Below are 144,179 nucleotides of genomic sequence, written 5' to 3' on the forward strand. Positions count from 1 at the left end.
TATTAAGTTATTATATGTATTTTTTGTATGTGTGTATGTGAACCATGCATGTGACTATTACCCATAAGGGTCAGAATAAGGTATGTGATCCCCTGGGTCAAGAATTAGAGATAAATGTGAATGTCTATGTAGGTCCTGATTTTCCTGTAAGTCAAGAAAATGTTCTTAGCTACTGAGTCATCTCTCCAGACACAGGATTTGTAATAATTCCTAAACTTATAGTTTCAGAAAGTCTTGAATATGAAGTTCATGGAGAGCATTGAGGTGGATTACTTAGAGTAAGCTGTTTACTAGAACTGTTATTAATGTCATTGGCTGACAGACAGAAGACAAGAGCATAGTGAGGACTTGGGGTTTCAGTCTCTAGAGCCAGACAGATAGTAATAAGAGATAGAAGGCATTTGAAGAGAATCAGTATTAGAGTAATTAGTATTAGTTAAATTGAGATTCATGACAGTTGGCTTTTAATATGGTTATGGCTAAGTTTGGAGGTAGGTAGAGAGACGCCTATTGAAGCAGGGCAGAGCAGCATGGTCTAGATTCTATCACTTTGGTATAGACCTGTTGTATTTTAGGGAATGTCAACTTTGCTTGCCTCCATTATTTCAATGTTTTATGGCATTGTTGTCTTTTGAGATTCCAGATGAAAGGTTTGAAACACAAGTGATACGGAGTCCATTGGACCAAAAATCTACCAGAATTAAGATGAGATATGATACAAGATAGCACTTTTAAAGATGGCTGCCACCTTTGTATGGATAAAGGAGTTTTCTAAGAATTCCATCTGTGTATCTCACCTACCTCTTTTCTAGGCAGTCTAAGGTATTCTGGTCTCTAATGATTTTAGACAAATTAAAAGTGGGCCTAATAACATAAGAAGTACACGTTTGTCTCATAAAAAGCCATTAAGTCAGATAAATAATAATCTTTTTATAAAAGTTGAAAAAATTATTCTTTGCACAAAATTACATTGTTATACAAATGCTTTCTGTCATGTCCAGTGAGCTTTCTGAGTGCAGTAGTGTCATTCTGACTGTATTACTTATTCTGATTACTATGTTACAGCAATGATTTAAACCCAGTTCTATTATGGTAGCCTGATTATTAAAATTTAGTGGATGGGTAGATGTCAAGTGACACAATAATGTATTTTTTTTTGCACATAAGTAGAAAGAAACAACATAAGAAGTGATGAAGGGTTCATATATAGATGTTTTCAAAATCAAATATGTATTATTCTCAAAGGTAGCCAAAGCTTTACTCAACACAATGGAAAATTTCAATGTCCTCTATGGAATTACAGGCATCATAGTGATACAAATCACTGGAAGCTTTGGAGAATGAAAGCCATGCAGTAGCATTGATTTTAAAATAGTTTTCTTTTTTTTCCAGAGAATGATCAAACATGTGTGCGCCTGCACATGCACATGCACACTCCTTTACAAACAACCAAGTGTTAGGCTTTTTTTTTCTTTGTTTTTTTTTTGTTGTTGTTGTGGTGGTGGTGGTTTTATAAATCATTAGGTTCTTTGAGAAATACCACAGGGGCCATTATCTTCTTGAATTTGATTGCTAACAATTTTCATACCACCTAAATAATCGTTTTTCAAAAAAAAAAAAAAAAAAATGAAACAAGAAAGAAACGGAGAAGGAATGCTTCCAAAGATCCAAAGACTGCTTGACTGCTTTACTCTACTTTACTGATAAATATCTTTGGGATCTTGCCTGGAACCATCCTCTTGTCTCTATTTTAAAACTCAGTAGATCCAAACTTAAGAAAGATTTTGGACACATGCTCCTCCAGTCTTTCCCCTAACTCCTCCATTGGGGACCCTGTGCTCATACCAATGGTTGGCTGCAAGCATCCACATCTGTTTTGGTAAGACTCTGGTAGAGCTTCTCAGGAGAGAGCTCTAGCAGGCTCCTGTCAGCATGCATTTCTTGTCATTAGCAATAGTGTCTGGGTTTGGTGTTTGTATATGGGATGGATCCCCATATGGGGCAGTCTCTGGATTGCCTTTCCTTCAATCTCTGCTCCACTCTTTACCCTGTATTTCCTTTAGACAGGAACAATTCTGTTTTAATGTTTTTGTTTGGTTGTTTTATTTTTGTCATTGCTGTTTTGTTTTGTGTTGTCTTGTTTTCTTATTGTTGTATTTTTAGCTTATATTCTTCTACACAAGCCACTTATTTCTGTAGCCTTCATTGATATCCTAAAATCCTCAAGTCATAAAGCCATACTGCTGACTGGAAACAGAATGGTGGCCACAGGTCAACTGAATTGAAACATAACCAGCTTTGTGGGTAGTTTGCTGGGAATGCTGAGGGTTCCTCCAGGCAGGAAATTGGGCACAACAGCTGTAGCTACAGCAGCTCATTAAAAGCCTTCTCTACAGTTCCTCATGGCACAGCCCAAATGACACAAGAAAGTCCATGGGTTTTTACAGGCTTTAATGTCTTGGAGGATGGTGGTTGGATCTGGATGCGTACCCCTGTGAAACTCAGAGCAAACCTGAGTTAAATAAGGAGGGAGAGAAGGGGGAGGGCTGTGGAAGAATGCTTAATTGGCTCCACCCTCTGGCCTTCAGACATCTCATTACTATGTAAATTTCTCTAGGGCCTGAGCCCTGTTCCTCATGATTGATGACCATAGGCCTCTCTGTGGGAGAGGCTGTGAAGGGCTGAAGCTAAATGAAAAGAATTAGGGTTCAGGAGCAGAGCTGAACTCTTGCAGTCCAGTAAGGGTCCAGGGTTCCAGGCTTATGCTGGACCAACCACCCAGCTGCTTCTCACAGCCCACTGCCCCAAAACTTCCCCTGCTTTCTTTTCTAAAAAAGAAGGGTGGTCACTCTCATCTGTAGTGAAAATTTTGGGCGAAGAAGTCAAAAGAAAACTCTATGAAGGCCATAGGGTATGGCACAATTAAGCCATAGGGTAAGGAGAACTGGGGGTGGGGGTTAGGAAGGCAAGGGATCATTGAAACAATTAAACACAGATGGTACAGTTTGAGGGTAATAATATCTGATTAATCTAGATAGACATGTTTTCTTTACTAACATGTAACTTTTAGCTAGTTGACTTTGGCAAAAGAGTTTATCTGTAGCTGGAAGCTCTGGATCTGTCTTCTGTAGGACTCAGCATGTGTGTCTCTGGGTTTTAGTGTGTGTGTCTGCAGTCTTTAGTCAAATGTGGTGGCTGGAAGAAGGCAGATTGGGGTTCCAGACAGGTTCCAGGAGATGGCATTATCTCTGCTGGACTTGTGGGAGTACCTATAGGAGAATCACAACAGGGAAGCAGCACCTCAGCAGGGGAATGTCTGCAAAGGGTGTGTGGCAAGCATTAGGCTACTTGGGAGCAAGCACTTCATGGTCTGTCATTGAGATCCTAGAAAAATAAAGGTGTTTGAGGAAGTTTTAGTCCTGGAATGTACCTTTGAGTCTGTTTTGAATGGCTGAGAAAGAAAACATCATGTTAATTATGTATCTGGGGTAGGCAATAACAGTTTGTCTGTAAAAGGGAACTAGTTGTTAATTAAGAGCTGAAAAATGGTGATCAGTATGTTGATTTAACCTCTGGAAGTAGATTAGATGAGTTTTGAAGCTTAAAGAAATCTTAAAACATTGAAAAAAAATGTTGGGCATATATCCGAGTTTTAGAGAGAAACCGGGACCTTTAAACATAAACAAGAGAATTTTCGGTTGAAAAGCATGAACATTGTTGCTTTAGGTGTTCCTGTTAGGGAGAAAGGGAAACGTTTAAAATTTTTGGTTGAAAAACAGGAACATTGTTACAGATCTTCCTGTTGGGGAGAAGAAGCATTAATGGCAGGTTTAGAAGCAGTGGTTGGAAGCGGCTTGCTCTGATATGTGGCGCCTGCGTGCATCCCTGTGAAACCCAGGGCAGACCTGAGTTAAATAGGGAGGGAGGGAGGGGTGGGGCTGGTGAAGAATGCCTAATTGGCTCCACCCTCTGGCCTTCAGACATCTCATTACTATGTGAATCTCTCTAGGGCCTGAGACCTGTTTCTCATGACTGATGGCCATAGACCTCTCTGTGGGAGGGGCTGTAGAGGGCTGAAGCTAAATGAAAAGAATTAGGGTCCAGGAGCAGAGCCAAACTCCTGCAGTCCAATAAGAGTCCGGGGTTCCAGGCTTATGCTGGACCAAGCACCCAGATGCTTCTTACAGCCCACAGCCCCACAAGCTCAACTGAACTACTTATTGATAGGCATAATCAGAAGCTGCATAAGTAATCAATATTTAGATACTAGGATTTGGGTGCCTGGAATACTCATCTAAATCTGAAGCATTAAATAGCACTAAGGGCAAAAATTAAAATTTAAAGTCACTAACTCCTAAATTCACTTGCACTTAGATATTTGACTTCTATTATAGAATAAACTCAATTTTTCCTTTAACTGGAAATAAAATGTGACATTTGTGACAAATATGATAGAGAAAAATTTTTTAACTTACCACTAATAAGCATAAGCTTCCAATTTCATCCCTTCAGTATATTCCATGTAATACAAACAGAAAACCATTGTTCTATTTTTGTTTGTTTGTTTGTTTTTGTGTGTTTTGTTTTGTTTTTCTCTGTGTATGCCTGGCTGTCCTGGAACTCACTCTGTAGACCAGGCTGGCCTCGAACTCAGAAATCCACCTGCCTCTGCCTCCCAAGTGCTGGGATTAAAGGTGTGCGCCACCACTGCATGGCCATTGCTCTATTTCTTAAAAAGCATCTTTGACTCTCATCTTCTCTATATAAATGTCAGTTTGTACATACCTGTCTCCATCTCTATTGACTGCAATTCTAAATTACAAGCATATTATGAAGCACACATCATGACAATTATCCAGGGAATTATTTTAACCACAGTCATAAAAGCATTGAAATTTTTGCTAAGTAACTATACATTTATGTTTGAGATTCTTAGAGTCCCTATAACAGTTTGGCTATCTTACTAACTTTTGTCTTTTTTTCCAAGAATCTCTAGTTTTAGCAGCATATAATAAATGCCATGTGGGTTGTAGAAGGGCAATTTTCTACATTAGACTATTGGTGCCAGACTTTGAGCAATCAAAGATGCTCAAAGAACTCCAGGTGTGACTGTACTTAATAGGATTGTTTCTTCAAAGATCATGGTTCATGGCTTACAGAGAACAAGTATCTAATATACCTTAATGAATATTTAGTCCATTGAGAATAAAGTCTTTATGAGATTTTAAATTGTTAAATTAGTGAATTATGTAATTATCTTTTAAATTTAATCAATGAACTAAAATCAATAAAATTAGCTAAGAATTTAAGTCCAGCATTATGAACCTAAAACACATGAAACAGTAAATAATAGTCAAAACTATGCTTGTGGGGGCAAAATTACCATTAGACATTTATTAATTGAAGTTATTCAAATGTTGCACAATATCAAAAAAAATCTGCAAGTAAAATCCAAGGGTTAATTGTTCTCTTTCTTGGTTCCCTAAACTTTCCCTCTGTAAATGTGCTACATGCTAGATGCTTTGCATTCTTGTTTTCATAGAAATTAACGTCTGTAATTAGGATTCTTCACACTAGTGGTTTTTTAATAATTTTACCCTGTGTTCTCTGCTTCTTACATTTTTAAGCTTCAAGATTTTAGATTTTTTTTAAAGTCTAATATTCTTGCACCGTTGTGTCTTTGAAAATATTTCTTTTAAAATGAAATTTGAGAATCTTTTGTTGGTGGTTGAATTGATGCTGGATGGATGTAACACACATTAAGAATCAACACTGGAAAATCGATCTCTTTGTTGGAGGTTGGAGTAAGATTATAAGGAAAAGGCATAATTTTGAAACCATCTAGTAAAGTTGACAGCCTATGAAGTAAAACAAGTGTTCAGCATGTAGGGGATGGTTAAAACATACGTATGTTATATTTATCTTATAGTCAATACATTTTATTATAGTCCACTTAAGAAATAAAATGCTGGAGAGATGGCTTGGTGATTAAGGTTGCTCAAGTACCTAGAGAGGCCAGATTCAATCTTTAGTGGTGTAATGGTTCACAACCTCATATACCTTGAGTCAAGATGATTCAACACCATTTACTAAACTCTGAAGACACCAGGAATACATGAGTTGCACAGAAATACACTGAGCAAATATCTACACACATTAAAAATATTTAAAAAGAATAAAAACCACAAAACACAGATTAACATTGTTTAATTATATCTGTTAGGCACTTTAAAATTTTTCTTATTAGTATGTGGACAGAAGTTTACTCATCACACTCTCAAACTTGCAAACAAGTATTCGACTCTTAAAGAGGTAGTATTCGAGTATTCGAGTACTAAAGAGGCAGTATTCGAGTATTAAAGAGGCAGTATTCGAGTATTTGAGTATTAAAGAGGCAGTATGCTAGACAGTTATATATTTCCATTCTACTCTCTGGTGACCTGCTTAAAGCCAAGTTAATTGGTAGGACAATTATCCACATGATTTTCAAAATTATCATACAGCAAAACTGTATTCATAATATATGCTTTATTTATCCCCAATATAATTGAATAATAAAAGTCACATTGCTATCTGGCTCCAAAGAATGACTAAGAATTAAAAACTTGTGCAACATTTTACCTATAATATGATTCAGTAATAATTTGTATATACATCTTGGCTACACCAATCTCTCCTCCTATATTCAAATGAACCACATTGTCTTCTGGGGAAAAAGTTTTAAGTAATGTCCTATGGGAATTGAGGAGAATTGCCCATGAAAATGTCAGTGGTCCTCACAGAAAACCAGTTACCAGCTTGTTAATTCAACATTTCTTCTCAAGCTTTCTAGCCTGTAATTGTCTGTGCAACTGCAAAACAACATTAAAGAGTAGCTAATGTAGAGATTATAAAACAGATGACATTGAAAAACTCACTCCAATGTAAATATTTCATTTGAAATGAGAAACAGAAAGAAGCCAAAGGCACAGAAGAATGATAGTCTGTACTCAGTTATGCTAACAATGCCATCACTCATGCCATTCATGATCATTTTAGAAAAAAAAAGTCATCTATCTTCTTTCTACAAACTACAAGGAGCACTTTGATTGCTGAGAATATACACTAGTTCACCAGACCTCCTTTATAGGCAATAAATGGAGGTCCGTATCCAAGTGTTTCGATTCATGCCTGTGAAACTCTGGAAATATTTGCCTCTAGCTGCCTTGCTTTTTTCTCATCTATGCAATGGAACTGTAAACAAATTGCACTACATAGAGGTGTTTTGGCAATTAGAGAATTTACTAAATAAAAGGACCTTCAAACCATTCATTTATTATCTCCTATTTATAGAATCCACAAGAATATCTGACATTCTCATTATTTTTTCTCTTTCATGTCTTTCCTTTAAATTTACGCTTTTGTCTTTTCTTTTCCAACTTCTAGTTACCAAACTGATCAGAGAAAATTGGGGCACCTGACACAATGAAGTAAATATCTTGTGTTGTATTTGAAGGCTGAACAATGTAGCCCTGCAAGTGCTCAAAGAGTATTGAGATGAGCAGTTGACTAATAAATTCAGAATGGCTTTACAGCTTTTCATTTCTTATGAAATATGCTCTAGAGACAAGATCATCACTTCTAAAACTCTGTCAGCATATAGGTCTAGAGATGCAACTCAGTAGGAGGAACATTTGCATAGCAGGTACAAAGCCCTTGATTTAATCCTCATTACAATGAAAAAGAAACAAACAAGCAAACACCAAAACCAAAACTTATCTAACAATCTAACATTTATAGTTGATCAGTGTGATAGAACATACAAAGAGAAATAAGCATGTGTGTGCTATTTCTTTAAGTATGTCTACCCAAAGAGATGTAGAAGGTATGGTGATCTCTAAAATGTTTCTATGCAATACTGAACACTATACAACACTCTGTTTCTTCAGTTCTAGTGACTCATCACATGCTAACCTGACATACAGGAACAAGGTACCTTCACTATTCCAGCACTTGGTCCAGAGTTCATCAAAACTTTGTGAATTCTACCCTGTCCTGTGATATGTATCATTAATGGCAGAGCAGTAAGCATTTTGTGCATTAAAAATTGGATATTCTGACCTCCTGTGTGAGATATACCAGCCTGTCATATCAAACTCCCTGCCTAATATTCTCCCTAGCTTTCTCCTTATTTTTCCACAACTCCATTCTATTTTCTATGGTTCAGTACAAATACGGAGGATTTTAAGTACTGTAAATGTTTGAAAAATATTAGAAAATTCAATGTAAATACAAAAAGCAGTACAGATACATAAGATTTTATGAATTTTGATGGAGGCATATTTCATAGGCACTGTATTGATTTATTTATAGAATAAGTTTCCCCTGAAAGACGTAGATGTCACTACTCACTCTTGATCAGATAATTAAGACCTCTCTTAGTTGTTTAAAATCTGTCACAACCTTTGTGCTATATTAAGATGGACAAATATTACTATATTTTTTGCCTCCTTGTAAAGATAGTGGATGGACTTGTATGCATGATTGTACATGTGTATATATTATGATGTGAAATACTAGGCTTATAGTAATAATTATAAGCCTAAAATATGAATCACAAGAGCTGAGACCAACTAGTTTTTCTAGTGTACTGCAATGAGGCACTTTGCTGAAGTGTCTGTGAGCTGTATGGAAACATAAAAGACCTTATGTACACATTACAAGATTTTATAATGTAGAGGACAATATGGAAAAGATAAACTAATATAGACACAAAGTCCCCCAATTTAGTAAAAGATATGAGTTAGTACATCTAAGACATTCAGAAAAACACAAGACACAAAAATAATACTATAAACAATACTTATTCAGTTTCTCCAATACATGAACTGAAGGAAACAGATTCTACAAAAGCCCCCAGGTGTAAACAGAAGACTCATTTCTAGTAACTCCAGTATAATCCATTAATGATAAAAAGAAAATCAACATAGAGATATAGTAGCAAATGAAAAAAATTAAGAAATGCAAATGACCACTCATGTTAAAAAAATTCTACAGAAAAGTAAGAGATGAAATGAAATGTATTCGACCTTATAAAGAAAATTAACAAAACTAAATGTGGGTAACTACAAGTCACATTACACTAAATGGGGAAAATGAAGTTACTTCTCAAATCAGGCACAAGATACTCATGGCATCTTTCTTTTTTAACATTTCTCAAGAAGTTTCCAGCCTGCTCATGAAGATTAAAATTAGAATTATAAAATATGATACCAGAATGTAACTAATCAAAATTGTAATTGCTGATATAAATGACTATGTAAAATTCAAAATTTCTATAAACAATGAAAAAAATATATGGGTGTTTAGAAAGCTGATATTAGCAACATGTAAATAGAAATATAGTGATCCTGAAAGTTATAGCCATGGATACACAGCAGATGTATGTCAAGAACTTCCAAACAGAAGCACAAGTGTAAGGAAGAAAAAGGAAGGGAAGAGGGAAGGAAACAGAAAGGAGAAATAAGAAAGATAGAAAAGGAAGGCAGTGGGTGACACATTAGGAAGAGAGGAGCAGAAAGAATAGAACAATCTGAAATATGGTGGTGGATATGTTCCTGATGCATCCAGTGCCAATGCACAGAATTGTCAAGAGAAAAAAGTACAGACAACTCTGAAAATGTAAAGGAGAAAGCCTGTATATGATTAATGTCAAATAGTAATACTTAAAGTATCTTAAAACCCAGGGAGAAGAAATGCACAACTTTTAAAGGCAATTTGACATGAGCCTTTTCTAAGTTGTGATTCAGATCATTATAGGAAAATATTCACAGCAAAGTTTTATTAAAGGATCCAGATTTAAGGCTGGAGAGAATGCTCAGCATTTACAACACTTTTCTGAAGTACCCAAATAAGATTCTCATCACCCATTTCTAGACAATCACAACTTTTTGTAACTTCAAACCTAAGGTTTCTGATCCTGTTTGCTGGACACCACAGGCAAACCATATGTATGCGCATTACACATGCAGACACCATACACACCTATAACTAAAAATGAAAACAAATTTTAAGAGCTGGGGGCTGAAGCGATGGCTTAGCTGTTAAGAGCACTGACTGCTCTCCTAAAGGTGTTGGGGCTCCATGGAGTGGAGGGGTAGAGACAGTCTCTTGGAGATGGGGAAGGAGGGAGGAGGTATGGGATAGGGAGCAGTCTTGGGTGGGGGAGCAGACCAGGAGGGGGATAAAGACTGAACTGTAAGGATTGAAAAATTTAAAAGGGGTGTATGTGTGAAGAACTCAAAAAGGGGAAAATATTTGGAATGTAAATAAATGTAAATAAATTAAATTTGATAAAAAAAAATAAAAGTCTTTAATTCTGCTCTCCTGGGAAAGGTAGACAAGGAGTGAGTCACGTATGCAGGTGACTTCTTGTGAACCAATCCCCTAATGAATAAATCCCCTAATAAATAAAGCAGTCAATCATTGTGCTAGTAGGAGGGACTTCTGGGTTGCATAGGGGAAGAGAGGAATAGGAGAGAGACAGAGTTATCTTTTTTGGATGGGATAGCAAAATATAGCAACTATGTCTCCTGGCTTATGGCCAATCTGACAGGATTCCCCACTAGAGGATTTAGATTTAATATGGCTTATAAGATTAGCATTCGGGTTGTGCCCAGAGATTGAGTTACCATTGTTTCTGAAAACAAATAAATAAATACATAAAAGTCTTAAATTGATACATACATCCAAATTGTGCACATAGGCTAATATAAGCATACTAAGTCCTGGTAAAGAAACTGATTTTTTTTTTTTCAAAAGATTCTGGTGATGTGAGAGATGACCCAGTAACTTCAAGAGTTTCTTCCTGAAATTATGTGCTTCGTACAGCACAGTCCAGCATTTTCAATGATTTCATTATTCACACAATAAAATGATACAACATATCCATAAAATATTATACAAGGAGTTAACTAAAATGTTATAATCAACTTTCGTGAAATTTTTGAAAATTCAAAGTGATTTTTGCACAGAGAAATCAGTGCTTTAGATGATTGTGGAGGAAGGGGTCAGAAAATTAAGAGGGTCCTAAGCTACTTCTGATGGTGCAGAGTCTTTTTTATAATAGATTTGCAGATGCATATTTATGTTAATAGACTTACCTATACCTTTTAATTATATGGAAATAACACATGACAATAATATTTAAACAAGGTTGCTAAAACACAAGATAAAATTTCAGTGTTTGCTAGGAAGCCAAGGAAATTATTATTCATATGAAACACATGGACATTGTGGATAGAAAACAGTGGTAAGATTTTGATTCATACATTAGCAAGTTTAGTGTGGATTTCTAGCTAAGAAGAAGACACTGATCTCTAAAATCAAGTACTGACACTTTTACCTTCAGTCTCCCTTGTTTCTTACTCCACCACAAACATTTGCTAGGAAAAAAAAAAAAAAACAAATAAGAATGAGCAGCACACATATGGGTAAATGTGATGGATAAAGCAATTTGTATATGTCTAAACAAAACTGCTGTTAGTAAACGGGATTAAGTGCTCCAGGAAGGCAAAAGAAGCAAAAGGCATAATTCTTTGTGAGGAGACTGGAGAGTCAACATGAAAGAGTTAGAATGAGCCGTGGAAATAACAGCCTGCTGCTCCTGGTAATAAGAGAGGAATGGCTTTCTTGATGACAAGACTGCAAGAGCAATGCCTTGAGACATTAAATGGCCTGTCGAGATCAGACAGAGATAAAGAGTGAGATTTGCCTGGGCCAGAGGGGCAGAGATAGAAGTAGGAGAAAATGTATTTAATGGGATCTGAGGCAAGTAACCATTGCAGTTCCTGCCAGGATGTGTTAACATGTTTCATGCGGGTCTATTGTGAACCACAGCTGGAAGTGGGGAGTGAATCTTGAACCTTAGTGGCACACTGTTACACTTACAGAATAGGCTTGAACAAAAACTGCTGTCATACACCACTTTAGCATGTGAGAAGCTTTGCCACCATCAGTTACTGAGTACACGATTAAGGACATGTGCCACATAAATAATTTTAAAACCTTGGCTCAGTATTTCCATAATTTAATAGTATTTGGAGAAAACTTTGAGCTTTTCAAGAGCTTACACTTTTTTATGTTGGTATAATTTGTTGTTCAAGCTAATTATAGCTTTTTAGTGTGTTAGATCTTTTGCATTAATAAACAGTATACATATGTTAATATAATGAATATTATAATATATTCAATATTACATTAATGAAGCTATGTTACACTTTTCCTAAACCAATCGGCTTATTTTTCTATTTTTAATTGAAGATTACATAACCTACAAAGACATTACTGGTTTGGAGAATTTGAGGTCATTTAAAATATAATTCTATTATCCACTTGTCCATTGGTGTAAATCAGACCAAACTGAACCTTCAGGTAGAACTGTGATTGGGACATCATGAATAGCAGTTAGCTTGGAAAACAATATATTTATATTAATTGCTCATGAAGTTATAATTAGCTGAAAAGGTTCACAAACAGTAAATGTGAAATTAAAACATTTAAAATAAAAATTAGCCAGAATAAGCATTTACTATGCTATGTGCTAAGTCTTACATAAAATAGAAATATAATGATTATAGAATTATAGACAAGTACCTTTGAGCTCTTAATAAAACATTAGTACATGAATATTTCTAGATACGCTTAACTCATGTAGGGCAAAGTTCGTAACACTGGTGCACATAGACTCTGAAATCGAAGTGATTGTGGTCCACTCTGTGTATTTTCTATGGGATTTCTATTACTGAAGCCCTTGATTTGAACTGGTACTTTATATAGTCACAGTATGTTCCAGCTGAGAATGTAATCTATTCCAATTTATCTTGTTGTGGTAGTAAAAGAAATTGTCAAAAGAAAGGGGGTAGAAGAAGTAAATATTTGCATGTTGATTTTATTGCTTTCATTCTTATAAAGTAAAAACTTTGTTACTTGGATTGTATTAAAAAAATAGTAATCATTCCTCTCTGCTTGGATCTTCTGGTCCGATCAGTCATTGTAAAATGCTCAGCTTCTACACGTTTCAGTGTGGATTTCTATCCTCCAATATGACATAATATTCTTCCTCATGAAATTGATAACTGTAGACTATTAAAAATATTTTAAAATATGATGTGATAAAGCATATTGCATGGATTAAGGCAATTGCTAAATTGGTTAATCAAATGTCCATGGCAGAAAGACACATTTTTTTTCTTCATAGTGACATACAGAGTGTGAATACATCAGAGATGGGACTAAAGCTCCTGGTTGTCTTCAGACTTATTTGTTCATGTATGAAGGATGGTTACTCAGTTTCCCCAATGTGACTGGCAAAACAGACCTAACCTCACCCTGAGTTGAGTTCATAGGGATATAATACACACACACACACACACACACACACACACACACACACACACACGAATATTAAGGAACAGGAAAAAGAGATGAAGGTAGAAAGTATAAGAGCTAATATGATTTGGAAGATAGAAAAATGTGCTTATGTTTTAGTTGATTTGTTTGTTAGTATTCATGTTACCTAACTGTTCTTAAAATTACATATAAAAACATTTTAAAGTTCTTGAAGTAAGAATCCTGCCAAACCCAGGAAGCAGTTAGTCTAAATTCTGGGGCCACTTGAGGGCACTGTGGCATTGCATTTGGTCCAGTGACCTATTACGACTCAACTCTGAGAAAATAATGTAGTTTTTCAAACACCAGGGTGAGCATACACAGGTACTCTGGGGTAATGTCCTGACATGTGGATGGGCATAGCTGTGTGGACATATAAATCAGTTAGTGCCCCACCGAGGCAGCTCCCAGACCAGAGATTGCGTTCCATATCCAACCTTCATGACATGCTTCAGAGATTTTCTTTACTAGTTGCTCAGGCTGAACTATGATATTATGATTTTCCAATTGCAGCGATAATGGATCATTTCTGGCATTTCCTACTCATTAGAATTTGCACCAGCATGATGGATTAATTTAGGGACATTTTCTGTCCTTGGCATAATCACTGGGAAAGGAATGAACAGAGCTGCTGCCCTGGGTAAGCGACAGCATAGGGCCTGTCCAGAACTTAAATGCGCAAAAGGAAAGAATACATGGAGTGGGTGGCTCAGGCATGATAGCATGCATCCAAAAGGCTTAGCTGAGCAAAGGTGAAAGGCTCGGAATGCTGGCTCAGATCGCAGTCAGCTCCCAGTCCATGCTGGAATGGAGTGCAAATATTGGAAAATGTTTAAGTGCATGCTAATAGAGCCGATTCTTTCAAGCAGCCACTTTTCATTTTTATTAAAAACCAACTGACTGCAATAAAAATCACGGAGTCTTTTATTTTTTTCACGTGTAACTTTTATGTTTAACTCTTACAACCAAAAAAAAAAAAAAAAAAAAAAAAAAAAGGACAAAAACCGGATTCCCAAATCTTGTCTTTCCAACACAGTGCACCAAAGCATTTGTCTGGTAAATATGTACTAAGAAACTACTCTGTATTCAGCATATTGATATGAATATAGAGTCAGGGACTTTAAGACTTTCTTTCATCTTGAATTAATATGCTTTTTATAAAAGGACTTTTATTTAAGCAGAAAGGATAATAGGACAATATGGATCGGCTTCTCCTGACTGCAGGTTCTTCATTTCCTAAATTTCTTTAAAAGCTGCACTGTTGTGATTCATCATTTTGTGTGTGAGGGAATGAAGCTTGGGATTCAAAGAGTAACTTCTGTTCTCATCCATTTGATTAATTAAAACTACCAATAACCTTGGAAGTGTTTCTGTGGATGACCTGAAATAGTGGATGTACTGTCACTTTTTGGCATATATATACTTAAAAATCAGAAGTGATTCTATTACCTGAGGAAAGAAAATATATAATACACAGTATAACTGAGATAAAAATCTTAAAAAAAGTAGCAAAAAACCCACATTCAGTATTAAAAAATGGCAAAAGACACTTCGCATACATATTTCATAAGTGATGAAATATGAGATTTTCTTGGGTCAGTAACATGATTCTGTCTATTACAAAACACGAGAAATAAAACAAATAATGGTATAGAAAAAAATCTTAAAATATCATTAATTGATTCTAAAACAGAAAAGTCAAAGGGGGAAAGTGGATGTAGATTGATAGACACACTCTTGTCTAAAAGAGTTTTCTGATTCAAATAAGACTTCTATAAATAAATAAAACAAAGAAAACTAAATCTATACTAGCTAAGAAGTGTTTTTACAAAGGTACCCAAAAGGAAAGCCTAGCCATGATTATTTGAGCTTTTTCAAATAAAACAGATCAGTGTGAAAAATTTTAAGAAGTTATGTGTATGCACATACACACACACTCAGACACACATACATCCACAGCCTGTAGCAAGCAGTGTGTTGATAAGAATAGCAAATAGAGTATATAAAACCACTTAATAATACAGTGAAGAGATTTTTGCATCAGGCAATGATTCAATGTTTTTTCCCTTAAAGTTATGTTATTCTTAAAATCTACTAGTATTTAACACTTACATATTTAATATTTATGTACAATATGAAGTTCTGACCCCAGAAGTTTTCATTTTTGTAAACATTAAATATACACATTAGTGGACAGAAATATTAAATATCTTATGCATGATTGGTGCAGACAAGTTTGTTTTCAGAATTAATGCAATTAAATTAAAACATAGAAAGAATCGTTTTAAAAGCTGACTAGATTTTTCTCTAGAGAAAGTGTAACACTCCAGGGAAGTAGAAGTTATTGCATGGTATTGACATGAGTTTAGATAAAGTGACTAAGTCAAGAAAAACCTGTCTGGGGATTACATAAATTATGCTTGTCTGCATTGCATGCCAGTCACTTCCAAACATGAAATTCATCTCACAGTGGATAAGTAAGATATTGTATGTTTATTATTATAAACCTAGATTTGTATACCACAAGTTTTATGTACATATAGCATTGATTGAAATGTAGATTTAAATATGTAATCAAGACATTTAATGCATTTAGAAATACATAAAGAAAAAAATATTACTAAAAGATTGGGCAGAATTGGCTACATAATTCCTGTTCAAAAGTAACATATAATGTATTTTTAAAGCATTTGAATATACTCAGATTAAAAAATTATTTTTACCAAATGATTCTATAAGTCCTGGAAGATAGTACAGTGGACAAATTACTTGTTATGAAAGGATGAAGACTCAATTTTGAGTGCTGAACTCTAATCATTAATCAAGCAGTTGTAAGAATGCTGTTATGTTTAACTCTGTGACTGTGCCGACCTCAGTATGACCCTCACTATTAAGGGGAACCTTATCATTTGTGAGCACTGCACCTTTGCTCTGCAGTCATCTGAAGGTCTTAGGTTTTCACCTTGAGTGTGAGGGCTCTAGAGATGACTGAAGACATTGATCACATCTGGGCAGCTCATCCTGAGACATCATCAGATGCTTTCCTCATCAAGGTTTGCAAAATAAGCCTACATTAGATTCACTGAATCTTTAAAGTACTGCCTTTCTGTGTATCATCATAGGTATCTTTCTACATGCTGCTTTTCTGTGTATCTTCATAGGCATCTCTCTCCTTAAGAACTCCATGTATTGCACAGTTGAAGAATTACAAACCAAGTCTCAGCATATGACTAAGTTAATCTTAAGTGAACACAATGTAATTGGACAACAGATAGTTTATATTTTCCAGAATAAATACATATGTCTCTCTCAGAATTTAGGGAAACTTCAAAGCTTCATTTAGCCTTTTTTGTAAAATCCAGTTCTAGCCCAAAATTCTACTGTATCAGCTTCTTATAGGGTCACAACTTTTGGTACCTGCTCAAACAACTACATACAGGAAATGTACCTCAGTGGCAAAGACAGATACTACCTCAGAGTAAAGGACTGGAAAGCAATTTTTCAAGTAAATGGTCCCAAGAAACAAGACTGAGTAGCCATTCTAATTTCAAATAAAATCAACTTTCAACCAAAAGTTATTAAAAATATAAGGAAGGACACTTTATACTCATCAAAGGAAAAATCTACCAAGATGAACTCTCAATTCTGAACATCTATGATCCAAATGCATGGGCACCCACATTAATAAAAGAAACTTTACTAAAGCTCACAGCAAACATTGCACCTCACACAATAATAGTGGGGGATTTTGAGATCCCACTCTCAGCAATGGACAGATCATGGAAACAGAAACTAAACAGAGAAAAAGTGGAATTAATGAAAGCTATGAAACAAATGGACTTACAGGATATCTATAGAACATTTCATCCTAAAACAAAAGAATATAACTCTTTCTGAGCACCTCATGGAACTTTCTCCAAAATAGACCATATAATTGGTCGCAAACCAGGACTCAACAGATACAAAAATATTGAAATAATTCCTTACATGCTATCAGATCAACATGGACTAAGGCTAGTCTTCACTAATAACAAAAACAATAAAAACATACACATGGAAATGGAACAAAATTCTTCTCAATGATGACTTGGTCAAGGAAGAAATAAAGAAAGAAATTAAAGAATTTTTAGGATTTAATGAAAATGAAGGCTCTTCATACCAAAACTTATGGGACACAATGAAAGCAGTGCTAAGGGGAAAACTCATAGCTCTAAGTGTCTACAAAAAGAAACTGGAGAGAGCATACATTAGCAACATGACAACACACCTGAATGCTTTAGAACGAAAAGAAGCAAATATATCCAAGAAGAGTAGATGGCTGGAAATAATCAAACTCAGGACTGAAATCAACCAAGTAGACAAAAAGAACTATACAAAATATCAACAAAACCAGGAACTGGTTCACTGAGAAAATCAAGATAGATAAACCCTTAGCCAGACTAACCAAAGGGCACAGAGACAGTATCCAAATTAATAAAAATCAGAGCTGAAAAGGGAGACATAACAACAGGAACTGAGGAAATTCAAAAACACATCAGATCATGAAACAAAAACCTATACTCAACAAAACTGGAAAATCTAGATGAAATGAAACATTTTCTAGACAGACACCAGGTACCAAAGTTAAGTCAGGAGCAGATAAACCATCTAAATAGTCCTATAACCCTAAAGAAATAGCACCAGACATTAAAAGTCTGCCCACCAAAACAAAAGCCAAGGACCAGAGGACCAGATGGTTTTAGTGCAGAATTCTATCAGACCTTCCAGAAAGACCTAATACCAATTCTCTTCAAACTATTCCAAAAAATAGAAACAGAAAGAACACTACACAATTTGTTCTATGAAGCCACAATCATGCTCATACATAATCTCACAAAGTCCCAACAAAGAAAGTAACTTCAGACCAATCTCCCTTATGAATATTGATGCAAAAATACTCAATAAAATTCTGGCAAATCTAATCCAAGAACACATCAACACAATCATCCAACATGATCAAGTAGGCATTATCCCAGGAATACAGGGATGGTTCAGTATTTCGAAATCCATCAAGGTAATGCACTATATAAACAAACTCAAAGAAAAAAAATACATGATCATCTCACTAGATGCTGAGAAAGCACTTGACAAAATTCAACATCCCTTCATGTTAAAAGTCTTGGAAAGATCAGGAATTCAAGACCCATATCTAAACATAGTAAAAGCAGTATACAGCAAGCCAGTAGCCAGCATCAATCTAAAGGGTGAGAAACTTGAAGCATTCCCACTAAAATCAGGGACGAGACAAGGCTGCCCACTCTCTCCCAACCTATTTAATATAGTACTAGAAGTCCTAGCTAGAGCAATTAGACAACAACAACAAAAAAGTCAAAGAGATATAAATAGGAAAGAAAGAAGTCAAAATATCACTATTTGCAGATGATATGATAGTATATTTAACTGAACCCAAAACTTCCACCAGAGAACTCCTAAACCTGATAAGCAACTTCAGCAAAGTGGCTGGATACAAAATCAACTCAAACAAATCAGTAGCCTAAGCACCCTTCCTCTAATTGAAAGATAAACAGGCTGAGAAAGAAATTATGGAAATGACACCATCCATAATAGTCACAAATCATCTAAAATACCTTTGTGTGAATCTAGCTGAGCAAGTGAAAGATCTCTGTAACAAGAACTTCAAGTCTCTGAAGAAAGAAATCGAAGAAGATGTCAGAAAATGGAGAGATCTCCCATGCTCCTGGATTGGCAGGATTAATATTAATAGTAAAAATGGAGATCTTGTCAAAAGCAATCTACAGATTCAGTGCAATCCCCATTACAATCCCAAAGCAATTTCACAGAGTTGGAAAGATAAATTCTCAAATTCATCTGGAATAACAAAAAAAGGATAGGAAAAACTATTCTCAACAAATAAAAGAACTTCTGGAGGAATCACCATCCCTGACCTCAAGCTGCACTACAGAGCAATAGTGATTAAAAACTGCATGGTATTGATACAGAGACTGGCAGGAAGATCAATGGAATAGAATTGAAGACCCAGAAATTAACCCACACACCTATGGTCACTTGATCTTTGACAAAGGAGCTAAAAATGTCCAATGAAAAAAGGACAGCATTTTCAACAAATAGTGTTGGTTCAACTGGAAGACAACATGTAGAAGAATGCAAATCGATCCATTCTTATCTCCTTGTACAAAGCCCAAGTCCAAGTGAATAAAGGACCTTCACATAAAACCAGATACTCTGAAACTAATAGGAGAGAAGGTGGGGAAGAACCTTGAATGTTTGGGCATGGGGGGAAATTTCCTGAACAGAATACCAATGGCTTATGCTCTACGATCAAGAATTGACAAGTGGGACCTCCAAAAATTGCAAAGTTTCTGTAAGGCAAAGGACACTGTCAATAGAACAAACAGCAACCAACAGATTGGGAAAGAAATCCCACATCCAGTAGAAGGCTAATATCCTTTATATAGAAAGAACTCAAGAAATTAGACTCTAGACAATCAAATAACCCTATTAAATATGGGGTGCAGAGCTAAACAAGGAATTCTCAACTGAGGAAATTTGAATGGCAAAGAAGCACCTAAAGAAATGTTCAGCACCCTTAGTCATCAGGAAAATGCAAATAAAAACAATTCTAAGATTCCACCTCACACTAGTCAGAATGGCTAAGATCAAAACTCAGGTAATAGTAGACGCTGGCATGAATTTGCAGAAAGAGGAACACTCCTCCATTGTTGGTGAGATTGCAAGATGGTACAACCACTCTGGAACTCAGTCTGGCGGTTCCTCAGTAAATTGGACATAGCATTACCTGAGGATCCAGCTATACCACTCCTGGGCATATACCTAGAAGATACTCCAACATATGACAAGGACATATGCTCCACTATGTTCATACCAGCCTTATTTATAATAGCCAGAAGCTGGAAAGAACCCAGATGTCCTTCAACAGAGGAAATGATACAAAAAAAATGTGGTACATTTACACAATGGAGTATTACACAGCTATTAAAATCAATGAAATCGAGAAATTCTTAGGTAAATGGATGGAACTAGAAAATATCCTGAGGGACATAACCCCATCACACACACACACACACACACACAAATACATGTTATTCACTCACTGATAATTGGGTATTAGCCCAGAAGCTCACAATACCCAAGATTCAACTCACAGACCACATGAAGCTCAAGAAGAGAAAAAGACTATAGTTTGGGTGCTTCAGTCCTTCTTAGAATGAGTAACAAAATACTCCAGGGAACAAATATAGAAACAAAGTGTGAGACAGAAACTGAATGAGGGGCTGTCTGGAGGCCATTCCACCTGTGTATCCATCCCATGTGCAGTCAGTCACCAAAGGTAGATGCTGATGTGGATGTCAGGAAGTGCATGCTGACAGGAGCCTTAGATAGCTGTCTCCTTAGACATCTACCATAGTCTGACATATTCAGAAGCAGATATTCATAGCTAACCATTGAACTGATCAAGGGGTTCCCAAGGGAGGAGTTAGACAGAAGGAGCTGAAAGGGTTTGTGGCCCCATGAGGAGAGAACAATACCAACCAACCAGAGTTCCCAGGGTCTAAACCACCAGCCTGGGAGCACCAAGGGAGGGACCCATGGCTCCAGCTGTATATGTAGGAGGAGGATGACCTTGTCAGGCATAGGTGAGAGAGGAGATCCTTGGTCCCATGAAGGCTGACTCCCAGTGTGGGAGAATTCAAGGGTGGGGACGTAGGAGTAGGGGTGTGGGTGGGTTACATCCTCATAGAAGCAGGAGGTGAAGGGTTGGGATAAGAGGTTTCTGGGTGGGGGGAATGTGGTAAGTTGATAACATCTGAAATGAAAATACAATATCCAATAAAAAATAAAATTAAAAAAAAAATAAAAAAAGACATGTAATAAACCTTGATCTCATTGGAAAGGAAAAGACATTCTTACCAAAGCAATGTTAGCACTGGAACCGAGATCAGCATTTACTAAATGAGACACATGGAACTGAGAAGCTTCTGCATGGCAAAGGACACTGTTTTTCAGACAAAACGGCAGCATCAAGAATTGGAAAAGACTTTTAACATCTACTCATCTCACTGAAATGTTCAGGGAAAAATGTTTAGAATCTCAGTATACCCATATATCAAAAAAAAAAAAACAAAAAAAACAAATAATGCTATTTAAAATGCAGTGCAGGTACAAATGAAAAAAGTTATAGAGGAAACTTGAATGGCTGAATCAACATCCTTAGCTATCAGGATTGCACAAATCAAAACTACTTTGAAACTGTAACTTGTACTCATCAGCAAAGCTAGGATCAACAAACCAGCTCATTTTGGTGAGGATGCTGACTAAATGGAACACCTATTTATTGTTGGTGGGACAGCAACCTTGTATAGTCACTATGGAAACCATTGGGAATGGGAAAAATGGAAATAAACTGTATCAAGATCGAGCTCCTGAGCATATACCTGAAGGACATCACTTCATCTTACAACAAGGACACTTGCTCAATCATACTCATAACTGCTCATAACAGCTAGAAATGAGAAATAACCTAGATGTCAATCAACAACAAAGTAGATGAATAAAATTTGACAAATTTAGGGACAATTAGGCATTTAAAAAATGACATGATAAAATCATGAAAGAAATCATCCAGAGTGAGGTATACTAGATGCAGCAATTCAAACATGGTATTTATTCACTTATTTGGGGATATTATCTGTTAAGTCAATGATAACCAAGTTACAATGCATAAAAGCACAGAAATTAAGGAAGTGAAATTATAATAGAATATTATGGATGGAAGGAAAAACTGGAATGAGAGGAGCAAGTAGGGATTGGGGAGATGCAATGATACAGAGAAAACATGAAGATGAAGCTAAAATTAAGGGAGATTTGAGGGGTAGTATAGAACCTAATATAGTAGAATATATATATGTATATGTATATACATATATATATTCTATAAACATATATACATATATACCAATTATTTGATATATACACATATATATACACACATATATATAATACATATATATACCAAAGAATACAGTGTTCTAACTATCTCTTGTTACAAAGCAAAACTTGCACTACTAAGATTTGGTTCTAATCTAATTGAGTTATTGTGGTATTGGCTAACAAGGTCCAATAGAAATCCACTAACATCTCAGGCTATAGCTTATTCTCAACAAACTGATAACAAAGCCCCATTCCTAAGGACAGTATCTACACAATTCATTGAACATGGAAACGTGGAGTTGGTGAGTACAGAGTGTCTGTACTCTACACTCTACTGTCTTTTATATAAAAATATACTCTGTATGTGACCAAAAGAGAAACAGAAACAGAAATATAGCCACAAAAACCTCTTTGATTTAAAATAATGTACAACATACAAGATATGCTAGGCCAAAAGACACACAAAACATGTAGTAGTCATTATCTAATAACTGATTTGAATATGGCCCATTCTATAATATAGAACTCATACCCAGCACGCCTTAGATGCCCATGAGCAAGAGAATAGATCTCCAGAGACCTAGGTTAGAAGAAAAATGCTATTAAGAAAAGTGGTGTTAAAATAATTCCTATGATATTCTGCTATACTCATACATCAGTGCCTTGTTCAGCCATCATCAGAGAAGATTCTTCCTGCAGCAGATGTGAAGAAATATACAGATGCACAGCCAGACATTACACAGAGAAGGGAATGAGACTTTAGAACTCTGAGCTTCGAATTGGACATCTCAATGGATGTCATCCCCTCAGACCTCTAGGAACACCTTGGAAGAAGAGGCAAAAAGTGTAAGAGCCAGAGGGGATGAAGAACATTAGGAAGATAAGGCCCTCTAAAGCAACATAGGCAAAGCTCAGGTGAACTAACAGAGACTGACGCAGCATGGACTGGGACTTCACAGATTTGTATTGGGTCCTCTGAGAATCTATTATGGATTCATGTTTTGTATTCATAAGATTCCTGAGTATATGAACAATTGGTTCTCTGATTTTTGTGCCTTCTCTTAGACACTTTTCCTTTGGTTGGTTTCTCCTGTCCAATTTTGATGTAATAAGTATTTTTTCAATTTCTTTTGTTTTATTTTGTTATATTTTAAAAATGAATAAAAGTGTAGCCACTACAAGAGAGGTAACAACTGAGCTGTCATTAGGACCTACTGAGAGAGGGAAAATCTATTTTCTACAAAGGAGTGACACTGGATTTATCAAATACTCCAGGCCTAATGTCATGTTCACGAGTAGTTTACCAAGATTTACTGGATCCAATGTTTTGGTGTGTGTGTGTGTGTGTGTGTGTGTGTGTGTGTATGTGTGTATGTGTGTGTGTGTATGTGTGCTACATGTTGGTAGCTTTTTGTCTTTTGATCTGTTTTATTGTTTTTCTTCCTTTGGCTTTTTTGTTAGTATTTAGATTTTTGAATTGTTTTTAGAAAGAACTTAAAGTTGGGTAGATCTGACTGGGGAGCAGATCTAGAATGACTTGCAGGGGAGGGGGAGAATATGATAAAGTATACTTTGATTTAAAAGTTATTTTATGTAATAAAAATACAATAAATAATCAAAAGAGGCTGGCTATGCCTATGGAATCATGGTATAACACTAGCTCCACTGGAGTTTTTTTTAAGAAGGTCATACGTGCCATGTCTGAAACTAAAATACTAAACAAACACACAAAAATCTTATTTGCATTTTACCATTTTGGTGGAGTTTCATTTGTTTATAGTTCAAAGAAAGGAAAAATTGCTTCATGAATTCAGAGGGAACTTCTCTTCACATCAGCAAACACACAGTGTAGTCTGACTCTAAGCAAGCATTGCTCCATTAACAACTGTTGCTGAAGAGGTGCTCTGTAACTCATGAAACTGCAGCCACAGCAGACGAGCATTCTCTCCAACGTCCCGTCATTGTTAATCCAACCTCACAAATAAATGTAGACTAATGACATTTTCAATGGGAAGACAAAACATGTCTCTGTATATCAGGCGGCTTGTGCTTGTACACGAACGTGAAACTTACCACCAATATTATCAAGAATTCATGTGCAATCATTGCAAGTCTTCACTTGATTCACAATTTGACAGCTTCTCTTAAGATTATATGTGAAAAATGCATCTGAAATGTACTTAATGTTATATTCAGAAAATATTGCAGACGGCAGATTTTTTTTTTTTTTTTTTTGAAAATTGTTTTCCAACTCAGTTGAAGATTTAGTACATGAAGATCTGGTGATGATTGTAAATGATGGTAAATTCTATCATGGGAAATCTGTTCTGGAGCTCAGACCTGTCTAACATCTAATGATCTGACAAGTGCTATCTATATAGACACACTGTGCAAACACTCACCCCTCCATGTGCATTTATAAAGATACATACATTATATCACACAAATATTGATCTTTTAATAAACTTTCAAGTATTAGCTTGCTTTGGGCATTGCTTTGCTTTGATAATTTTTTATGATGACATTTCTTCCATAATTTACACTCATTGGGTTTTATATACATGAACTTCCTCAAGTTAAAAATAAATATAACTTTGGTGTCAAACTCAATTTTTAAAGATAACAATAGTCATCTGCAAATATATAATCTTCATGTTGAGCTTACCTTAAATTTTTATTCTTACCTTAACCATGCATTTACTGATTTTTATGGGAAGTGCTACAAATTCATTTTAATGGTAGATAAACATGGAAAAATTATTACAATAATGATTGTTTAAATTGTGAAGCATTTTATAAATAACCTCTTTATTTTATAGTAATTCTAAATTATAATATAGTGAATATATTTCTAAAATCTAACTAGATTCCTAAAATAATGGACTATATAGACATATGTGCACAAACACATATAATGTTTGATGATTTTCATATTCATGAACTTTTAAGTGGTTAGCTGTGAGATGTAATACAAAACTTCATTCTAAAGTATTCTAATCTACTATTAAGTTTGGAGACTTCTTATGGAGTAGTTTAAAGCAAAATGAATTAATATAGAAACACTTCTTTAAGAAAGAATATAAAGTGAACTTTACATTATTGTGGATACAGAAAACAATACTCAGATAAAAAGGGACCAAAGACTAACATTTCAAGTTTCTGGGATCCTGTGGTCATTTCTCTGTTTATGATTAATTTTGTTGATTAATTTACTTATTTATTAACTCATTTATTATACTATATGAATATGATATGTAAAACTACTATATTGTTTTTAAAGATTGATTAAATTCAGTTAGTCAAACAGATGAAATTTCCTGTTCCTAAATCTAGGAAACATTTCTAAATGCTAAATTGCTAAATTCCAACTAGCTAAACCCCAGAGAAGCCTGTTCATATGCTAAAAGACATTACATGAACTTTGGAAGGCGTTTTAAAGTGTACATGTAATACATATTGTTGAGCTTCATTAATTCTCACAAGGGGACACTAAGATAAGAGAACTCTTAGTTGGATTGTAACCTGTGTTCTATACAGCGATTTCATTTAAAATAGTATTATGCTCCAAATATAAGAATGAACCTAGTATCTAAAATACAAAAATGGAAGCACTAGGAAAAGAAAGAGTTTAGCTTGAGTTTCCTTTATGAACCATTGTTATGTTCTCTATACTTAATAGAGTTGTCCAATCTTACAAAAATTGGAATTCACCTACATTTCCAACAACCACTCCTATACCAACTGAAGAAGAAGGTACAACGCATGGCTGGAGTTGACACAAGTCATACAGTTTCTCCTTCTATGAATAACTGGTAAGGGTGGTTTTCAAGAAAATATTAATATCACGCAATTCCTACCTTTGGCTTCTTTTTAAAGCTTCTCTTTATCTTCAGAATCAAACTGATACCTTATCTTGACTTACAATAGTTTTATTAAATTTCTTTAAATGGCTCCAGCACAACTATATTAATAGTCTCCTCTGTCTCATTTTACTGTTAGCTCTCTGAAACTCAAAAATACTTTCTTCTTCTAGAATACATTTTATATTGATCACTCTTCCTAAGGTAGTTTTTACTGAACTTATTCTTATTGCAAATGCCAGCTCCAAATGTACTCCTTTTAGGAGGGTGTTCATTGCTTAAGAAAACGTCACTGGGATAACATTCATTAGTCATGAATAACTAGATATTGCCCTATGTGTCCATTGATGGCAGAAATGTCATGAGAACTATCATGAACCTATTTTAACAACTGTTGCATCTCAGGTACATTAATCAAAGAAAAGTATTGTATCAAAATTTAGTTAATAAAAACATGGAAGACTTCATGAATCAAGGAATCTGGGAAGTTAAGATTGAGGATAAGGCATCTTTTAGGAATTGCAGGTTAGATGTAAAGAGGAAAAATAACAGGGTTTCTTTTCCAAATGGTTTAGAAAACCATTGCTTTAACCAAATTTTCACTCCTAAAAGTATGAACACAACTCTCAACGAAATTCTATTAATCAGCTTTGGATTTTATTAAAATTTACCAATGACCAAGGGATTATTATAATCCAATAACAGTATATATTGCAGTATTCCTATGATAAATATTAAAAGATATCTATGAACTCAACAAAGTAAACAAGAATATACTGGTTATATTGCATGCATAAAGATGAAACTAAATCTTTCTATAATTGTGTATATTCTCTCAACTCTTTTGAAGTTTCATAAATATTATTGCTATTTTAATAAAAAGCTTTACTAGTTTAGAGTATAGTATAATCTCAAGTATATATTCCAGTTTTTCCACGACTAATACTCTGTGACAATTCAATCAGAATTTCAAAGTAAGTGTGACTATGTCTGCTTTGACATAGTTCCAGAATTTATGAGAGTTCTGCCATAATCATGGATGCATATGGATCTTCAGAATGGCATGTAACTCAATCCAATGATGCAGCAGTCTGAGTTCTGATAGACGGCATGTGGCTCCTGCATTCTGATGATTTTTCTTCATGAATGAGACTTGAACCACGTGTTACTCGAAATTGCTTTAAATATAAATTTGAAATATTTTTTTTCTTTTAGTATAGAATACAGTTTATTAGGGGAACGGGAAGGGGAGTTAAAGGATTGGGGAGGACCCTCGAGAATGTCAGAGACCTGGGATATAAGAGACTCTCAGGACTCAAAGGGAAGGGACCTTAGATGAAATGCCCTACAGTGAGGAGAGGGAATTTGTAGAATCCACCTCCAGCAGAAAGACAGGGCATCAAGTGACAGATGGGGTTGCCATCCCGCAGTGAAAACTGTGACCCATAATTGTGCCTTTCTGAAAGAACTGCAGCGATGGAAATGAAGAGGAGCCTGAGGAAAAGAAGGTCCAGCAACAGGCCTAAAGTGAAATCCAGATCAATGGGAGGCACCAAGACCTGACATTATTACTGGGGCTATGGAGCGCTCACAAAATGTGACCTGTCATGACTGCCCTCCGAAAGACCCAATAGCAGCTGAGTCAGATGCAGATATTCGCATCCAACCAATGGACAGAAGCTGCTGACCATGTCGTTGAATTAGGAAAATGTGAAAGAAGCTGAGGAAGAGAAGGACCCTGTAGGAGGCCCAGCAGTCTCAATTAACCTGGACACCCCCCCCCCCGCCCCCCAGATCTCCCAAACACTGGACTACGAACCAGGCAGCATATACCAGCTGATACGGGGCCCCTAAAACATATACAGCAGAGGACTGACTACTGGGTCTGTATTCAGTCAGAGAAGGTGCACCTAACCCTCAGGAGACTGGAGACACCAAGGAGTTTAGAGGTCTGGTTGGGTTGGGCTTGGGGTTGAAGGGTGGGGACTTCCTCGTGGAGACTGAAGGGCGGGTAGGAGGTATGAAATGTGGAACAGCTGGAGAGTAAGACCAGGAGGGAAATAAAATCTGGAGTGTAAAATAAATAAATAAATAAATAAATAAATAAATAAATATCCTAACAATTCACATATTTTTCTTTTGCTATTTCCAGTATTTGTGACATAAATAGTACTACAAGTCAGCAAGTTTTATTAGTAGTATTGTGGTACTGCAGCTATGGAGTACTCCATAGTAATGGTGGTACAGCAGATGTTCCTACTAGTTATTAGAGTTGTGAAATAACTTCCACTGATAGAATTGGTACAGCAAATGCTCCTACTAGTACAACTGATGTTAGGACCCAACAACAAGAGCTGAATAGATACTATGCAAAAAGGTCTGAGCTGAAACGTTATGATACTTTGTGTCAGCCCACTTATCAGGAAGGTTGTTTCTGTTAATACATATTTTAATTGTATTATTTATTTACATTCCAAATGCTGTCCATTTCCTGGTCCCCCCTGCTAGATTTCTTTACCCCACGCCGCTCACCTTTGCTTCTGAGTGTGTACTCTTGCACTCCACCCTACTCCCCACCCTTACACACACCCCTCATCCACCCAACAACCCCCACCTCACTCTATCCCAGTATTACCCCTTTCCCGGGCATCAGGTCTCTATAGCATTACGAGCATCCTCTCCCACTGAGGCCAGACAAGTCAATCCTCTGCTACTTATGTGCTGGGATTACAAACCAGTCCATGTATGCTCTTTGGCTGGTGGATTAGTCTCTGGGAGCTGCTATGTGTCTGTTAATCTTAATTGTTACTATAAGAAAGTAGTTTATGTTGTTAATAAGCCTTCTTTGAGTGATAACATTTTTTTTTTTATTTTAGTAATCTTAAAATACAAGTACAGTAACTTTAAAGTGGTAGGTACATTCAATGGAATTCAATAGCTGTCTTAGAATTCATTTTTATTAAACGATTTAATTTGTCATATAATGTATTTGAATCATTTTCTTTTTTCTTCCTCAGTTATTCCCAGATCATTCTCATGTTCCTCCCTACTAAAGTTCATATCATTTCTTCTTTCTTTTTTGTCTCTCTACCTCTGTGTGTCTGTCTCTCTGTTTCTGTCTCTGTCTCTCTCTCTGTGTCTGAAAAAAACTCTAATAAAACAAAGCCAAGGTCCCAAAACAAAATTAAAAACAAAATCATAACAACTACACCATACACACAGACACAGACACAGACACACACACACACACACACACACACACACACACACACACACAGAGAGAGAGAGAGACAGAGAGACAGAGAGACAGAGAGACAGAGAGATACAGACAGAGAGATACAGACAGAGAGACAGAGAGAGTCTGTTTCATGGTTTCATGTTGGTTCCTATTCCAGGGCATGAGGCTTTCCTTGAAGTGTGGTTGATATACTCAGTCATACTCCATAATTTTTAAAAAGCAATTTTCATCTCCCAGCAAGTATAAATTACAAATATTACTTTGGTTAGGGGTGTGAGCTTGGAATCTCCCCTTCTCTGAGAAGGGATTTTTGTCTGGCTTGACTTTGTGCAGGATTTGTACAAGCTGTCACAGTCTGTGTGAGGTCACAGATGCACCAGCCCTGTTGTGTCTAGGAGATGCTGTTACCTTGGAGTTGTCCACCACCTCTAGCTCTTCCAATCTGTCTACCTACTCTTCCACATAGATCCCTGAACTTTGATGGGAGGGGTTTGATAAAGTCATTCTAATTAGGGCTGAGTTCTCCACAGTCTCTAATTCTCTGCATACCATCTCATTATGTGTCTGTGTTAATTGTATCTATTGCAAGAAGCTTTTCTGATAAAAGTTGAACACTGCAATGATGTATGGTTATAGCAACACTTCATGAGAAGTCATTTTCTGTTATGTTCATGTAGTAGAACTGTAAGTTCCCCTATGGCCCACCCATGACCTATCTAGCCTCAGGGTCCTGGCCTTACCCACAGTGTTAAGTGTGACTTTGAATTTACATAGTGTGCCAGAAATTCAATTAAAAGTGACTTGTTTGCTGGAAAATCATTTGATGCAATATTGCACCAGTATATCTTGCAAGAAAGCAGCAATTATGGGTTGCAGGATTTGTAGATGGGTGAGATGAATGATTACTTCTTTCCTCGAGTATTGTGTAAAGCACTTTCTATTCCTATGAATGCTAGGTCATAGAAGTGAAGCCTCTTACTGAGGTCTGGATTGACTTCTGTGTGTTAGATGACATGAGGAAGTGTTGCTATGTTCTTACCCTGGCCTTGGGTTTGAACAAAGCTGTTATCCATGAACATGTTGATACAGTAGTTATTTTAATGCTTTTATTGTAATATTGAGATTTTAATCTAAAATACATTTAAATTTTTAAATATGTGTTTTCTTTATTTATGTATGATATTTACTTGCAGCTCTATAAGATGCCAAAAGTAGAAATTTCTTCACACTACATGACAACTTCTGATCCCCATTGTCATATTTAAATATGTTTTAATGTGAATTTAAAAGCTATAATTTCTTAACCATAATTTCAAACTGTGGAGCAATTCCTAAACCATTAACCACTTAAATAAAACAGCAGAGTGTTCAGTTTGTTCAGTAAATCAGAAGTGATAAGATACTAAGAGAGAATACAATAGGATAAAAAGAAATATCTACAAAAGTACTTTAAAGACCAGATTCCTAAGGCAGATAGTGGGATTCTTTTGGTCACTGTTAGACATGGAGACTTCGAAGCGCACAACTTAAAGGGCATAACTTGCATTGATAACAACAATCACCACACAATTTTGTTGCTTGAAAATTCTTTTCATATTATTAGTTTTATTGCAGAGCATAACTTATCCCCGGGGTGAAAAGCAGTAATGTTTACACAGGATATAAGTTTGGTACCCAGTACTCACATGGCAGCTCACAACCTTATTTGATGAAGTTTCAGAGAAGCTGGATCAGAAGTCTGATCTCTCAGTCACCAGGCACAAAAAGTGCACACACACACACACACACACACACACACACACACACACACACACACACTACAAAAACATAAAATAACAATGAATAAATATTTTAAGCCCAAACTTAGCATTCCTTAACTATAGAAAGTTTACATGGAGGAGCCTGTGATTAGAGGGCTGGTGGATGGCTGTGGCAAACTGGGTGCCTTTTACCTACATAAACCATTGCAATAATTCTATTCTTCAAACCAAGTGTCTCCTCCTCACCCCACCCCCCACACCCTTATGGCATTCAGGTCATAGTCCCATGGTGAATCCCAGTACAAACAAACATGGCTCATCAATACAACACCCATGATACATTAAAAGAACTTCATTTATACAGTTAGCTTTATAATGATACCAAAATTTCTAGCACTGGTACAAGAAAAATGAGTTCTTTAAGATCTGAAGAATTCAGGTGCACAATAAAGTGCAATTTTATATTTTCGCTATTAACTTTAAGCTGTTTTTAGAAAGTGACTTGATTTTTAGAAAATATGATAAAGTGTGGAATATGACTCGCAAAGTGTTGATAGCACTAAAGTTTTTGTCTTCAGACAATAAGAAACAAAATATTTAGAAGCTAACTTTCATCTTTTAAATAAAATAAGTGGTTGTATTGGAAGATTTTGACCAAAAATAATACTTGGTGTGGGATATAGCTCAGTTGGAGAGTTCTTACTTAGTATTCAAAATTCAGGGTTCAAGCCCCAAAACTGAAGATAGCATTGGCATAGGCATTGTCATTTACACCTCCAAGATTATCAGTCAACAGGATGAAGTAGAAGTAGTAGTTCAAAGTCATACTCTGCTATACTGTGAGTTCCAAAGTAGTCTGGTCTACATGAGACTCTATCTCTAAGGAATTAAAAAATAAAAGTAAGTACCAAGGAACACCAAACGAACAGTAATAAAATTGAATAAAATATAATTTACAACTCCTTTTATTTTTAAAGTTCTCTCCTCCAACATGAAAAACAAAACAGAACATAGTAAAACCCAGTGCGCTAAGGGGATTTACTCCTAACATAAAAGTAAGTTCATTTTAGTTATATGTACGCATTTATTGTTCCTTATATTTTAATGCTTTTTAAAAGAGTGGTTATCTGAGAGGTTCACTAATCTACAAATATAAAGATAAGAACGTAGAGGTTGGTTAAATTCTAAATCACTTTATCAGAGTATGGGTAGTGGATTCTCATTTGGTGTGAGATAGATACAGTCTATCATCTGTCTAGCCATAGACTGTTGACCCAGATAATTTGGATGACAATTATGAATTCTGTCTTCTGGAGTAAGCTTTAATTCCAATCAGAAAGCAGTTAATCACTGTAGTGGCCATCATGCACTCTTGCATTAGTGGTCATATCTAGCCTGATAGTTGTCATTCTAAATCATAGAGTTCCTTGGTGAATAAGATTGGTGATGACTTTTGTCTTCTGGTAATGTGCATCAACACATTCTGACACTATAAAAGCTTACCAGGAGGGAAAAAGCTTCTAAGTCAGTATCCAGTATTGATCAGAATTGGTTTTGCTATGCTGTATGACTCAAGTGTGTGTTCTCTTTGGCAACAGAGACTTATAGTCAAATTCTAGATTTAAAAGCTGCATTTTGTAGAAGGTAGAAACTAGCACAGAGACCCACAATAGGTCAAGGTACAGAGAACAAGACTTCAGATTATACATTTCTATACGTGACATCTCTACTATCCCTCCTACCACACACACTGACGTATCTTTGAGGAAGAAGGTGAAATGATTTTAAGAGTCAGAAGTAGTGAATGAGTAAAAGAAAACAGTGTTTCATTTAACAAACAACAACAACAAATATCCCATTGCAGTTACACATGTGAAAACTATGTTCGTATCCATTATTAAATGTGAATTTTTATAATATTGTATAGAACGTACATATTACAGCATATGGTGTCTCTGATTTCAGGCTTATAATTCCATAAATTATTAATCAGACATAAAACAAATAAACAATGTAAATCACAGAAAAAAATGTGATTACTGGGAAAGAGGTGTTGATGTTGAAATCTGTGCATGAAATGATACTGGGAATACAAATTCTCAGCTCTACACAGTGCCTGTTATCACTTATGATGGTTTCAAACATACACACACACACATACACACACACTCGTGTGCACACACACACACACACACTCACGTGCACACACACACACATGCACACACACATATTTACTCACCTAAGTGTGTATTTATATAAATCCAGCAGCAGATTTGCTTAAACAGACTTATACAGTGCCATCCTTACCTGGCTTCATGTAGGTTTGTTGTTTCAATTCATGAAGTCATTAAACAATACATTTATTAGAAGTCATGATGCAAGATTTGGCTTTTGTCCTCTGGCTTTTGAAATTTTCCTTGGACAAGAGGTACATGACACTACATTCTATGGCACTTCTTGAAAGTTGAGGTGAACTTTAAATCTGATAGCAATGAGGCTGTGGGAGGAAAGAAATGATGGTGTACACTCTATCCAGTTGCCAGCAAGCTTTGGATATTTTATGCTTATCCTTCATGTCATGCATACAAACGCTCATGTATATGAATACTTGAGATATGAGATATTCAATACACTATTATGAGATAATCTTAGGATTAGATTATGCAAGTTAAGTAAAACACTGAGATCCTTTAAGGTGGACTGTACATTACTATTTAGTAAAGAAAGAATAATAAGTATCATACAATATTTTCAATTTATGATAGGTGCATTTGAATATAATACTGTCAGAAAATTTGAACAAACATACACACATATATAATATTTGTATATATATAAACATTATTTATATATTTATGCACATAAAATATTCATATATTCAACACAATGATACACATTATATATATGTATATATATACACTATATACACATATGTATATGTACACAATCAATATATATGTATATATACACACTATATATACATATATATATGTATATAGATATAGATACATGATATATATATATATATATTTTTTTTTAAGTAAACCATCCTGGAATTGAACTGTAATGCTGCTGTATCAGTCTCCTAACTTCTGAGATTACAGGCCTTTATTCAACTTGTGTTTAAAATTTTAATATATACTTTAATTTTAGATGAAAAGTGATACATTTTATATTAATCTTAGAAACCCTATGAAATTTCTTACAAGTAGAAATAATAGAGAAATTAGTTGGATTTTTATGTTGTGCATTGTGCATCAGACTCTTGTTTTTGTTTCTTCTAAGTGATATTTTTTAGCTAAACAGGATCAGAAGAGAAAATACTGATTATATTGGGAATAGAAGTAGAAAACGTGGATGACCCCTTGGTGTTGAATTCTGATGCATTTCTTGCCTCATGTGTACTCCTAAACTTCCACCCTCACCATGAGCATGATGGTCCAAATTCCAGGCTTGAAGGAGATCTTAAGAAACAAAATATTCACCCTGGCCCGGATACTGGTGGCTGGAGCAGTCTCCCAGCCGATCTACTCCCCTCTGGGAACTGAGTCTGGAGGCACCCTAGAGAAGGCACGGACAGCAGAGCAGCAAGTAGGAGAACCTGCACACCGCCTTAGGCCTTAGAAGCACAACTGGCAGTAGGGAGACCCCAGGGCGCACCTGGCATCCAGACCCTGCCCCTGCGGAGAGCCACTTCCCTTCTACCTCTGGCCAGGATACTGGTGGCTGGAGCAGTCTCCCAGCCTATCTACTCCCCTCTGGAAACTGAGTCCGGAGGCACCCTAGGGAGGTCACAGGTAATGGACCACAGAGCTACAGAGATACCCAAGAGAGGTCAAGGACCACAGAGCTGCAGGCATCCTAGAGAGGACATGGCCCACAGAGCTGTAGAGCAGGGGACACCATATCCTGAAATATCCTAGAGGAGCCACTGTACCCAGAGCAGCTGGAGCTCAGGATCATAGAGTCATCCGGACCCTGAGGAGTTCTGACACAACCAAGATAACTGGAAAGGCAGACTAGTGGCAATTCAGCCACTAGGCAAGAATTGCCTCTTTCCATCTACAGACAAATTACTGTCCAGAAAAGGACACACTTGCAGAATAGTCGACTGACTATATTTGCCTAGACAGAGTAATCAGCCCTTAATAATTCTGCATCACTAAGGCCTGTCAGATGATTCTGGGCCAGAAGGCTGAAGATTTGATGGTCCAACGTTCAGGAGTATAGGGACTTCCCAGATGTTCAGCGGTCTCTATAAATTGGCTAAGTTTTAGAAGCTATGCTTAGTGCTTCCCATAATTTTAGTTCACTCAGCCATTCTGGATTTCTGACGTGGTGAAGACCTATAGTCTCATAGCCAATCCTGGCTATTTACTTTTAGAGAACAGATCTGAGTGGACGGTTTTCAGTTGACATTCATTCTAAAGCCAAGAAAAAAAGCCAGGTTCAAAACTAAGTGTTTTAGTTAGGAGAGATGACAGAGGTTCTGGTTAGTCAACAAAATGATGGTGGGTATTAGGACTATCTTGTACCTCACTGGTACAATTAGGAATAATTATGCTCTAATTGCATTTTGAGAGAAAAGTTTTATTTTAACAGGAAGGGTGAAGCTAGGTCATGAGAGAGAGAAAGAGAGAAAGAGAGGGGGGACATGGAGGCAGATGTTCATGTGTCTCCACCAGTCAAACATAGTTTATATATCTAGGTTGGGAATTGGGTTACACTTCTGATTGAGCATTACCAAAGTTATAAAGCCTTTGATTAACATTTTAAAAAAATGTATAAAAGCAAAAAGGAAAAGGGGGCATGGGATAGGAGTTTTCTAGGGAGGGGAATGGGGAAAAGGGGATGGCATGTGAAATGTAAATGAAATGGGGAAAAGGGATGGCATCTGAAATGTAAATAAAATATAAAATAAATAAATAAATAAATAAATAAATAAATAAATAAAAACAAAATATTCAAAATTATCAGGCATGGAACTTAGAATGTAAATATACACTTTTAATTATTTTTAATGGCAAACATTGTCTTTATACACTTTATTACTAATATACCTAAAGGCTATTTATATATATTTTATTTGAAAAAACCCTCTCTTATTATAGTAGCTATTTTTATCACTTTCTCCTGTGATACACAAGAGATTATAATTTGATCACTAAAATCAGATTTATTTTTATCACAAAACTCTAATTTTACCTGATGAGAAATCATTTCTCAACTGGAGGCAGTTTCTGTTTAACTTTGAAAAGTTTTTTTTTTTCATAGTCAAAACTACAATACTAAATCTTATTTCCCATCCTGCATTCTGAGGCATGTGCCTCCTTAATTTGATGATTTGAGATACATTCCTAATAAAATACATGTTAGTTCATATTCCTAACATAGTGGTTTAATAACTAGTGTGTTTGGTTGTGAGAGACAGCATTATTGTCACATTTATAGAGGATCATGGTCTTGCAAAATGCTACTCAAAGAGAGAAAGTACTGTGTATGAAATTTCTACGTATCACCCAAGCTTCTCTTAATACTCCAAGATTTATACATTTGTGAATCAAGTTTTCATCCATTTTATTCATATTATCGATGAAAACTAATTTAACAACCATATTATCAAAATTTACTTGGTTCAAGCTGAAATCAGAGTATTAGAAAGTACTTACCTTTTATTTAAATTTTAGAAATATTTTCCAGGTAGGTAATATTGGCATAGCATTATTAAATAATGACCCATTAAATTACTATTTCTAAATGATATTCAAGCTCATTTTTTCACTTAAAAATCATCTGTTTTATTAATTCCTTATGAATATTTTGATAGAAAAATATAAATACATATTTATACTATAGACATTTATTTGAAAATAAAAGATGTACTTTAGGAATATTATATAGCCTAATTTGACACATGATTAGATATATTCATTAGTTCTGCACATATAGTTTAAAACTCTATTTATTTTTATATTACATCGGTGAGACTTTTTCTGCATGTGTATGTGTGTACCATTTGCTTGTCTTGTGCCCAAAAGGATAGAAAAGGTTGTCAGATCCTGTGGAACTGGAGTTAGGGATGGACGTGAGCTACAATTCAAGTGTCACAACTAAAGCTCAGATCCATTGCAAGACCAGCATGTTCTCTTATTTGCTGGGTAATTTTATTAGTCCCTATAAACATTATTAAAAAGTAGTGTCTACTGTATGTAGCTCTATGAAATACAGCACATTTTAACAGTAGATAGCCAGGTGTGTTTACAGAATCTGCTGTGGTGTGAATACTCCATCATATTTCATATCCTTAGAGAATACTGTATTTTCCTCTCCCAGGAGGTATACCTGCCAGTAGCTCCTCAACTAGGGGTAAAATTTTGTGACAGATTCTACTTTTCATGCATTATGTTTGACTTGTGCATGTAGAAAATTCATGGTTTAACTTCTGTGGTGTCCAGAATACACTGTTGTACTGTAGTCACCACCAACAACAAAAAAATCCTTAACTTTTAATCATTTTTCTTCCCACCCTTTGCCATGATTTTGACTCTTGGGATAATGGAGTATGATATTAATGTCCCACTTAGAGCAGCATATGCCACATCAATTATTCTCTTCAATCATCATCGACTGTAAAGAAAGCATATCTGATGAGAGTTGAGACATGCAGTAATGTATGAATGTATGTGGATAACAATATGTCATTATTGGTCGGTTTAATTCTATATCTACTTATCTGAATAGCAGAAATAGGCTTTCCCATAAGCTCTGTGAGCTCTTGCCACCAGTTCTTGACTCCAGTAACTATACCTGTAGTAAGTTCTGACTTATGAAACAACCTTAAATCTAATGAAAGTGGTCGCTCTCATAAAATTCCTTCCACTATTTTACCAATGGGCATATCTTCTCTTTTCCTTTCTCTTTTGATATTGTGATTACATCACTTATTCATGTTCTTTTTTTCTCCAATCCGCACTATATATATGCCCTGTAATTCTTCTTCAAATTTATATCCTCTCTCTCTCTCTCTCTCTATATATATATATATATATATATATATATTCATATATTTATTTATATTGTCTATTCATATATTAGTTTATATATGATATATTCATCTATTTATTCATATATATGATATATTTATATATATATAAAACGCATACATATACATAGTTTATATGAGTGTTTTCATATATATGACATGTATACTCACACACACAAACACATACAGGCACACATTTATTTTTTTCCAGAGCACTGGATAACCAAATGGTGTTCTCTTCCACATGAAAAATTGTTTCTTTCCCTTTGATAATTCCTTAGATTCATATAGTTCTTTTTGGTTTGAGGCTTATCCATGTACATCTCACCCTTACACAATCACATGAGACTTTATGGATGCAGCTAATGGTGTTACTAGAAAAGAGTCTCACAACCAAATTCATCTTCAGTCTTTATAGTCATTCCACTCTATATAGACTGGTTTTGTGTGTCAACTTGACACAAACTGGAGTTATCACAGAGAAAGGAGCTTCTCTTGAAGAAATGCCTCCATGAGATCCAGCTGCAAGGCATTTTCTCAATTAGTTATGTTGGTCATTATTATGATTCATACCTTGATAGGACTTTTGTTATGTCCCTGTTCTGGTTGCTTTTATGAACACCGTAAATTACCATGAAATTACCATAAATGACTAATCCTCAGGGAATAGTCATTCATATCAAATTTAGCTCATGGGCCTCTGGCTGCTATGTCTGAAATGCTAGGTGTTTTTAACACTGGGGGCTTACCCTTAGTGTCTTGGGGAAAACTAAGGTCAAGTGCAATGGTTTAGAAGTCATTTAGACAATTCTTCATATTTAATGAGTTGTGTGGGTGTTATCTTCAGCAACTGGGCCTTGCTATCAGTTTTTGGAGAGCAACCTATAGACTTGGCAACATTCTAGCTTGTTCAGGGGTTTCCCCAACATACATTTGACCAAAAACTCTACTATATATAACAAAATACAAGGTTTCACTTAGCATAAACCTATTTGCCTCCAAACATTTCCAATAGTGTAGTTTTTATTTATATTGTCAGCCTTCAGAATTGCATGTTATGTACACAGTTCCACATACATCTAGCTTTTTAAGGCGATTTTTACTGTGCTATGCAGCACAAGAGATCAGCTGGAGAGAGCTAGGCTGTTCTGTTTGAGGAAAGCAGAAAACCTCAGTGTCTGTATGTTCTGTGACAAAAAGCACAAGGTGGATGCTGAATCACAGACACAAACAGCCTTGCAAACATGTGTGGCCTTTAAAAATAAGCTTTTGCAATCAAGGTTGGACTTATCATAATGAGAAAAAGAGAACATAGATTTTGGAAGAAAGACAGATGAAAAGTTAAGAGCATTTATCTTTATGCTCAAAGAATTAGACTGTACATATCTGCAAATTGTTCTCCATAGATACCATAATATTAAAATTGCATTGATTGACTGATTTGTTTTTATTTGATAAATGTGGACAGTGAAATTTAGATAATGACAGGCACCCACCTACTCAAGAAGACAACGTTTGATTTTAAGGCTATTATGTCATCAAATATTTGGATCAGCTTTTCTATGTAGAATGAAATTTATATCTGCTTTGTTTTCTAACTAGTCTTTACCTTCTCCCAATTAGCTCATTTTGTTGTGACATGTCTTACAATGTTCACTCTGCTTTTGATTCTGAATGAAACTTGGTCAGTAAACTGAAACTGGATTCATGTGTGTGCTAGTGCATCAAAATCAAACTTCAGTGTGCTCAAGAGTTTTCTGGGTTCCACAAGGACATTCTTGATACAGTAGGTATGAAAAGGTGAAATGGTTTAAGGATGGTTTTAAAATGACTCCACATGGTGTTTGTTTATAGACTTCAGTTATTTGGGAATAACTGTTAAGACAACACATCTACATATTTGCTATAATGAAAATTTTCAAAAGCTACAATAGTGTTTTACTGGGCATATAAGCAGATGCATATTGTATATATATAATATATACTGTGTAGATGTTACAACTAAAGAAAATGTCTATAAAATCACAGGCAGATAGAACAATCTAGTATGCAAGCATGTGCCTTTGTGATATAAGTAAAAATCACCCTGAAGATCTTCTCTGGCTTGGGCAGTGATATAGCCAAAAATAGTGTGAAAAAATTAAATCTATTTACAACTCACTATGATTTTAATAGAATAAAATTCTTTTTTATTGGATATTTCATTTACATTTCAGATGCCATCCCCTTTCCCACATTCCCCTCCCTAGAAAACCCCTATCCCATGCCCCCTTTTCCTTTTTGCTTTTATATACTTTTTAAAAATGTTAATCAAAGGCTTTATAAGTTTGGTAATGCTCAGTCAGAAGTGTAACCCAATACCCAACCTAGATATATCAACTATCTTTGACTGGTGGAGACATGTGAACATGTGCCTCCATGCCCCCCCCCTTCTCTCTCTTTCTTTCTCTCATCACCTAGCTTCTCCTCTCCTTTTTCTCCTTCTCTCCTTACTCCTTCTCTTTCTCTCACCTTAGCTCCTCCTACATATCACCCTTCCTGTTAAAATAAAACTTTTCTCTCAAAATACAATTACAGCATAATTATGCCAATTTGTACCAGTGAGGTACAAGATAGTCCTAATACCCAGTCCATCATTTTGTTGACTAACCAGAACCTCTGTCATCTCCCCTAACTAAAACTCTTAGTTCTGAACCTGGCTTTTTAGAATAAAATTCTAAAACTCTGATGTGAGATCAAATTTCCACTATCCATTCATAAGCTTTTCTGTCTCTCTGCACACTCTCTCAGGTGTTTATTTTTTGTTAATACTCAATAGATTCTGCCTTTGAAGAGATGGCTATGCTACTCTTACCTGGTTTTTTACATGTAGACTTAATCTCCAGAATATATTACTCAATCTTGTGATTACGGGTGAGCTTGATGCCAAATATGCTCAAAAATGTTTTCCACATTGTTTTGGGCATGCTGTTTTTAATGTTGATTTTTATATTTTTAAATTGATGTTGTTTTTGTTGTGTGTTTGATTATTTTGTTTTACTTTTCAATTATCTTTAATCTATTTTTCACAGTCAGTCCAGTCATTATGCCCATCCCAGTCTGCATTCCAATAGTTCCTCATCCCATTCCTTCTCACACCTCCCAACCCCCTCCCCTCCACCCCCGTGCCCTGTCTACAAGAGGATGTACCCATGATCCCCACCCCAACCAGGCCTCCCCACTCCTTGGGGCCTCAAGTCTCTTGAGAGTTAGGTCCATCTTCTCTCACTGAGGCCAGACCAGGCAGTCCTCTGTTGTATATGTGTCTGGTGGGTCACATATCAGCTAGTCTATGTTGTCTGGTTGATGACTCAGTGTTTGCAAGTTCTCAGGGATCCAGGTTAGCTGACACTGCTCTTCTTCTTATGGGGCCAGCCACCTCCTCAGCTTCTTCCAGCATTTCCTAATTCAACCAACCACAGGTGTCTCTGACTTCTGTTCATTGGTTGGTTGTAAATATCTGCATCTTACTTATTCAGCTGCTTGTTGGGCCTCTCAGAGGGCAGCCATGCTAGACTCTTGTCTGTAAGCCCACCATAGCTTCAGTAATAGTGTGAGGCTTTGGAGCCTCCTCTTGAGCTGGATCCCAATTTGGTCTGGTCACTGGCCCTCCTTTCCCTCAGTCTCTTCATTTTTGTCCATGAACTTCTTTTAGACAGGAACAATTTTGTGTCAGAGTTTTTGACTGTGGGTCCATTGATGTTTTCTTTGAACATTTTTTTTTTTTGTAATAGTTAAAGCTTTAGAAGTATCCATCCATGGCAGTTTCAAAACTAATTCCTCCTTTTGAGTATTCTTGTATTTGTCTTGAGTCAAAAATCATATTTGTATTCCTGTAAATTTTTTAAGGGTAGGATATTCATTATTAATTATTAACACTATTTCTCATTCTATACTTCAGATAGAATCATAAATCTTCTTTTACTAGAGAGAAATGGCAGGTTTTAAGAGTTCATCTGATCACATTGTAAGAATTCTATTCAGAGTGAAGCTGAGATTTACCACAGACTTGTCTGAATTCAAAATCTTTTCTGGGTTTCCAGGCTAGAGCATCTGAAGGCTTTCACAGCTGTTGAAACCACAGGGTATTGCCCAGAGATTGGTGCTCTGAGCCAGTTTTCCTGTGCCATGCTTGACTTTTATTGCATTTATTTGGTCTCAGGCCTTTCAATACACTTTGCCATTATGTCTGTGAATAATCTTCTCCTCTATTAAAGCATAGTTGTCCCTCCCAGCTTAAGCATGTCTCTGTATAATATTAATATGCAGAGGCTTGTCCCTCTGCAACAAACTTCCTCTCCATTCCAATTATACAAGAAGCTGAGACATAGCAGTGGAGTTGTTAGTTGTATTAAATTCAGAAATAGTCACAGGTCATAAACTCCCCCAAGATAAATGGTGCTCAAATAAGATGTGCACAGAAATTAAAGTTCTAGGTCACATTTGTTTCCAAGTGTTGCTGTGTTCATAGCATTTCCATCTTCTTCACATAATGAATCCTTATTTGTTTAATGATAGTGATTAGTTGCCTTAAATTACTAGAAATCAAATCCATCTCCCTCAGTACTGGGTATAGATTTGAGAGCCTTCAGTTGTCTACTCCTCAGGCTCCTTTTTATAATAGTACTAAATACTTACAAACAAGCATCTGCTACAGCGATTTAAGTGTTTCTTCTTTATGTACAGCATATGCATTTCAAACAGAATGTGTTACTTAAAATATTAGTTATGCTCATGGGTTAGAATATTTTTTTTGTTTTGGATGATGGGTCTGAAATAGACTGTCACATGAATGAAACAGGGCATATCTTTCTGATGCAAACACATATAGCCTCTGCTTGACTCTGTGTTTTCCACCTATTATTCAGACTAATGTTTCAAAAGACTTGAGATCTACATCTAGAAGGGGATAGAATGCCCATTTATAAGAGGTCATATTGCTCTTGCTTTGGGTGATTTTTAAACAAAACAAACAGCTGCTTTCCTTGAATTAATCATTGATTCAAATTCATTTTTGACATTTTCTGCCTCTAATAGGGCTTATTAAAATAAAAGTTGCAATAGAAGTTGAAAATTAAAATAATAATAAAATGCCTCAGAGTTAACATGAGTGTAAATAGACTAGAATAGGAAAGAACAGAATAGTTGCCAAACATTTAGATCAAATTAATTTTGAAATAGAATATTTATGTATATTAAAATGACTTATTAAATTTATGTAGACTGAGAGTATAATTACAATATTAGTTTTGTTTCTTTAGAACATGCTAAGGAAGAAGCCAGTTGAAGCATGTTTTAAACTATTGAAGACAAGAAAGTTTAAGACACAAATGTTCCACTAGATTTGTTTTTAATACTGCAGCTTACAAAATTCCAACACAAATACATATAAAGCCAACTATTTTCTAACATGATAGCTTTATTGATTATTTTGATTTGCTTATTACATACAAAAAACAGGCACACACTTCCAAGTCCTCCTATGTGTGACCCCCTACCATTGTTATTACCCATTAAAAAAAGAACAGAATAAAATGGAGGAGGAAGAGGAGAGGAAAAGGAAGAGTAAGGAGAAGGAGAAAGAGAGAAAAGAGAAAGGAGGAGGAGGAAGAAGAGGAAGAGAAGGAAGAAAAGGAGAGAGAGAAGGAGGAGAAAAAGAGAAAGATGTGCATTTTTTTAATTCATATACTCACTGACGCATGGTCAGTCTTACAGTGGCCAGCCTCATAAAGATAACTGGGACCTTCCAACCCACAACTCTGCCAAAAACTACCAATTGTGGAGAGCTTCAGCATCCTTATTACAAATGTTAAGAGTTCTCTTGAACACTTTTCTGTCCATGCTGTTTCTTTTATGAAATGGTTGTGAGAATCGGGGTTGTCACAGAAGCTTTCTGTCTCATTGTTTATGACATTTGACCTGATACTCAAAATAATTATATTTAAGCTCTATCACTGATATATATATTGCATTGCTTTGTACCTCAACCAGAATAAACAGTTCTCTCCTAGAATATGTGATTTTGGAGGAAGGGCTTACATTACATGTTGGGAATGGAAAACTCTACATTGAAAAAAAACCTCCAGTTAGTTTAACTAAGTCACAGTGTGCCTATTTTCAAATATTTATCTTACATTCCAATTGCTTTTACCCATGTATTAAAGGAAGAAGACTGACAACATGAAATTGGATGGGGAGGATGTGGAGGTGGATTTGGGAAGAATTAGGGTAGAGTAAACATGATCAAATGCAAATATGAAATTCTCAAAAAAACCATTTTTTGAAAACTACACACAAAATCATTTAATTGTTCACTTATAATTATTTTTAAAATTGTATTTGTTTACTGTTGTTTTAAACAAATAAGAATAAACAAGGAAGAAAAGCTGAAAATACTATAGTTTATGGAGTCATAATCAATGTGATTTATCAGTGCAAGTATGGCATAGACATGTTTTCCGTCAGAGTGTCACACAAACCATGATTCATCCATGTCATCAGCTTCCTCTGAGCTCATTCAGGTGACTTAGAGAATTTTAATCTTAATACCATGAGGTCTCCATTTTATTGAGATGCTTACCATACAAAAATCTCTGTTTTTAAGACTACAAACACACACACACAGAGAGAGAGAGAGAGAGAGAGAGAGAGAGAGAGAGAGAGAGAGAGAGAGAGAAAGAGAGAGACTTCTCTCCAGACACCCTCCACATACTCTCCCTCAAAACCATCCTCAACTCCTAAGTGGTAGTCTCTTTTACTTTGATTAATTTTTTCATAGTTTTGTCACAGGTCTTCCAAGGCTAATTCACATTTCTGTTGGCTCCAAAAGCTTAAACATTCATCATTCTTAACACCTGCATGATAGTAGCTATGCCAATGTTTGTATATCTTGATAAACGGCATATCCCAACTAAGTCTTTAGAAATGTGAAAATGAGTCCTACCCCAAAATGGTGAATAAGAGATTTTTAAGTAGAAAGCGATTCTCTTAATATTTATTGGAGTGAAACAAAAACCAAAAATTAAGATTTAGATTGAAGCTCTCTTGAGTTATTACAGTACATACCTTAAAAAAGACTTTATAAACATTTATCTAGAAGACTAATTTGCCATGTAATTAAATATATAGTATCTATAAGTCTCACTTTATTCAGAATCACCTGAGTTTACATCTCTTTTCCTTGTAGTATAATATAAACAACAGAATTCTTTGCAAATTTGTAAAGCAAAGCATATGGTCAATTTGTATTGCAATTGTGAATATATAGTAAGAAAATATATGTTAAACCATTTAATTGTTTGGATAAATTCCACAGAAACAATAAAGTTATACATAGTTTATTGGCCTACATTTGTACAAGTAATCAAGTTCAAATTTTTATGCACATAAATTTCAGACAACAAATGAAAAAAATTAATACAATAGAATGTAATCTTTAAATTATATGAGCTAATAATGAAGATTGTCAGAAAATTCATGATCACAAATTCATAGCCAAAATTGTAAATAAATTTAAATATTTGGAATGTGAAAAAATTATTTTTAATGTGATAGTTATTACAGGAGAGTTAACAAAAGAGACATCATTTCAAATACTTATGCTACATGTGCACATTTGTGTCTATGTGCATATGCATAGTGCTTGTTGAAGACAATGGTCAAGAGAGTGTTTTACTTCATCACTCTCTACCACATTATTTGAGACAGAATTTCTCAATAAAACTGGAGAACTCCAAATAAGCCTGTGTTCTTTTTATCTCTAATTTTCTGCCTTAAGATGTAAAGTTGTTTGGCCCTGAGTCTGCCTTTACCATTTCAGCTGGAAATCTAACCTTAGGTTTGTATAGTCAGAGCTTTAAGTGCTAAATCACCTTCTAACACCCACTCAAATAATTTTCAAAATATTAATAAAGTTTTATATCATTGTCAAACAGAGTACAGCATTAAATTTAAACTGACAAAAGCAAAAACATCAAACATAAAAACAAAAACAAAACAGAAAATCTGAGGTCAAACCCAGAGGATGAGCAACACATGGTTTAGAAAGTTCCATGTGAATAGAACTCAGGAAATGAACTTAAGATAGAATAAAGTAAATATGATGGGGTTCATTTTGCATAATAATAGATTGAAAATATAATCAGTGTAAACCTGATATATGTAGCCAGTATTTGGAAAAGGATGCAAAGTAAAGACAGATATTCAAATTTTGGTCAACAATGAGGAGGATATGTTTAAAACACCTGTATTTTGACAAAAGGAAAGGGTATATGTATGTGAAATAAAATAATACATGTTTGTGTTCCCGAGCATGTGCACACATGCAAATTAAGAAAACAATATAAGTGTTGTTGTTATATGTAAACATAGATCATAAAATTTTCTATGAGAGCATTTATATAAAAATGAGATGTGTAAGTGTAGGTAGTTCGCTGGTGGAGAACACAGGGTTCCTCATGCCAGGCTGTGGGTAGTTGGCTGGGAATGCTCTGGGTTCCTCCAGGGTGAAGTTAGGCATGGCTGCTGTGGCTCACTAAAGGCCTCTCCATAGTTCCTCACTGTGCGGTCCCAATGACATGAGAACATCCATGGGTTTTTACAGACTTTAATGTCATGGCAGATGGTGGATGGATCTGGATGCACCCCCCACCCCCCAAAACCCAGGGCAGACCTGAATTAAATAGGGAGGGAGAGAGGGGGAAGGGCTGGGGAAGAATGTTTAATTGGCTCCACCCTCTGGCCTTCAGGTACCTCATTAGTATGTAAATTTCTCTAGGGTCTGAGGCCTGTTCCTCATGACTGCTAGCCATAGACCTCTCTGTGGGAGTGGTTGTTGGTGGACTGAAGCTAAATGAAGAGAACCAGGGCCTGGGAGCAGAGTTGAACTCCTGCCCTCCAGTAAGGTTCAGGGGTTCCAAGCTCTTGCTTGACCAAGCACCCAGCTGCTTCTCACAGCCCACCACCCCACAAGAAAACATTCTTTTATTTCATGTATGATTACAAATATATGGACACAAATATAAGGCATGCCTGGGAGTTTGTGTACATAGAAAACCAACTTATCTGCTCAGCCTCAGGCAAGTGTTTTGTCTGAATGTCTGTTTCTCATCTTCTCACTTTCATGGTTCCAGGAAGAGTGTAGGTCTCCATGGAATCCTTAACTACATTTTTATAATGTACAAGTATGAGATTATGCCTTTGCATCTAGAAATGGACACCATTAATTATACCTGACAAATTAATGATAGGCTATATTAGCCACATCTGTCTAAGTACTTCAGAGATATAACATACTTTCAGTAAGAAAAATTTGAGACCCTAACAAAAAAAAAATTTGTCAAAAAGAGAAGTTAATTTTAAAATTCTGATTTTCCTTAAAAATCAAAGGTATTATCTTTTTAGAATCTCAAAATTAACTCAGGTAGTATGCTGGAAATTTGTTGGGGTAAAACTTCCAATAAAAATCAAGCAGTAAACTTTACATAAAGTAGCTGGCCCAAAGTCATAATTTAAAAGTTAAAAACCACAAATAGTTCACTATAGCCAACATAGAAAATACATGTCTTTAGCCAAATTAATTGACATTCTTTCAAGTTAATATATGTCTATTTCTTTTTAGAAAATTGCTATATTTCCTTTCAAATATGTCTTAAATATTAATAATTTTAATCTATATTTTAATGACTGTGGTATAACAATTTCCATCTTAGAAGGAAGCTTCTAAAGCCTCTGGGAGTACTCACAAAGGCTTTCTAAGACCTGGGAAATCAAAAACTCATTATGTCTCACAATGTTCCTATACTAACTAGATACGCAACACTCTCTTTTGAAGGTTATATAAGCACAAAGGATTGATGAGAGTTAGTCTTAGACTAGACAATCTCCCTGGAAAAGTCATTGTCCAAATTGTTGAGCTATCTACAATTTGTGTGGTATATTCCAGGTTTCAAGTTTTCATGAGTTGTCTGTCACCCAAGCCAGGATGAGCTTTAGGTATTGAACTACTTTTGAGTTATTCCTGCTCATGGAAGATAACATCTTACTCACAATCCTGTATCAATCCCAATAAAATTTCATTTGTTCACCAACTTTGATTTTGGTCATGTCTTTACTTTAGTCTGTCATTTGCTTTCTCATTTGGGGCAATTAAACCTCGTGTCTCTCTAGGAGTAATGTCAGAAAATAATGATTTCCCTCAAAAATAATATTTAACTGCATTCACCAACATACCTTACAGTATGGGAGTGCTTAAAGCAATGTATACAGGATTCAGAAATGGCAGGGTTGTGTTTCTTGTCTCTCGACTGTAGTCTTCCCTTAAAAAAGTACTGCTCCTTACTGCATTCATTTAATTAACCTTATGGGAGACACTATGCCAAAACTTGTGTGCTAAGATCAGTTGACAAGAGATAAATAGAACAATTCATACCTGCACAGTTGTCGGCTACTGTATAGGGTGAGGATGGGAAATAAGTATATTGTGTAACAGTTTCCTCATAAGCTGATACTTTTCACTCTGTTAAATAGGAAGGTAAAAAACCCAAAACAGCTTAAGGAAGTTCCTGAAACTGAGTAGATTCACCAGCGCCCTGCCTCTGAAAGTGTATAAGTCAAGCTCCTTAGAGTCACTCTCCAACAAGCCAAGATGGAAAGAAGATTCTGAGAGAAACAGAAACAAGATGGGCTGCCTGAAAGAGGTTTATTTTAAATGAGTCACTTGGAAGGAGCCCTTTCCTATTGCTTGAGGTGCTTGGAGGATGTGCAATGTGCTTCAAGTCCCAGCTTTGTGCATTTTCACCTGTGCTGTGCTTAGGTGAAGCTTCTGTCTTTGAGCCATATTTGTCCCTACAGATACTCCGTTTCCCATAATCCTGTAAGAAGCCCCAGTGAAACTTATTGGTTCACCACGTTGGACTGTTGGACTTTAGTGGAGTCCATAATTTGGTTTGTTTCTTTAGTCTGTTGTGGGTTCCTTGACATTAGTAGATTTGTATTTGTATCTCTGGGGAAAAGTTTTGTCATAAAATAGGGTTGAATTGCTGTTTTAGTCTGAGGCATCTCTCCTTAAGGAGAGAAAGAAATCAATATAAAATTAAACAGCAAGATGAATTCACAAAAGAGACATGAGAATAGACATCTCTACTTGCTTTATCCCAAAGTTATGACTTGGTTAATATGTTTTAGGATATCATACTAGTGTCTTTAATGAAGTACTTGCAAATCTTGGAAAATTTCATGCATACATAGTTTTTACATGTCTAAGTGTCTTTGGCTCAGATATTCCTAAGAGTGATGTAGCTGGGCTCTATTGATTTTTTCCTTTCATTTAGCTGTGGTCTTCAAAACACCTTTATAAATTTATCACTGGTAGTGGAGTCAGCAGGAATGACAGAGAGAGAGAGAGAGAGACAGAGACAGAGAGAGAGAGACAGAGAGACAGAGAGACAGACAGAGAGACAGAGACAGACTCAAAGACAGAGAGAGACAGAGAGACAGAGACAGAGAGAGAAATAATTAGATGTATAATTAGAAACAATTTTATGCAATTATACACACTTATCAATAGTACTTAAGATACTTTCTATAATGACTGTGAATATAGTCAGATATATTTACAATCACTCATTAAAATTATAATTTATTTTTCTGTAAATGTTAAAATTAATGGAATGCTGGAATTTATTTAATGGAAATGAAATAACTAGAAAAGATATGGTGTGGTAACCCAGTCTACTTTGAATTCATCTGCTGCTATCATAGGCTGCTTTGTAACACACTGATATCATCCTGACCTAAGTACCCAAGTCTCTATGTTTCTGTCCAAGAATTATCTCTAGTGTTGCTGAGGTTGGTTATACTGAAATTGGTGCTCTATTGGAAATATAGAAATATAAAAACATAGCAGAGATTCTTATCTTCTATCATTACAAATGAGGAGGTGGCATGCAAATGCTCATCTTCTCCAGCCTATAATTATATGTGCCATTTCTTTTATCAATGAGTCAGTGGGCACAGAATTCATTTGCACAGAGAAATCAGTAACAAGAATCTATGACTTTCCGTTTTTTTTTTTTTTTTTTCACTTTTTTAGACTTGACATCAAATCCCAATTTAAATTCCTCTACTAAGAACTCAAACTCATGTCTGAATTTGGGAAAATTTGAGAGAAGATAAGAATATTTTCATTCATTTTAATCTTTCACTCTCAAAAATAAATTCGTGCCTATTTAAATATTCAATAATTTGTTATCACCATGTCCTGCTCACCTTCTGCAGAAATGAAGGTCTGTGCGTAATCAGAGGCCTATATTTAAATGTCTAATAATGATCATTGTGTTGCAGCATATATATTGAATAAATGAATAAAAGAATACACAAGAGGGAAAATATGGATACTTAAAATTCATGTTTAGTTCTATGATTGAAGGGTATTTCAATACCCAATATAGCAGTGTCTTAGTCAGGGGTGGTATTCATGCACAAGACACCATATCCAAGAAGCAAGTTGGGGAGGAAAGGGTTTATTCAGCTTACACTTCCAAATTGCTATTTATCACCAAAGGTAGTCAAGACAGGAACTCATACAAGGCAAGAACTTGGAGGCAGGAGCTGATGCAAATTCCATGTAGGCATTCTGCTTACCTGCTTGCTTCCCCTAGCTTGCTCAGCTTGCTTTCTTACAGAACCCATGACTATCAGCCCAGGGATCACACTACCCACAATGTGCTGGGCCCTGACCCCTTGATCACTAATTAAAAAAAAATGCCTGATGAGTAGATACACCAAGGACGTGTATTCTGCAATATACAATTCTCAAAACAAATTTTAGCATCAAGATAATTTTTTAGAGGGCTGACATTTTATTAAAGATGTTGGTTCTAACAGCTTTTTTTAATTTTCCCCCCTCTTTTATTGGATCTAATATATACATTTCGAATTTTATCCCCTTACCCCATTCCCCCCACCACTCAGAAAACCCTTATCCCATACCCCCTCCTCCTGCTTCTATGAGGGTGTGCACCTACCTACCCCCCTCTCCCACCTCCCCACCCTCAGATCCCCCCCTCAGTGTTCAGCCAAAGATCTCTTCTCCCACCTATGCCCAACAAGGCCATCCTACCCTACATATACAGCTGGAGTCATGTGTCCCACCCTATGTGCTCCTAGGCTGGTGGTTTAGACCCTGTGGAGCTCTGGCTGGTTGGTATTGTTGCTCTCCTCATGGGGCCACCAACCCTTCTTCTCTCTGACTTCTCCATTGAGAACCCTTGATCAGATTAATGGTTATCTGTGAGTATCGGCCTCTGGGTATGTCAGACTCTGGGGGACTTCTAAGGAGACAGCCTTATCAGGCTGCTGAGCAGACCTGCTCAAACCTCTGAGGTCCTGAAATTCCATCTGGATGCAGTGAAGACACAGCATCAGAGGCTCATCAATTCACTCTTCCCCCACCCCTCTTCTAATATCTCAACACCTACAATCAGCTTGAAGAAGTTAATGGAGAGTCAGTGCCACTATTCCCTGGGCTTGGGGACTAAGGTGATAAATATTGGGCTATCTTTCTAGGGAAAAGTAGTGGTATTGTGGGAATAGGGAGGATTAGCTAGGATTTATTGCATAGCCATAACCTATTAGTAGAAATCTGTACAATTATTATCAAGATGAAGTTATAATTTCTTAAATGGCACCAATTTACTTTGATTTCAAATTTAAGGTTTTCATTGGTATGAGCTTCTTATTGATATAAAAGTGAGATGAATATTGATACTCTCATAGGCGTTGTACCTGTATAATACATTTAGGAATACAAGCCTTAGATCCAGTCCTTCTTTAACTTTTTTAACAGATTTGAGATGGTTACCCTGTGAGTTAAGGAACTATAGCAAATTTATGGCTTTGAGTTTATTGTTGGGTGTTTTCTATGTTTTATTTATAAATAGCTGAGTAGAGTTAACAAACAACAATCCAGATTACCTTACATGGATAGTTAGTTTTCAAAACTTCAGAAGTCCACAGAATTGACGTTACAAACATTTCTGTAGTAATGTTTATTTTGATTAGAGATCTGTCTGCTCCTGACAGCTTCCTATATTGAATTCTAAGAAGAAATTGAGCATCTTTGGAGTTACTCCAGTTGTGGTGAGACAGCCACTAGGCAAGAATTGCCTCTTTCCATCTACAGACAAATTACTGCCCAGAAAAAGACACACTTGCAATATAGTTGACTAATTATATCTGCCTAGACAGAGTAATCAGCTCTTAATAATTCTGCATCACTAAGGTCTGTCAGATGATCCTAGGCCAGAAGGCTGAAGATCAGATGCACCAACGTTTTGTAGCATAGGAAGTGTCCAGGTCTTCAGCGGTCTCCATAAATTGGCTGTTTTAGAAGCTATGTTTTGTGCTTCCAATAATTTTAGTTCACTCAGCCATTCTGGATTTCTGACGGGGTTGAAAACTTATAGTCTCATAGCCAATCCTGGCTATTCACTTTGAGAGAAAAGATTTGAGTGGATGGTTTTCAGTTGACATTCATTCTAAAGCCAAAAGAAAAAAAAAAAAAAAAGCCAGGTTCAGAACTAAATGTTTTAGTTAGGAGAGATGACAGAGGTTCTGGTTAGTCAACAAAATAATGGACTGGGTATTAGAACTATCTTGTACCTCACTGGTACAAATTGGCATAATTATGCTTTAATTGTATTTTGAGAGAAAAGTTTTATTTTAACAGGAAGGGTGATATGTAGGAGGAGCTAAGGCAGGAGGAGTACTGAGTGGAAGAGAAGGAGTAAGGAGAGGAGGAAAAGAAGGAAAGGAGAAGCTAGGTAATGAGAGAGAGAAAAAGAGGGGTGATATCGAAGCAGATGTTCATGTGTCTCCACCAGTCAAAGATAGTTGATATATCTAAGCTGGGTATTGGGTTACACTTTTGATTGAGCATTACCAAATTTTTAAAGACTTTGATTAACATTTTTAAAAAGTGTATAGAAGCAAAAAGGAAAAGGGGGCATGGGATAGGGGTTTTCTAGGGGGAGGGATTGGGAATGGGGATGGCATCTGAAATGTAAATAAAATATCCAATAAAAATAAATAAATAAAATAAAATCAACTCAAGTAAAAAAAAAAAGAAAAAAGAAAATGCCTTACAACTGGATCTCATGGAGGCATTCCCTCAAGAGAGGCTCCTTTCTCTGAGATAACTCCAGCTAGTGCCAAATTGACACGCAAAACCAGCCAGTATAACCAGTAACTCTGAAGACAATAGCAGAAGATAATTAGCATGTTCAATGAAATCTAACTCCTTGGATTTATGGAAATCTTGGTTTAAAAGAACTTAGCTGAACTGAAATGTAAACTAAATTAGATAAGGCTGATTCATGGTGAAAATATTTGGTCACTACACAAGGAAAGCATGTATATATTCATATATATATGTATATGTGTGTGTATATAAATATATATAGTGTGTATATAAATATTGTATATATGTATAATGTGTACATGCATATATACATACACACACAAACAACACGTGTGTTTGTGTGTTAAGATTAATTTATAAGACAATTTTTCTAGTCTAGAAATTAACCTTGCACTTGTGATCACATCCTTTCATCTGACAAAGTTGTTCAACAAGTTGGAACTGACAGTACACAAAATATTTTACTGCCATGTGTCAGGGAGCTTGGTGCATTTCATGGCTCAATAAATGCAAATGAATTTTTAGCTGAAGGATATAGTATATCAACTGCTTCTTCCTAAAGCTGGGATTAAGGGATGTGACTCCCATGGAGAAACTCATGGTGACAATGTGTCTGATTCATATTTTAATTGCTGGAATAAAATTAAATAGCCATAAGTTCAGGCATGCTAATGAGCTACAGGCAGAATTGACTTTTTTTTCTATGGTTATTGAATTGTATAATGTTGGTTGAGAGAAACAAACAGAGCGTTATGGATGCAGACAATACCCCAAGGTGTTACACTCATTCTAACTTGAAGATTAACATCAGATGGCCCATTGCAAGACTCTATTGCAAAGATGCAAATTCCTCAGCAGCTTCCTCCCAAAAGACACAAGTTGAAATACTTTGTTGAAATTTTCTAGTAATTGTTTTTGAAAAGGGGCAGTCAATAAAATATATCTTTTAAACCATGCTTTGGCAATTATACCAAATACCTTATTAGTCATCCTTCCTCTTAAGAAGACAAATTCTACTGTATTTTATGTATCATAAAAATTTTACCTTTATTTTTATTATTTGTTTTATAAATATTACTTCTAATATATAAATTTATTTCACAGTAGGCATTTACTGTTCTAAATTGCATTGGTATTATCTGAGCATAAGGAAGTTGTATTTCATATTATGGGTAGGAAATGTGACCTACATAAGACAAAAATTAAAATATTGAAATAATTTTAATAACACATGATTTGTTTCTAATTCAGAAATATTTATAGTATGTTTTTAGTTTGAACAAGGTATAGACATCCGTTTGATTATATCATTTATTTATTCCATAATATTAGTTTTATGTATATTAAAAGGTCATGTACTATAGATGTTTCCAAAATCAGATTATTGATATGACTATAAGAAATACTTTCCAGGACTAACAACATTAGACATAAGGGCTATAGAAAAGCAGCTACTGCTTGTATCTACAAGCCCACATTAATGGTCATATCTGAGAATACTTTGTAATAAGTATGAATGAGACAAGAGTGTCCTGTCCAAGGTGACAACAGGTAAGTTATTAATTCCTATTTTGATAACACATGCCTTTCTCCCAGTCTTAATTTTCTATCAGTAAACTTAGAGTTTGGGAACTACTCAACCATGTTTAATAATCAGGTGACCTGGCTTTTATGACAATATCTGTAAAAGAAAATGCAGGTTGTCATCTAGTATGTGTGTGGTGTGAGTGTGTGTTATGTACACATATAGAATTTTTGTCTCTGATCATTTAATTCAATTTTCAACTTGAGTAGATAGGTCTGTAGGACATAAAATAAATTTTAAGAGAATAACATCTTAATGGTGTCAAATTTACGGGAACTGGCAGTTTATTAAATGAAAAGAGCCAGAGAGGTTCTGTGATTATTTTTGGGTGGAGAAACATTTTAAGCTGTCACTTCCATCACTCATTGATATTGCTATTGGATATTAGAACACAAGTGTCATGATCCTTGCTCTTCTGTGCTCACAAGATATTTTCTACAGTATAAGAAGGGAAAATGAAAGATATGAAAAACAAGAAAATAGAAATGTGCATTTTAAAAAGGTAGATAATGCTAATCACTGTAAAAACCTCACAAGCTAATTTTTGTTCGAGTGTCTGCAATTTTTGGTGGCTAGACTAAATCTGAAGAGCATCCAGTCACTCGCCCTTTGATTGTACTTTGGGGTTTGTGTTCAGTTACGTAGATGGATACTAAAGACTTGGGATCTGAGAAGATATCTGATCATGGACCACAAAGGAAATAGAAAAAGCCTGAACATTATTAGAAAATGGTGGGTGGGGAATGTGTCCCTCCACAAATCAGCTAAGAATCTAAACTAAGTAGGCAAGAAATCAAAGTAAGCTAGCTGTTTACAATAACATTGACTCAACTCGGGTTAATCAATTTTCATCAGTTTTGATTGAGCCTGAAGAACAATGCAGAATTGACAGGAAGAATATCGTAATGTCAATAAAATTGATTTTAATTTCTAGATGGTGAAAGTAATTGCAACATTTTCAGTTTGAGGTTCTGTATTGTGCTCACCTTAAGGCAAAGATGACTATGAGGTGTGCTTTTGCTTTAACTTACTGTAAAACATATGACTACTGACATTTTCCTAGTTCTCTGAGAGCCAGAGGTACAAGTGTCTAGCATAATGACACGCAAATAGTTTTTGTTTTCATTTTAATGAAAACCTTTCTTGAATCGGACACACACACACCTTATTTTTGATTGTGACAACAATTTAAAAATAAATTCACCCACTCAGTATTCAATATAGTCTATTTGCATTGTCCTCAAAACAAACATATTTTATACTTTAATGTTTAAGAAGTTGTGTTAATGCAGGGTAGAATATGAAATTCTATGTATATATAATATGTGTTATGTGTAAATGAAGAGGCTGGTGCAAAACAAATTCATTAGAAATGAGATAAATAAAAAATAAATTTTCAAATAGTCATTTTTATAGAATACCTGCCTTTGTATGATACTTGTTTTATTCCCTTGCAGTTTTTATTATTTTTATTTGTCCAGTATGTTTAGTGTTTTGTTTATTATATGGTGAAAATTTTTCTTTTCTAGTCAGAGATATTTGACATTCAGTATGTTTCTTGCATCTTTATAGTCATCTCTTTAAGTTAAGATTTTTTTTTTTTCCTATGATTTTGTTGGAAATATTTTCTGGGTGTTGCTGTGATATTCTTTTTTCTTTATTCCTATCATTCTTAGGTTGTGTTATTTTGTGGTATCTCAAATTTCCTGGATGTTTTGGGTCTGGAACTTTTTCGACTTACCAGTTTCTTTGAGCAATGTATACAATTTTTGTTCTGTCTTCAGAGCCAGAGATTGTGTCTTCTATTTCTTTCATCCTGTTGCTGAAGTTTCCCTCTTTTGTTCCTGTTCAAATGCCTAATTTTCTTTTCCAAGACTCCTTCAGTTTGTGGGGTTTTTTATATTATTATTACTGCTATTTCCATTTTTAGGTCTTGAATAGTTTTGTTTCCTTCAACTACTTGTTTTTTTCTTGGCTTTGTTTAAGCCAAGGATTTTTATTAAGAATTTCTTTAATAAAGGATTTATTCATTTGCTCTGCAAGGACCACTTTCATCTTCATATTTGGCATTATAGTATTTTCCTTGTGCTTCAGCCATGTTGGAATATTGAGAACCTGCCGTGGTAAGATAACTGAGCTCTATTGGATACATTTCTCTAGCTGCTATTGTGTTAAGCTGGCATTTAGTCATCTGGGATTGCCTGTGGGTATTAGAGGCAAGCATGCAGTGATGAATGTGGAGAGGTAGTCAGTAGAGGGTTATCTGTGAGATCTACAGAAGGTGTGGATAGGGAAACATCCTAGTGATAGCCTTGAGTATTTGTTTTGGGGTAACAGAAGGAGTGGACAATGTCCATAGGCAGCTACTTAGTCATTTACAGAACACTGAAATTTGAGGTTTGCCAACTTTTTACTATGATACTCAATCAAAGTAATAAACATGGATTTCTAAGATCTATGTATGAGAATTTAGGAGTCAAGGTGCTTTTCCTTGCCATAGTTAGTGCATGTCATCTTGATACTGAAATAAAATACGTATGATATTTTAAAATGTGTATTTACTCCTCATGTTTTGCTTCTGTTCAAAATCTGTAATAGTGGGCTTTTCCATTCATGAGATGGAAACAACCTAAAAGGCTTTGCAAACATTAATTAACATTCTTTTTGTTTTGCAATATTTGTTTCTATTTGTGTTTTTCACTTTTAATTTATATGAAATGTTTAGATAGCCATATAAAGTATCATGTTTTCCTGTAAGATACTTAAAAATAAAAGAACCCAATACATTTATATTGTTTAATCTTTTTCAAGAATAAAAAAATATGTTCACAGATAACATAGTATAACAAAAAGCACTCAGCAGCAGTTATACTGCAAAATCTTGGTACAAGATACATCCCATAAATCTTGGTGTTCTCATTCTTTGGGTAAAGGTATTAGACAATTTTCTTTTACAACATTATAAAACTGTATTTTCTTTTGCATTAAATTAGTCTAACTGTGTTTGTCATTTTATATATATTTTTTGAAATTTTAGTTAATCATTCTTTTTTACATTTCAGATTTTATTCCCCTCTCAGTTTTATATGGAGAAACTCTCTGAGAAAATTCTCCTATTGGTAAGGAAAATTGTTTCTTATATGATAATTAATCCTTACTCATAACCACAAGATACATTTAGGTTACTATGCTTCACAGAGTATTGGAGACACAGGGAAATTGCAACATTGCTCATGAAATGATGATCTATTTAATAATAATTGATTGTGATTGGACAAATAGCTTTAATTATTGCATTTAATGCAATGGAACAACTTGAATTAGGAGTATTCATGATCAAAGCCATGCCTTGTAATAACTATTTTGAAATGTCATGTAATTTGTATGTGGGGAGGAGGAAGTTATATTTTCTGTTTTCCAGATGTGTCATAACACAGAATTACCCCTACTCTTCTATAAGACATCAAATTCATTTCAAAATCTGCAACAATATTTTTTGTACAGACAGAACTGTAAAATTAGACATTGCCATATTCATTTTATGTAAACCACAAAGGCAATATTCACACATTTTATAAATTTAGCACATTTGATCAAATCAAACTTTATAAATAACAAATGTGGATTACTATCATATATTTCTTATGTCAAAATTATATTTTAGTGCTTACATTTTGTAAATTTCATGTTGTGTGTTACTCAAGTTTAGCCAAAGAAAGTTTGTCATGGCGTAAGATTTCCAGACAACTCCATATTCAGTTAAAATGATTTTTTATTGGATATTTTACTTACATTTTAGATGCCATCCCTTTCCCCATCCCTCCCCCTCCCCCAGAAAACCTCTATCCCATGCCCCCTTTTCCTTTTTGCTTTTATACACATTTTTAAAATGTTAATCAGAGGCTTTATAAGTTTTGTAATGCTCAATCAGAAGTGTAACCCAATACCCAACCTAGATATATCAACTATCTTTGGCTGGTGGAGACACGTGAACATCTGCCTCTATATCCTCCCCCCTCTTTCTCTCTCTTTCTCTCTCTCTTCACCTAGCTTCTCCTCTCCTTCTCCTCCTCTCCTTACTCCTTCTCTTCCTCTCGGTACTCCTCCCACCTTAGCTCCTCCTACCTATCACCCTTCTGTTAAAATAAAACTTTTCTCTCAAAATATAATTAGAGCATAATTATGCCAATTTGTACCAGTGAGGTACAAGATAGTCCTAATACCCAGTCCATCATTTTGTTGACTAACCAGAACCTCTGTCACCTGTCCTACTAAAACAATTAGTTCTGAACCTGGCTTTTTCCTTGGCTTTAGAATGAGTGTCAGCTGAAAACCATCTACTCAAATCTTTTCTCTCAAGGTAAATAGCCAGGATTGGTTATGAGACTATAAGTTTTCAACCCCATCAGAAATCCAGAATGACTGAGTTAACTAAAATTATGGGTAGACCAAAGCATAGCTTCTAAAACTTAGCCAATTTATAGAGACCGCTGAATACCTGGACATTCCCTATACTACAAAACGTTGGAGCATCTGATCTTCAGCCTTCTGGCCCAGGATCAAAATGATTTTTCATATTGATTTTGTTGATAAAATTATGTTATGATTTTAATTCTCCTAGAAGATCACACTTGTTTTATTGGAAATAAGATTATATTGTATTCTGGAGCATGGTAACTATAATTCTCTTAGAATATCACACTTATTTTATTGGAAATAATAACCAGATTATGTCGTATTTATAAAGCATGGTAAATGCTTATTCTGTAGAGAAGAGTCACAGCTAGTGGTAAATTATCATAAAAGCTAGATTGGAAACAAAGACTTTGTTCTCTGGTTGCTGGGTGAAGAAATTTAAGTTTTAGGAAGCTTTTTGCATGGAAATACTATGATATTTCTTTGTTTCTCTCCTCACTTCTTCCCTCCTCCCTCCCTCCATCCCTCTCTTCCTTCCTTGTTGCCTGCCTCTTTGCTCCTTTGTTTGTCTTTTAACCTAAATAGAATTCTGTCACAATCTGCTATTCCTTTCTTCTTTCCTCCAGCCCCTCCCATGTATCATGTTTGAAACTCTCTTGTCCCACTTACACTCAATTTCTCAATTTGATAGTCTCTAATATATATATATACATATATATATATTGTAAATATATATATATAATAAAGACTAAGTATATATACAAATATAGAGATACAAATAGGCATAGATAGATAAATAGAGAGAGACAGAGAGAGAGAGAGAGAGAGAGAGCGAGCGAGAGAGAGAGATTTGTCTACATACAAATAGGCATATCTAGACATGTCTGTTTGCAGCAGATTTCCTTCTGGCTCTCATAATCTTTCCTCTCTCTCTTTGCAATATTTCCTGATCTACCTATGCAGGAGCTGTGATGCCTACTTATTCACTGGGACTGAGTACCCATAGTCTGTTGATGTTTACATTGTTAAGTGTGGTTGATTGTGACGGTTTCTACTGGCTTTAAAGAGAAGTCTTTTTGTTGAGAGATGGTACCTACAATTACCCATTGGTATAAGAATAAGATTACCATATAATAAGAAATTATGCTCTACTAGCAAAGTGGTGGTAGTAGCTTCTTTTCTACTATCTAGGCTTCTTTAACCACGGAAAATTGGCTAGTTTCCAGTACTATGAATGATTTCTGCCATGCTGGGTGGATTTACAGTCCTATTACAAAGGTGTTGGGAACCACTGATATGTGAGTGCCAATTATTGCACCTTTAAGCATATCTTACCATGCTGGTAATTGTTGGGGAACATAGGTGCTGTTAAATTGCTTTCCTCACTTGGCAGCTTGCAGAGTATTTTCTGAAACCATGGAAACAAGACTGTAGGAAAGAGGCTCGCGAGTAAGTGTGTGGTGTCTTCAGCAGTAGATGACCACTCTCAACCCCTGAGAGGCAACCAAGGGCTGCACTGATCATCTATGTTGTTTGTACAGTCGCTTGAACTTCTCTAAACATACATTTAAAATAAGGATACTTGTGCCCGGTCTATGGTCTTCTTAGTCTATAGTTCTTATGAGGAGCACCGTCAACCTTAACTTCCCTTTATGTGTGTGTGTGTGTGCATATGATATATATATATGTATATGTATTATAATAAATGTTTAATACTTAAGTATATAATTTAGGTAAATATACAATTTTCTGAACTGAGACTTTATCAGACAACCTTGGTGTTATTTGTCCCTCATTCCTTCTACTCTGCAATGACTTCTCTTTCTCCTCTAGTTCAAAATCCCAGTTAATATTCTGTTACCCACTTTATATCTCAAGTACCACCCCCAATGATACCTTTATTCTTTCATGTCTTCTTGGCTTATGGAAGAGTTCCAGCACACATCTTATGACATAAGAATGAGGAAACACAGATAAGAGAGCACTGAGGTATTCATCCTTATCGGTCTGGGTTACCTTACTCAATATAACCTTCCTTGAGTTTATTCAGTTATCTTCAAAGTTTATCATTTCAGTTTCTTTACATCTAAATAGTATGCTATGGTATATATGTACAATATTTAAACTGTGTTTCTCGCTATCAAAGCACATTTATGATGTTTCCCTTTCCTGGCTATTGTGAATAGGCTGCCTCTCTATCTTACTGTGTGTCTACAGGATAGAGTATAAAGCGCTTTGTGTATAAGTCAAGGGGACTCATAAATCCTTTGCCTTTTTGTTTGTTTTTGTTTGTTTGTTTGTTTGTTTTATTATTTTATTTATTTTCATTCCAGCCATTGCCCCCTCTTCTGTTGTCCCTTCCATATGTCCTCATCCCATTCTTCTTTCCACTCGCTTAGAGAGGTTGCTCCTCCCTCCTCACAAGGTATCCCCCATCCCTGGGACATCAAGTCTCTCAAGTACTAGCTCCATCTTAACCAAATGAGGCCAGACCAGGAAGTCCTCTCCTATATATGTTCTGGGGACAACTGGCCAGCCCTTGAATACTGTCTGGTTGGTGCCTCAGTCTCAGGGAACTCCCAGTGATCCAGGTTAATTGAGACTGCTGGTCTTCCTATGGGGTTTCCTCCCGCTTCTACTTCTTTAATTCTTCCCTTAATTCAACCATAGGGGTCCCTGACTTCAGTCCAATGATTGGCTGTAAGTATCTGTGTCTGTCTCAGTCAGCTGCTTGTTGGGCCTCTCAGAGAACAGTGATGCTAAGCTATTGTCTGTAAGCATATCATAGCATCAATAATAGTCAGGGCTTGGTGTCTCCCCCATCTTGAAATGGACCTCAAGTTGGGCTGGTCAATGAACCACCTTTCCTTTAGTCTCTTCTCCATTTTTGTCCCTGCAGTTCTATTTATTTTTTTAATTTTATTTTGTACCTTTTAACCACTTGCCTCTGTGTTAGTATGTGTTTGTTAGTGTGCATATATGTGTGTGCATGTGTTAAATCACACATTTGTGAATAATCAAGCAATGTTCAAAAAACTTTTTTTTCTTTCCAACATGTAGGCCATGGGTCTTTCCCTCAGGTTATCAGGGCCGCAGAGTAAGCACCTTCATCCAGTGGGTCATCTCATAGGTCACTTTTGTATTTTAAGAAATGTTGTTTTTTAATCAAGTTTTAAAATTATTTTTATATATTTGGATAATAAAATTACATTAATTTCCCCTTCCATTTCCGTTTTCAAAACTCTCCCAATATACCCTTGTTCCCTTTCAAATGTATGACCTCTTTTTACATTAATTGTTGTTATATACATATATAAAATGGGATATCTATTCAGAAAATATGTGTGCATAAATATGCATGTATGCATGGAAAATGATTAATACCTCATGATTTAATGCAGGTGTTTTCTTTTTCGTTTGTTAGCACCAGTCCTGAGGCAGTAATGTGTTCTCAAAATTCAAATGGAGATGAATCCAACCCAAATTTTGATCTTCTCCCTTCTCTACAAGCATTGCATGCCACCTCTTGGTATTTTTCTGGTTTTCTGAAACATTTCTTCTATTCAGGAATTCTGTCTCATTTTCTCTGTTAGTAACACTATCAATCAGCACAGGATACAGTTTTCCTTTATGCAAACTAGTTTAAAGTCTCAGTGCCTAAAATTTCAAACTTTTTCCCACTGAAGTTATCAATTTCTATGCAAATAGTCAAAAAACTTCAGGCAAACTTGAATACATAAAGAAAATGGAAAATCAATTAACTTACAACGTTTAAATAGACATGTTATGCTATTAGCATATTTAATTTGTTGAACAATCTCAAAGCATAGATATTAATATCCTGTTAACAGAAAGTAACAGATAGGCTCATTGGAATAAATAATTGTAACATTAATATTTTCCAATGTCTACTTTCAACGATGGTTCTTAAACACTTTAACCTCTCTTTTAGCCTACCACCTACCAGAGGTAGTGGAAAAGAAAGGATACAAGGGAAGTGTATCTGTTTAAAAACGATTCTTTGGAGCAAATATTATCTGTGTTGTCAGGAAACCAGCAATGCAGTTCACAGGTGTTAGAAGCTGCAGCTTCATTTACTGGGCAAACACTTTATACCAGGAGTTCAATTAGGCAGAGTCAGAATAGCAAACAGTAATCAGTAGTGGTGGCATTATCTAGTAGAGACAGCCAAGCCTCAGCACCAGTCAGAAGAAGAGACCAGGAGGAACACCGAGAGAAGTTCTTGGGTGTGACTCTATAAGTGAAGTGAAGCTCAGGAAAGACAAGAGACCAACAAGCATTGCACAGCTATAGAGCACACTAGCTCTGTAAGCAAGCTAAGCTCAGCCTTAGTCACTGTCTTTCAAGTTCTTTTTATCCTCCCTCCAAACGTCATGCATCATGTCTCAGCATGTGAATCTGTCTCAACTGCCATCACTCTGCCAATCAGCCCAAGTCTGAGGAAGCAGCAAGAAGCCATGGCACACCACCAGAAGATTTTTGGTGTGGTTTTTTTTTCCTATGAGTCCAGACTAATGAAGCTTAACTATGTAATATAAGGCAGATCAATACATGCATGTCATTAGCAAAGAATACTTCCTCACCTGTTCTTTCACACGCTTGCTTTAGTGGTACAGCATTCAATGCAATTGACTTTCCAAAGATGTTCTATCTATCATCTATCATCATCCAATTCCAAAGAACCCTTAAGTTTACAATTCAAATAAGTTTTATTACTTTCAAGTCAACTTTAATATCAGTGTCTCAGTCATTGTGCTCTTGCTGTGAAGAAAAAGACACCATGACCAAGGCATGCCTTATAAGACAAAACATTCACTGGGGCTTGCTTAGAGTTTTGTAGGTTTAGTTTATTACCATCATGGCAAGGAGCATGGTGGTGTGCTATGAGGTGATGGAGCAGTAGCTGAGAGATACATTCTGATACTTGGGCTAAAAAAGAAACAATGAGCTTTGCTTGGCTATTTAAATCCTCAAAGCCCAACCTCAGTGACACACTTCTTTGGACAAGGCCACACCTACTCCAGTAAGACCACACCTTATAATCCTTCTCAAATCATGCCATTCCTTGGTGTCTAAGCATTTAAACATACAGTTACAAATGGGGTCAGCTTTGGCAGCTTACAGATTTGGACTGGAAATAAGCCATGGGCTCAACTTCTCACAGATGGAGTAGTCAATTCTGGGTACCTTTTTTTTATTGCCTAGCTATGTTTGCCTACTGGAACATTGATGGGATATTCCATGAAGCCTTGAATAATTTCTAGAATGATAGCTTGATTCCTAAGTCAAGTTGTAACGCATACAGGGAGTCAAAAAGAAGTACTAAGAAATAGAGATAGGTAGATAGAGATAATGAGATAAATGATAGAAATATGATAAATAGATAGCTGATAGATATATGGATAGGTGATGGATGATAGATAGATAGATAGATAGATAGATAGATAGATAGATAGATAGATATGATAGATTAACAAGTGGTAGGTAATGACTAGATAAGTAGATTGATTGATAATTGTTAGATAGTAGATGGGTGGATGGATAGAGAGAAACAAAAAGAGAGAACACTAAAAATGGCATGCCACTCATTTTGCTGCAATATATCAATTGCATTGTAACAAAAGGGGATAACAGATCATTTGGATTCTTCTCTGATGATCAAAAGGAATACAACCCGGAAATGAAACTGGTAGATTCAGGAAGTGCATGTTTACTGTTGCCAGAATTAGTTTTCTCGTAGCTTACACTTTTTATAGCTGCTTTAAATTTATTTATTGTTGGTCTCATTTTGCTGATTTATAACTTAGAGATTAAACAAATACCAAAATCTCTCCCTTCATCAAATAGGATGTCATTAAATATAATTGTTCAATCTTTGAGTGTTAGCAGGTACATTCTCACTGATGGTGATTGGCTATCACTATACCACACTTTACCATATGAAACAGTTTGGTAATTTTTATTGTCGACTGGTATCATCTGGTGTGAACATAAAAACAAGAGTACAATTCATCTATTAAAGAATAGCTGTCTGTTGTGTTCTTTATTTTGAAGACCCAATGAAGTAAGTTATTAAAGATCATCAAGGAACAATTTTTGCTACGAGCTAAAGTGTACTTTTCATTTCAATAATTTTCTGTGAGTATAACTGTTGGGTCATATGGTAATTTCAAATTTAATTATTTAAGAAGTGTTCCAGAGTATTTGTGGTATTTTAAATACCAATGAATAAAATATGAGTGTATCATTTATTTGTAACCTCACCAGTATTCCTATTACCACCATATGATATACATATCATATGCATATATTTGTATACTCAAATGCATGTGTCGGTTTACATGAAAACAAACACACTTAGATATTTAAATAAATGTTTTGCCATGTATTATGATTTTGTAACTTACATTCTAATTGTTAATTGGAATGCCAGTATTTTTGGTGGTTATTATATTATTTTTCTTTTTTTTTTCAATTTGAGTTCTTTATCCAAATGAATATAAATAGATTTCAATACCATGTGTGTGTCAAAATGACAATTAGCTGTAGAAGACAGAAGATGATGTTGGATTCCTTCAAATATTTCTATAGGCAGTTGTGAGCAGCCATGTGGGTTTGTAACCCCAACTCTTATCCTTTCCAAGAGCAGCAAATGCTCTTAAATTCTGCACCATTTTTCTCCTCAGCATATCTTCCACCACTAACTGTTTCAGTATACCTATTCCAAAAATCTCTTAGTCCTTAACCATTAGCCTATATTGTCTGACTTTGACTTTATCCTTATTCTATTTTATTAATATCATTCTTCATCACATTTCACTCACCAGTTGTTGTCCCTGTCAACATCTGGTACCATCAGTTTAGAATGCCCCAGCTCGGATCTGTGAACACAGAACTCCTTCCATGCAGTGTTCTTTGAAATACTGACATCAGCTATAGAAATGTACTTATATACTATTTAAGGTTATAAACAGTGGGCAGTAGAAATGTAGGGATTAAAAACCTGTTTTCCCAGGTAACTGGGAAAACAGAAAGCTGAGGTAAGAGACCAGAAACATGGTTCTTGAATAATCCAGTATTAAGGAGACTATCTTATTTGCCTATAAAGTAAGGATATAATAAATAATAATAATATATTGCCTATAAAGTAAGGATATAATAAATAAATAAATATTAAAAACAAACAAAACCTGTGTGTAGCTACTAGCTTTTCTACCTGATTGTTTTGTTTCTATAATAATGACTCTGTGACTTAATTATTTATGAATAAATGCCTAGGCCATAAGTTTTGGCTTGTTCCTCAACTACCTCATAACTTATATAACCTAGTTTATGTCTGTCTTGTGGTTTGTTACCTCTTCTCAGTTTTATATCTCCCACTTCCTCAGAGTTCAGGGCAAATCTGCCATTCTTCTCCTTACAAGAATTACTATATATTTTTGCCAGATGTCCTGTCTTCTAATCCTGCCTGAGTTAATTAGCCATCATCTTTTTATTGACAGGCGATAGTTCCCCACAATACAAGAGACTGTCTCTATAACTGGGTGTAGTGGTACTTGCTTTTCATCCCTGCACTCCTGAGGGAGAGGTAGGAGGATCTTAGTTCAAGGACAGCCAATACTACTTAAAGACAAACTTTGCACAAAACAACCAAAACCATCAATACTCTTGGTAGGAAAGAAGATGGTGTATTTTAGAAAATGCCCAGTAGTTTTACCCAGATATCAGAAATGTTAGAAAATATTCTCACCCTAGAGTTCTCCAAAAGAAATACAGTGATTTGAATTAGTCATATTTGTAAAAGGCAAATACACCTAATAGTTACCTATTTGTTACAGAAAATCAGTATTTATCAAAAAAAAAGTTTCCTACCAAATGAGGGAGATGCTAAGACATCATTCTTCCCTCTTCCAGTCACCACTTGTTCTATGAAAACATATTCTTGCTTTCGAGTAATTTCATTCATGTGCTTTCATAGTTTAGTGGCATCAGGAAGATCCCATAATCACTTCCCTTTTGGATGGACCAGTTTTACCCAGAAACCCAGCTCTGCAGGGTTTGGGAACTAAGGTGGGGCAGTAGAGGGAGCTCTGAGAGCATCCCTGGCAGGGTTGCAATTTTTTTTAAATTTTACTTTGCCAGAGAGCCACACAGTCTCACAGTCTCCGTGAGAAATTCACACCTGGTCAGAACCACAGTGATTTTCCCAAAGAATATTTGCATATATTACATCATGGCCTGAAGGCCAAAAGCACCAGAACTCTTCTAACACCCACATTGTGTTTACATCAGTAAAAAGTCTCCATCCCTTTGCCATACCTGCTCAATCATCTTAAATACCAAGTGCAGATATCAGAATCAATATGTAAAAAAAAATATTTGGTGCTGGTGCAGCACTGTCACATTTAACTGATTCTCTGCTGCGAAGGGAAGAAAATAGTACTCTTTATTGTGGCTTCTTACTCATATTCTGCTGATCAATGGTGACTTTGAATTCCTGAGTTTGAAGCCTAATTCCAATACTGTTCTCTGATGTTCTGCCCAATCTTCAGTCCACCATTCCATCAGGTACCCACCTACCTTTTTAAACAACAGACTAGCAATTTGAATGTGAAAAAGAGCCAGTGACCTTTATTGCAAATAGTTTCTTAAAAATATCTATCCTGAGGTCCCTACCAGTCAAAGAATAGTGTCTATAACCGCTGCTGCTAATGGCATGAGGTAGAGTGAGAAGTATCTTGGCTCAGCCAACAAGTGGCAGACACTAATCACCAGTGTCATCTCATAGAGAGTGTCAAAATTACCTCTAACCATTAGCCTAATGACCCACCCACCCTGAGACTTAGGATGTGTTGAAGAGCATCCACAAGCAGTGACATTTTTTCTGTTCAAAGGCAAGACTTCATAGACTGCCTACACCTAAAATAATGGTAAAATTAAATTGTAAATGCTGAAATGTATTCTGCAAAACTTGTTAATTTTACTATTACCACCCACTGTCATTCAGACTTAGCCTATCACTCTAGATCTGAATTTCAGTATTTTTTATAAAACATGGCAAATGTAATAAATATTTACAAGACAAACCCTTAAAGTCATCATTACAATTGAATAGGTACTTGACACACTGTTTCAAAGATGGAGTTTACTAAGTTTAGAATAATACCTATGAGTCCTTATGTACCTGTTTACTGAGAGTTTGGGGAGTCTAAAAATTCTTTAGCATTTTAAACAGTATAATTAGTTTGATTATTTTGTGTGTCCTTTTCTGTGAAGTACAGGGTCCCTATGACAAGGGATGTCCTCAAGAAAATAGTGTGAAGTTATAAATTTGTAGATACACTGCAAAAATGTCTTTGAAGGCAATGAATTTGAAAGAAAGTGGAAGAGAAGGCTTGAGAGTGTTTTGAGGGAAGAAAGGAAAGAGAAAAATAATATAATGATAATATCATACAATTTTTTAAATCAAACAAGGTAAAAATAAAGCCATCGCCCACTGCACGTGTACCCCTCAGTGTAGGCACATGAAACAATCTAAGTCAGCCCCCAACACATGAACGCACATGACTATTTGTTATAGCACTGTTACATTAGCCAACCTGTGTAAGCAGCCAAGAGGCATGTCCAATGAAACAGTTGTAAAGACAATAGAGTGTTGTTCAAGGGAAAAAAAGAGAAAGAAATCATGGCATTTTCAAGAGGAAAAAAAAAAAAAAAACAGGCCTGGGCATCATCATGTTAAGCAAAATAAATGGGGTTCTAAACTGCAAACCTCACAGGCTTTCTCTCAAATATCTACACACACACACACACAAACACACATGGAGGTAGGAAGAGAACTGTGTATAAAAACAGGAGCTTAGCTACTATATTGTCAAGTACAGAAAAATGAGTGTAAAGAGTATAGAGGGTAAATGTGATCAAAGTACATAATTACATGTATGAAAAGGACATAATCAAACAGACTGTGTTAGAAGTAGGTAGAATTATTGAAAGTATAGGAAACTCAGTGCACTAGTAGAACCATTCCACAAATCTTAGCTGGAGGAATCAGGTAATGTGTGCTGAGAACTAAATGTCAAACTAGAAATTACAGATGGGTTTTGTTTTATTGGGAATCAACTTCAAGGAGATAATATATAAAGTCCTGTTAGATGAATGAACACTTATAACTCACCTTTAATTATTTTATTGCTTGGTGTAAGTGTCTTTAACTTTAAACAAAAACAAAAAAAAAAAATGTGTAAATGTAGGAATTCTTGGAAGAGATTTTAGAAGTGAGAAAAGCCCAGTGATTGCTTTCAAGCAAGAACCGAGTAACTCAGCACCGTTGCTCTCTTTATAGTTTATTCTGGAGTTATGGAAACAAACAAGGAAGGTCTCTACTTTTCAAAATGTGTGCATGTCCATTCTTTTCCATCAGAGTTTGGGTATGGAAACTGTTCATATATAAAGTAATTTTCATATGGGAATATTATGTTCATACGTATTAGCAGTTGAACATATCTTAATATTCATCTAGTAAAATGCCAAGACCTGCAACTTCAAATTCCAAGATTAGGGATGGCCAACCTGTAGTTTAAAAGAGGTGGACATTGAAAAAATTGTTTAATAACACAATTTTTATATTGTATTTAGTTTGACAGCTAGATGATAGTAGAATTGTCCAGTGTAAAATTTGGCTGAAAGGTTGAATATTTTGCAATAGTATATTCCTGCCAACACCAATGAGAGACATCCAGAAATTTTGAGGTCTTCTCCTTTGGGGCAACTGCAGAGATGACAGAGGGAGGCAGGGTAGCCTGGCAAGGGAGGAATAGCCACTTCATAGGGACAGTCTAGGTTTTAGCAGCTTGCCGGAAGGATGGAGCTGAGTTGTCAGCATGGTACTAAGAGGTAACTGAAGTTAAGAATACAGCAGTCTGTTTTTTCGTTCACTTTTCCTTTTGCGTCATAAGGTTCTTGAATAACCATACTCATGTCCATAAAGATCCTAAATTTGCTTTAATAGCTTTCAACACAGGCCTAGTAGGGTAAGAGGATCAGTCTATTTATGCTTGGTTGAAATTCATAAATAGCTGAGGAGAAAGAAACTAATGCCTCCAGCCATATGTTTGTACTTGCTCTTCTGTGAATTATAAACTATTCACTTCAATCAAACTGAGACATTCAGTGTTAATTTTCATTTATTTTTACTTATATTTATTTACAGTGCCAAGGGTATTATCTGGGGCTCTATGATATGCAAGAATTAACCACATATCTACTTAATCACCAGTTCTCTTACTATTTATCTAGATGGTCAGAATCCACACAGTTAAGTTTTGAGTTGTGAAGTATGATGCTCACACCACAAAGACAGAAGAAATGGCCACCAAGACCTAAGCAATGGGTGACACTAACACATTAGTATCAGGAATGCTATGATCATGGTTAAGAGGAACTCAGAATGTAGCACTGTAGTGCCCATTAAGCATTCTCGAATGCCAAAAGACTACCAAGGAGCCAGGTCCTATGAAATTGCACTAGGGTCTTTATTCAAGTTGAAGCTTTGGCCACACCCATTGTCTCTGACACAGCAGGACTGGAAGGTGAAGCACTGGGCTCTCATTAGGTCAAGGTTTTGTTTTTGTTTTTTTTAATTAATTAATTTATTTATTTTAAGCTCCAAATTTTATTTCCCTTCTGGTAAACCTTCTGGCTGTTCCACATGCCATACTTCCTCCCGAGCCCCCTGTCTCCATGAGGATGTTTCTAACCCCCACCCCACCAGATCTCTAAACTCGCTGGGGCCTTCAGTCTCTTGAGGGTTAGTTGTATCTTCTTTGATTAAACCAAGAACCAGGCTGCCTGATTAGTGGTCCAGTGTTTGAGAGATGGCAAATAAGCAAGGGGATTTCTAGTTCGGTACACATCTGATTGAGGCCTATTACAGAATTTTGTAGCCCTTTAAAATAGTTGCCCTGACTATGTGTATCTATTGTATTGCTAATTCCTCAACCTAGAACTGACCTCAATACTTGCATGTAATTAAAATGGTATAAAAGCAAAGAAAGGAAGGAAGGAAGGAAGGAAGGAAGAAAGAAAGAAAGAAAGAAAGAAAGAAAGAGAAAAGAAAATCTTTCTCCCCCCCCCCCGAAATAATTAAAATCTACAAGAAAAATAAAATAATTGGCTGGTGTTGGAAGCCAAAACCATAAACTTGACTTCTGCTTTCCTCCTGATTGGTGGTTGCTAGGAAGTGAACTGCCACAGGCAGCCTCATAACCCGGAGGTACAGGTGTTTTGGGGAAGTAATCCTGGAAGCTGGTGTCAGACTCAGGTTTGTTGAGGAGGAATCCTGGAAATTGGTGCTAGAAAATTCAACCTTAAGTCAGGTTCTCTAAGATGGAGTCTGAACCCAAGATCTGGTCTCTCAACATTATGGAAGTACCAGATATAGTTACAAGAAGTTCTGTAATTCAATTTTAATAAATAGAGAGCCTAGCAAATAACAGAAAGTAAGCAATCATGAAAAGGCCGAGCTTATATATCAGATGGATAGTAATTATAGCTGCTTACAGGATTAACTTTATGGCTAAGGGCTTGGGCTTAGATGCAATCAGTATAACTCAAACCCTGCTTTACCATATTAAAGCATTAACCTGTGAACTGTTATTTAACAGAATTGAGCTCCTAGTACCTCATTTGTACTCAGAGACTGGTGTGTCATGATAGTTACAATGAAAAGCTGTTAGTTCTTAGCCAAGGACAGAATTCTGAAAGTGCTGATTTTGATATCAGTGGTTGAAATGGCAGTAAAAAAGGCTGCTGAGAAGGAAAGACCAAAAAGCCTAAGGCCAATACTCTTTATTTTGCCAAGGAGGAAAATAAGTGACAGGCATTCCTCTACAGTATGGTGTTATTCTTTTAGTCATTGTTTATAGATCTGTTTTAAGAAGTATCTTTAAGTGAAATCAGTTCTATCAGACCCTTAAGATAATACTGATATTTAAATATGGTTTTAAAAGGTTAGGTGGCTGTTTTTCAAAGCAATAACCCCCAAGCACACTACGTAACAAAGAAATACAAGCACAACACATCCTGGTAGTTTTGTTTTGTTTGTCAGGGTATGCACATAGAATGGAACCTGATTTACTTGGTTCAAAGCAGAACTAAGTCATCTGAATTCTTATATGAAATAAAAGTGTTTAAGATACAGAAAGGTTTTTTGAAATAATGCTTGCACTCATATCTTGATTTACCTCACAATTATTTATACACTCAATTATTTAAAAATAATAATATCATAAACATTAAAATGTTACAGCCCAACCAAATAAAATTGTAAATTTAACACTGCCTTCATGGCTATTTAAATAGATTTGTGGATTCCTCTGTAATTTCATCTCTGATTCTATTCCCATTACCCTATGCAAAAGTGATAACTCCTCTGATTTTTTTTGGTCTGTTCCATTTTTACAAATGTTTATTATACTGTTATGATTTATTTATAAAGCTAAAATTTTTGTTTGCAATCGCCTTTCATGTTCTCAAATATTATATAACATTATCATACAGCATGAATCATTCAGTATCTTGCAATTTTAGTAAATATAATAATTCTGGCATATTGATATGTAACATTCCAGTTCATTCACTTTTATTTCAGAACAAGGTTCCAGTTCATAAATATCTCATTTATTATTTATCAATGTCATGTGGATGTTTATTTAAATTGTTTCCTATTGTTCTCATTACAAACAATGCTGTAATTATATTCTCTGGTGTATTTTTCCAAATATATGCCAAGAAGTAATCACATTCCTTGGTACTAGTGCATAACTCGTGTCTCTTAAAAAGATTCTGTGGGAAAACAGAGAGGATTGTAAGCAATTTATGGAGCTGAAGCAGGTCAAATCATCATCTGAAGCAGCTTTAAGTTGAGGATGAAAATTCTTTCGGAAGTTTTTAAAGACTAAAGAGCCTTCTTCCATGTGAGTTCCAGGAGATAAGGATAATCAAGGCACTTCTTTTTGTAATCTCAATTGTGTCTGTGGACAGAGAAGGCTAAATGAAGGACCAAACATTAAACATTGGCTTTTTTTTTTTTTTTTTAACGTAGAGAAATCTTCTATGCAAATGATTTTGTCTCAGTGTAGCTCAGCCATTTCCATATTCATCACCATCTTTGAGTTTCTAAGTTTGTGGCCTGCACACATGGGTGGTATGTCTGTGTTTTTCTGATTTAAAACTGAGAAAAAAAAAAGGTCCACCGAATCGGATTTTGTATTCTCTCCCCTTTTACCTCATATATTTTATATTGATTGGCTTTTCCTTGCTGAGGCTTCTCGGCTGTTCAACCAAATGCAAACATGAAATGAAGTCTTTCCTGTGACTTCAAAGCAAAGCAATTTGCCTAAAGGGAAAGAAGGTGGCTAGTTGCTGATTGTTCACAAGCAATGATGCTCTGCAGTCATAAGCAGAAGAAGGGGCATCTTTGCTGGAGTTGAAATCCAGGAAAATGATGCTGTAGATACATGTGGTTATTGCTGGGAAGAAAGGATATTGAAAACTAAAAATTACAGTCCTAAGGTGAGTTTGGCTTGTGCTTAACACCTCCATCACCTTCAGGGCAATTAGTTTATATTTGTGTATTTCATGACTAAGGAGATGAAGGACAATTTGCTGCATCCTTTGACCCACACAGCTGGTTTTTCTCTCTGAATGTTTATGCCAGATACTTCTTCTATTATGTTAACAATCAATTATTAGCAGACAAGCTATAAGTAATATGCATAAACTTTGTTTTCAAATCTGAAAATTGTATGCAATGACTGTGCTTACATTCACAACAAACCACTGAACAATTCCATTAGTGCTATAAGTACAAGTTTATATAATATATAATATTCATGAACCTGTGGAGAATACATTTTTTGGCCAAGGATTCCCTTTTTACACATGATGATGATGATGATTATAATCATGAAAGATACTTGAATAAAATATGTTTATTTCTAATTTATTTTTCTTTATAAGTATTTTTAAGTACACAGCTACTGGGGAAGCAAAAGATTGTAATTGCATAAAAGTTACAAAAACAAAAATATGACAGACTGCAAGCAGATTTCAACTGTACGAATGAGCAAACTGTACATTTTTAATCCAAAAAATAACAACATAAATGTAAAGTAAATGTTACTAAAACCATGTGCTTGTGCTGTAATACTTTATTAATTTATTCATCATTTTGTGTCCCTTTTAACCATTTGTACAATAGGAGTATGCCTTTTATAGTCATAAAAAGCATGTTATAACTAACATAAAATATTGTCATTAATTAAAAATTTTTTTTATAGCGAAGGGGGATATGAAAACAGGAGAAAACAGATCTAGAGTAACCAAATTGCTAAGAGGAATAAAAACATTAGGAGGTCTGACATGAAACAGACAGGATAATTTAGAGGCAAGTAGGGTGCTTTCCATTTTCCCTCATTTATGCTTTCTCGTCGTACTTACATTAAGGTAGCTAGGTATGAACACCTACCTAAAGTCAGTCAGAGAGGAAGATCATGAATCAAAGGCAGTCAAAATCTCTACACAGAAAGGCACAGTGTCTGAATAAATTAACTAATTAACTACATTAACATTAAGATCAATCTTCTCAAGGTTCAAGTGTTACTGTTGATGCTATTCCTAAAACAAGTTTAGAGTAACTAGAGCAAACATTTTAATTACTGGCCAATAATCTACTGATTTTATTTTCACTAAAGAAGGTAACTGAGAAATATTCAGTCCAGATGTAGTGTTTGCTCAGCAGGTAAAGTGCATCCTTTACAAGACTGAGGACTTAGCTTTGGATCCCAGTACCTATATAAATGCAGCATGGATGTCATGGCTACCTCCTATCCCAGGAATAGCACAGTAGAGGCTGACACAGAGAAACATGAGAACTGGGTATCTAACCAGACTTGCCAAAATGGCTAGCTTCATATTCTCTGCTATGAACACCTCAATATATAAGGTTAAAACAACTGAGGAAAACACTGTACATCAACCTCAAATTTACTTGCAAACTCAGCTACCCATATGAACATGCATAACCACATTCACACACAGCACACAAATATATTGTGCATAGGTATCCACAACTGGAATAAAATAGTAAACAATGAATCACAGTCTAATGTGAAAAATAATAAATAAGTCACCTCTTATAACAGGAGACCCAGCTGCCACTATGTGTAAACAGTCACTGGATGGGTACCCCATAACTTGTCTTAACTAGTATGCAAAGAGCTAGAGAGAATCAAGGAAGACCAGTACACCATCACCATTGAGTTTTAAATGTTCATAAAACAACAATGTGTCATCATCCCTTTGTAGGACTTGTGAGAGTGAAACACTTGAAACAAGCTTAAACCCTCAAAATAAAATAAAATAAAATATTTGCTTCTTATGACAAAGAAAAACTGTATCGTAGGTGTAAAAATAGTGACCAAATCTAAAATGAGAATGAGAAATAATACATACAAATAGAATTATGTGAGATCTCCAAAATAATATTTTTGTAATAAGAATATGTGAACAGAAGGAAAATTAAATTAATTTGTCTCTAGGCTATTGTTTGTTGTGATAGAAATGTTGGGGGCCCATGGAAGACTGGAAGGAAAGAGATGGGGGGAAATTTGAAGAAAATACATTATGTACATGCATAGATTTGCAAACAAAAAAAAAAGAGTTAAAGGTTAAATGATAAGTTTTGTCCATGTCGCTGAAAATTATGCAAACAATACCAGCAGCAACAAAAAAAATAATAACTATCATAATTGATGTTAAGTTTGCCTTTTTTGCTTATACCTCCAGGGACCAAGAAAATAGCAGTAGAACTAAGTAACATGAACTAGAACGTAGGGTAGAAAGCTTTACGTAAAGATGGTGGTTGAAGGAAGGGGGATATAAAGGTCATGGACTGGTTAACTGGAATGAAAAGCATCAAGCCATATGGAATCATATTATTTTCTTAGCCAATTAAAAATATAAATTAATATTTAATTGAAAATACGCTACCCTGCTAGCTTAAGCTGCTTGTAAAAGTCATAGATTATTAAACGAATAAAGTGTCTGGTGTGGGACACTCCCTCATGAATTATTGCTCAAGGAGGCCACAATGGCCCCGTGTCCTCCTGGCTGCCTGCTAGAACTAGGTAACCAGTCCTTACTGCTGTCCTATGCTGTCTGCTGGGGGAGAAATATCACCAATGGCCTTTCCCAGCTGTAAACCCTGTGTCTTAGGATTGCTCTTGCTACCATGAAACACCATAAACATGAGCAACTTGGGGAGGAAAGGGTCTGTTTCCTCTTACAACTCTCAGGTCATACTCCATAACAGAGGAAAGTCAGGGCAGGAACTCAAGGCTGAAACCTGGAGGCAGAAACTGAAGTAGACACCATGGGAAAAATGGTGTGTACTGTCTTGTTCCTCATGTCTTCTTCAGCACATGTTTCTGCAGCATTAGTGATGCCAATACCCACAGTGAGTTGGGCTCTCCCATACCAATCAATCAAATGTCTCACAGGCTTGCCTGCAGGGCAACCTGATGGGGGAATGCTTTCAATTGTGCCTTTTTCTTTCTAACTGTTTATAATTTCTGTCAAGTTGACATAAAGCTAACCAGCACAATTGACCCCTTGTCATTTTGACACACAAGCACACCACTATGTAAAATGTTTCCATTCTAATGTGTCCCCACGATGACACATATTAATAATAATGACATTATAAAACATATCAAGTCTTCAAAAAAATTCCATGGCCTTAAATATTCAAGCAACTTAAAACATTTGGTCTCTTAAAATATCCAAGGTCTCTCTAAAATTCATTGTCTATTCCAAATTTAAAAATCTCTATTGAAAAAAAATCCTTACAAAATTCTAAAGTTTAACTTATGTTCCTTTCCAATGGAAAACAAAAACAAATAAACAAAAACAAAAAAGCTAAACCAAATAAATAAATAAATAGAGGAAAAAACAAACAAACAAACAAACAAACAAAAAGTAATTGTTTTCTTTTTTGTTGTTGTTGTTTTTTGTTTTTTCGAGACAGGGTTTCTCTGTGTAGCCCTGGCTGTCCTGGAACTCACTCTGTAGACCAGGCTGGCCTCGAACTCAGAAATCCACCTGCCTCTGCCTCTGCCTCCCAAATGCTGGGATTAAAGGTGTGAGCCACCACTGCCTGGCAGGTAATTGTTTTCTTAGTCTCATGGAGAAGAATCAGAGCAAGTGAATCAGATTACATGCAAATGAAGAGGAAAAGAATCCAATTACATTCAAATCAAGGAAAAACAAGAGTTTAACAGTATAAAAATATCCAGTGTTTTATGTGTGGGCATTACTAGAGATCCTCTGGGCAAAATCGGATCAACTGGCAACTCTGTTTCCCCAGCTCTGCCAATAACTTCACACATACCTTTTCTCATGAGTCAGTAGTTGCTGTCCTTGTTGACTGTTGCATAGTATTGGAATCTGTAACAACTGCAAAGATCTCCACTCAGACTGGATTGCAACTTCACTAGTGTCCTCTTTAGGGGTTCTGACCCTGACCTCTTTAATGCTGGGTTTTTTCAGCTGGTGCTTCACATTCATGAATGTCCTCTTACCAAATGTCAAACAGCTGCTCTTTATGACTTCCTCATGCTTTCAAACTCATTACTCTGAGTGGTATATTTGTATCACTCTCTAAAACCACCGAAAGGAAAGTAAAAGAATATTATACTTGAAGGAGAGATAAAGTGCCACAAAATGATGACTTTCAGATATGACAACCTGTTACTCCATGAACTCCCAGCAGCAAAAGCTACCTGTGCAGGGCTGTGTTCATCAATATTCCACCACAGATGGGAAAGGGCTCATAAGACTTACTACGGCTCCCAGAGAACTCATAAGCAGTTAAAGTTCACAGGGGAGGAAATGTCATATTCTTCAGTGATTTAGACACTGTATCATTGCTCCCACTCCTAAATAAACTCTGGCATATTTATGCAGACAACTACAGTTACGTGCACAGCTTCAAGTACACATATACATGCAAACAAACACACACACACACACACACACACACACACAACATGAAAATTAGAGGGAGTCTTAGTAGTAAAAAGGAATTTTGTGGAAGAGAACGCAATACGAAAAAAATAGTGGTAGAAACTGATCAAATTTCATATATATTATATATTATAATATTATATATTATATTATAATAATATATTATATATATCCAATTATATAGATAGATATAGATATAGATATATAAATTGTTAAAATATAAATTAAGGCTTTAGATGAAAAAGTTATATGGAAGGGCATAAGAACAGAAAAATAATAAATGATATGCAGAATAAATAAGTATATTAATAACATCTGCAAGTATAGCTCAGTTATAAAAGACTGTTTGCCTAGCTTTATACACTGGCTTTGATCCAAATCACTACACAAACAAAACATGGTGGTTAATAGCTCTGCTATTAGAGTAGAGGCTGAGGTCGGGGACTCAAGAATCTAAAATTTTTCATATCTTCAAACTTATTTGCAGACCAACCAGAAATATGTAAGACCTTATCTCACAAAAAATCCATATTTACCTAAAAATCTATATTATCCATATGATAATCTATATCATTAATTAAAGTAAATATATAACAGCAAAGTTCCTTAGCTAATAGGATTAGTTTTCAGTCTGTGCAAATAAACAACATGCAAGATACCTTATTTATAAGACAGGGATTAAATATAAGAATACAGAGAATATACGAATACAAGGAAAGAAAGGCAATGCAGTTACTAACACACAGCTAGCTATGTAGATGTGCTGGCATTATATAGATTAGCATTTTAGATAAGAAATAGTTATGTAAAATGGACTTACAGAATATTCAAGAATCAACCCATCTGGAACTTTTGATAAAAATATATTGAAGACCACAATTTAAAATATATTTTGCAAAAACTTTCAACTAAAAGAGAAAAATGCACATTCTTAGACATGTTATTATAGCTCTGTATAGACTTGATAGAATGATTTCAAGAATATTATACAGGTTTTTATTGTCAACTTAGCCTAACCTAGAGTTGTCACCTGGTAAGAAAAATATGTCTGACTGAGTAATTCTGGAGACCAGGTGTTGAAATACCTGAAATTCTGGGAGACATTCTCATTCAAACCCCCACGAGCAGAAAACATTGTGCTGGAGGACATACATAAAACAGTACATCTTAAAAGTCAAGAGCATTGTATAACAAAGAGAAAACACAAATTACTGGTATTTGGTGCTAGAAAATCAATACAAATACTAATCACAAAATATAAATAAGTTTATCCACAGCATGAAGAAAATTATTTTGTGAAGCAAAATGAAATAGAAAACATTCTTTGAGTAAGATGAATATCAGTGTGACAAGAGACAGTAAAACATATGAGAAATCCATATTTATTAAATTTATAGACTATTGAAGTTAAATTTTTCTTGTAACCAAAAACTTCAGGCCTGTTGGATTATTTGTATTACCTAATGATTGAATAAATAAGAAGCACCAATCTCATGTACAGTTCTATAGAAAACTCAATATTAATTAACATTTTCTCTATAGGACTTGATTATATTTGTTTATGGGAAAAAAACCCATATGCCCCTCAATTGAACAATGAATACAGAAAACGTGGTTTATTTGCACAATGGAATACTATTCAGCTATTTAAAACAGGGCCCACTCACCCATCTCAAAATATTAACCCGGAATTGCTCCTGTCTAAAGGTATTACAGAGACAAAGAGTGGAACAGAGACTGAAGGAAAGGCCATCCAGAGACTGTCCCACTTAGGGAGCCATCCCATCTGCAGATACCAAACCCAGACAGTATAGCTGAGGTCAAAATGTGCTTGCTGATGGGAACCTCATATAGCTGTCCCGAGAAGCTCTGCAAGAGCCTGACCAATTCAGATGTGGATGCTCACAGCCAACCATCTGATTGAGCACAGGGACCCCAATGGAGGAATTGGGGGTCGGGGTGGGGAACAGAAGGAGCTGAAGTGGTTTGCAACTCCATAGGAAGAACAACAATATCAGCCAACCAGACTGTCCGGAGGGAGCTCCCAGGGACTAAACCACCAACCAAAAGTGTACACATGGAGGAACCCATGGCTCTAGCTGCATGTGTAGCAGAGGATGGCCTTATCTGGCATCAGTGGGAGGAGAAGCCCTTGGTCCTATGGAATGTTGATGCCCCAGCATAGGGCAATGCTAGGGTGGTGAGGCAGGAGTGGGTTCGTGAGTGGGTGGGGAAGCACCCTCATAGAAGCAGAGAGGATGGGGTTGGGCAATGGGGTTTGTGGAGGGGAAACCAGTAAGGAGGACAACATTTGAAATATAAATAAAAAATATCTAATAAAAAAAGAAAACAAAACAAGGGCATCTGAAATTTTGCAGGCAAATGGATGGAACTAGAGTTTTGTACATAAAGAAGTGTTCTGTTTTTGTTTTTTTGGCATTTTGTAAATTAATGCTAGATCTATGTGAACAAAATAGCTATATCTTAGATACTTTTAAAATAAATATCCTGAGTGAGATAACCAAGACCCAACAGGACCTAAAGGAATTTTTCTCAGGTAAGAAGTCTCTATAAACCACAAGTTATGAAAACTAGACAAACTGTTTCCATGACCCTAACAAGTAGTTACATGGACAAACTGATTCCACAACATTATCATTTGAAAAATAAAATAATTACTTACTTCATATAATATGATGTAAAGATTAAATATCTTCTCTTTCTAAATATCAAGTTTCATAATATACTTAAGGGCATCCTAATTGTCTTCTCTTAGAGAAACAATTGAATCAAATGAAGGACTAAACCTCACAGCTGACCAAAGAAAGTTTTAGCAGGAGAAAAGAAAATACAGAACAAAATTTTTTGATAGAAATTACAATAGTGTCTTCTATAACAGTCATATCCTTGGAATAGTTTGAGACAAGGTGATTGCAGTGATCAGACTAATCTTAAGAGTATTTTCGTTTTTAGCTGTACTCACCAGACCAGAATGACTAAGACTTTCATCCAGGAATGAGATGTTGAGAAGGTGAAAGTCTACTTAATTGGAAGGTTTGTTCTAAAGGTGGAGGATATGTAATTTTCTGAAATTAGATTTTGTATATGAAGGAGGATTTGAATCAAGTTTGTTTAAAACACTTGGCTCTAATCAATTTTTAAACCATTTTACTGAATGAAGGTTTGAATATCTGACTGTATAAAGCAGTGTAAACACTTAACTTTGGGATTTTTAGAGGATTAAAACCTTTAATATACATAAAATAGGTGCTCTTATATAAAAGTTAAATGCATAAACTTAATAGCAATTATTATTTCTACAATGAATATTATATTATTGCACAATTAATTATAATGTGCTCATTGTAAAGTAAAGTGAAATATAACAAAACGTCCATAATTGTATCAATGTGTAAAGTGCAACGATATAACTTGGTAGGTGATACCCAGATCGTTTGTACATATAAATATTATAAGTTATTTGATTTTAGTAAAATAAATAAACAAACATATAAAATTGTAATAATCATATTTATTGTATGAGTATATTCACTTATACTTTAGGCATCAAATATCTCATTAAACATATATACATTAATTACCATTGATGAAGCAAATTTTTTCAGCATTTCAATGATAAGACATTTGACACATCCAGGTGACATGTATGTCCAAATTTCTATTATTCCTCTATCCTCTTTATAGGAATACATGAAAAGTGTGCTGTAAGGCAGAATGACCAATGGTTATGAAATAAATCTAATGGAGAGTGACAGCTTTGTCTCTAGTAGATGACTATATAAACACCTTAGAATCATAGCTCCTTGTATCTCGCTTCCATTGATTTATCCTGAGAAACTCACTGTAACATGAAAATTTAAAACACCATCCAGATCTTGAGGGAAGAATTTCATCAAATGCTTCTGTTTTAGGAATAGCCCATACAAATAGAATACATGCATCTGTGAAATATTAAATATCAATGCAATGTATAGTTATTCTGAACGCATCCATTTTAAATAAGATGTTAGGTCTTGAACCTCCTTCCAATTTAACTCTGTTACTGGGTTTCTGATAGAATTTCTTTTTTCAAGTGGTAGCTGTGCATACTAATACCACAGCAGTTACATTTTACCTCCACACTGTATGCATTACTCAATCTCAATCCATATTCAGTTAGAAACCAAAGCCTATACAGTGTATTTATGCTTTAGTTATGTATGCATTTCTTGTTTGTTTTATGAATGAATATATAACTATACATTACAAACAGAATCTTGTATTTTCTCTAAAAATCTACTTAAAACAAAATTAATATTACAAAATTATGTCAAGTCAGATTGGATAAATGGCTTGCTCTTTAATAAGATGATGAATATGTTTAGGGAAATTTGTATTTATTTTAATTTTGAGATATATCATTTCACTTTTCTTTTTCATCAGTGCACACCCTCCCATATACCCTGTATTTCTTATGTTTAAATTCATGTTCTCTGTTGTAATTGTTATATACATATATGAGAGTATATGTGTGTGTGTTCATATTACATAAATACAATCTACTAAATATATATGATCTATTTTTATGTAAATTGTTACAGGATCGACGATTTGGACACTGAATAACTAATTAGTATGGTCACCCCTGGAGAAGACAGGTTTCCTAGCTCCCAGCATTATTTAATTGCCTACAATTATTTGCATACAGTTGAAACCTGGGCCTTCCCTGCCCACTTTTGCATATCTATTGTTGTTATCTTTGTTCAGCCCATTCATGTTGATCAAACTATATGGGTGTAGCTTCTTACATTCCTAGGAGAAACGCCCCTATTTCTCTGGCCCCTATAATCTTCCAGCCTCCTTTTCTGCCACGATCCCTGAGCCTTAATGCAGAGTTATGTGTAAGTTGAGACTAGGCTCCACAACTTTATATTTTGTTCGGTTGTGGGTTTCTGTGTGTTGCAAAGAATATTTTCCTTGAGGAGGAGTAAGGGTTACACTTATCTGTGGTAATAAGTACAAATGTTTGTACTGTAGTTAGGGATTATATGTTAGTGTGGAAAACTGGTAATTGTAGATTCACCTCCAAGAGCCATGACTTCAGCAGCCCTTGGTAGCTGGGTAGGCAGTACTAATTTAAGATCCTTGTTTTGATAAGGTGTTGAGAAACACAATTTTAATCCTAACCCTCAGGATCCTGAGAAAATCAGACAGTAAATTTAAGTCTAGCTGGAACCATGCACTCAGACTGTGTCTCAAATAAATATATAAGAAAAAAACACAAAAATGTCCAGTTTCTGACTGTAATATTTTTAAAAGTCCACAGATTTTAGGGAATGAAGTATATATTTATATAATTCATTCTGCATGAATTCATATCCCCTACTATCTACATTTACCCTTACTGGACTTCATAACACAAGTATTTCAAGTTAAATTAATTATGTCCAATTTTTATAGTTTATTTTTTTTTTGATTAAAGGTCATTATATCTTTACTTTCCCCTCATCATTCACCTTTTAAAATAACAGATATTGTTTGAGTACAGATACACTATTCTTCAACAGCCTTTCTAATGATATTTGTAGAAATATCATTAATCAACACTTCCATGTCAATATTTCTTTTAGTTTTCATTTATAATATTTAATAGATATTACATCCATATTAAAAATGAATAACAATTCCTGGAGTTTTCATTTCCTCAATTGTTTCTTTTTCAGTGCAACAGTATAATTTTATCTATAATGGAAATGTGAGTCATCTTGAACTAATATTATTATTTACTTTAGCAACTTCACAGAAACAAGTATATAGACCTAAGAGCTGGACATCTCACTTCACATTGTTAATGGATTGAATATTGCTATACTTTGGTTCCAATCAAAGAGGTTAGTTTTCTTGTAAATGTTTGTACATTTAATAGAAACAAAGATTTAGCATTCTGCCAATGTCATTTTCTTTTCCTTTTGATTAATCATTTATTTACAAATGTCCTTGAAGGCAATAAGTGGTTCCAACAAAATTAATGTTGCAAATGAGATATTATTATACCACATATTTCAAACATACTGTGTTTATTTTGACTTGTTTGGGCACAGACTTCATAGTATAACAAATACTTGTCACTGCCCCCCCCCATTCTTGTTCTGCTTACTTTACAAAGAATACAGAATAAGGTACGAGACAAGGTGGTTCTATGGAGATTAAACAGGCAAAGGGATTATTCCTTAAGAGAGCATCATATCTGAGAAAACATTTAAAATGAATACTTAATATGTTGTAGAAATTAGATGGTTAAAAATAATCAAGATTAACATTCCTTATGTAGTTGTTTTTTATGTATTTGGAGCTGTAAAATAGACTGAAAGGGAAGAACAACAAGCTATATGTTCTCTACACCCTTCAAATATTTATAGACCCCTGGTATCATTCTGTTTGTTTAGTCTATGAGAATGGAAAGAAGGCTTTTGTTGTAGGTCTAAATATTCTGTTACTTAGTGAATAATTATTTCAAAATACTGTAGTTTAGACTATGGAAGAAAAACAATTCATTTGATCATGTAATCATAAAACAATAAGTTCAATGATTTGGTTGGGTAAAGAGACAATGCTATTACACCCTTGATGAACTCCCCTAAAAAACGATATAACTTTATTTCAGCTGTGCTCGTATCAATTCAATCACTTGTTGATGTGGTTTGAATTTTAAAGGCAGTGTATCACCCAGCTTGGCAATATCAGTTGTTTAGAGAATGCAAGATGGGAATCTTGATGCAAATTTACAAGAACAGAAAACTTTCAGAAGGAAGGAGAAACCAAAGGAGAATGAGAATCAGAATAGGCCAAGGATCTCTCCATTTTCAATACAAGTCAGCTCAATTTCCATACCTCTGTATCTGTCTCAAATAACTATCACCTACTAGGTGTATGTGGCTGTGTGTGTGTGTGTGTGTGTGTGTGTGTACTCATTTTCCCAGAAGTAATGAGAAAATAGATTCTGTGTTCTTAATGTGAGAAACTATAGACAGTTCAAAGAATGACAAAGTAGTATAAGGGTTATTTTATTTTATTCTGAATTCTATGCTTATCTTTAAAGCAGCTCTATCACATAGTGACCCCTTTAGACATCCAGTAAGAAGCAATCATCCCCAAAACAGAGGGCAATCTCACTGGTCATTTTATTATCACCAATAGAATATAACACACAAGTTATACAGATTACCCAGTGTATGTGCAACATGCCCTTCTCATTTGCCTCTGTTCCCAAGAAACAAAATATTTCTCATATCAAGAAGTTCCAAGTTCTTAAACCTACACAAAGGGCTACACTAAGGAATCCTGAGAATAATAGATTCTTCCTCAGGGAAGAACACACCATTTGTACATGCAGTACAAAATTTTCAACCCTTAAACTGTATATTTATAAGAACCAGTACACAGACTAGTATTTATGCATTTAGTGTGTGCATATGTATATATGCATGTATATACTATATACACACTAACTGCATAAATATATATGTAATTACATTATAATTGCAAAATACTGAAAATATTTTTTAAATTTTCATAAATAAGCACTCTGTGTACTTTCTATACTTTCTACTGCCCTGTGGATGAAATGCTTTATAACCTGTCAATATCCTCAAAGCTTAAGCCATTTTTATTTCATCCAAGTATTTTCTCAAGAAATACAGTTGGTATTTTCTTAATAATCAAAGATCCACATATAAGATGCTGTTCATCTTACACTGCACTAGGGAACCTGTGAAAGAAATTCGATCCTTGAATTGACAGTGGGTGCACAATAATAATCCTGGTGCTTGAAAGGCGAAGCCAAGTAGACCAAAGCTTGGATTATAAGGAGCCCCGGGCTGCTGGAGTAGGTACATCTTTGCTAGAGCGCATTGGCCCAGCCATCATCTGGCTGATAACACCAGCTCCAAAATTTGGACATACTGGACATCTAGTTGGCTCCAATTTGTAAACCACAGGATGAGTATTCAGTGGGCATGAGCGATTGAGAACATTCTATCACACCATAAACCTTGGTGTAGATCACTTCCTAGAGGGTACAATGAGTACACGGCTTCTTTCTCCTTTGATGACCTTAGAGAAATCCTCAAAGAAAGCTGAGTAGTGGAATCGTAAATTCTAGACAAACCCAGAAGCGAACTCAAGAAACAACTTCAACCCCTGAGATTTCTTTGGAAGCAGAACCCATAGAACTTGTGGAAACGGTTGGAAATGAAACTGTGGACTTCACCTGTGAATCTTTAGAGCCTGTGGTTGTGGACCTGACTCACAATGACTCTGTTGTGATTGTTGAAGAAAGGAGAAGGCCAAGGAGAAATGGGAGGAGGTTGTGCCAAGACCATGCTGACAGCTATGTGGTGAGAAGGGATGACGAGGAACTGTCTAGGGACAAAGATGTGTACATGACTACCCACACTCTTCGAAGCACCAAGGATGATGGTGCTACTGGACTCAGGATACTGTCAGCTGTCCGATCTGCATGGATGGATTCCCTGAGATTGTGCAGAATGGATGTCTCATTGTTTCTTCAGAATGTGGCCATGTCTTGTGTAGCCAGTGCCTCCGTGGTGATTCCCTTAAGAATGCTAACACTTGCACAACTTGTAGGAAAAAAATCAACCATAAAGGATACCACCCCATTTATATATGAAATGTTCACAAATGCTTAGGATACACCAGGCTGGCTTTTTTGCATGATGTCTACCTCCAGTTTCCTGAGCTCAAAAAGACTTTCAAAAAATCAATGTCTGATGTAAAACTGGTCTTTTGTTTTCCAACCCCTTAGATCCTTTTGTTATCTCCATAGTAATGCTTTGGAGGACGAGATCCAGGGGTTCTCCCAGATCAGATCAGCATCTCTGCCTCTCTGGGTGGTCTGAGCCCAGAGTAGGAAAAAAGGAGTCAGGCATATTGGAGTTGAGCATCATGGCCCCAGCCTCTATGGAGCTTACATTGGCCAAGAAGTTCTGTTGAGAAAGTTTGTCCCAGTTCTTGTGGGTGCAGAACCTACCAGTTAGCTCTTCTGCCTGCCAAACAGTGACCTGGCCAGATAGTCCAAATAGCCCAAGAATACTAGTACATAAACTGCCCATGAAAAGCCTAACTGGTGCACTTTTAGTTTTCCTTCCCATGAGAGTAGAGGTGACCTATAATTCTGCCTGAAACTTATCATTGATGTGCAGTGTTTTCTGCAAATCAGGAGACTCTGCAGGGCAATCCTGTTTCCCAAGAATGAGAAAGTGCAGTAAAGCCCGTTCTTCACCTGCTCTTCAGCATCTGGAAGATGTAGCACTGATAGTATCCTCAGCCAAGTGTTGCCCATCCCACCCCATCTCTGTTCACCAACTGTTCTCAGGAATCCTACCCATGCTCCAAAGTTCTTTTCCTGGCACAGAATATTCAAGGCTAATAGGACAAGCAAGTGTTTGAGTGTCCTCTCTTTTCTGCTAAGATGTGTCTGTCCTATGTTGTCTACATAGATATCAGGAGGTGGTATCGGTAACAACGGCCTTATCAGCTGTTCACTTACATGCTTTTGCCCAAGTCACTGTTATCCATATTTCAGAACTGTTGCCCTACTCAACCTACTACTGCCCTGGCTTTCCTACACCCCTTGAATAGATGGATATTTCCAAAGCTGCTCTTCTATCCAATTGAGCTTTGATCCTCTGGACTTTTGACTGCTCAGTAGGTTTTGGTCGGCAAAGCACGGTGCCTCTTCTTCCCAGTGGGACCACATAACAATATCTGCTCCAATCTATATGTGTGGGAGCCTCTGGTGCTCTCAGAGACAGTGAGGTAGTAAATTGTCCCTAGGGACACTAGGCACAAGATGGCTTGTAGAAGATAGGCCTTCAATGCCAGCCTGCCTCCACCTCCAGATTACTTCCTCAGAGGGCTTCAAGCCAAAGCAATAGCCTTTTTGTGTGAAACATCTTTGAGGTGGGAAAAGGACCACTGGATCTTTGCTAGCAATAACTGACTTTCAGTTTACTGTTCTGAAGGAGCAGGGACTCACCACAGAATTCACTTTAAATGGAGCTGAAGGAGTGTTCCTCCTCTATGTGAAAAAAAATAGTTTTATTCTTCATTCTGACTTTTTAACCGTTTGACTTCAGTTAGTTTGAATGAGAGTAATAAGTCTTTTCCATGGACTCAGAGGGTAAGAGCATTAACTCTCATCATTGTGATGTGTGGTATGTGCCCTCCCATTGGATGTCACAGCCATTGAGTTCCCCATGGGCCTCATGGACTTGGTTTTGTTAGTTCTAATGATAGCAAGTTCACTGGTAATGCAGCCAGTTTACTGGTAAATATGGTTACACCAATTTAAAAATTCATTTTCTCCTTAAAGACGGTTTATGAAGTTGAGCATAAAAGTTCTACTACTTCATTCTAAATTAAATTGAGAAAAAGATGTGTTTATTTCTTCTAATCAGAAAATGCTTTAATAGGAAAAGGTTGGTATAGGAAAGATTTTCTTTCCTTTTTCCTTAATGTATATAGTTTAACCCTTTTCTTTGTTACATGTAAACTATGCTCATGGGTATCAGTCTGTTCTGGACTAGTATTAAAGATGGAAACAAAAGAAAAAAGATAAGGGAGCCCCAACCTTCCTTATAATTATAATAATAATAGTTACTTTTATTATTATTATATACATATATAAAATAATAATCACACAATTTGATGATATCAATTATTTATAGAATGCATGATGGGAATCTTGATGCAAATTGACAAGAAGTGACATTAATAATTATATGTGTTATAAATATAATTATTATATATGTATATATCAAATATAATACAATAATATATAATATAATACACATCAATTATTATGTTATCATTAATATTTATTATTATTTTAAAATGTTTGCTCCTTTTCCCAGGTGAGTTTAATATAGAAGGGAAAGTATGAGAACTAATACTTGTTAACTGAAATTTGAAGACCTTATCCTAATACTTCATATTTATCTCCAATATGACCAGTGCCATGATTATTTACAGTTTAAGTGATTTAAGATGTTATGAAGCTGATATAATACTATAAATTTACACCTTTAGTGTTTGATATGGAGGCAAGATACAGTAATTTCACAGTCCAAATTCTTTACCTTCAGTATAAACAAAAACTGAATGGAAATTGTCATAAAATATTTCTTTCATCTAATTCTGTTGAGAAGCTTGGCTATTGACTTGTAGCCTTGTCTAGTCCCTGATTTCGCAGGATTGCTTCCTGGTGGATAGCCCTAGCCTCTTGTTGTCATGGTAATTCCACTCTTGGGAGGGGATGTGAAGGAGGAGTGAATCTTGTAAACCTTCTGTCCAATCAAATTTGTTAAATAAAGGCTACAGCCAGTGATTGGGCAGTGGAAGAGGAGTGGGAGGAGCCAGAAGCAGGGAAAGAGGATAAGAGGAGAAGAGCAGTTGGAGTTAGAGGAGTTGGTGGTTGGTGGAAGAGGAGAGGAAGAAGACCTTGACCTAGGAAACCACAAGTTGTTAAGAGCTCTCTGAGCTGGGGAATAGTGTAGTTTAATGGTAAATCTGCTCAATCTAGGCATGCAGCATTCATTTGATATTTATTGACTTGTGTCTTTATTCTATGGACTCCCTATGGGCAAGAGATTTACTGCAACATTGCTTCAAGTTTCTTTCCATTTAGTTTAATGTTGGCTACTTGCATGATGCATATTGCCTTTACTATGATTAGGTATGCCATGAATTCCTGATCTTTCCACGGCTTTTACCATGAAGGGATGTTGAATTTTGTCAAATTCTTTCTCAGCATCTAGTGAAATGATCATGTAGTTTTTTTCTTTGAGTTTGTTTATATAGTGAATTATGTTGATGGATTTCCCTATATATATATATTGAACTATCTCTGCATTCCTGGGATAAAGCCTATTTGATCATGATTGATGATAATTTGGATGTGTTCTTGGATTCAGTTTGTGCGAATTTTATTGAGTATTTTTCCATGGATATCCATAAGGGAGACTGGTCTCAAGTTCTATTTTGTTGTTGTTGTTGTATCTTTGTGTGGTTTAGGTATAAGAATAATTGCAGCTTCATGGAATAAATTGTATAGTGCTCCTTCTGTTTCTATTTTCTGGGACAGTTTAAAGAGAATTGGTATTAGGTCTTCTTTGAAAATCTGATAGAAGTCTGCACTAAAACCATCTGGTCCAGGCTTGGTGGAGAGACTTTTAATTACTGCTGCTATTTCTTTAGGGGTTATGGGACTGTTTAGATGGTTTATCTGCTCCTGATTTAATATTGGTACCTGGTATCTGTCTAGAAAATTGTCCATTTCATCCAAATTTTCCAGTTTTGTTGAGTATAAGCTTTTATAGTAGGATATGATGAGTTTTTTTAATTTCCTCAGTTTCTTTTGTTATGTCTCACTTTTCATTTCTGATTTTATTAATTTGGGTAATGTCTCTGTGCCCTTTGGTTAGTCTGCCTAAAGGTTTATCTATCTAGTTGATTTCTCAAAGAACCAGTTCCTGGTTTTGTTGATACTTTGTATAGTTCTGTTTGTTTAAACTTGGTTGGTTTCAGCCCCGAGTTTGTTTATTTCCTCCCATTTACACCTCTTTAGTGTGTTGCTCCTTTTTGTTCTAGAGCTTTCAGGTATGTTGTCGAGCTGCTAGTATATGCTATCTCCAGTTTCTTTTTGTAAGTACTTAGAGCTATGAGTTTTCCTCTTAGCACTGCTTTTACTGTGTCTCCTAACTTTTGGTATAAAGAGCCTTCATTTTCATTAAATTCTAAAAACTCTTTAATTTCTTTCTTTATTTCTTCCTTCACCAAGTTATAATTGAGTAGAGCATTGTTCAGTTTCCACATATATGTGGGCTTTCCTTTTTTTTTATTGAAGACTTTAGTCTTTAGTGATCTGATAGGATGCAAGGGATTATTCAGTCTTTTTGTATCTATTGAGGCCTGTTTTGTGACCAATTATATGGTCTATTTTGGAGAAGGTACCATGAGGGTGCTGAGAAAAAGGTATGTTGTTTTGTTTTAGGATGAAATGTTCTATACATATCTGTTAAATTCATTTGGTTCATAAGTTCTGTTAGTTTCACTGTGTCTCTGTTTAGTTTCTGTTTCCATGATCTGTCCATTGCTGAGAGTGGGGTGTTGAAGTTCCCCACTATTATTGTGTGAGGTGCCAAGTATGCTTTGAGCTTTAGTAAAGGCTTTTCTTTTCTTTTCTTTTTATTTTTTTTCTTTCTTTCTTTCTTTCTTTCTTTCTTTCTTTCTTTCTTTCTTTTTTTTTTTTTTTTTTTTTTTTTTTTGTGTTAATGCAGAGGCCCTTGCATTTAGAGCATAGATGTTCAGAATTGAGAGTTTATCTTGGTAGATTTTTTTCTTGGACGAATATGAAGTGTCCTTCCTTATCTTTTTTGATAACTTTTGGTTGAAAGGCGATTTTATTATTTGATATTAGAATGGCTACTCAAGGTGGTTTCTTGGCACTATTTGCTTGGAAAATTGTTTTCCAGCCTTTATTCTGAGGTAGTATCTGTCTTTGTCACTGAGGTGCGTTTCCTGTATGCAGCAAAATTCTGAGTCCCGTTTACATATCCAGTCCGTTAGTCTTCTTCTTTTTATTGGGGAATTGAGTCCATTAACTTTAAAATATATTAAGGAAAAAATTATTGATGATTCCTGCTATTTTTGTTATTAGAGGTGGAATTATGTTTGTGTTGCTATCTTCTTTTGTGTTTGTTGAAAGATTACTTTCTTGCTTTTTTTAGGTTGTGGTTTCCCTCCTTGTGATGGTGTTTTCCATCTATTATCCTTTGTAGGGCTGGATTTGTGGAAAGATATTTTGTAAACTTGGTTTTGTCATGAAATATCTTGGTTTCTCCATCTATAGTGATTGACAGTTTTGCTGGGTATAGTAGTCTGGGCTGGCATTTGTGTTCTGTTAGGGTCTGTATGATGTCAGTCTAGGATCTTCTGGCTTTTATAGTCTCTGGTGAGAAGTCTGGTATAATTCTGATAGGTCTTCCTCTATATGTTACTTGACCTTTTTCCCTTATTGCTTTTTTCTTTGTTTTGTGCATTTGATGTTTTGATTATTATGTGATAGGAGGAATTTCTTTTCTAGTCTAGTCAATTTGGAGTTCTGTAGGCTTCTTATATGTTCATGGGCATCTCTTTCTTTAGGTTAAAGAAATTTTCCTCTATAATTTTGTTGAAGATATTTACTGGCCCTTTATGTTGGGAATCTTCACTCTCATCTATACCTATTATCCTTAGGTTTGGTCTTCTCATTGTATCCTGGATATCCTGGATGTTAGGAGTTAGGAGCTTTTTGCATTTTGTATTTTCTTTAACAGTTGTGTCAATGTTTTCCATAGTATCTTCTGCACATGAGATTATCTCTTCTATCTCTTGTATTTTGTTGGTGATGCTTGCATCTTTGACTCTTGGTCTCTTTCCTAGGTTTTCTATCATCAAAGTAGTCTCCCTGTGAGGTTCCTTTATTATTTCTACTTCCATTTTTATATCCTTGATGGTTTTGTTTAATTTCTTCACTTGTTTGGTTGTGTTATCTTGCAATTCTTTAAGAGATTTTTGTGTTTCCTCTTTAAGGGCTTCTATGTGTTTACCTGTGTTCACCTGTATTTCTTTAAGGGAGTTATTTATGTCCTTAAAGTCCTCTATCATCATCATGAGAAGTGATTTTAAATCTGAATTCTGCTTTTCCAGTGTGATGGGTTGTCCAGGACTTGCTATGATGGGAGAACTGGGTTCTGATGCTGCCAGGTACCCTTGATTTCTGTTGCTTATGTTCTTGTGCTTGCCTTTTGCCATGTGGGTTATCTCTAGTGATACCTGCACTTACTGTCTGTGACTGGATCCTGTCTCTTGTTATCTTGCTTGTGTCAGAACTCCATAGAATCCAGCTGTCCCTGTAATCCTGTGATCCTGAGATTCTGTATGGAAGAGTTCCTGGGACTCAGGCTGCCTCTGGAATCCTGAAATCCTATGATCCTGGGCATGTTAGAGCTCCTGAGAATCCAGCTTCCTCATCTGCTCTGAATGCAGAAGATTCTCCACTTCTCTGAGTGCAGTGGTTCCTCTGCTGCTCTGAGTACAGTGGTTCATCTGCTGCTCTGAGTGCTGTGGTTCCTCCAGGATGGGTCAGGTTTATGGTGGCTTCTTGGGAGCAGACCAGCTAGAAGTCTGCCCCAGCAGAAAGGACCAAGTGAGAGGGCTAGGGAATTACTTCTGTGGGAGAGGAAATGTGTGTAAAAACGATATAATTGGTACCAATTACCAATATTCTTCTGACTGTAAATGCTTTGGCTCTTATTTACTGTGTATAAAGGATAGCCTTGGTAGATTCAATACCTACAAAAATTAGGTATTTCAATATTAATTATCACATAGCACAAGGTCTGTTTTGTCTAGAAAAATCTAAACAACTATTAATTCTGAAATTGCTTGATTTAAAGAGCTTAAGTATTGAAGAATAGAAATGAGACTCCTCATAAATTAATTTGTAATTCAATTGAATTTCAAGCGAAGAGCAATGCTCTGTAGCTAAAATCAGTACATGTATTACAAGTATTGTTCACGTAGTTAGGCATACAGAGGCCTGCATGCTCTATTATATGTGAGGTAGTAATGTAAGGAGAAGTTTTGATGTCAAAATGATTATAAACCTGAGATTTCCTGTAAATGTCTACCCATTCCAATATTATTCTTTAAAATGTATGCAATGACTTAAAATAGAATATTTATAAAGAATTTTTTTTGCAATTCAAGCTGAAATACATAGAAATACTATGCTCTGTAGAAAATGACAAACAGGAGTCATTTTTTTCTATGATTTACTAGTAGATGGGTAGCCTCAGAATTTGAACACAAAAGCATCTGTCAGTCTAGTGTAATCAATAGGAAAAGGCTGTTTTCAACCAAAGGTATTCAAATGTTCACAGCAATTAAATATTGAATAAATATTATTCATAGTGGCTAGTTCAACAGGAAACCATGGCAGAGGAAATTACTTCCTTAGAATGATGACTTAACTGAATCAGCTTCCAAATACCTGACAAGGATTAATCTCCCATTAGAAAAACAGAAAACTCCTCCAGATTAAACATTCAGTGAAGAATTGTCCCATCAAATCAACAGAGCTTGTGTTGAGGATACCTTCTGCTTTCTGTATTAGCAATTTATGTATTTATATTTACAGACAGTTTATAGCTGTAAAATTATACTGAATCAGTGATAAATTGATAAATGTTATTTATTGAAGAAGAGTTATAACCTGAATATATATATATATATATATATATATATATATTCACACATATGTGTGTGTGTGTGTGTGTGTGTGTGTGTGTGTGTGTGTGTAGTCATATTTCTAAAAAGAAATTGTGTTTTAGGTAACATATTAAGTGAACAGTTGATTTGACAAAAGCTACCATAGTAATGTGTCAGGGCTAAATGTGAATCTCTTCAGCTTGCTTTTGAAGTTTTTTCCCTCATTGTGCAGTGGCCTTCTGAACTCTTGTGTTGTTTTCATTTGAACAGAGTATCAAAGGCAGGGATGCTTGCAATTAACATATTCTGTACACTTCTGAAGACTAGTGACCCATGTTGCAAGTACTAGTAAATTTGTGACAGATGGAAGATAGTTTAGTGGTTCATAAAGCCCCATCCTTTCAGCTTTGTCTTTTCCTCTATCTGCTATATGCTCACAAGGTGAAGAGCTCAATCACTTGGGATTTTAATAAGGTTTTTTCCTTTGTGTTATGAGGCTAATGATCTAATGAAGTCCAGATGATCCTGCCTTAAATTGGTTTCAGTGTACAGATTTGGAGGAGATTAAAACTTCTTCATTTGTAACATCCACTTTCTTCTTTAAGATACTATAGCATGGGAAAGTTGTTAAAGAAGTTAAAACAGTTACTTTTGTTAATCATTTAGCAAAAAAAAAAAATGTTACTAATGTGTTGAGTATACAAGAGGATTTAGATAGGTGTTTGGAACAAAGATTGATGCTCTTTATTCTATTCAAATTATTGAAAGGAAGTTCAGAGTTTAAGAGTAAGGAGCCATTTGGAGTGTCATGCCAAATACCAATGGAGTTGTGTTACTTCTAAAATTTTTAGTGATAGTCATTCTAATTAGAAAAAAGTTTAAAGACACTTGCAGGGTATTTGGCATAATTCTAACACCTCTCTGGATGTTTTAACTTTGCATAGTGAGATTATGATTTTTAAGGAATGCTGCTCTGTTGAGCTTTGATGCTACAGATACTGCTGATCAAATTATCCATGGCCTGAGATTAATATTTCTATTTTGGTCAAGCTTCAAGAATGGCATATATAGCTTGATTATGCTAACCCTTTATTGTCCTGGAAATACTTTTATTCCTGTCAATTGTGTTAAAGCTTGTCTTTAACAACATCAATGTAGGAGGAGCTAAGGTGGGAGGAGTAAGGAGAGAAAGAAGAGGAGTAAAAGAGAGGAAGAGGAGAAGGAAGAGTAGTTGCTAAGAGAGAGATGGAGAACGAGAGAGGGGAGATGGAGGCTGAAGTTTACTTGTCTGTAGCAGTCAAAGGTAGTTGGTATATCTAGGTTGGGTATTGGGTTACACCTCTGATTGTAAGGGTATCTTGTTATTGATCATTACTAAATATATAAGCCTTTGGATAATCCAAGCATTAGAGTCTAACCTGTACTGAGCCCATGTGGTTGGTGGGATTGTCTGGCTACTGCCCAGCCTTTCAGAGACAGTGTGGAAGATTGGCAGAGCCATCTCCCACACTGGTGTCTTGTGGGTGGCAGGGCTGGTGTCTCTAGCTGGCCTTTTCTAGCTGCAGTGTGCATGTAGTTGAGCTAGGCAGAGACGCTGCAGCCTAGATAGTCAGATTGACTGGCAGACACATTTTTAATAATTACTACAACACATCAATATGTTGGCCACCAAAGTACACGGCTTGAACCTGAAAATGAACCCCCAGAGAGAGTTATTAATTTAATAGGCTGGCAAGTCAAGGATGGGTATCTACACAAAGCATTACCAACCTAAGACATAAATGCATTGCTTTTGATAATGCATATTCCATGACTGGTGAGGATGCTATTCATGTCAGAATGGCCTGAGGCAAGCATAATCTGGTTTAAAAAATAAAAAAGGGGGAGATGTGGAGAGGCTGCTTGGTAGAAATTTGACATTGGCCAAGGACAAGGAAATGGGCTTCAAAAGGAATCTGACATTAGGCTAGAACAAAGAAGTAATTCCAGGCAGGAATCTATATCTTAGGCTAGAACAAAGAGGTAGGCTTCAGGAATGAAAATGACTAGTACATGGGCTAATACAGGGAAGTAGGCCCAGATTCTTTGGTCATCCTGATAAGCCCTTAAAAACAGTGATCACAGGAGTAATCAAAGGACTTTGTTTATTGCCTTGCTTGTTCTTTGACTATTAGTGTTTATTGTCCTGCTTGTTCCCTGACTATTTGCAACCATTGTATTGCTAGTTCTTCAATCTAGAACTGACCTCAATACTTGCATGTAATTAAAATGATACAAAAGCAGCTTGGGAAAAAAAAATTAAAAAACTAACTCAAAAACATCTGATCTAATTTCTAAGTTTTCTAGAATAAAACAGTTGGTAGATTATATTACCTACTTCTTGTTTCTAGAATGTTATGGTACTAGATGTGACCTCTTACATCTAGATTGTACATGATTTACTTATTATCCAGCCCATAATTATGCATTCATGTGTTGATATTACATGACTAAATCTCCTTAATAATATTCATCATTTGTAAAGTGGACGTGAAAATCCATCTTTCTACTGTGGTCAGATGTTCAGATTTTTTAAAAAATTGTTCTTTCCATTGAAGAAATAGCAGAAAAATGATGATCTAAATTATCTCCATGTATAATTTGGAGATCTATTTCAGAGATTAATGCAAAGCTCTGTCTAGCGAATAATGAAAATAATTAATCACAAAGAATATTTTCAGAATAGGGCTTTCCTCTGCAATGATACTGATTTGTGGCCTATAAGTAAATGGAAGGTTTACAAGGGGAGACCCATGAACTGACTCATATAACTTGAGCTTCACCACATTGTTTGGTATCTTGGCTGATGGCTTTCCCCTTTTCACTCCATAATGGAATAATGTGTATCAGGAGTCATGTGAATATTGAGCAACACAAAGAAATAGAAGGATTCTGATGCATTTTAAAATGGATCAAGTTTCTTGAATGGTTCAGTAAGGAAGACAATGCCTCAATGATATCTTTACATTAATAGTCATAATATCTGTGTCTGGTTTGTGCTTAATGATTTAAAAACAATTTTCATGGTTATCAAATTTTTAATATATCTCTAAATCTCAATTTTACATACAGAGACAGAAACAAATATATATGTCCAGAGTTAAATATGTGTTACATCCTTTTCTGCATGGATTGAGGTTTTATCCATGCACTATAAAATGAATTTTCTCTTTAAAAAATTTATAATTAAGTTAAAAGTTGTAACTTTTCAGTAAATTCAGAAAATTCCAGATTGGGAATAAGTAAGGCAACTAGAAACATGATGCATCTTAAAAATCATGTTGATACCTTGCTGAATGTTATAATGGAGCACACCATTTTAACTCACTCAAACTGGGTATAATCTAGACAGTCATTTACCTTGGCAGAAGCTATCAGTGAAAAACTTGACTTTGTACTGGCTGATAATGCTCAAGAAAACTCTTCTTGATGCCAGTCCTTAACTGGGTTAGATCCTGTCCATCAGCTGTATAGCTATCTGGAATCCTAATTCTGTCATAGATGAATTCATAGAATTCATAGAATGTCATAGATTATGTACTAATTCAGTTCTCATTTTATACATTAATAAATTTGATCCAGAGATATCAAATGTCTCTTATGTGCTATGTCCCATGCTAAGTAATGTTGCTTTACTTGGACTCAATTGCATGTGAATTGAAAATACCATTTAAATTTCTGAATCTGTAATTAAGAGAGCATTTAGATCATGATCCTCTCAGGCTAGAATCTGCTAGTTTCTACTATGACTAAGCCTTTGTCTGATATGTAATCTTTTCAAGATGAATAAGCATCTAAACAATCCTTTAAAATTGTCCAATTTCTATTAGTTCTGAAATAATGAGTCCGACGATAATGCCCAAGTTCGCATAAATTAACATCATGATGGTAATTTAATGATAACAGTGACCATATTTTTAATGTTCACTAACCACCAGGCCATTTGACTGACCTAATACAATACCTAGATAAATACGTGTACTTCCTTACATGTGGTATATAATGACTGCAAACCATAGGTGAATGAACACCAGAAATATCTGGAAGAACTATGGTATAAAACTCTGGTAACTAACTTTAGCCATGAACAGATCCTACCCTCTTTCTAAAGAAACATTTGCCAGTGTTAGATAATGATTGTAGAATAACAGCAACAGAGAAAAAATAAGCTCACTGCAAAGAAAGATTTTTAAACACAGAAGACATGTCTGCTACGTACAATTTGAAATTGTCCTGCTAGACATCACACTCAATGCAGTTAAAAAATTCAAGAAACATTCTTTATAGTCTCCCTTGCCATTTAGCTTACCTCTCCATGACTTTGGCCAAAGTATCACCATGGCAACCAGTCTTTTTCAATTATGTTTTCACGGATGTTTTCATTTTAACTGCTGACTTTCAGAGTTCTAATTCTGGCTTGACTGTAAAGTAGTAAAACAAAAGCAAAAACAAAAACCAGTTGTGTTTAGTTTAAATGGAAAAGCACAGTGAAAGAAGGCTTTGACTTGAGTCCCTGAACTGGAATCAGTTGCAGAGAAATAGCCCTTAATCGCAGACATAGTAATAATTACAGCTACTATTGAACAAGATATACCAGGACACCTGAGAGCTCCAGCTGTATGCATTATTTCATTTTACTCAATAATACTATAGCCTGAATTTTAGAGACAAAGAAACTGATATACAGTGTGGTTAAGTTTCTATATTGTGAAATCTTATCAAATAAGGAATGCTTAAAAAACCAAATGGCATAGTCTCTCTCTCTCTCTCTCTCTCTCTCTCTCTCTCTCTCTCTCTCTCTCTCTCTCTGTGTGTGTGTGTGTGTGTGTGTGTGTATGTATGTGTGTGCATCTGTCTGTCTCTGTCTCTCTCTGTGTCTCTGTCTCTCTTTGTTTTTCTGTGTGTGTCTGTTTCTGTATCTATCTGTCTCTCTGTTTCTCTTCTTGTTTTCTCTGCTTCTCTCCCTCCTTCTCTTCCTCCTCCTTTCTCTTTTCTTCCTTTCTCTCTCTTTCTCTTTTAGCTCAATGGTCTTTGTGTAATTTGAGTACACCTGCATTAGTCTGATGACTTTATGGAAAGTCATTTCCATGTCAGTTGATTCAAATAGGCTTTTCCAAGAAAGGGAATGAGAATGAGATTCCTGTGCAAGGGATTTATTAACTGCAGGCTCCCAGGAAAAATGGAGTAATGGAGTGTTCTATGCCTCTCACTCATGCAAGCACACAGGCAGAGAAAGACAGACACCAATTTACTCCAAATATATATTCTATGACATAAAATATAAATTGGCCAATTTATATCAATCACTCTTCTATAGTAGGTAAAAATCAAACCAGAAGGATAAGATCATAGGCAAACACAAATACCACTAACGTGCTTCAGGTAATAGTCAGTTTTCAATAAATATAAGCATATATAAACACACCCAAAATGTTCTTCATTTTAAGCCTGAATAAATATGCATAGTGCACAGATACTGACCACCACTAACATTGCAGACCTGTGAACTATGAGAATCTGTTAATACTTTTAGTGAAGTTTGTATTTTCTTTATTAATTAATTAATCAATTAACGTCCACAGCACTGCCACACTTTCAGTCCTTCTTTGCTGGAATGCTTCCCCATTCCCCTCCCTTCTCCTTTGCAAGGGCAGGAACACCCCTGTTTATCTTCCTATACTGGTTCATCAAATCTCTGTCAGATTAGGCAAATTCTCTCCCAGTGAGGCCAGATAAGGCAACCCTGATGGGGAACTGATACCACAATGAGGCTACAGCTTGAGGGAGAGCCTCCACTCCAGTTGTTAGGGGATTCACATAGCACATCTTCTGCGTATGTACCATGGGCTTTATTCCAGATTCTGGGTGAGTTTTGGTTGGTGGCTCAGTTTCTGAGAGCTCCCAGATGTCCAGATTAGTTGACTTGGTTGGTTGCCCTGTGGGATTTCATCCCTTTCAGGGACTTCAATCCTTCTCCCAACTCTTCCATAAGAGTCACAGAGCTCCCTCCAATATGTGGCTATAGCTCTGTGCATCTGTTTCAGAAAGCTGCTGGGTGGAGCTTTTCTAAGGACAGTTATGCTAGGTTCCTGTCTGCAAGCATAATAGAGTACCATTAATAGTATCAGGGATTGGTGCTTGCCCATGAAATGGATCTCAAGTTGGGCTGGTCACTGGTGAGCCATTCCTTCAGTAGTCTTTGCTCCATTTTTGTCCCTGAATTTCTATGAATCAGGACAAAATTTGTGTTGAAAGTTTTGTGGGTTAGTCACTGTCCTTATCCCTCCATTGTTGCCTGCCTGGTTTATATTCTATATCCCCACCAGCACATTTATTTAAATCCTATATCCTCACCAGGATTCATTTTATTCCTACAGCTTACAAACAACTTCAACAAAGTAGCTAGGTATAAACTTATCTCAGAGAAATTAGTAGCCTTCCTATATACAAATGATAAAAAGGCAGAGAAAACAATTAGGGAAAGAACACCTTTCACAATAGCCAAAAATAATATACCATAACTTGATATAACTCCTATCAAACAAGTGAAAAACTGGTATAAAAAGAACTTCAAGTCCCTGAAGAAAGAAGTTGAAGAAGATCTCAGAAGATGGAAAGATTTCCTGCATTCATGGAATGGCAGGATTAATAGAGTGAAAATGGCCAACTTACCAAAGCAATCTACAGTTTCAGTGCACTCACCATCAAAATTCCAATACAATTTTTTTTAGGCCTTGAAAGATCAGTTCTTGACTTCATATGGAAAAACAAAAAAACCTGAGACAGCCAAACAATCCTGAACAATGAAGAACTTCTGGAGTTATTACTGTCTCTGTCCTCAAGCTTTAGTACACAGAGCAATAGTGATAATAACTGCATGGTGTTGGTACAGAAACAGACAGTTGATCAACTGAATCACGTAGAATCAAAGACCCAGAAACAAACCCACATGACTATGAATACTTGATTTTTGACAAAGAGGAAAAAAAAAAAAAAACAATACAATGGAAAAAAGAAAGGATCTTCAACAAATGATGTTGGTCTAATTGGATGTCTGCATGTAGAAGAATGCAAACAGAAGTTTGTAATTTGAATGAAGAGAGTAGCTCTATAATGTAGAAAACATATTTTTTTCTTGTTTTGCAAATGAACAAGACCTCCAGAGACCAAAACCAAAACAAAACAGTGCCCATTATTACAGAGCTGCAGCAAATAGCAGGACATAATTTAAATGCTTCTTACCAACCCCATGAATCTTCACATCTCAGTTGCTACCACAGAGCCAATGTTGTCAGAGGAGCTGCTCTAGGAGACAGAGATTGTATTTTATGAGTTTTCTCCATCCTTCCTCCTACATTAAAACAAGGTTAAAAAGCCAGCTCTGGTCTCCACAGGAAACCATTCATCTTCACTTCTGTCTTGTCCAGAGATGTTCCACAAGCTGTCACTCTTTCCTGGCAGGCTCTTTAGATAAGTATCAGACTGATTATCTTTTACCTCTTGTTCATCTATATGTATATCTCCTTTCACATTATATTCTTATACCATTTCTAAGGTATTAATTTTATATAAAAGGGAGACAGCTTGGCCTGAAAATTTTTCCATGGATTTATTTGAAATATAAACACCTTTCAGATATTCAGTTTTATTGTACCATATGGAGCATCTGACATATACCAGCACCAGAATAGGCTTTGAAGATGAAGAAGAAACACTATATTAATAGTATTAAATGTTAAGTAAGTACATTTTAAAAATTAAGTATTCATAAATAGAAACAAGTTATTTTTAGCATAGCTGGGAGTTATTGAATATTTGTTTGCTTTGTGATCCTACTTTTCCTACTTACAAGTTCTTTCTCCTTTGATTCATATAAAAACATATAAAGCATGTTTTCAATAGTGTACATTGCCCAACAATGGTGCCTTACATATGATTAAAATGTCTTTCTTTCCTATTTTATATCCCTTAATCTGTTTTATAATTCAGTTATGTATAAAGTTACAGACTATAGGAGTTATGTAAAACACACTGAAAATGCCTCACAGCACAAAAAGTATAAAAGATCATTTTGATCATAAAGTGGTGAATATTGCCTTGTACCACAGTCTTTATAATGAGACAGTCTGGTCTTAGTATTCTGAGAAAGGTTGTCAGTTAAGCCATAGGACAGACAGTTTTACCTTCTATACTTGGTTATCATTTTAATGTTTGGGGAATTAGGACGCAAGATATTCAGTGTGAAAAAAAAAGGACTATTAGCTGAGAATAGAAGTGTCATAATAATGCCGGGCAGTGGTGGTACATGACTTTAATTCCAGCACTTGGGAGGCAGAGGCAAGTGGATTTCTGAGTTCGAGGCCAGCCTGGTCTACAGAATGAATTTTAGGACATCCAGGGCTACACAGAGAAACCCTGTCTCGAAAAACAAAACAAAACAAAAACAATAACAAAACAAAACAAAAAAATAAGTGTCATAATATTATTAGAGTATAGGCATTGAAAAAGAAGTATTTAAACAATAAATAAATAAATAAATAAATAAATAAATAAATAAATAAAGTGACCTGCTAGTCTGGCATATCAGAAGACAGCTCAGAATATATTCTGAAAAATAAATTCTGAGTTCAAATATTGCTTTTTGTTCACTGAATGTCTTTACATAAGACATTATAAGTAATTTTTGCAAGGATCTCAGAGACATGGAGATAGCAAGTTGTAAAACCCTAACACTGGTTCCTGAATTCAGAAGGAATCAGGAAAAGGATTATAGATGGATATTTGTAGAGCTGGCAATTCAAAGAACCCCAGCATCCAATATGCAAAAGAAATCTATCTCCCTTTTCTGTAACGTGCTGGCATCTGACTCTGCCTCAGTCTTGTCATTACCCATGGAATGAGAAACTGAATAATCTTAAATTGCCTTCCTGATAAGCTTATATTTAAATTAAGTTGCAATTATTTTGTTGTTATTGTTTGAGGTAGGCTGTGACTATATAGTCCACATTGGTTCCTAAGGATCAAGCTTGTTGCTTAAACTTCCTGAAACCTAAGATTGCAGGTGTGAGCAGCCACACCCAGTGTGGCAGTTTTATTTAAAAGCTTAGTGGTAAGATGTATATTTCAGCAGTTTTCATGTGATGTAACTGACATCTCATACATTCTCCAGAGGTGGCTAATGCAGAATTTTTATATCAATAGTGGAACTGGAATCACTTTAAAGAAACAAATTCCCTAAAGTTAGGATCCTCAGTTTGTTCTAACTTTTGTTTCTTCTGGGGTCTTAAAACATTGATGGAATGAAATTTGGAATTTAACAAGAATAATAAAATATGACTTAAAAGGGTTTTAAAAAAGAAGATAGAATATTTGGAACCCTTATTATAGGTAAAAAATATTCACTCTTTTACCAAGTGTTCTCACAGCTAAAACTTTGGCTCAATATGAACACACTGCTTAATGAAATGTTAAATGCCTGTCCTTGCAAATGTAATGCCAACATTATGTGGACACACTGGTTATCTCTTGCTGAATCAGCTCTGAATGGCCTCAATAAACGTCTTTGATTAATAAAACATTAGGCATCAAATTAAAAATTACTGAATGCAAGTAGTGCCTTTGGGAGACAAGACAATTCAACATAAGCAGGTTATAAAACCCATATAAATGGGTGGGAAATAGTAGCAATGTTTTATAAAAGTTCAAGTCTCCTGAGCTCATGTTCTGTGGTAGGCAGTGTTCTATTTTGCTTTGCAAGGATTGCTTTGATAATCCTTATAATGAGCGTGTAAGAGAAGTTCTGTTTTGACTTCCATTTACCAAAGAAGTAAGTTTAGTAGGTTACATAATTATTATTAAGAATTCTGGTTCAACATCCTCTTTTTTTAATTCAATAAATATCAGCAAAATGAGATCTTCTGCAAGGTGAACGATGGACATCCAAAGACATCAAGTCCTGCTATCTGAAACATAAAAGATTTTGGAGATGAAACAATTATTGATTATGTGAAAGATATACTCAGATATTATTAGCTGGCTTTGGACAACAGAAAGAAAAGCTTTATAACCATAGAGGAGGAGAAGGTCATAATAATTTGGATGCAATGATGGAATAGATGTTACAACAAGCAAAAAATAAAATAAAATATTAACAGTTACAAGGAGCTGGAAGAGGGATAGAGTCTTGCTTCAAAGAATCCAGAGAGAATGTGAACCTCAGTAAACCTCTGAATGCAGGGGTGATTAAAATTTTGCTTCTAGATAAAACACACACACACACACACACACACACACACACACAGAGAGAGAGAGAGAGAGAGAGAGAGAGAGAGAGAGAGAGAGAGAGATTGTTTTAAATATATATTGCTTTAAACTGTGTTGTAACAATTTGCTGTAGAAACCTCTGTGCATTTTATACAAGTTAGGAGTGAATCTAACACAAAATTTACTAAATATTCTCTTTGTGTAACTGAAAAAGCATTTAGAATTGACCCAGTATTTGATAATCCATGACAGAGGGATGGGTGTTCAGATTTTTCACTGGACATTTTCAGGTCAGTTTGGGCTATCACCTGATTTCTACTTGACTTTTTGTCTTGACCAAACACAAAAATTTTCATTTTCATCCAAGGAGATTTTTTTTTCCAATTTTTGCTAATCTAAGCATGGAAAACAGGGTTTCCTTCTTACTACATTTCACATAAGATCCTTATAGACTATATAAATCTATACAACCCTTGAAAAGAAATATTGGGTTAGTCAATAACAATGAAGTTCCCTTATGTTAGTACATGTGGAATCTGCCTCACACCATTTACATCTTTTTAGTTTAAAAGTATGCTAGATATGAATTGCCTTTTTTAAGTGAGTAGCACTAGAGTTTTTCAGTTTATTGGTGTCTATTTTAATTACTATCATTTTAAGAAACATAAAGCATATAATTCCCTGAAGAGTTGCCATATTCTTATTTATATCATTTTTTTGTTGTTAAATGCATCCAAGATCTATGGAAAGCAGGCAGCAAGGGAAGAATAGTCCAAGTGAACATTTTTTTTTCTCCAATAATGAAATTTTTCATTGATGGGAATGACATTAGATGTGGTCTTACACTATTTTTATTTTGTTATCTCTGTACTAGACATAATGTTTCTTTCTGATTCTTATCCCGAAAACAGTGGTTTGCCTTTTTTGTGTCTGTGTTTCTACATGTCTGTGTTGATGAGAGTGGGGCCAGCTACAGTTTTTCATAGAGATATCTGAGTGTATAGGTGAGATGGATAGATTATAGTTCTCAGTATGCTCCTGGATTCTGCCAACTGCATGGGCTGAAGCAGGTTTTAGGACATCTTTACCCTATTTATGAAGCGGTTAAGGACACTATTTGGGTCAAACTCTCAATGCCTTCCCCCTGAAACAGAATTGAATCCTTCCCCGTCCACACCTCTGCCAGAGCCATCAACTGTGAAAAACTACTCTTCAGCATCTCCATCAGAGAATGTATGGTTAACACAGAGTGTATTCTTATTTATTCTTTTTTTGTCTTTTTTCTTTTTATTTATTTATGTTTACCTCTTTTCTTGGGTTGGCAAAGGGTGGCAGATATGGAATGATTGGGAAGGGATTGTGGTCAGGGTTTACTTTTAGAAAAACAATAAAAATCTTATGTGGAGACAAAAGAATAATATTTGGGTTATCAAAAGAAATTTCTGGAAGTTAGGGGTTCGTAATTCAAGTAGAGACCTTAACACAGATGCATATATCTGCAATCTTTAAACTTGAACGTAAAAGCAGGAGGATCAGGGGTTCAAGATGATACTTACGTGTATAAAAGTGCAATTCAAGATCACCATTAACTACATGAGCTTGTCTACAAAACAAAAAAAAAATATATCATATTACTAGCCCATCTTAAATTTATATTTTAACATGTGTTGATTTCTCATCATCCTTCTGTGAACATATTCAAGGGGACCTTCTTTATGAAAATTTTACCCAGAAATGTGTTTGCCTTTAAAACACAGTAGATTTATTTATTTTTACGTTCTGTCTCATGCTTAGCTTAGTCACCTATACTAGTCTTTGGAACAGCATAGTGACAAGTGTCTCTTGTTTAATTATCTATGTTTACAGATTTTTAAGCTAGTCTCTGTCATCAAATGTCTAACCAAACAGCCAAACCATTATTGTATGTCTGAGTGAAACAGTGATAAGTATAAAAGCCAAATTCTATCATCATTGTTTGGTCCATGTACTTTGTTGAGTAGCATTCAAAAGAAAAAAAATACAAGTTTAAATGTGTTTCTTTAAATGCCAGTATACCTAATCTTCCTTAGTACCAGCTCCTCCATTTTGTTCATTCCCTGTTATTAACTATGCATTAAATTTTACTTCTAGCTAAGTGGCCTATATACTAAAAATATTGAGTTAGAGCAGTCCTATTATTACCAAGATCCTCATTTGTGGTCAGGAAATTGTTGACAGGAAATACACGTTAGTAGACCTCAAAAGCAGGACCACATGTACCTTCTTTCTGTCATTCTCAGTCTGTTTATGTTTCTTTAAATTTATGAATAAGAATAGTGGCATGCTCCTATCCCAACAGAGAAAGGGGTCCTTATCCCTTATCCTTATCAAGGCTCATAAAACATTGTAGAAGAGGTGGAAATAACCAAGGATGGGATGATATGCAACAACAACTACAACAAAAGCAATGACAACAAAACAACAATGTGTTCTAGTGGTTGGGGAGATGGCTGGAATTTTAAGGGTTTTCATTGCTCCCACCAAGGTCAAGAATTTGATGGTAAGAACTTGCACTGGGATGGTTACAACTGCCTGTAAATGAACCTTCAGGGTTTCTAAGTCTACCCTCAAGGAGCATTATTTGTCATTTGGGCACCCCACATGAACAGAGACAGCAGTAGACAGGGGAATACTTAAAATAATTATTTGCCTGGACATAATATAACCATTATATTCAACACTTTCTTGAAACTTCATGATTATGTGCTTTATATGTGTACATAATTAAGTCCATTAATATATTTTCAGGAATAAAGGTTGTCCCATGAGATCTCCTTTCTTTATAGGTACAGTGGACAATTAATGCTAATTGGAGATTTCTTTTCTTCAATGATATACCCATGCTTAGATGACTGACATTTAGTAGCCTTAGTAGACCAAAACATAAAAACAATACATGAATATTTGTATAGGGAGATATTTTTGAGAAGAAGGATGCCAATGGGAAAGAAAGAAAATAAGGGGGGAGAATGGGTAAATGAGTAAAAATTATAAATATCCTGTATATGAATATAAACATATTCAAACAAATAACATGGTGAGAAACAAAAATAATTTTCACACAGTGTGCATGAAGGTGTTTTTAGTGGATAAAAGGGCTAGTCATGCAAACCTAAGGACCTGAGTTTCATCCGTGCTAACTACATAAAACGGGGATTATGGTGATGCCCATTTGTATTCTCCATACTCCTATGACAGGCAGGGAAGTGGAGAGAAGAAGATTACATTGACTTGGAAGTAATTGCCGGGGACTAGAATAGAAGCTAGAAGTGCGACAGCAGAAACAAGAAGCAAAACCTTGCCTAGTAAATTCTTTCAGCTTTTCCCTAATTCAACCACAGGGATCAGCAGCTTCTGTCCATTGGTTGGATGCAAATATCTGCATCTGACTCTTTCAGCTGCTTGTTGGGTCTTTCGGGGCAGGCATGATAGATCCCTTTTTTGTGAGCACTCCCTAACTTCGGTAATAGTATCAGGCCTTGAGACCTCCAGTTGAGCTTGATCCCACTTTGGGCCTGTCTCTGGACCTTCATTTTCTCAGGCTCATCTTCATTTCTATCCCTACAGTTCTTTTAGACAGGAACAATTATGGGTCAGAGTTTTGACTGTGGGATGGCAACTCCATCCCTCACATGATGCCCTGTGTTTCTGCTGGAGGTAGGCTCTACAAGTTCCTCTCCCCCCACTGTAGTTTCATCTATGGTCCCTCCCTGTGAGTACTGAGAGTCGTTCACCTCCCAAGTCTCTGATACATTTTAGCAACCCCCCCCAACTCCTACCTCCCAAGATTGCCTGTTTCTATTCTTTCTGTTGGCCCTCAGGGATTCAGTTCTTTTCTCCCACCCAATACCAAAACATATTCCCCTCTGCATTCACTTTCCTTCCCAGGCCCTTCACTTCCAACCCCTTGTGTTGTGTGTCTAGAAGAAAATGACTGATAATGAAAAGAAAAACTCAGACAGGTATAAAGGGAAGTAAGAAACTGACTTTGCCTCTGTCACACACTTCTATATACTTTCAATAATCTCAAAGAAATATTTAACTTTTTTCTTATATTCTCTTCTTCACTTCACCTCTTCCAACATACTTGTCTTCATTTTGTAAGATCATTGCCTCCATTAGCCAGATAGGATTAGTAATAAAGTAACTATATCTCAATAATTCCAGTTATAAAATTAAATAGATTTTTAATGAACCTGTAAAAGAGCCATGAATTACTATTGGAGACTTTAAAATATTGTCTTTGGGCTTCCATATGACTCATATATTCTCTATTCAAACAGCACAGTTGGGGAGTTATTGTGATAATTGAGATTACTGTGGCCAGTGAATAAAAAGGTTTGTTCTTTGGTTATATAAATCCAAATTTCAACATTCCCTCTAACTTGTGGCATTACATTTCATTGTCTGCTTTTATAAATAGGAGTTGAATGCCAGGGGAACTTGGTTAAGACATACATATACATACACACACACACACACACACACACACACACACACACACACACACACATATATTCAAAATATTAAGTATAGTTTAACAATTAGAGATTTTCTTCCAATACACAAACTGTAAAAAGTCAAAAATAACTATAGTAACTACAGAGTACATATAAATGATGACATTTTCTAAGAAGTTTTATTTTCTAGTTTGATAGACCATGAAAAACTGTAAATACTATGTCCATAACAATCCTAAAGTAACCTCAGTTTAAGTATAACATTACCAAAGCAAACTCAACACTTCTTGGAGGCATTTCAGTTCAACTAGTTGCAGGCATCTACTATAATATCTCTTTGCAGTAATAAAAACAGCCTTTTTCTCTTCCAATAGCTTTTGATTTTTGTAGGCGAATTTGTCTGTATCTCTTTTTAAGCAGGATTCTCCCTTTGCCCTCTACCTTGTACTATAAGAAATTTAACTAGGACTGTGTGTATTTCAGTGGTAAGACAACTTCTGTTTCCATTCATCTTACTTGCTCTCAACTAATACAAGTTCACAGGAAAAAAACCCATTAAGCTGTCATTACTACACATCACCAAGCCTGGTAAGTCTTGTCTTAAACACAATATAGCATAACAAGGTGAAATTTCTTGGGACAAAAAAATGAGAAATAGGTAAAGAATGACATACTCTGTTATTGAATGGCTTGGATTATTGGCCAAGGACAAGGAAATGGGCTTCAGGCAGGAATCTGACATTAAGCTAGAACAAAGAAGTAATTTCAGGCAGGAATCTAAATCTTAGGCTAGAACAAAGAAGTAGGCTTCAGGCATGAAAATGATTTGGGCTAGGACAGGGAAGTAGGTTCAGATATTTTGGTCATCCTGATAAGCCCTTAGAAATAGTGATCACAGAGGTGTTCCAGGAACTTTGTTTATTGTCTTGCTTGTTCTTTGACTATTTGTGTTTACTATCTTGCTTGTTCCTTGACTATTTGCATCTATTGTATTGCTAGTTCTTCAACCTAGAACTGTCCTTAATACTTGCATGTAATTAAAATGGTATAAAAGGAAAAAAAAAAAGGAGGGGGGTTGGGATAGGAGATTTCTGGAGTGGGGAAATAAGGAAACGGGATGACATCTGAAATGTAAATGAGTAAAATATCCAATAAAAAAAAGAAGTTTGGTCTCACATTTGATTTAATCCAAGAAGTCATCCTCCGAAAGCTTTCTGTGACTCCGAATATAAGTTCATTGTTAAAGTAACATAATATCATATTTTTATAAACTAAAGTTAAGTAAATATTGTGTCATCACTATATATACATGTATATACAAATATATACTCTTAAAAATAATAAATAAGCCAAGAACAAAATCTACATAACATAAATAAAAACACAAGCTTTAGCCTCTTCTGCCAGTAATGTACAAGATTAACACCAAACAGGAAATGCAGCACAGTGAGTGCTCTATAAATAACGTTCTTCCTTTGTTGTCTTCCAGAATCCTTGGTGACAAGCAGCACCTTTGACTGGTTCTTACACAGAACTTCACATAATAGAATGAATGTTTAAGATTCATCTCATGGGAAAATGGATGAATAAGAAAATAAATAAATACTAAAATAATAACAGGTGAAGGTATGCTTTGACATTTCTTTAAAGTTTTATACCATTTGCTTTTATCATGTGTGTATTTCTAGATGTATAGTCCCTTCAGTTTTAATGAGACAGGCAAAAGACATTTGAGAGGACAAAGCTAGTTTTGGCCATCATTAGTCAAAACACTAATTTCTATGACTCTAAATATATAAGTTCATTGTTAAAGCAACATAATATTATATTTTTATAAATTAAAGTTAAGCAAATATTGTGTAATCACTATATATACATACATATATAGATACAAATATATACTCTTAAAAATAATAAATAACTAAGCCAAGAACAAAATAGTTGAAATACTTTATTCTAGAAGTTTCTTATATAATTAATAACTAATTGTCTGTCATAGGATGAAAAGATGTGTCAACAGGAATTTGAGATTCTATGTGCTGATGCAGAAAGTTCTATGAGGTTTATTGATGAAAGAAAACAAAAATAATTTCAAAATATTGTTCAAAATGCAATATGATCCTTGCAAAAGGAGGTAAAAAGTATTGGATCTGAGTCTCTGTTTATACTCAAGTATAAATATACACTTATATAGAATGGAATACAATGGGATATGTGCAAAACTATTGAATGTGTTCTTTGCTGAAGAGAAACCGGATATTTTGGGGATCAAGTGACACATTCATTATCCTTAACTGAATTACTTATACAACTCAATATTAAACAACATTAGCCAATCAGTGTCTGAACATACTTCAAGATATCTCCTGCTATAAGCATGATGTTGTCAAACATTGTTTCAGCTAAGGATCTTTTAGCTGTGATAAAAACACCAAAACCAAAAGCAAGGTGAAGAGGAATAAATTGATAAAATACAACCAACATTAATGTTACAAGCAAATACTGCATTCCACATATATATTCACTATAGAACAATCCCTGGGTCCTTATCTATTACATACTTGTATTTATAAATTTTATTCAGGGAATTAAAAAATAATGACAGATATGTTTAATTTAATACATTTCTTGAATAGAAAAATCTAAAACTTCAGTCTTTCAATGAAAGTGTCAAAAGTGATTCAGTCCTCATTCCCTCATTTTCATGTGTAAGAACTTAGGCACATAGGAAAAAAACTACCTGTCAGATTGCAGAGCAAATAACCATCACTTCCTGAGGACATCTTCCTTGGAACTGGAGCTGCATTCAACATTTGAGGCTTTATTTTGGCCATAACATATTTTGGGAATAATTAACCTGAGTGTTTTCAGCATTGGGTTATTCTGAAACACAACATCAGCTGAGATGATTCTAAATAATTAGAACCAATGAGGTAGGTGCAGACTATTCTCACAGCCTTTGGCTGCTAAGCATCACTTCTATCCTTTCTCTTTGATCTCAGCTGTGAATTGTGAAAGGCAGAGAAGTGATAAATGGCCCTGAAATGCAAACAAAGACTTCATTTGTTTGCCTCACAGAACTGGACTATGGTCAAACTGAGCAGTCATCAAGGTAAAATGATATGAAATAAATTCCAGCCACTTTGATGTGGCTTGGGACGCCAGCATTAGAGAAAGATGACTCTTTTGACTCTCCCATAATTGAATGATTATGTCTGTGTGTGAATGAGCTTCCCTAATTGCTAACTGGTAATTTGGCATCATGACATGAGTGCCTCTAATCCATGATCTTCACTTTGTGCAAGAGAAAGAACATTGATCCAAAAGATGAATGGAAAGGGGAGCCCTCCAAAGCAGAAATAATTGGAACAGAGACAAAAAGCCAGAGAAAACGTTTTCTCACATGGAAAAAGAAAATGATGACATAATTTCATCGGAGTGAGCTCTTCAGTTGGTTCCTCTGACTGGTCTGTTGTAGTTAAGCACAAAAGGGAGAGGATATTGTCTCAGATATGAAACCTGAAGAGGTTTAGCAACCCTTTCTTGGAAATGCAGTAAAGAAAAATTATCACTGACCCTAGAGACTGTTAGAATAAATATAAACTGAAAAATGAAAGAGATATTTAAAATCAAAATACATGAATATAGATGCTAGAAATAGTTAAGGTTGTTTGCAAATCTTGTATTTTTTTAAAATAAGTTTCTGTGCTATATAGGCAAATTACTTAATGCTTTAGTACCCAGTTTTTCCAGAATCAAATATATGACAATTCAGCCACACCCATTATTTTGGAATGAAGAAAGAAGTTTATGAAATTAGAACTGCCCAGCCAAACATAGCAAGTAATTGTTGGAATATGATTTATTTTCTGTTTGTAGATGAGAATAAGACAAGGTTATTAATCTCAGAACTTTACCAGATCATTAAAAGACAATTGTGCTCCCTTATTCATTCACACACCCCCTTTTGAGGGATTTATATGTCTTCAATATAAATATTAATAAGAAGCCTGGCTCATGACTTATATTATTTCTAATGTTGCAAATATTTAAGATTGAAAGGATCAATCTCATATTTACAACAATTTCTACTGCATTAAATACTATGTTTTGAGTTCTTGCTTTCTGTACCACCAGCTTCTCACTATTAAAGGAAAAGGTTGCTTTGAAATCTTAAACATAATTCATATACACATGGATATTACAATTTTACAACTATTGCATTTTTTTCATGATATTAAACACAATTTGCTATACACACCACAACAGATATATTGGATGATTATCTTTAGTGGTGTCTCCTCTTGGAGATTCCTCCATTTTTAACAATTTTTTATGTAGTCACTCCACATTCAGATCACAATTACCCATTCTCCTCCTAGTTCCACCCTCATTACTTTCCTTCTCCTCAGCACCCTGGCACATCAAGTCCCAGAGGGACTAAGTGCATCCTCCTCCACTGAGGCCACACAAGATAACCTAGTTATGAGAAAGAAAAATCAAAGACAAGAAACAGAGTCAGATAAAACCTCCTCTCCATTTGTTAGGGAACCCAAGTGAAGATCAAGCTGCACATCTGCTACAAATGTGTATGGGACCTAGATTTGGCTCAGGTATGCTCTTTGGTTGGTGGTTCAGTCTCTGTAAGCTGTCGGGCCATGGAAGGGTGTCTTGGTTTTTGGGTTGTGGGTTCTGAGATGCCCCCAGAACCCAGGCTCCTGTCAGGAGGTCTAATCTCCATTCTACCTTCACACAGGTGGAGGGCATGAGGAACAGGCCCTAGAGAGATTTACATACTAATGAGGTACCTGAAGGCCAGAGGGTGGAGCTGATTAAGCATTCCTCCCCAGCACCTCCCCCCTCTTCCCCTCCCTATTTAACTCAGGTCTGCCTTGGGTTTTGTGGGGTGTGCATCCAGATTCATCCAGCCATATTTTTTCTTACAGTGAGCCCTACTGGGCTCAGGTTAGTTGACTCTGTTGGTCTTAGGGTGTCCTTGATTCCCCTGTTTCCTTTAATCCTTCTTCCAACTCTTTCACAAGACTCCCTAAACTCCACCTATTGTTTGGCTGTGGGTCTCTGCATCTGTTTTCATTAGCAGCTGGATGAAGTCTATATGAAGACTTTTATGCTAGGCTCTTGCCTACAATCATAGCAGAGTATCCTTAACAGTATCACAGGTTTTATCTCTCCCATGGTATGGGTCTGGTGAGGGCCAGTCGTTGGTTCACCAGTCCCTCTATCTCTGCCCCATCTTAATCTCTGTGCATGTTGTACTCAAGATAAATTTTGAGTCAAAGATTTTGTGAGTGAGTTATTGTCTCTTTCTCTCCACTGGAAGTCCCACTGCCAGAGGAGGTGGCCATTTCAGTCTTCATACCACAACAGCTAAGAATCTCAGTTAGACTCACCCCCATAGACTCCCAAAAACCTACCCTGTCCAGGTCACCAGCTCTTCCTAGAGATGAGCCCCATCAATTTCTGCTCTCGAAGCCCTCTCCAGCCTACTCTCCAGCCTGCTCCCCATAGTCTCTTCACCATTACCCATAACTAATCACCTTGTTCCCTTCCACATATCTCCCACCCAATTCCATCCCTTCATCTACCTCCAATGTTTATTTTATTACCTCTTTTTAGTGATACTCCATTTGTTTCTCTTTGTTACTTAGATTATTTGGATCTGTGGCTTTTAATATGGTTATCATGTAGTTTACAGTTAATATCCACTTATAAGTGAATACATAACAGGCCTGTTTTTCTGGGTCTGGATTTCTTCAGTCTGGATAATTTTTTCTACTTTTATGCATTTGTCCTCAAATGATATGATATCCTTATTTTTAAAAGCTGAGTAGTATTCCATTATGTAAATGTACCATATTTTCTTTATCAATTCTTAGGTTGAGGGTCATCTATTTTGTTTCCATTTCTGGCTATTATAAATAAAGCTTCTCTGAAAACATTTGAACAAGTATCCTAGTGGTATGGTGGAGTGTCATTTGTGCATATTCCCAGGAGTGGTATAGCTAGGTCTTGAGCTAGAACTATTTCCAATTTTCTGAGAAACCAATAAATTGGTATCCAAAGGGGGTTTACAAGTTTTTACTTCCACCAGCAGTGGACGAGTATTCCTCTTGCTCTAAAATCTCACCATAATGTTTGGTCATTTGAGTTTATGATCTTAGCTTTTCTAATGGGTATAAGATGAAATCTCAGAGTCATTTTGATTTACATTTCCTTGATGACTCAAGATGTTGAACATTTTTTATTATTAATCATTCCATTTGTGTAGATCTCAAATGATATCCCAGTTACCCCTAGACAACCCCCTACCCCCACATCTGTCCTCTCCCCTTCCCCTTTGCCTCTATTACAGTGTTCTCCCAACCACCCATCCTCACACTCCCCACCACTCCAGCATCCCCCTATGCTGTGCAACAAATCTCCACGGGACCAAGGGCCTCCCCTCCCAATGATGATGTTGAACATTTTAAAGTGCTTCTTGGCCATTAGAGATTCCTATGTTGAGAATTCTCTGTTTAGTTTAGACCCTATTTTTTAATTGGTGATTTTACCAATTGCAATCTACAGATGCACTGCAATTCCCATCAAAATTTGAACTGAATTCTTTACAAACCTTGAAAGAACAATTCTCAACTTCATATGGACAACCAAAAAAAAAAAAAAAAAAAAAAAAAAAGACAAAACAGAAGAACTAAAACAATCCTATACAATAAAAGATCCTCTGGAGGTATATCTATTCCTAATTTTAAGCTGTACTTAAAAAGCAGTAGTTAAAAAAAAAAAACAAACCAACAAACAAACAAAGCCCCCCAAAACCAAACAAACAAACAAACAAAAAACAAAAACAAAACTGTATGGTATTGGCCTAAAACAGACAGGTTGATCAATTAAATATAATTAAAGACTCAGAAATAATCCCACACACATATGGTCACTTGATTTTTGGCAAAAACCAAAATCATACAATTTGATAAAGAAATCATCTTCAAGAAATGGTGCTGATCTAACAGGCTATCTGGATGTAGAAAAATGCAAATGTATTCATATTTATTACCCCATATAAAACTCAAGTCCAAGTAGATTAAAAACTTTGATGTAAAACTGGATACACTAAATCTAATAAAAAGAGGACTTGCCTTGAATATATTGTCATAGATGGCAACTTCCTGAACAAAACACCAATGGTTCAGGCACTAAGTTCAACAGTTAGTTAATGGGACTGCATGAAACTGAAAACCTGCCAAGAAAAAGAAACCATCAATAAGATAGAATGGGAAAAGTTCTCCAATCTTATATCTGACAGAGGACTAATACCTAAAATATATAAAGAAGTCAAAAAAAGACACTAACCAACCAAATAATCACATTCCTCCTCAAACCAAGGTAAGATTGTGGCATAAATTATCTTTCTTTGTGTTTCCTTTATTTCAAACCTTTGTCACCAAAACCAGTAGCCTCTGATGATCTCCCCAGCTGCCACAGTGAAAGCCCATATGTCCTTAACCTCTTGCCCCTGCATTGTCATTGTAACTTTCCTTTACTTGGCCAGCCTCTCCATAAACCCAAAGAATGATGTCATTATATTTAAAAACCAAGCAAACCATCACTCATAAAAAAGAACAACTTTTTAATCTGCTGCCTCATAGAAAATTCTCTATTGCTTTCAAGTTAAAATGTGATATTCTAGACAAAATACAACTGTCACTTTACAATTCTGCCTATATCTTAGAGCAAGATAGTAAAATAACTGCATATATGTCCAGTTGATGAAGGCTTTAAATTGCCTTCTATAACTTCTCTCTTCTCTCCTTTTCTAGTTTTATGTTGACTGTGGTTTTCATGACACTAGGTACTTCAAACTGTGCAAGCAAAGATTTCATATTCACATATGGCAGCCTTCCAAGTTCAATTTTTATGCATAAAGTCAACATAAGATTGACATTTAACACTGGCATGAATATTTTACACAGCTGGACAATTTGAGTTCTTCTCCATTGCTCGAGCATTCAGTAGTTCATAGTAAAGGAATCATGTGAAAACTTGTCTATAGTCAAAAATGTAAACAACTGTATAGAAACCTGCAGGGCCACGCTGAGTGTCCAGTAGGCTTTTCATTCAGGTCTTCTGAGTAATTGCAACAAAACAGTCTGTGACGATCTTGTAAATCTTACTATTTATTTAGACCTAAGGAGAAAATCCTCTACTAAGCATTGATATGTATGGTTGCAAACTCTACGTGACTTCCAGCCTCCATATCTTTGCCCACTCAGTACCTGTGTCATAGAAATGATTCCTCATTGCTTCCCACCAGATAAACAAAACTCATCCTTCAAGGCTCAGCATAAATTCTGCATTAATGTATAAAATATCCCTCAATTGAGGATAATGCATCGCCTTGTCTTAACTTGTGTGGTACCATATCCACTATTGTATTTTTATTCCTTTTGAAAAAAAACTATTTATTTATTATATGCACGAGTACACCACAGCTGTCTAAAGACACACCAGAAGAGGGCATTCAATCTCATTATAGATGGTTCTGAGCCACCAGGTGGTTTCTGGGAAATGAATTCAGGTCCTCTGAAAAAGCAGTCACTATTCTTAAGTGCTGAACCAGCTCCACTTTATTATTTTAATGTTTACTATCTCTCTAACATTACAGTGATTTTTTGAAGTGTGTTTATGTTGTAGAGAGTACAGTATGTACTGAATTACATAACAAGATTCTAGCACAGCTTCTAACATAGAGGAAATGATCATTTGTTTGTTTCCCTCACTAAGACACTAGTCTGGCATTGGATGCCTTTGGCTTAATTCACAATCCTAACATTTCTTCAAGATTTAGACAAAAGCTACTTCTTTAAGGTATTGCTTTCCTAAAATGTTATTTGCCTTACCTCAAATATTCATATATGTTTTATTTAATTAAATGACAATCAATTATTTAGTGGATGTATTGTCATTACTGTTGTTAAAAAAAACTTACTACACTGTTTATTATTTTGTTCCCTTGTACCACTCCTTTGGACTTACAAGGTATACTCTAAGATTTACATGGTTTATTGTTATGTTTGGTAGTAGTGAGACATGCATGATAATTAAGAACTTTGCCACTCAGCTCTATCCTCAGGCCCCTTTTATGTTTTAAATAACAAAATTTTCAAGTGACTATAAAGTACAGGCAATAAAATAGTTGTTAACAACTATTACATTTAATATTTTACTAATATCATAATGTGATCTGATGTTGGTAAACTGAAAAAGCACATGTTGTTTTGTCTTGCAAACAGCATTTTTACTTCAGGAGCAGTTGGTAGGTCACAAAACACTTGTTTATGAAAGATTCCATTTAATCAAAAAACAACTATTGTATAAAGATTCAGGAGTTACAAAATAAAAGAAAGTATAAAGATGTGTAGACACATAGTGTTTAGATCTGATCTCAACACTGAAAATACATGTAAGTTCTTTCATCAAGTTTAAAATATATGTTCAAAATATATAATGATAGATATTAGATGATAGATGTGAGATAATCATTATATAGATAAGATAAAATAGGTAGATAGGTGTTAGAAAGATAGATGATAAAATGAGGTACAGATAGAAAATATAGGTAAACATATGCATAATAAATAGATAAGATATAAATGATGCATAGATAAATGATAAGTAGTTATAAAGGAGATAAATGGATATATGATAAATAGATATATGATAGATAGATAGATAGATAGACAGACAGAAAGACAGAAAGACAAAAACAGGAAAATAGGCAGACAGGGAGATAGGCAGATAGGGAGATAGGAAGATAGACAGAGAAATGTCAGATATAAAATCTGGAATTGCCAGAAATACTACTTTCCTGAGTACTGACATCCATGTACTCAGAATATTGGGCCCTCATGCTCTTTCTTCAATGTACACATTTTCTCTTTTTGCTAAGTCTTCATTGTCGCTGTGTATTTCAGTGGATATGTTATTGTTCCTGGGACGTCTGTTTATTTATTTATAAACATGAATAAATTCCTTATTCATTTGTGTTTTAGGAGTACTACAAATATGAGGCACATAGAAGAGAAATTATTTGAGCATGTTTTAAAACAACTATCTTGAAATACCAGTGCTCTTTCTATAATCTATACATTTATAATTAATGAAGGCAAACAGCAGTAACCTTTCTTTATCCCCCTTTGGAAGTTTCTCTGCAGATTTATTTACTTTCAATGTTTGTGCTTCTATTTCTGTTTTAATTTTAAAAGTCCTTCCACAGCCACCCCAAATTGTGCCAGTAAATGCTTCTGGTAGCTCTCTTATTGAGAAACACAAAATGGCATTCATACACACTGAGTTAATCAATTAGTATTTAGAGTTTTCATTTTATTTTATATATCTAGTTGTTATTCTGAAGCTAAAGTTTTAGTAAATGCAATGAAAACTGTAGGATATATGCTTCCAGCAATTTCTTGCTTAAAAAATGTATTTTACAAAATAATGCAACAGTTATATTAATGAGTGCCTTATTTATTGCTTGCATTAATTACAACTATTATCCTTTCCTTCCTAACTTCAAAGCTCTTCATATAAGTGATGATTAATTGGCAAGACCATTGCAATGTTTTGGCACAAACTGGGGAAACAGAATGTCATCCATGTCTACAACGTACTTGTCTCCTTTTAGCTTTGCAAATTAGTATCCACTATTTACACAATCTTGTATATGCTCAAGTTATACAACACTTGTCACATCTTTAAAATGCTTGAGAGGCAGTTCAAAAGAAAAGCAACAACAACAAAAACACAGAATATCAAAAAAAAAACCCAATTCTTTTTTTTCTAATTGGATATTTTATTTATTTACATTTCAAATATTATTTTTTCCCAGGTTTCCCTCTGCAAAACACATCCCACCCCGCCTTACCCTTCTTCTATGAGGGTGCTCCCCCCCCCCCCCCCACTGACTCATGGCTCACTGCCCTAGCATTCCTCTACACTGGGGCATCAAGCCTTCACAGGACTAAGGGCCTCTTCTCCCATTGATGTCAGATAAGGTTCCTTCAGCTCCTTCAGTCCTTCCCCTAATGCCTCCATTGGGGTCCCTGTGCTCAGTCCAATGGTTGACTGCAAGCATCCACATCTGCATTAGTCATGAGTTGGCAGAGCCTCTAAGGAGGCTGTATCAAGCTCATGTCAACAGGCATTTCTTTGTGGGGTTGTTAGCTCGCTCATGGGCTGGCGTGGGGCTGTTGTGATTCCTGAGTGTCTGCTGCCCCAGTCAGCTGGAACTGTGTCTCTGGGGAGAAGAAGCGAGAGAATTTCAATGTGTTTACTTCACGTGGCACTGGGTGGACTCTGAAGGGCTCCGCCTGGGCATGGAGAGGTCTCAGTATGAAGTCCTGGGGGGCAGGGCTCCTGAGTGGTGGTCTCCAGGCCGAGGTGGCTGACCTGGGAGGCCGGTGGTGTGTCCTTGGGCTCCCAGACACCTCTGGGAGCTGCAGAAGAACAGAGACTGGGGATGTTTGGGTTGGACCAGCTGCAGCTGAGAGGAATAAGGGGGAGGGAAGCCCCGACAGCGCCCCACGGTAGAGACTCCTGATTATTGCACTCCCTTGGCTAGATCAAGTCTTGTCTGGCTAGCTTGCTTGGATTGGTGCGGGGAGGGGGGGCGGGGCATGGGGGGCTGCCCCAAGGTGGATGGGGATAGAAGAGGTCTTCTCCTGATGGTTCTTTTTGAGATACCCAAGGGGGGTGGAGATGGAAGAGCATCGTCAGGGGGGTGGGGTGGGGGGTAAGACTTGATTCAGGGTAAAGCCTTGGGCTTTACAAGATTTGGGGTAAGACTTTGGTCTTATGAGATATTTAGGGTTGCTGTATATCAAAAGTTTACTTATCTATACTAGAAAAGTTTACTTACTATGCTACTGTAGCTGACCTGCCATCCGCAACCCTGTGGCCAGAAACTGCAGTCTCTGGCACCTAGCACCCCAGCCCAAAAGCAGCAAAACTTTAAGTAAATAGCCTTGTACAATCCTAAAAACTTTTTCTGAGGGTAAAAGACTGTAGGCTTAGGTGATTAACACCTTTGGCCTAACAGCAGAGGATTAGGCAAATAGCCTTTTAACTCTGTGGCAGGAACTGCTGGGCTCTAACTATGCCTGCTAATCTGAGGTCACAGGAAGAAAAGACACTTAGAGATGTGGTTATAACATTTATTACTAAGTTGTTAAAAGTTTTCTATGAAAGCTATCTAAGGGGGAAAGTGGAAAGGTCCTAAGTGGGGAAAAGGAAAACTTCTATTCTATCTGGGAAAAGAGAAAAATTCTATTCTATATGCTACTCTAATGGGAAAAGGAAAAAAAAAAAACAACCCTATTCTATCTATATTTTATCTCTGTATTCTAACTCCTATTCTAACTAACTTTTCTAACTCTCATCTCTTTGTCCTCAGAACTTATACATCTTTCAGAGTACATGATCACATGTTACAAAGTTCAATACAAGTTCACACCAAAAATCAAATCATAAATTGAAATAGAAGTTTACAACAGAGAATGTTTACATGCATACCCATTAGAAGTAATTAACTGGCCAGACATCTATCATTTGTCTAGCTCCACAAGTTCATTGAAACTTTCCAACTATAACTAAGGAATTAGTGAAGTTTTGTATAGATAAACCCAGGCAGTATTTTATCTTCTGTCCTATCACCTATAATAAATCATGAGTTCCCTTTTAGTGACCTATGGTTAATTGTTTTACAACCTCTTTGAATGTGCTCTGAGCAGGAGAAACTCTGGTTACTATCTAAGGGCACTCGGGATACTGACAGAGTTCTCATTGCAGTTTTGACTATCAGAAAGGGATCTAATAGTAGTCCCACTATGAAAGACCTTAATAATCATTGATATAATTTTAGGAATTCTTATAGGATCATCATTAAGACTTAATAAGTCATCTATTTGTTTATATAGCATTGCTACAAGACAGTACATCTTTGTGGATCTGCAGAGATATGCTCCAAAGGGGTGTGCTATTGCTTAGTGATTGTTACATATGTTTAAATAATAATAAGAGGGAAAAAGCGTATTAACAGCAGAAAATTTTCCTAAAATAAGTTCCTTACAGCCTTGCTGAATAAGGGCTCACTTGTCACAGATTATATAATAATCCAAGGCAAGTATTTCAGGATGATCACCTGATAATTATTAGCTTGTCCCATTATGGCTCCTGACAGATTGGCAGCCTCTTCAGCAGGAACATAGAGAAGTCCTCAGCGGGAGATTAAGTGGCAGCTGTGGCTCATTAGTTAAAGGCCTTCTCCATGGTTCCCCATGGCAGGACCCCAATGACACAAAGAATTCCATGGTTTTAAAGGTTTATTGTCATGGCTGAAAGTGAATGAATCTGGCTGTACCCCTTCCTTTCAGGGCAGACCTGAGTTAAATAGAGAGGGAGGAGGGAGAAGGGTCTGTGAAAGAATGCTTAATTGGCTATGCCCTCTGGCCTACAGGTATCTCATTAATATGGAAATCTCTTGAGGCAGAGGCCTGTAGTCATGCCCTCTACCTGTGGAGGAGCTGGTAGGGGCGTTGCCCTATGTGACTGAAGGGCGCTGATCAATGGAGGTCTTAGACCACTTGTCAAGAACCTAAAGTCTGGGAGAGTGGCAAAATGCATGCCATCCCTCACAGAGTCTCCAGCCATTTCTAGTCAGTGCACTACCAAAAACCAAGCTATCTTTTTATGGTCTCACATTTCTTAGCATCAGCAATAGTGTCTGGGTTTGGTTTCTGCCTGTGGGATGGATCCCAAGCACATTCTCTATATGGTCTTTCCTTCAGTCTCTGCTCCACTCTTTGTCCCTGTATTTCCTTTAGACAGGAGCAGTTCTGGGTTAAAATTTTGAAGATGGGTAGGTGGTCCCATCCCTCAAATGGGGGTCCATTCCTAACCTCTAGATATGGTATCTACAGGTTCTCCCTCCTCTTTGAGGGGTATTTCAGCTAATGTCATCCCCGTGGTGTCCTGAGAGGCTTTTTCTTTCATGGCATCTGGAACTTTCTTGTTGCTACCCCTAGTTCCCCATGCCCCATTGGTACATACCTCTGTTCAATTCCCTGACACTCTCTGTACATGTCTTCCATCTCCCATACCTGATTCTGCTCCCTTTCCCCCCTACCCCTCTTCTCTTCCTCCAACAACCAAAAACAATTCTTACCAATAAAAAAAAAAAAAAAAAAAAAAAAAACCTTCTGGGGAAATCACCATCCATGACCTTAAAGCTATACTACAGAGCAATAGAGATAAAAACTGCATGGTATTGGTACAGATACAGACAGTTTGATCAATGAAATAAACCTAAAGACCTAGAAATAAAACAAAACACTCATGGACACTTGATCTTTGACAAAGAACTCAAAAAATATACATTGGGGAAAAAAAGCATCTTTAATAAATGGTGCTGTTCTGTTAGTCTGTAGGTAGAAAAAAATGAAAATATATCCATATTTGTTTACCTTGCACAAAGCTCAAGTCCAAATGGATCAAGAACCTCAACATAAAACCAAACACACTGAATCTAATAGAAGAGCAAAACGGAAAGAGCCTGGAATTCATTGGCATGGGGATTTGTTGGGCGTGGGAAATTTCCTTTTCAGAATTCCAATGGCTCAGGTTCTGAGATCAAGAATTGATAAATAAGACTTCATGAAACTGAAAAGCTTCTGTAAGGCAAATGGCATAGTCAATATGACCAACCAGCAACTTACAGATTAGAAAAAAATCTTCAGTAACCCTACATCAAATAGAGGGTTAATTTCCAAAATAGATATAAAGAACTCAAGAAGCTAACCACCAAAACACCAAACAACCCAATCAACAAATAGAGTATAGAACTAAACAGAGGATTCACAACAGAGGAATCTCGAATGGTTGAGAAGCACTGAAAAAAATGTTCAGAGTCCTGAGTGATCAGGGAAATGCAAATCAAAATGACCCTGAGGATCCATCTTGCACCAATCAGAGTGGCTAAGATAAAAAAAAAAAAAAAAAAACTCTCATGACAAGACATGTTTGTGAGAATGTGGAGAAAGAGGAACCCTCTACCATTGCTGGTGGAATTGCAAACTGGTACAACTACTCTGTAAATCAATCTGGAGGTTCCTCAGAAAATTGGAAAAAGATCTACCTGAAGACCCAGCTATCCCACTCTTGGACATATACCAAAAAGATGCTCCACTGTGCCACAGGAGCATATGCTTCACTATGTTTATAGCAGCCTTATTTGTGATAGACAGAAGATGGAAACAATGCAGATATCCCACAATAGAATAATGGATACAGAAAATGTGGTTCATTTACAAAATGAACTACTACTCAGCGATTAAGAAGGAGGACATCCTGAGTTTTGCATCTTAATGAGTACAAAACCTTAAATAATATAAGCAAGAAAGTTTTCCTTTCCTAGGAGACCATAAATAGATACTATATATTGCATAGTTTAATAACAAAAAATATTTGCATGATGCAAGAACTAGGTTTTCATTGTTTTTTCTTTGAAGAGAAGAAGTGACCGTTCCTTAAAATACCTGTTTTATTTGTTATGTTTCATATAGTATTATTGTTAAGAATTCAATTATATTTTGTTTACATTATTAATATATAATTATGTATTATCAGTGCAGAACAACCTAAATTATATATTTTCTGGCAATTCATTTTTTCTCTCATATTTTCTAGGTCAGGTTTTATAGATAGAATATTTCCGTACATGTCTTTATGTATTGAATCTTGACCATTTGTCATGTTTGTTTGTGAATTTTCTACATAAAAACAACCTTGAGAATTTAAATTTTATTATTTGAAAATTTATACATGCCAGTAATTCATTGTGAAACTGTCTATCCCCCTTTCCCTGTTCTTCAAATACACATAGTTGCCACTAATTTGCCTTCTTGTTTCGTGAGATATTTTTTATTTAGCTCACTGTCCATTTCATGCTGTCTTCCTTTATATAAGTATAGGTTTATCTCCTGCAGGGCTAACTGATGAGACAGAGAGAGGCACTAATCAGTGGACATAAAGATAAGAATGTACATGAAAGTTTATTACTATGTTCACTTTGAATAACAGTAGTTTAAGTACATCCTTGTGCTTAGAAACTAGACAGTCATAAAATTTTGGCTCAGTTAACAGGTCCCTAGGTCTGAGTTACTTACCTCTTATAGAGTGGACTGTAAAGCAAGTCAGGAAGAGTTTGTTTAAAGAATTTTTTTGGAGGGATTGTATCGTGATATTACTGGTTTCCTCTTGTCAATGGAAAATTTACTCACACCTTGGCAAAATTCGTTGGACACGGACTTCCTTACTCCACTGAATAGAGTGTGTTCAGATATACACATGGCAGGTTGACAAGGTCATAAATCAAAAGAGCATTTAATGGATTCAATTCATCAAATACTGACTCAGTTGCATATTATACGCTTGAGAGTGGTTTTTGTCTCCTATGGTCATCATTACTGCTTAGGATGTTCAGATAGATTATGCTGAATACTACTAGCCTATGATAAGAACATATTTGATATTTGATATTGAAATGCAATTTTACCTTTGTATAATTTCAAAGTAAAAAACAAAGTAAAAGTAACAAGTTCATACAATAATTTCTGAGAGCAGTTTTTTCAGTCTGCAGTAGAATTTGTTCATATAATGTAAGAAGCTCTATAGTCCCTTATAAAGAAAAAATCTGCAAAATTATTTCACTTTGAGATCTTATGACTCCAATTCCTGTTTTAAATATTCTCATTGATATATAATATCGATTTAATAATCATTACGGGCTTTCTTTCATGCGCTGCATTTTTTCTTCTATTTTTGTAACCTAATTTGAGGGTAAGCTAAAGGAAAATTACAAAGAATTTAAGCACCTAGCCATAGCATTAATTGATGTCTAATAATCAGATAAATTTACCTAATGAGATTGAATCAAGTGACCAGTGTAAAATGCTGATTTTCAAATGTATTTTATCTAACTATAGGAGCTTCTTTGAAAATTGGCATAATTAAACAGTCTGAGTCTTTAAGATATGGTAATACCTGATTCAGATATTCATTTCACAGAAGAGGGCATAAAAAGGCAAGATTTGATTTGAGTGACTTCAGCATCTATCGATTATAGCAGAATATACCTTTTGAACATACATGAAAGAAACGTAAATTATCAAATTACCTCAAGTGATTCAGAACAAGTGGTGCCACCCTACATCTATTACAAATAAACCATCATTTTGCCTTCTTAAGGGAAGAAAACCAAAAATCAAAGAAATATGAATATTCACAATGAAAGTGAGATTAGAATATTTATGATAGTTATTCGATGGAAATAAAGAAATGAGACCTTCAATTCAGTAGGTCACACTATATCAATTGTGCATCTCCTCACTTGTCAACCTTTTCTCATTAAAATATATTCATTAGGCCTAGAAAGCTATTTCAAAATATATGCTGAGTTATATCAAGAAAACATCTTAAAATCATGATGGATACACTTTTTGCCTATTTGTATCTTCTATTAAATACCCTGCATATGTAGAAATAAGATTAAACATATGAAGCAGGAGAAATATTATGGGACACACCTCTAAGTCCTTGAGCCTGTATATATTCAATGAAACCAAGTCATATTTCTTCAAACAATAAGTGTTGTTGGTGAATCTTACTGTATTATAGAGTCTGTGAAAAGTAGGAGCTTCTGTAGAGCTAACAATGGCAAAAATTTCTGTCACTGCAATATGAAACATACTTATAAGGAAGATGATAAATTAAGTCAAAGATACTATGATATATTTGCCTAGTCTGGTTTGTAATAAATATCATAGACTAGCTCTTATCCCAAAGCTGAAAGTGATTGATTTTTTTATAAATGCCCTATTTGTCTAGGTATGTCTGGTTCATCACTTTCCAGAGAGTCCCATTTTGCTCTTTCCTCATCTGACTTCCACTGTTATATTTGAGTAATTGATTTTTAAACACTGTGAAATATTGATCCTATCACTATCCCAATAGTTCATTTGTAAAAAAAAAATTTTGTGATTTTATCAGAAATTATACAGACATCAGTATTAAATTCAAACAGAAATAATATATCTTAAAGAAATATGCATTCCTTTACTATATTGGAAAATATTTTATGTATGGTAATTGATATATTTAGATATAAGCCAAGTTATGGGTTTTTATTCTCAGAACAATAATGTTTGTATAATACCATTTTTAAAAAGTAATTTGATTTTTTATGAACAAAAATATCATGAACAATTTGGGCAAAAATAATCTATTTTGTCATTTTTTCATCCTCTTTGCATAAGAATATTATATATGCACAGACATAGACTATTGACCTTAACTATACTTGAGGATCTACATTTTTATAATTCTAAGTAAAAGAAATTTACATTAATGTGTTAAAATTTGTATTTTCACAGCTTGCATCAAGTGTATGTTGTACAAATGCCACAGTAGTCAAACAGCATATTAAACAAACAATATTAGAGCTAAGAGCCACGGTTTTCCTAATACCTAAAACTCACAAAGACTCTAGAAAGAAAGAGAACTTCAGACCAATTTCATGTGTGAACGTAAGTGCAAAAGTACTCAATATTCAAAAACACCAATATTCACTGCTCTGTTTCTGAATGGTGGAAGACTGTGAATAGTCATCTCTTGCATGAAGCCACATTATTATGAATTGCTTCTCTTTTATCTATCTGTAAGTTGAAATAAATTCTTTCCTACCTTTTTCTTGTCAGGCATATTGTCACAGATGTGTCTGGTGTATAATTTCTGAAGTTATGATTACATTCAAGATCCCTGTGTTATGACTACCACATACCAGGTTTTCCTTCCATGGTCACCAAATGTATTGAATCTCTGATTTCTAGCTAGATACGATCACTTTTTATTGTTTCTGTGTACTTTTGCCCTTTTTTCCTTTGAACAATGATACTGTTTTCAAATAATTTAAAATGAAATGTACGTACGTGTGAGCACATGTGAACACACACACACACACACTACACTGAGACTTCATCATGTCAGTTATCATGGTTTATATAAAGAAATGGATAAAAAAAAGTTGGTAAATATGTGAGACATAAAAGAAAGCATTTGTACACTTTTGGTGGGAATACAAATTAGTCCAGCCACTGTAGAAATCAGTATGAAGGTTCAAAAATAAAAGCAAAAACAAACACAACAAAAATAAAGACAGAACTGTTATGTGAGCAGATACATTGTATTTTGACATACATAGGAGAGACCTAATCTTTTGGGTTCAGACTGCATCTTAGAAAAAATGACCTAAGGTTGAACTCAAGATAACTTACAAACTAATACCTAGCACCAGTTACCAGGTTATTCCTCAACAAATGTACATCTCCAGGTTAAAGGCCTGCTCCTGACTTTTCTCTTCCTAAAATCCATCAGGGGGAAAACAGAAGTTAAGTTTATGGGTTGACTCCTAGCAACAAAGGATATAATGGCTGCCCAATCAGATGTGTATTGGGCTAGGTACCTCCTTCTCACCTACACAATTGATTGCTTGTATCTAGGCTCAGGACTCCACTTTCCTGCTGTGTCAGGAAGCCCAAGCTTCTTTGGTGGGGAGCCCAAGCTGGAGCTTGAAAAAAGAAGTACATTACATTAGACTGCATTGGAATCAGCTCCTTGGTGGTCTTTATGGGGTTCACAAATGTTTCCTGGCACCACACACCCGAAGGCCTTAAAATAACATGGTATGTATCTACTTGCATATACATGTTTGTTTCAGGACTATTCATAAGAACCAAGTGATGGAATCAGCCTAGATTTTGCCAACAGAAAAATAGATGTTGAAAGCACAGCCTATAGGTAAATGGAACTTTATTTGAAGATAAAAAAATATTCATTTTGTAAGGAAATGGACACAATTGTTAATCATATTGTTCAGAGTAAGTCACATTCAGAAAGATAAATGTCGTATTTTCTCAAATTTGGAGATCCTTGATTTACAGTTATATAAAATTGTGTGTGTGTGTATGTATGTGTATTCTTCGATAAGCTTCTTCTTTCACTTTTATTTTATACATTGTGAATTTTAGTGCAAAATTTAGAAAACTTCCTTATTTTACCCTGTGCTTGAGAAAAATAAAGATTTATGACTTTTCAGTAAGATGCTTTACAGATGGACAGGGTCCCTCTCTTGAGTGAAATAGGACCAAATGTTGTGCTTCATTTGTAAGCAGTGAACATGTATGCAAATTTGAAGAGTAGGCAGGTGCAAGATCAAATTTCCTAATGTCATTTGCTATGACAATCATATAAAGTTTCTAAATCCCTGCTTTTTATCGTAGCTAGAGGAGTCTGTTTAGTATTTTTAAACAATAAAACCTGCCTAAGGCAGAATACAAGTGTGTATGCATGTGTCAGAGAGTAGGCTGCTTTGGTGGGAAGAGGGGCTCCAAGGCTTGTCTCCAATATGTAATGAGACAGTGAAATGAACTATATTTTGAAAGGCTGGGAAGATGACAGAGGTAAATGTAGGAGTGTGGAAGCAAGAGAATCTGCCTTGTACAACTGGCAGATGTAGGCAAATGGCAGGAATTCAGCTGAGCCAAGGAGATGGCACAAGTCCACAGCACTCCATCTGGGGCCTGTTTCGTGGCCTGGGAAGCCAGGCAGAAGTTTTCTTCTGGTAGTCCTGAATTTCCCTTTCTCTTTCCACGGTGAACTAGTAACTGTCAATTCTCTTTCATAAGCTGGTATACATCTGTGCTTTTAACCTTAAGCCAGAATGTCAATAAAAAAGTAGTTAAAATCAAAGATTTCATTCAGAGGTCTTAAACTAGCAGAATACTCCCTGCTGTGTCTCTCAGGGAATCTCACAAGCAAAGACAGGTAGTAACCTTTTTTTTTAATTTTGTATGTTCTGTCTCATAGTTCATAAACGTATTTGACTGTCGGTCTTGGTAGTACTTCAGTCACATATTTGTCATTAAGAAAGACATTTTAATCTTGATGCCAACAATCTCCTTCACTATTTTAACCACTTATATTTTTATTGATTTTTCTGAATGTAAATGCAGATAGATATGACTTCAGTTGCTCCATTAATCTCCAGAATGAGCCAGATATTCTGTCTGTCTGGACTAATGTCCCATTCATTTTAACACCTCTATACACATACCCAGGTAACAACACAAAAATAAATAAATAAATAAATGAAAAAATGAGCAGTTTCCAGATCGATTCAAATTATGATTTTTGACAAAATGTAGTGCATAGGCCATGGGGATCACAGGCAATATTTTTTAATTTATAAAATATCTGAACTTCATCCTTAGTTCATATAACCAACTTACAGTATTTTTAGTTAAAACTCCTGATTTTTTCAATAGTCTTGTTAGTCTTATTTGCATAAATAATTTGGAACTATCACTGATCCATGAAAAGCACACATAGAAAGTGTTCTAATCTCCTTCTCCTAGAGACATGAAGATAACAAGCAAACTAGAAAACATGAGAATGCTTCTTTAAAAACTAGCCATTTTACATTAATTGTCTAGGGATTAAATAAAATGGCATGCAAAAGTCAGATTGAGGTAACTGCACACTGTGATATGATAAACAAGGAAGGACATGGGCTCTAATTAGATTGCCTATGCATTCATACTTCAAAAAGAGTACTGGAAGCATTAAAAAAATTTTTTTTAAATGTGGTTATGAAAATTACAGAAATCTCCCTTGAGTATTTGATATTGCCTGAGTTGAAATGAGTTCTCTTGCTATATAAAGGTACATTCATAGGTAAACACAAAGATGGGAAATAAAGTATTTTAGACAAATATAATTAGGCATCTTCATTAGTTGTTATTTCTGTCACTTCACTTAACTATGCATGTGCTTAGAGGATGGAGGAGGGGCACATTAGCGTTTCTGTATGATGATTGTTATTTGCAATGTCTCTAGGTCCTTAGTCTACTTTGCTTTCATCTTCTCTGTTTCTTCATCTTTAAACCTGAAGGAGACTCTAAGGACATCAGAGTATTTCTTTGATACATCTATTGATTTCATCCTAAATTTTTGTTATACAATTTGTTTTCATCCACAACCCTGTCTGTTTCTTGATGCTTGACTGGATAGGGTCTGGCTCTTCCTGACCCTCAGGTGTATAGGTTTCTGGGATACCATTTTCCTTCTTTTTAGGCAAGACTGCTGATGTTTTGCTTAATAAATATGCTCAAGTTGTCTTCAAAGTACTTTTATTTGTATAATCCTAAAGACTGAATCTGAGACCATTCTCTACAAATTATTATGAAAATAATGTGTCCAGCCTCTTGCTCATTGCTGCACAGGAGAGTGCATCTTTTCTGGGCAGCAAAATAGAGCCATATAATATGGGCATAGATGATCCGGCAGTGAGAGCATGAGAACAGGAGAGCTAGCTCTACTCTGTTGGCTGCCACAATGGATGAACTGTTTGGGTTAGTGGTGGAGAGCTTGCCTTGATGTTGTGGGTGCTAAGGAGCTGGAAGGAAAGTGGCAAGGGTGGAGGATAGGTAAATGGTGACAAGGAGACAAGTGGAATTGAAATGCAAGATGTGAAATTCATGAAGATCTAATAAAATGTTCTAAATGTATACTTCTTAGCTAAATGTATATAAAACTTAAAGAAAAACAAAGTAGCTTTGTCCTTTACTCAGAACTGACCATTTTCCTCACTCTAAATTAAATTATTGAATAATAAATATCTCCAGTTTTCAGTAAGTAGTTGATCATTTACAGTAAATAAATATACCTATACATGTTTTTCCAATAAAAATCTGGGGTATTCCCTATTTGTATCTGACTTGCTCCATATTGTACATCATTGACTGTATTTTGATGACATAGTCTATAGGTTAAGCATTTAAAATGATTGATCTCATTTATATCATCTCTAACATCTTTTATGTTTCCCATTATCTAAATATTTAGAGTTTTTACAACTATACAATTTTAATTCCCAGTTTCTGTTGTCATTAATCACTTATAAATAAATTGGAAATACCCCAATTTTACCAATATGAATGCCCACAGCACTATGGCCAATAATCTTATTTCCCTTTCAATTAGTGAACACACATTCATAATTCTACTGACACTCTAAAAATTATATATTCTCTTTTCATTACAGTTGTTTGATGTAAAGTACAAACACATCTGTGTCTTTAGTTGACAAGTTGTCACCTTAAATAACACAGAGGCTAAGGGTAAAAATCAGTCAAATATTTTGGTGTATGGACTAATAAGAATATAAATATAATTAATACTTATTAGTCTGGTGATTTTAGGTGATGCAACCATCAACATCAATTTGTTAAGAGGGATTACAATCTACTGCCTTAGACAATATTATTCTGAGCAGTTATGATTTTTATAGTGTCAGAGTCAACTAAATCACTAGAGAAATAACAGACAACACTAACCAAAGGTAGAGTGATAAAATAATTTTGAGGGTTTCTTTAAAATATACTAAATGATCTTAGATTTATCTCATGAGCCAAATATTGAATTAATAGTCTAAGAATTTGATAATAAAAGGTAGTTGAAGGGACTAGGAAGACCATCCAGAGGCTAAAATGCCTTCCGTGTAAGTGTGGGTATAAAATTAACTGTTATTTTCCTTATGTAATTGTTGTTTCAGAGATTTACTGATTAATAAGCTTAGTCCTTTCTAGTTCTTTCTGAACTATGGCTGGCTGGGTCAACTCAGCTGTTTCGGATAAAAACTTCTTTCCAAGCTGACTGATTCAATATGGCTTCTCTCAGCTTCTTTTTTTGTTTTTGTTTGTTTGTTTGTTTTTTGTTTTTTTCGAGACAGGGTTTCTCTGTATAGTCCTGGCTGTCCTGGAACTCACTCATATGAGGCTGGTCTTGAACTCAGACATCCGCCTGCCTCTGCCTCCCAAGTGCTGGGATTAAAGGCGTGCGCCACCACTGCCCGGCTTCTCTCAGCTTCTTAATTAGTTGTTCTATGTGGCCTCAAATTAAGTCTGATGATTTGTTGAAATCATCTTGCTTCTTCTTATTCTATGGCTCCAACTGTCTCTACTGCATACCTGGATTAAGCTTTTCTTTACCTGGAAGGTGCTCTGTCCCTGGCTGGTTTTGAACCAAGAGACCTGCTTTCCTCTGTTATCTGGAAATAAAGGCATGCCTATATTTCAGCCAAATAATGTAGACCTAGAGGGTTTTTGTATGTAATCCTTGCCAGAGCAGCCATGTTTCTGGATTAAAATTTCTCTATATTTTGTCCTGAGTTCATATCTCCAATATACTTGTGAAATGTAATCCTTGCCAGAGCAGCCAGGTTTCTGGATTAAAATTTCTCTACATTTTGTCCTGAGTTCATATCTCCAATATACTTGTGAAATGCCAGGTGAGGAAGTACACTGATCAGTGCTTTGATAAAGTGACAAAGATAGAATACACAAGTATACAAACTTCTGACTTTAACATGTGCAAACACAGTCACAAGTGTATACACACACACACACACACACACACACACACACACACACACTGGGGATCCATGGAGGTTTACCTAGGATAAACTCTGATGTTTATTGCAAATTTAGTGTGTTTATTTCTGACACTCATACTGTTATAAGTATTTTTTGTTAGTGTTAATCATATTAATAGCAGAGTACTTATTTTCCTGACTATTGAAATGAAAATAGATCACAAAGACAAAAAGAACTGTGAGGTAAATTTCAGAGAATTAAGGCGATTTTGTTCTATAATCTCCTGCTTTGTTACAGCACTATATACCTTTTATGTTTAAAAGATATATTGATCTGGTATGGTTTCTTATTAATAATAATAATAATAAGTTTGATTCTAAGAAAGAGTATCAAGATTCATGCATTAATTAAGTATAATTTAGAGAAATTGGGCAATTAGATAGTCCTCCTTGAATTCTTCTCAGAAAAGAGTCGTTGGCAGCCTGAGCACTGAGCAGATCCCGGGCAGCAGATCTGCCCCCAATCTAACAAAACCCAGAGGAAGCAGGCCTCACAGGAGCTCTAACCCAGGCAGTGGTTCCTTCCTGTCTGCATCTAAGCACTGAGCAGATCTTGCACCCCAGTCAGAGACAGAGCAGGTAGCACTAAGGAGATCCAGATGGTGAAAGGCAAGCAGAAGAACATAAGCATCAACAACCCATGGTACTTGGTATCATTAGAACCTAGTTCTCCCACAGAAGAAAGTCTTGAATTCCCCATATCACTAGGAAAGCAAGATTCAGATTTAAAATCACTTCTAATGATGATGATAGAGGACTTTAAGAAGGATTAAAAATAACATACTTAAAGAGTTTGAGGAGAACACCCATAAACAGGTAGAAGCCCTTAAAGAGGAAACACAAAAATCCCTTAAAGAATTACAAGAAAACACAACCAAACAGATGAAGGAATTGAACAAAACCATCCAGGACATAAAACAGAAGTAGAAACAATAAAGAAATCACAAAGGGAGACTACTCTGGAGATAGAAAACCTAGGAAAAAAAATCAGGAATCATAGATGCAAGCATCACCAACAGAATACAAAATATAGAAGAGAGAATCTCAGGTGTAGAAGATACCATAGAAAATATTGACACAACTCTCAAAGAAAACGCAAAATGCAAAAAGTTCTTAACACAAAACATCCAGGAAATTCAGGACACAATGAGAAGACCAAACCTAAGGATAATAGGTATAGATGAGAGTGAAGATTCCCAAATTAAAGGGCCAATAAATATCTTCAACAAAATTATAGAAGAAAACTTCCCTAAACTAAAGAATGAGATGCCCATAAACATACAAGAAGCCTACAGAATACCAAATAGACTAGACCAGAAAAGAAATCCATCCCATCACATAACAATGAAAACACCAAGTGCACAAAACAAAGAAAGAATATTAAGTGCAGAAAGAGAAAAAGACCAAGTAACATATAAAGGCAAGCCTATCAGAATTACACAAGACTTCTCACCAAGTACTACAAAACCTAGAAGATGCTGGACATATGTCATACAAAGCCTAAGAAAACACAAATGCCAGCCCAGGCTACTATAACCAGCAAAACTCTCAATTACCATAGATGGAGAAACCAAGATATTCCATGACAAAACCAAATTTACACAATATCTTTCCACAAACCCAGCATTACAAAGGATAATAGCAGGAAAGCTCCAACAGAAGGAGGGAAATTATACCCTAGAAAGAGCAAGAAAGTAACTCTCTTCCAACAAATCCAAAAGAAGATATCCACACAAAGATAATTCTACCTCTAATAACAAAAATAACAGGAAGCAACATCACTGTTCCTTAATATCTCTTAACATCAATGGACTCAGTTCCCCAATTAAAAGACATAAGCTAATTGACTGGATAAGTAAACAGGACCCAGCATTTTGTTACATACAGGAAATCCACCTTAGTGACAAAGACAGACTCTACCTTAGAGTAAAAGGCTGGAAAACAATTTTTCAAGCAAGTGGTCCTAAGAAGCAAGCTGGAGTAGCCATTCTAAAATCTCCAGCCCGAGAATAAAAAGGGAGGGATTCATAGCTCCACCTGTATAGGTAGTTGAGGGTGGCCTTGCCAGGCATCAGTGGAAGTGGGCTGCTTTGGTGCCTGAAAGTTTGGATTCCCTAGTATTGGGGAATTCAAGAGCAGGGAGGCAGGAATCGGAGGATGGTGGGAACACACCCTCATAGTAATTGGAGGAGCGGGGATGGGATAGGGTTAGATATCAGTGGAAGTAGAGAGCCTTGGTGCCTGAAAATTTGGATTCCCTAGTGTTGAGGAATTCAAAGCAAGGAGGTGGGAATGGGAGGATGGTGAGAGCACACCCTCATAGAAACTCCCAGAATTATATGGATTATACATGACAGAGGTAGGCCACCAGAAGACTAGATTCCAGAATTCAAGCAAAAAATTATCTTGATACTAACATTTGTTTTGAGAATTGTATATTTTAGGATACACAGCCTTGGTGTATCTATTCATCAAGCAAGCTGAGCAGACCTGCTTGAACCTCTAATATCCTGGAATTCCAGCTGGATGCAGTGAAAACACAGCATCATAGGTTTATCAATTTACTCTTCCCTCTGCCCCTCTTCTACTATCTCAATGCCCATAATCAGCTTGAAGAAGTTAATGAAGAGTCGGTGCTCATATTCCCTGGGCTTGGAGACTGAAGTGGTTAATATTGGGCTGTCTTTCTAGGGAAAAGTAATGGTTTTGTTGGAACAGGGAGGATTAGTCTGGATTTATTAGATAGCCATAAGCTATTGCTAGAAGTATGTATAATTGTTAATAAGATGAAGTTATAATTTCTTAAATGGTACAAAATTTACTTTGATTTCAAATTTAAGGTTTTCATTGGTATGTGCTTCTTATTGATATGAAAGTGAAATTAATATTGTTACTCTCATAGGCATTTTGCCTATATAACACATTTAGGAATACAAGGCTTAGACCCAGTCCTTCTGAAAAGTCTTTAACATTTCTAACTGATTTGAGATGATTAGCCTGTGAGTTAAGGGCCTATAGCAAATTCATGGCTCTGAGTTTATGGTTATGGTGTGTTCTATATCTTATCTAGAAATAGGTGAGAGGAATTAACAGACAACAGTCCAGATTGCCTTACATGGATAGTTGGTTTTCCAAATGTCAGAAGTCTACAGAATTGACGTTACAAACATTTCTGTATTAATATTCATTTTGATTAGAGACCTGTCTGCTCCTGACAGCTTCCTGTCTTGTATTCTAAGAAGAAATAGAAGAAATTGAGCATCTTTGGAGTCATTCCAGTTGTGGTGAGATAGCCACTAGGCAAGAATTGCCTCTTTTCATCTATAGACAAATTACTGTCCAGAAAAGGACACACTTGCAGGATAGTTGACTGATTATATCTGCCAATACAGAGTAATCAGCCCTTAATAATTCTGCATCACTTGTTCTGTCAGATGATCCTGGGCCAGAAGGCTGAAGATTGGGTGCTCCAAGGTTTTGCAGTATAGGGAATGTCCAGGTGTTCAGCAGTCTCTATAAATTGGCTAAGTTTTAGAAGCTATGCTTTGTGCTTTCTGCAATTTCACTTAACTCAGTCATTCTGGATTTCTGATGGGGTTGAAGACTTGCAATCTCACAGCCAATCCCAGCTATTTACTTTGAGAGAAAAGATATGAGAGGATGGTTGTCAGCTGACATTCATTCTAAAGCCAAGAAAAAAGCCAGGCTCAGAACTAAGTGTTTTAGTTAGGAGAAATGACAGAGGTTCTGGTTAGTCAACAAAATGATGGAATGAGTACTAGGTCTATCTTGTACCTTACTGACACAAATTGGTATACTCTAATTGTGTTTTGAAAGAAAAGTTTTATTTTAACAGGAAGGGTGATATGTAGGAGGAGTTAAGGTGGGAGGAGTAAGGAGAGGAGGAAGAGAAGTAAGGAGAGGAGGAAGAGGAGAAGGAGCGGAAGAGCTAGGTGACAAGAAAGAGGGGGACTGGGTGGGGGGGGGAACATGGAGGCAGATGTTCTCGTGTCTTCATCAGTCAAAGAAAGTTGACATATCTAGGTTGGGTTTTACATTACACTTCTGATGGTATGAGCATCTTGCTATTGAGCATTACCAAGCTTTAAAGCCTTTGATTAACATTAAAAAACAATTGTATAAAAGCAAAAAGGAGACAGGAGGATGGGATAGGAGTTTTCTAGGAAGGGGAAATGGGAAAAGAGGATGGCATCTGAAATGTAAATAAAATATCCAATAAAAAATAAATTTAAGAAAAGGAAAAAAAAAGAGTCATTGGCTATTTTGGTCTTCATTATAAAATATAGTCAATTTTAGAAACTTCAATTTGTTCTTCATAATTTAATAGCCAATGTAGTTTGGCTATAAACATAAAAAAAGTTCATTTCAAGGATATATATCTTAATAAATAAAACTTATGGGGAGAGGGGAGATGGCTCAGTAGTGGATTTGAATTCTATATCAATAGTGTTTAAACTTAGTATTCAGAGATATAAATAGACAGATACTAAGAGTTCGGCCTTAACCCAGACTGGGGGAAATGGTAAACTTCCAGTTGAAGGAGACCTTGTCTCCAGACAATAAGGTAAAATAATAGAGGAAGATACCCAATGTCTTCCTGTAGCAATTTATGGGTGTGCAAAGATGTACTCATACTCACATACTCATATACTTGTATCATACATGCACACACATGCATAAAAAGTGTAAAAAAACTTTTATATTAAATTATTTTTGATATTAGAAGTTCAGGTGACAAATGTATTTTATGCTGATGTATTTTTGGCTTGTTTAGGAATAGTTTTGAAGTTAAGATATTTAAAAGCAGAAATAACCCACCAACCTCTACCCTCTGTATTGCATGCAATCATACTGCTTCTTACATATTTAAAAAATACTCATGGTGTTTAGAGTGTACCACTTCATTTTTCCCACCTGCAGTGAGGATAGTTCATCACATGTTTCTACTTTGTTCAAAACCTTCCTCTTATTGTTCATGTAATATTTAATTGGTATCTTGAAATAATATGTATAAAAGGAATTTCTGGAAATATTACAATGTTGAACTAATATGTAATTCTTTTATTTTTTTTATCATTTTCATGTATTTGTAATAATCGATTAACAGTTATCTCAAGTTATCCAAAATATAAACATCTATTTTCTTCCCATAGAGGTAATCAGTATAAAACCTATTTTAAAAATTCATTTCTTTATTAGTAAAATTCTGAGGTTTCTTCATTTCAAAATAATGTTATCTATCCATTTGCTTATTTCACACAGTTAACTATAATCGAGTCTTTGCTTTACTAGATAAAGTTTATAGGAATTTCACACTGAATGCAGCTCAGATAATTTATTTTCATACCCCATATTAGGAAGAAAACTGATTATGGAAAAAATATAGATGAAAACAGACTTTTGCAAATGTAATCACATTTTTAATCCCCAGGCAAACTCTCTGGGGTTAGTTAATGTAATAGCAGGGAAGAGTGAGATGGAGCATTCAAGCTTAGTAATTTGCACAGAGCTTAATAAAGTCACTATTTATCTAGATGTGTATATACACATTATAGCAAAACCAGCAAACAGAAGCAAAATACCCCAGGGCTAGCAATAGTGAAAAGTTATAATACACAAAATGATACAATCAGAGGATAGAGTAGGCAATGAAACATAGATGAGATAGATAGATAGATGCCCTGGTATGAGGTAACCATTTTTATAAAGAAACATAGTGAACTAAATGAAGCTTACATACAGGAGTTAAGTACATGAACATACAGTTCTATCTACCATATTTTTGACTACTTGTTAGTATTTTTCATGAAGCTGATATTAGAAGTAAGAATAAAGCAAATCTATAGAGATCCATTTTTTGAATTGAATAAGATAGTGATATTCATGATGCTTCTGGGGGCTGCTGAGATTGCCCCAGTAGTTAAGAGTATGCGTTACTCTTGTAGAGGATAGAGGATTTTCCTAGCAACAATGTTAGGAACCTCACCACTGCCTGTAACATCAACTTCACGGATCCAAAATCATCTGGCTCTACCAGGAACACTTACACATGTACATTTACACACACATACACACACATACACCCACATACACAAATCCACATACAGACACACATATTGATATAAATGTAAATAACAAAGAGTAAAATTAAAAGACAAGAATATAGATTGGTAAATAAAAATGCACACATCTTTAAATTAATTCTGTGACAGATCTAGATTTCGTAGATGTGATAGTTGTATGTGAGAGGGGAGACTATTACTTTAGAAATATATGTGTATATACACATACATATTCCTTTTAGTCTTTATATAAATATGGGTGGTTAGAAAAAAATGTGCTACAAAGGAAAGTTAAAAAATGCATTATTTAGAAAATAAAATGTTGTGCCTCTGCTCAGAAAGTAATATAAGCACTAATAATTGCAATTTTCATAGTATAATTGATTAATTAATATTGTCATTTAGATACCTTTTTACATATTAGACTTTCTGTTATGTGCCTGGCAGGCACCTAGTTATTTATCACATAGATGTGAGAAGATTTACGTGGCTTGCTGCATATATATAAGCACAACAAATCGAACCAAGGCTGACTGGCAATACAATGATCTCTGGTACTAGCACAGTTGAATACTGTACTCTATGTAAAGTGGATCTTTTGGCAAAATTTTTACCTTGGCATTTGTACAGCTGTTCTTTGCTATAAATCCCGATCTTCAGAAGGAGATGAAACCATGAAAGATCTTTTTGTATCCATGTTCTTAAAATAAATTTCTGAAGATATGTTGACCACATGGAAGACTTGCATATAGGCTCAGGTATAGGGATACTCATGATTCATTTACTGTTACTCTAACACAATATTTGAGTCTTGGCAACCTTAAGAGAAATGAATGTTTTAGTTTATCATTCTTGCACTCCCTTTACACAAAGTACAGTGTTCTAGCTCATTATTCTTGGCTTTTGGTGATAATATTATTGTGTTAAGTTCCTTACATCAAGACATCAAGCATGAAGACACAGTTTATTGCGCTAGTCTGTTTTCATAATAACCAATCCAGTTATTCAGAACAAATTCTTGTAACTCATTCATTGGGGCTTTTTTCCCCTAATTTTATGTTCAGAAATAAACGGTTAAGGGTGTCAAAAGGTGCCAACCTCTCTGACTTTCTTCTTAAGCATGGATCTCAGCAAACACTTTTCTCTGGTTATAAAATACCATAGGATCCTATATCAGATGTTTTGGGAGAGTAAAATTATAATATAGCAAACTATGAGGTACTAGAATAAGGGAGACAAAAAAGCTCTATTCTGAATCTTCAGGTAATATTCAACATAAACGCGAATGAAGAATTATTTCCAAATGAGAAATTGGAGTTAGAATTTTTAGATAAACTTGCCCAGGTCACACATGACATATTTTCACAGAAACAGGTTTTAAACTTTGTACCATTGACCAAAGGGACAGCTTTTAATAGATTCTTCTATTTTCCTAGCTAAGAAATTCTTCAAAGCAGCTCTTAACATTTGTGATGTTTAACTGGAAACAGTTAAGATGAGTACCATGTGGCAATATCAATCTGGTTACTTTTCCCATTTTTACCCACTTGAAATTTATGACTATTCCTCTGTGGAAGGAAATTGATACAGATGTATGCAAAAATATGAACTATTAAAAATGTTAAAGTCTCAAACAAATGAGCCATTAAAAGGTTCGGGTAAAAGTCAGCGTCTTGTGATTCACTTGGAGATGTGGTGTAAGATCCTTCAATTCTTGGACAAGCCTGCACCTGTCCTCAGGTTCCGCTTCTCCTGTTAATAATTCAGCTGCTGACAGTTGGAGCTGGGCTTCTGCTTCATTAATCTGCTCCTGGGAAGCAGTATTTTCTCAAAATTTTGGTGACATTTTCATTTCTCATCTTTAAAGCAGTACTATCCTACTTGTCTGGAGGTCACACATTTCTTCCTCCTCAGCCAGATGGAAGCTTTCACTCTGATACAACCTGGCAGTGTGAAAATTCAAAAATTTGGGTCTGCATTTTCCCTCTGAATAACCTGCTCATTTATATCATTGCCCATTAGATGCAGGGGGCTGTATTTTTCTTGATTGCGTTTTTCCCCTCTTGTCTTCTTCAGATTACAGCATACTGACTTTTAGTCAAGTCACTTTGTATATTGCTAAGGATTCTAGCCCCTTCCTATAATAAATTAAAAAAATGCTTGGAAATAGAAGAATCAGTTTAAAATTATTAATTCCTCAAATGATTTAAGGAGAGAAATAGTATATTTTAAATATAAATTTATACATTGTATGCTCATATATGCAAATGGAATGTAATAGTTATTTCATATTATATGCATGCATATGCATATATATAACTCATGTTTTAGAATATTTTGTTTATATAGGTTTTATAATATTTCATATTATTTAACACAATATTTTTATTTAGCCATTGAGAACATAATACATTGCATTTTGATGGTATTCTCCTAATATTGAGGATCTTTTTGTTTCTACACAGGAGTTAATTCATTCAAGTAGACACCTTTATTTTTAATCCAAAGCCCTAAACATAGAAATATATTCATGTTGATTAATGTTATCAAAGGGAACATTTTAACCCTTGTACACTAATGTATTTTCATAAGTTAGCATCCTTGCAAATAACGAAGTCTAGAAAAGAATGAATGCACTTTTAGATTAGAAAGTTATTTCGAACCAGTCTCCACCCAAGCTGATTATGAGGCATTGATTTGGTTGCACTTCACTTTAAAGGTCTCATTTTGCTTTACCTTTAAAATGGTAGCTTAGATGATGACTCACTGGCAGAGTGTCAAAAAAAAATGTTCATGCTTGTTTCTGATCACCATGAGCAAACAAAAGAAAGTTCTTTTGGCAAAGGATGCTGATGTAATTCCCTACACACTAACACTTTTTGGGTACAATGTAAGATATTACACATAAAACTGTAAATGAAGAATGTGAAATGAATTGACTTTGTGACATACAGTAACTGTGGAGGATAATTCACAAAATTGGTGCTTTATACACAAGTCTTTAAAATTCACATCATGCTATTGCCTCCATATTTGGCCTACATGTACTTCATCCTAAATTTTGTATTTGAGAAGAAACTTCGTCTGCCCTAACTCTGATGTATTTTACTTACCATAATCATCTCCAGTTCCATGCATTTTCCTTGTAAACAACATTATTTTGCTTTTCAATTATAAATAAAATGGAATATCATGGCTTTTGAGGAAGCTTTCTGATATGGTTCTTATAAAGAATTTTAGAGCTGAAAAGATGTGATTTTTTAAATATTAAGCCATTCACCTGAGTTGTAGAGCACGTATACAGGAGATGGGAAAAGACAGTGAACCAAAACCTCACTAATGTAGGATTAATGGTATTCCTTCCACACTCTCAAATGAGGGCCTACGCTCTAGGACCTGACTACGTCCTTGGAAAGAAGATATTTGAAAAGGTAATTAAGTTAACAGTGAGCATTTGGGTTGCCTCCAATTCTGTGAAGTAGTTGGCCTTCTATGAAGAAGTTAGGAAATACATGCATACAGATCAGGGATGACAAACTTAATATTTAGATGATAGTGATCTTTAATCTATTAATGGAGATCTGAGAAAAACCCAAAACTGCAGTACACTGACATTGCAACATTAAGTTCATAACTATGGGGTATTTAGTTTGGGGTATCCAAACTTCTCACTCTAAGGTAATTCTTTCCTGACCCTAAC

The 144,179-nt window shown here is 35.6% G+C and overlaps 1 pseudogene; it reads left to right on the plus strand.

Annotated features, from left to right (window-relative positions):
• The first annotated feature begins 34,682 nt into the window (after window positions 1-34,682).
• LOC117723489 (E3 ubiquitin-protein ligase RNF4-like) lies at window positions 34,683-87,333 on the plus strand (annotated as a pseudogene).
• Window positions 87,334-144,179: the final 56,846 nt, after the last annotated feature.

This window comes from Arvicanthis niloticus, chromosome 18 (genome assembly GCF_011762505.2).
Source record: "Arvicanthis niloticus isolate mArvNil1 chromosome 18, mArvNil1.pat.X, whole genome shotgun sequence".
Lineage (NCBI taxonomy): Eukaryota > Metazoa > Chordata > Mammalia > Rodentia > Muridae > Arvicanthis > Arvicanthis niloticus.